General features: G+C 43.9%; 4 protein-coding genes across 6 annotated transcripts; 2 read left to right on the top strand and 2 right to left on the bottom strand.

Annotated features, from left to right (window-relative positions):
- Window positions 1-3,750: 3,750 nt before the first annotated feature.
- Window positions 3,751-29,148, bottom strand: hcfc1 (host cell factor C1). Of its 2 annotated transcripts, none has more exons than XM_012968986.3 (26): window positions 27,861-29,148; window positions 22,531-22,679; window positions 21,511-21,671; window positions 21,179-21,387; window positions 20,874-20,958; window positions 20,520-20,626; window positions 20,236-20,415; window positions 19,791-20,144; window positions 19,548-19,708; window positions 18,933-19,130; window positions 18,326-18,550; window positions 18,080-18,184; window positions 17,416-17,635; window positions 16,965-17,107; window positions 16,424-16,562; window positions 16,057-16,274; window positions 13,643-15,506; window positions 11,563-11,786; window positions 10,892-11,336; window positions 9,944-10,351; window positions 9,730-9,839; window positions 9,485-9,619; window positions 8,094-8,279; window positions 7,262-7,559; window positions 7,108-7,171; window positions 3,751-6,816 (listed from the first exon to the last, which is right to left on the bottom strand). In XM_012968986.3, the coding sequence occupies exons 1-26, from the start codon at window positions 28,045-28,047 to the stop codon at window positions 6,777-6,779; spliced, it is 6,615 nt and encodes a 2,204-aa protein (XP_012824440.1). In that variant the 5' UTR covers window positions 28,048-29,148; the 3' UTR covers window positions 3,751-6,776. The 2 variants fall into 2 exon arrangements, with proteins under 2 accessions (XP_012824440.1, XP_012824441.1); XM_012968987.3 differs by having other exon boundaries at window positions 6,727-6,816; window positions 9,944-10,342.
- A 10,444-nt stretch (window positions 29,149-39,592) lies between these two features.
- tmem187 (transmembrane protein 187) lies at window positions 39,593-40,792 on the top strand. The gene has a single exon (XM_004916722.4). The coding sequence runs from the start codon at window positions 39,976-39,978 to the stop codon at window positions 40,777-40,779; it is 804 nt and encodes a 267-aa protein (XP_004916779.1). The 5' UTR covers window positions 39,593-39,975; the 3' UTR covers window positions 40,780-40,792.
- An 11,909-nt stretch (window positions 40,793-52,701) lies between these two features.
- irak1 (interleukin 1 receptor associated kinase 1) lies at window positions 52,702-111,569 on the bottom strand. 2 transcript variants are annotated; one of them, XM_012968222.3, is made up of 13 exons: window positions 111,329-111,569; window positions 83,179-83,352; window positions 82,146-82,301; window positions 81,550-81,671; window positions 78,404-78,583; window positions 77,512-77,576; window positions 77,061-77,175; window positions 75,306-75,626; window positions 68,979-69,047; window positions 65,910-66,134; window positions 63,376-63,940; window positions 61,136-61,261; window positions 52,702-56,409 (listed from the first exon to the last, which is right to left on the bottom strand). In XM_012968222.3, exons 1-13 carry the CDS (start codon window positions 111,438-111,440, stop codon window positions 56,357-56,359), a joined length of 2,283 nt encoding a protein of 760 aa, XP_012823676.1. In that variant the 5' UTR covers window positions 111,441-111,569; the 3' UTR covers window positions 52,702-56,356. The 2 variants fall into 2 exon arrangements, with proteins under 2 accessions (XP_012823676.1, NP_001006713.1); NM_001006712.1 differs by lacking the exons at window positions 52,702-56,409; window positions 61,136-61,261 and having other exon boundaries at window positions 63,229-63,940; window positions 111,329-111,560.
- Window positions 91,355-94,908, top strand: LOC116406720. The gene has a single exon (XM_031891424.1). It carries the CDS (start codon window positions 91,518-91,520, stop codon window positions 94,884-94,886), a length of 3,369 nt encoding a protein of 1,122 aa, XP_031747284.1. The 5' UTR covers window positions 91,355-91,517; the 3' UTR covers window positions 94,887-94,908.
- Window positions 111,570-144,179: the final 32,610 nt, after the last annotated feature.

Here is a 144,179-nt window from a genome sequence, read left to right on the forward strand (position 1 = left end):
AGTACACAAAATCTCCTTTTCTCAACCGTCTGCTTGGGGGACACAGGAACAGTGGGGACGTACCAAAGCTGTCCCCGAATGGAAGGGTGGGAGAGAGGCCTTAGTGGATTGTTCCACCGCGGCTTGGAGTACCTTCCTGCCAAAGCGGGTGTCAGATGCCGCAAAGGTGTCGAATTGGTAGAATTTGGTGAATGAATGGACTGACGTCCAAGTAGCTGCTTTGCACAGCTGTTCTGCTGAAGCTTGGTTCCGGAAGGCCCAGGACGTACTCATCCCTCTGATGGAATGGGCCTTCAAGCCTGAGGGACGCTCCATGTTCTGTGCTGTATAGGCTCGTTGGATTGCTTGCTTTATCCAGCGGGATATAGCCGACTTTGACGCTGAGGTGCCTTGGTGTGGACCGGAGGGTATGACCAGCAGGGAGTCCGACTTCTGAATGTCTCGAACTCTGTGCAGGTAAAACTTGAGAGCCCTCACAGGATCCAGGGAGTAAAGAGCCACTTCCTTGGGATTGGATGGAGAAGGGCAAAAGGTAGGAACAATTATCTCCTGGTTTACATAGTTACATAGGGTTGAAAAAAGACCATTGTCCATCAAGTTCAACCCATCCGAGTAAACCCAGCACACAACCTATACTAACCAATCTATACACTCACATACATAAACTATATATATACAACCAGTAATACTAACTGTAGATATTAGTATCACAATAGCCTTGGATATTCTGCTTGTTCAAAAACTCATCCAGGCCCCTCTTAAAGGCATTAACAGAATCTGCTATTACCACATGGTTTAGGTGAAAGGATGATAATACCTTGGGTAGGAATTGTGGAACAGTTCGTAGGACTGCCCTATCGTGGTGGAAGACTAGGAAGGGAACCTTGCATGATAATGCGCTGAGCTCAGAGACGCATCTCGCCGATGCCAGGGCCAAGAGCAGAACTGTTTTCCAGGTGAGCCATTGGAGAGGTATTGAGGCTAATGGTTTGAAGGGTTGGTGTTGTAGAGCCCGTAGAACTAGGGTGAGGTCCCAGTTGGCTGTTGGTGCTCGGTATGGAGGTGACAGGTGGGATACCCCCTGTATGAAGGTCTTCACGTCCGGCAGAAGCGCTAGGCGATCCTGGAACAAGACTGAAAGTGCCGAGATCTGTGACTTGAGGGAGCTGAGGGACAGACCCATGGAGAGCCCATCTTGTAGGAATTCTAGGATGTAAGGGATCGAGAAGGACTTGAAGTCCACTCCTTTGCGATCACACCACTGTTGGTAGATGGACCAGACTCGGTGGTAGGACTTGGCGGACACGGGCTTGCGAGCTGCCCGCATGGTATGTACCACGGCGTCCGAGAATCCCTTGCTCTTTAGTATCTGGGTCTCAAGAGCCACGCCGTCAACTTGAGGTTGGAGGGGTTTGGGTGACGGATGGGTCCCTGAGTTAGTAGATCTGGGAGGACCGGTAGAATCCAAGGCTCTGCCAAGGTCTGGAGGATGGAGTGCATAGTCATGCTGAAGGTGACTTGTCGTAGTAGTGACTTGAAGTAGTACATCCACCCAGGATTGGATAGCTCTGCTGACCCATGCTGTGGCCAGAATCGGGCGAAGGGAGGCTGCGAAGGATGACCGGAGAAGGCTCTCCATTTTCTTGTCCATAGCGTCCTTGAAAGAGGAGGCTTCGGGGACTGGCAGGGCTGTGGTCTTGGAGAGGCGGGAGACCGGGGCATCCACTGAAGGAGGGGTGGCCCATATCTCGATGAGGTCTGTAGGAAAAGGGTACAATTTTGTGAAACGGCAATTTACTTGAAAACGCCTCTCTGGTTTGTCCCATTCTTGTTGGATAATGAGATCCAGCTGAGAGTGTGTAGGGAATACAGGTGAGGATGTTATGCCTCTTGAAGAGCGCCTTGGCGGCGTCAGAAGTGGTTTCTGGCTCTTGCAGGTGTAGGGTCTCAAGAACGGATGAGATGAGATCGTCCACTGCCTCATAGGAGTGCTTGGCTGGCTCGCGATCCTCTTGGTCAGACGAGTCAGATAGCTCTCCCTCAGATAGGCTGGGTTCAGGCATTAAAGGTGAGGGCGCTCTGGAGTAGTCCTCACTGTCCTCGTCCGATGGTGATGGAGCTTTGCGTTTAGAGGATTTAACCCTGGGATTGTCCAGACGCGAAAGAAGCTTATTCAGCGAGGAAGCCAGCATCAGGATGCCTGTAGCTAACTGAGAGGCCCACTCAGGTATGGGCTGCGCTGCTGTAGTTTGAGTAGTTGCTGGGGGTTCCTCCTGAAGTGGCTGGTTCACTGGAGGGGGAGCAGGACCTGGGAGTTCCGGATCTAGCTCCCGCGGTTTGCAAGAAGTACAGATGGGGTCCTTATGACCCGCAGGGAGGCGTTTGCGACATTTGGCACAGGCTAGGAATTTTATCTGCGCTGAAGTTGCGCCCCTAGAGAAGAGACTATTGCTGGAACCCTCAGACATGGTAAGGGCTGAGGATGAGCGTGCGCAGCGCTAATAAGGCAGAAAAAAATATGTATATACACATATATATATTTTTTTTATTATTATTAATAATAATCAAAAGCCACGCTAGCCGACTGACCTGCAGGTGGTGGAGCAGGAGAGGAGAAAAAGGGAGAGGGGGAGTCCCCAGGGACAGAGTGGCAGCAGCTATTCCCTGTGTGCCGGTGACCCGCAGATGTCCTGTGGCGGTTGTGGGCTTTTTTTTTTTTTTTTGTATTAGAGGATAAATCAGCAGACCATAATTTCAGCCAAAGAGAACATTGTGTGGCAACTGCAAGAGCTGCTATGCGACTAATTGCGGCATCTGTCCTGGGTCCTCCTGAGTTGATTCCTTCAATTAGGGAGCTGGATGGTGTCTGGCACAGCAGTATTTTGGGACAGTCTGAAAACTAGAACATCTATGGAAGCAGGAGTAGACCACTTCTCTCTGGATTCCTATGGGAAAGGATAAGCTCATTGAAAGTGGTGGTTGACCTGGAAATGCCTCTCAGAATGTTTTCATTCAGACTGAACGAGATAAAGTGTCAAGTTGAGCGTGAAAAGAAAAAATGTGTGCGTTAGTGTCTGTCTTGAAAAGTGGTTGAGAAAATTTCCCAGAGAGATCAACGTCCTTAAGTTCCAAGCATTTGAGTACTGCGGAAATCAGAGTCAATTACCTTTAATGATGGTTTTGATACTTATCTTCCCTCCCCGTCATCCGAGGAAATTTCCTCTATGCTAAGGGATTGGTTATTCCAAGGGGGTCACTGCCCTCCTGTGAAAACGGGGGTGGGGTGGGCATGGCATTTACTGGCCTTGGGACGGGTATCAGTCTAGAGGAACTCCTGCACAGAGAACTCTCGTACAATCCCCGGTGCCAGGCTAAGCTGGCTGCAGAATCAGAGAGTAGGTCCTGTCTCCTGAGGACACTAGAAAGAACTGACTAGTTCAGGAAGGAGAGGAATTGGTCTGGCAGGGTTGACTGGGCAACATTTGCCAATTTACAACTACTAGTAGTTCACGTTTTTTCCGCTGGTGCAGAAACCCCAGTTTGGCCCCCTACCTCTCACACACTAAACAGGGGTTAACAAATGAGAAGTTTTAAGATGCAAATTAAACATGCAAGAGAAATAACAGATACACTCTTACAGCTTACACAGACACACACAATAGTATAGTATAGTATAAACAGCATTGGCCACACCCCACATAATAAACCATCACCGCATCCCCAACAAGGATGCAAGAACTGCACACAACGTTTCAAAAAATGTCTTTAATTGTTCAAAATAGCACAAAAACGACAGATAGCACTATAGTAATATTGATTCACTTGGAGAACTCCTCTACAATGGAAGTAATAGCTTTTCTTCTCAAAGAAAAAAGCAAGGTGAGGTTTTAGCAGGGAGGTTCTAGGCCATAACACACAGTAACACTATAATACAAAAACAAGGACTGGCAGCGGGAATCTGACGCAAAGATCTCCTCTGTAGTTTGTCCACTGCCTCTTCCAATCAGCTGCCAGCAGAGATTTCAGGCAAAGCTGTAATTACTTTCTGTTTATGGGGGTAGGGTAGGGGACAGGCACACTACTTAGGACAAACTCTCGGACACTGTTAGTAAGTAAAGCCTAACTCTTCCCGTACTACTACGTATTCCACATCTGACTTCACAGTCACCTTCCTACCCATATTAGAGCGAGAGCTCAAGAGCAGTAACTTAAAAACTGACAATTCATAGAATTATCAGATACCTTCTCGGAACCTTGCCACTACCCCCCGTCCCTTTATCAAGCCAATGTTCTACCGTGGATGCAAGGACAGATCCAATATCAGGACTGGTTTAAACCCATGACATAGCCCTAGATCAGGAAAAAAAAAAAAAAAAAAAAACTAGGAGAAAACAACCCCCCCCTTTTTGACTCTAAGAGTCAAGAACAGAAAAAGGAAAAGAAAAAAAAAAAGGGCCAGGACTTCATTCCTTGCACACAACTTTACAAAAAGCCGGAATACCACAGAGGCAAAATGTTGTGCCGTGTACGAAGAAGTTAAACATTTTGGAACCTGCTAGATAGATTAAAAATAAAGGGGGGAGAATTATATATATATATATATGTACACACATTTAATCAGCTCGACGCATGGAAGAGTCAGATAAAAGTTACTGAAATAATGTAAATCCTAAATGACTTAATTTTATTTTTTTTGCGGTTTCCTAGTTTTGTTTTTTTTGTAGAAAAAAAACCCAAAATCATGCTTTAAGCTACGGCAGTTTTTTTTTTTTTTTTTTTTAAATTATTATTTTCTTATAAACCATGTTTTTACTTTGTTACAAAAAAAGAAAAAAAAATCCCACCTGTTGGAAGAAGTTTAATAAAACAGCTCCAACAGGGCATTTATATATATTTATATATGTATATATATATACTTTACTTATGTATAATGATCTGCCAATGTGGACTGCCTTTCCTCCAACTACTTGGGGGGGGGGGGGAGGTTGTCACTGACTTTCTTTGCTAAGAGGCGGGGAGAAACAATTGGCAAGTCCTAAGGGGGAGGGAGTTGGGTTGGGGTTTGGAATTTTTTAATTCATTGAATTAGTTCTCTGGCATTTGATGGTTCAGTCAGCAAAAAGGCAGGGGTGGGAAGAAAAACACTGCAAGGGGGTGGGAATTCTCTCTCAGCTTGATGTATTGCTTAGGACACAAGGCTGTGCCCCTGACATGACAAACTATGCCTCAATAACTAATGTTTTTTCCTACAGAAAACACAATAAAGAAAAAAAAGGCAGATGGAAGTCTAAGCCACCTAAGCTATATAAAGGGGAAAAACTGTATTTAAAGCGTACAATGCAAAACTTTGTACAAGATTTGTCACTCATCATTGCCAGATAAGACATCCTTGGCTATGCTGGCAAAGAAAAGGGGGGGGGGGGGGGGGGGGTGGGCTTAAGCCAATAAAGGTGATGCCATCAATAAGGAAAACTCTGAGCCTGCAACGCTTGTTTCAGCAATTACTCTTGCACCTAATGTGATCAATAAGCTCTGGATAAGTGGCGATCAGAGGGGGATTACCAATGGCCATCCCAAACTAAGGGGGTGGGAGGAAGGAAAGAAAAAAGTTATATAGACTCCACACATTGGAAATGGTTATACAAATTGAAAACTTCATTCAAACAAACGTTGTTGCAATATATATAGATATAAAAAAAAATGTGAAAATTGTTGGTGGTGTGGAGTTTCCTGGTAACTTCCAGCAAGCTGTGAACAGGTTTCCAAGCGCTTCTTGTAGCACCCTGAACACCAAAAAGGGCAAAGAATTCCGCACGCAAGTCTCACTCCTCTCCTTTGTCTCGAGTACGTCAAGTCAATCATGTTTGTCGGTGAGGAGTATTGTACACGTGCGGCACCCATAACAAAAACAGAAGAGAGGAGGGATCATATCCGGATGTGCGGCATGGCTCTGTCGGTTTAAAAAGTAGCACAGGTAGAAAGATCCTTTCTGTGACTACAGTTCAAAGTTCTGCACCCCTTCTCTTAAAGTCTGCTCATGTCTTTAAAAACCATTACACCCCTAAACACCAGGATGGCTGTGACGCAAGTCCAAGTGCTTCTGTTGCGGATAAATCAAGCAAGTTCCCAAAACTGATGTTCCCATTTTCTTTTATGAAGAAAACAGTTCGAACCAGTCAGAAAGGCTTGTGGAAAAATTCTCATATGTATGAATGTTAGGAAGAGAAACAAAAAAAAAAAAAAAAAAAAAATGTAGGTTTTCAGATTGGTTTGCTTGTCCACAGTTGACAAACTCCTGTTGGTTTACAAGTGTCCTCTTTGCCTTTGCCCCATAAAAGGACAAGGTGGTGGTGGTGGTGGTGGGGGAAACAAAAGAAAAAAAGAAACACTGACAACTGAGAAAATGGGATATATTGAAGTCCATCTCAACCTATCAAAAAGGGGAGAAAAGTAAAATGTGCTTTTGCTACTATTCCCACAATCTATCAATGATAAAAAAAAGTAAAGGGGGGAGGCAGAGCAATAAAACCAGCCCTTCCTACCAACCCGAAGAGCCAGAGTAGAATAAGCAACATACATATATATATTATATATATATATTATATATATATTATATATATATATATATATATATATATATATATATACACACACATATATATATATATATATATACATATATATATAAAAAAACATGGGGCTTAGCAATTGAGGAACAGCAAGGAGATATTTGTTGGAGGGTCTTTTAACAGGCTGGACAGGTGCTATGAACTTGATCAGGCATGATCAGACTTTGCTTTCTTTGGAGCGGATTTCCTGAGAAACCAGAAAAAAAAAAAAAAGTTAGAAGGCTGAAATATTTCCACGACCTCTAAACAGAAAACAGGCCATGGCAAACACATTCCTAATCAATGCCCGGTTAAACATCATGGTAGATCACCCTGAAAAGCACATGGTGGTTGAACTCATGTTGATATTACAACCTAGGAAAAGTGCTAAGACCAAGTGCCATAAAGTGAGGACTTAACGGAACACATAAAGAAAGGAGACTTAGGAGTCTAATTCTCTAGGGAGAAACCTATATAACATTGGCAGTTAAGAACTTACATATCAGGGGAGGATACAGGCCGTTTATTGGCTGGCTTCCCAGCTGATCCATCCTTGTTAGATTCTGCAAAAGGAATTGAAACAAATGAAGACGCTGAAAAAAAATCTGGGGAAGAATTTGATAGGACAAAAACATTTATTGAAGGTCACTCACCCTGCAGCCACCTGACTTGGGTGGCAGGTCCATAGCCTTTTTCATTTCGGGCAGCAATGCGAAAGATAATGGCAGGTTTTGTGGTGTAATCTATATGAGCATTGGAAAGGCTGGAGGACTGCACCAGACAAGAAGGGTTAGGGCCACAGTATACCCTCATAAAAGCCAGCTGAGCTGGGGTAGACTTCTGTTCTCCACTGGTTTGGCTGCTCTGGATGGCCAGATAAACGGAATACTCAATGATTTTGCCTGAGGTCACAGAGGGAGGCTCCCAGGTAAGGTGAGCTCCATCTGGGCTCTAGGAAGAAAAGCAGAGACAATAAATAGCATGCATCAGATGACTACACACTTTTTTTTTTTTGTATATTTATTTTTTTTCTTCTCTCTCAGTGAGCTTGTTCCCTCCTGTTTTACATTTCTGCCCAATTAAAGTCTGCCAGGCTATTATATAAATTGCAACATAATCTGGTTTCAAAAGGGGTCACCAACAAGATCTATTGTATGTTCACGTGGCCATTTGGGTTTTCTTGTGCCCAAGCAGTAGTATATTTGCTAAGCATTGTGTGAGTTTCACCTACATACCCCAGGGGTCCTAAGAAAAAGTCAAAGTTGGCAAAACATAATGTGCAGAGTTATTACTGAAAGCACAACCAACTTGTTTATCCAGACCCTACAGAGTAGTACCCAGCCTTAGACCATTAAAAAGATAACTCAACGCATAACCAGAACATTTGACTGCTATGTTTTATATCAGGTAGAAAAAGCAGCATCCACAACTATGCAAGGTAAGTGGGAAATCAATTCAAGCCTCACTGGTAACAAGTCTCCTTACCTTGCTGATCTTTATGGCACATGGTGCTCCAGGGAAACCAGGCAAACAAGTTTTAAAAGCCGATATCTCACTGAAGGGTCCACGACCGCAAGCATTTATACCAGCAACCCGGAATTTGTAGGCTGTACCAGGCTGCAGCTCTTGCTTCTTCAATTGGCTGTAATCCGGCAGGACACCAGAGTCATCCTGTAGGGCCAAACACACAAAAGCATTAATGTGCTGCAAAAACAACTCCTGTTTTCAAAAAGTTGAGGAATAATTAAAACAGCTTCAGTCAGGGTAACATACCCAAAGACTTTCATTTGGGGCAGATCCAAATGCCCACCTCAAGTCTCAAAAATGTTTTCCTTATATAGTTCTGCAGATCATCCTTCTCTAAGTGTCCAGTGTCTCTTCTGCATTCAATAATACACAGACACTTGTCCATTTTCTCTTTCCAGCTGCCCTCTAATTTCCATTTACTGCTGTCAGCAAACAGTCCTTATTAATGCATTAAAAAATCTCTACCCTTTTTATTTGCTCATGTCCTCATGTACCCTACAGACTCTAGCTGGAATAGACAACCACTCTGTCCTATGACAGCACTGTCCAGCTGAAGGAACGCATGCTGGCTGTGACAATTATTTTTATACCACCCAGTCATCCTCTTGAGCACCACTTATGTACAATATCACTTTAAAGGGGTTGTTCACCTTTGTACTTCATACTAAAAGTTTATTTAGAGTGCTATTTTGAGACAATTTGTTTTGTTTACCAGTTCCAGTTTTGAAATTTTAGCAGCTATGTGGTCGCTAGGGTCCAAATTACCCTAGCAACCAGACAGCAATTTGAATAACAAACTGGAATATAAATACGAGACACTGATTAGAAAGATAAGTAATGAATACTAAAATTGTAGACTTACAGAGCAATTGTTTTTTGGCTGCCGGCCAAATTTGACCCCATTTGAAAGTTGAAAAGAAAGCAAATAATACAAAACAATAAAGGATGACAAATGAAAACCAAATGTAAAGTAGCTGGAAACTGGTCTTTCTACAACAAACTAAAAGTTAACTCAAAGGTGAACTACCCCTTTTATATAACGAGTCCAGCAAACATGGGGTACATGCAGATTATGTTAAAACTTACAAGTCTTCCATGGGATGCATAATCTAAATTACATCACCCATCTAGAACCACCTTACTTAAAAAAAAAACAAGTATGTAAACAGTGTAATTTAGAAATAAAGTAAACCATCAAAATCATTACAATGTAATCAATGTAAAATTACAACAGCTGGGACTATATGATCTACAAAGGGGCATTTGTAAACTCAAGTAACTGGAAAAAGTGAATACATAAGTTCAAAGCTCACTACATAATCATTTCTTTATTCATTCACTGCACTTACATCATTATTGGAGTCATCTGCCTGCAGGTAATAATGTGTCACCATCATATTAGTGGCCTTTATTACTCCCACATCAAACCACTGATTCTCCTTCTTTACTGGAGCTTTAGGCTGCTGTGGTGGGGAATCCTGTTTCTGTAAAAATAGGAGAAGTATGACATCAGAGCAGGAATTTGCAAGGGCTTTTAGGCTGCACACTACTCTTGCCTTTGTCACAAAATAAAAAACCCACTACGAAAACCTACCGATTCAATGCCGTTGGCAACCTCTGTTAGAGCAGCTGCAGCCTGCAGTTTGGCAGGACTGGCAATCACAACAGGCTGAGACGCTGTGAATGTATTAGATACAGTCAAATCTAAAAAAAAACAAAAAAAAAATTGTAAAAACCTGTTTTAAAAGGTTTTAAATGAATGGCGAATTGCACACATGCATGAAAAATCTCTGCAAATCATCACTTACTATCAGTGGCTGTGGTTGGCAAGAGTGCCACTGCACTGGTCACAGCACTAGTCAGCTCGCTGAGCCCATTGCTTTCACTGGCAGGATCATTAAGGCTATCAGCAGGTGCAAGGGCCTCTGTAGGCACATGGTGCAATTGCTGTAAATGTTGCAGCTGCTGCTGGTGAAGTTGTTGCTGCTGTTGCAACTGCTGCTGCTGCAGTTGTTGGAGTTGTTGCTGTTGGAGCTGATGTTGTTGAATCTGCTGCTGCTCTTGCAGCTGTTGTTGCTGCTGCACCAAGGCGGCCAGCTCCTGCTGCGTAAGGACAATGGGAATAGTTGTTGTAGGCCCTTCTGTCGTCAGATGACGCAGCTCAGCATGAGCCACGTCAGAGGTATCCATAGGTTCCCCAGATGCAGCTTGGAAACCCATAGAAAGAAAAACAAAATCAAGTTGCAGGTCGCCGATATTAAGAACAAAGACTAGCCTTGTATCAGGCTGGTAATCTTAAACACTCTATGGCCATATGGTATAACAATAAATCTCACTCTTATTTATGTCATGCAAGCATTTATGCAGCTATGAAATAGTCTTTAAAGGTTTTTTAGTTTCTACAGACAATTAAGTTTAAACATTCTGCATTAATGGTATAAGCAAGTTGCAGGGGTGGGCTGGTTACTTTGGTCTTACTATGCCTAATGGTGAACGATGCCTTTTGCTGCTATAACAAATGCTATTCTAGAAGGAGACAATCTAATGTCATCAGGATAACTTTATATAGAGGTCACAAAATGAAGACAGAATTCATCAGGCTATAAACTATGGCACAATAGATAAACTAACTTTGCATACATAAATAATCAGGCTTAAACAGCCCAAGTGCTCTAAATGTTTCTCTTATTTAAAAAGAAAACTTTCAAAATCTTGCATCACTTTGCAGTTATTGCCTTCTCACCCCTAGAACTTACCCATCACTGCCTGCTGGGCAGCCTGTAGCACAGCTTGGATGGCCAATGCCTGGGCCTCCTCTGTTGCTGCTGCTTGCGCTGCTGCCTCTGCTGCAGCAGTTACCGCAAGCTCCTCGGGTGTAAGTCCTGTCACCATCAGTGTGGTTGTCTGTCCCTCTGCCATAAGTTCTTGAGGAAGAGATAGCTGTTCTACTGCTTGTTGGTCAGCAGCCACTGAGGCATCCTGACTGGATTCTGCTTCCATAGCTGCTTGCAGATCTGCTTCACTGTGTTCTGCTACCGCACTGTCTATTGGCTGCTGAAGTGCCTCTGCTTCTGACTGCATGTCCTCAGGTGGCTGAAGAATATCCGAGGAAAGCTGAGCTTCCGATTGCTCCGTGCAAGAAACAGCCTCAGATCCTTGCACAGCAACTTCAGCGGATGGTTCAGTCATAGAAGAAATGTTCTGCAGAAAAATAAGATGTATAAAAATACCACAGCAGAAAATCACTCCCTCTGGACTTCTAATTCAACCAGGCCAGATAAACTATTTAACATAGTGTGTCATTCAGTGTAACAGAACATGAATGAGTCCCTCAGAGGGTTTCTGCTACCTAATTTGAGAACCGCTCTCAGAAGTGGAAAATGTAAAGTCCAAAAGCCATTTTGGTGGGAAATAACACGTCTCTTACCGGCACAGAAGGTCCAGGAAGGGGTGTGGACTGTGTTACAGTTGTTACTGCTCTGGAGGCAGCGGGTGGCACTGCAGAGTGTACTGGAGAGGAAGATGCGGCAGAAGCTACAGCCACTATAGTAACAGGGGAGGATGAGGAGCCAGTACTGACGCTGCTGCTTTGGACAGATCCATCCGCCTGCTCAGACTCTTGTTCTCCTTCCCCACTGGCAGGTGGCTGATCTATAGTAAGGAAACAAGACACATTCATTAAAGCGATGAACACATTTCATTTGAGCATCACATAAGCAGTGGCCAAGTTTAGCGCACTGTACCACCTTGAAGAACTTTTACAGTATCAGCTCTCTGCATAGAGTATCAACTTGATTTATATCTGGTGCAAGGCAATATTCAGAGGTCCTCAGGGATTTCTATTACTGCAAAAGCCCACCATCTCTCTTTAGGGCACGGAGCAACTTACTCGCCCACAATAGATCGATGATACCGTGGGCGAGTACCTGCTCCAAAAAGGGTTTTCACTGGCAACAATAGAAGTAGTCAGAAGTAAGCCCTTCACATTGTTTCGGTTTCTGAAGTTGCCTACAGAAGGAAACTTTCTGCGACTTCAGAAACCGAAGCGATGTGAAGGGCTTTCCACCAGCAACTTCTATTGTTGCCAGTGGAAACCCTTTTGGGGGAGGTACTTGCCCACAATAGCAGCAATCTATCATTGGCGAGTAAGTTGCTCCATGGTTGCTTGCCCTAAAGAGAAATGGTGGGCTTTTGCAGTAATAGAAATCCAAGAGGACCTCTGAATATTGCACTGCACCAGATATAAATCAAAGCTGTACCATCTAACCTTCTGCATCTCTGTCCTGTCTGCCAAAACAAACTGTGCAAAGGAAAAACAAAGCAGATATTTTATGGGATTCTGTTATGATCTTTATGGTGTACTTTTTATTTCTAAATTGCAGAGTTTGAATTGCAAATAATTCACTCTACCTTTTAAAATGTTATTTTCAAACATACAAATATATATTTTTTTTAGCTGTAATATTGGTGTGTAGACGCCAATATTCTAATATCTACTGCTACTATCTATCTGCTGCTATCTTGTTGCTTTTCCATTGTTCTGCTGATCATTATACATATAATATATAATAAAACACTTTTAAATCATTTTAATTACAAGAACAGGCATTTGTTCTTTTAACAGATTATAGAAGGGGAGGGGGCATCATCTGGTTCACAAGATGGTTAAAGGAGACATATCCTATAAAAATTATGAATGTACCAGGGAATTATACTCCTCTAGATATAGAAGGATTGTGCTTAAAAAAGTTGTGTTTCTGACTGATTTATTGAGAAATTCCCCCAAACCCCACTAGCCCCGCCCATCTCTTCCACTTCCTGCTGGCTGAATTCTCTGGATGAGCTGGGGAGCCGGCGGCCCTCCGTAACCTGCACTGCACTGTAGGATAGGAACCAATCAGCAGCTAGGCTGACCTGATAGGGAACTGAAGCGTGTCTTTGCTTGTGTGATTGCAGGGCTGTGATTGGCTTTCCCCCTCCTACTGTGCTTCTGGCAGGGACCGTTAGGACACGCCCACTCTCCATTTCAAACTGGGCAGAGAAGAGATAGGATCTATAGGGAGCTCCAATAAAGGGGCCATTGTTACAGATAGGGTTAATGTTTAGCCCAAAGGGAAACCAGCACCGGATATTATTCATAATTGCCTACAGGGTTAGGGGTTTTCCCCATTTATCCAATATGTCTCCTTTAATAGAAGGCAAACGCAGGATAAAGTGCTGGCTCACAGTAGGAGATTATAAAGTGGGCACATGCCCAAAATCTTTAGCAAGAGGTACAATATTAGAAGTAAAGAGATTGTGCAGGAACCTACTGAACCCCAATGCACTTAATCATAGGCTTATCATGGGCAATAAGTTCATTAACCAGCAGTGGCAAAATAAAAACCTCAACACTTATGAAGTATAATAGCCCACAAGGCAAAATCAAAGAGATTTAACTTCTACAAAGCACAAGTAAAGCTCATTACCATACATTCACAGAGAGCTCCATTTCACCGAAGCCTCACCTTGGTTGGTTCCCATGCTGGCTGTAACTGTGGTAGCTGTATGGGTTGTACCAGTCTCGTGAGTTTCACAAGGAGGGTTAGAACAGACTTGCTGAGTAGGAGCAGCAGGCTGGTTGCCTATGTTAGATGTGGATGTTGTTGATGTGTTGGTGGTATTGGTTTCATGGGTTTCACAAGGAGGGTTGGAGCAAACCCGCGGCTCTAGGATGTTTGGTTGAGTCTCTGTACTTCCAGTGGAGATCGCCTGGTTTGTCTCACTGGAAAGGTGCTGAACATTTGCAGCCTGCTCTGTCCCAATGTTTGACCTAGAAGTTGTTGGGGTATTGGTGGTGTTCGTTTCATGAGTTTCACAGGGTGGATTGGAACACACAATGCTCGTAATTTGGTTGTCTCCAAGGATATCATTGGCCTCACTACTTGGAGACTGTACTTTACTTGACTCAGTTGATACAGTCATCATGGTTCGCGTGGAGGTTGCCTGATGGGTCTCACAGGAAGTTTCATTGGCAGACCGGTTTTTGTTATCCGAAGACCCAGAGTTCATGTTAGATTTGGCGGTGGTTGCTGTGTGTGTAGTGCCAGTCAGAAGGGTTTCCCATGGGCGACTGGTAGGAACTTCCCCTGTTTCCTCCAGCTTAGTAGATTCTTTATCGCTGCACACAGCACCAGAATTTTCTACTTCAATAAGGTTGCAGGAGTCCGAACTAAAGCTGGCATGTACAGACATGGTGGTTTTTGTGGAACTTGTTTGGTGTGTTTCACATGGAGGATTATTTGGGGTCCTCTGAACATTCTCTGTTAGCCCAGAACCGATGTTAGATCTTGCTGTGGTAGGGGTATGAGTGGTGCCAGTTTCATGGGTCTCTGAGGGTGGGTTAGAGCAAACTCTTACAACATTTTGTGACTGATCTGTTCCAATGTTAGCTGTTACATTCACGGTTGTGCTGGTGGTGTTTGTCTCATGAGTTTCACATGGAGGGTTGGAACAAACATGCAAGTTCTCTGCCTGTCCACTGATAATGCTAGCAGTCACAGTCATGACTGTACGGGTAGATACAGTTTCCAATGTCTCACATGGTAATCTAGGCGGCCTTTGATGGTTCTCCGTTTGTTCTTTGCCAATATTTGACCTAGCTGTTGTAGCTGTTGGAGTTGTACCAGTTTCATGAGTCTCACATGGTGGATTAGAACAAACTCTTGTCCCACTTGCAGTCTGCCCACTGCCCATATTTGCCATTGCAGTGGTGGAAGTTTGAGTAGTTCCTGTTTCATGGGTTTCACATGGGGGATTTGAACAAATCCTGGTCACAGTTCCCATCTCCCCGCTGCTAATATTTGACATAGCTGTTGTTGCAGTTTGAGTGGTTCCAGTTTCATGGGTTTCACAGGGTGGGTTGGAGCAAACCCTTGTGATGTTTCCTGCTTGCCCAATGCTGGCCATGGCTGTAGTTGCTGTCTGGGTTGTTCCGGTTTCATGGGTTTCACATGGAGGATTTGAGCAAACTCTGACCACGCTGCCATTTGCTTGAGCCAAAGAAGTTGCTACATATGTTCCAGGCTCTTGACCTTCACAAACAAACTGTAAAGTGCCACCAGGTTGCTGGACAATGCTGCTGAGATTTACAAGAGTGGTGGTGGCAGTATTGGTGGTTCCAGTCTCATGAGTTTCACAAGGAGGGTTGGAGCAAACCAAAGTGACAGTGCCAGGCTGGTCTCCTTGGCCAGAATCTGCAATAGTTACAGTAGCTGTGGGCTGGTCAGAGGTTGGTGAAGCCAGTATAGACACTGGAAGATCATGAACAGGCTGGGCCTCAACCCCACTAGGAGTTGTAATTAATGTCACTTGTGTAGGCTGAGAAAGCGGCTGTAAAATAAAATATTGATATGTTTTTATATGCAACCAAGAGTAAATTTCATTTCTTCAATAACACCAGGGTGGAATGGTACGGACAAGGAAACACTCAGATAAATTTAGTCACTTATGAAATACTCCCGATGTAAAGCTAGAAGGAACCCCTAAAAAGCAATTCTATACCCTGCATAGGAGTGATAAGTATCGACTTGGACATTAAGCACAACTTAGTAGAAACATTTTAGTATATAGATAGCATTATTTTCAAGTGCAAAATTATTATCTGAAAGCTTATGGGTTTCTACTGATTTTAGAGCTGCAACATATACAAGGAGATACAATTTTGTTTGTGGGGCTTTCAACAGAGAACATTCTTTAAAAGTTATTTTAACATAGGTTTAAATTTACAGTAAGCCTTTGTATTTAGTAATGAGTGAGAACTGCAATATTTCTTATTGGAGGGATTGGATTTGGGGAGAGGAGTATACCCCTAAGAACGCCTGCATTTGCCTTTCAACAACAACATTATCAAAGAGATTCAATGGAAAATGTAAAACGTTACCTGCATGGTGATGGTAGGAGTAGACAGTCCAGATGCTGCAGTGAGAGAAGTCTGAGCTGCAGACATAGTAATGGCTCCAGGGTTGATCACCTGTCTGGAGAGAGTAGCAATTGTGCCCAAGGTATTAATTGGTGTCGCTAGAGAAGCAGTGTTATGAACTCCACCTCCGGCTAAACTAGTTGAAACGGTTCCCGAAACAGTACCAAGGGTGGTGACTCCTAAGACATTAAAAAAAGAAAAAAAAAATATGTCATAAGATGAAAAATACATTGCTTGACCCATCGTTTATTATGCATTTGGTTTTTATTTTTAGGATGTGAACGTATATGGTAGGGGCTTAACCCAGACATTAAGCTAGAGTAAATACCTGTGGTGCCTTTCACAACAAGGGTGGTGACAGTAGGTTTCACCGCAGAAACTGTTACTGGTGTGACAAGCCTTACGCCACTCATTGGGACAGTACGAAGAATTGTGCCAGGCTGCCCCGGTGCTCCTTTTAGCACCACCTAAAGAAATGAATAAAATGTTAAATCTTCCACCATTGTGAACATTCAAAATCAATGCAGCTTGGATATGAGTAAATATGATTCCACCCACTGGATATTTCAATTTAAGTCTTATTCTACTGGTAAAACTCACAGTTATATTAGACCTAGGGACTGAAGCTGGCCATACACATAATGATCTATTTGTTTTGGTAAGGTCACCAAACAAGCTGGTCTTTACTAGATTTGGCCACCTAAGGCCTAATTGGGCCTGGGCAAGCAGGAGGGACAAGCCTGGCCTGCATATTGAGTACATGCCCCCTCATATCTTTTAAACGTCAGCATGCCTTAATTGGTAGGTTGTCTCACTCTTCTTCATAATGTGCTAAAATAAACAAACATACTATTAAAAGTTAAACATACCTGTGTTAACCCCTGTTGTCCATGGGTAGTGGTAAGTTTCGGAACAGCTGTAATTATTTTGGCTGGGGTTCCAGTGCCAGATGTCACCATTTTGGTTGTTAGAATGGTAATTGGTGACTTAATTCCAGCAGTGTTTGTTACACCTGTCAAATACATTTTGAAATACAAATTAAGAAATGTTTGTGTATGGTTAAAGCAAGATTGGCCGAGATTATCATCAAGTCAACTTCAGGGCTAACTGTTTACAGGAGCTTAACAAGCAGCTGGTTGTGGACAGTTGAAGTAAAAGGGTGTGTAAATAGTGTCACTGGCTACATTGAGTAAAGATCTGGGCATCCTTATTGTCATATAAGCTAAAGCTTGTAAAATGTGCTTTTACAAGTCACTAGTTTAGAAAGAGAAAGTCTAACTAATCTGTATAGCTAACTTAACACCAAAAGATTACACCCACCTGTGGCACCTGCTTGGGTGATAATGGCAGACATGGGAATTGTTTTAATTATTGTAGTAGTTCCTGGTTTAGTGGTATTTGGAGAAACACTGCTAATACCCAGGATGGTAGGCTTGGTGCCTGTGCCTCCAGCTTGTGTGGTGGTAATTATAGTTGTGGGTTTCCCATCAGCAGATGTTACAAGTTTCAGTATTGTTCCGGCAGGCAGCGGTCCTTTGGTCTGGGCAGAAGAAGTAAAAATATACAAATCAGTAATTCCTGTATCCAAGTCAGGGATGGACAACGCACTGTAGGCTCAACATTTGTACAGGTGTTTTAGTTGTGTTTACATTTGCTTAAATTTTTTTTTTTTAATTTTCAGGATGAAACAGCCTATAGCTAGCCTGTCCAGGATGCAGTAGCCACCATTGCTAAACTACCATTAAAGTAGAGCTCATCATTAAATCCCAATGCTCAAAGACCTAGCACCCTGGTAATCTTGGGTAAAAATTGAAGGTAGCTACACTAAAGAAAGGAGGAGAAGCTTGTTTACTTTAGAATAAAAATGCAATGGCTCCTAGTGAATGGAGTTTAGCCTCACAATCTACTCATTAAGACACAAAACAGAATATGGGTACTTATCACTTCATAAATGAGAAAAAAAAAATGCAGCCCGTGATCTTACCTGTATGATCTGTGTCAGTGGCCCAGTAGACGCCTGGCCTGTTATTGCAGAGGTTTGCACAGGTTTGGTCTGGACAACAGACATCACTTTTCCAAGATTGGATATCTGTAAGAAATACATTTTACAAATAACAGAACAGGCCAAACCTTCTCTTCGAACTAAAAAGTTATTTATCCACTCATTGAGATCTTTAACTTTATAAAAGCAACAACCATCATTTAAAGTTTGCCCTCACTGGAAACTTACCAAAGCACTGCCACCAGGAACAGAGATAGGACTCTTAACTAGAGTGATGGTTTTGGTAACACCGCCCACCACAGTGGTTACAACTTGGGCCTGTTGAGCGACAGTCACAGTTCCCGACTTATGCACTGTGATTATAGGACGAGTCTGCGCATTGCCAGTAGTGGGAGCTGAAGTACCAACTTGCGCAGCAGCTGTTTTCAACATACGGGTTGCAGGGTTGCTCACCTATTAAAAATGAGGGGCATTTTAACATCTGACATACGGCAAAACAACCTACAAAATGGCTTTACATTTACAGTGCCATGAAGTCATTTATCTTTCCTTTTAATCATAAACTCTTAACAGTAATGTCACATTTTTGTGGAAAAATCTTTTGGCATGTGGCTCTAAGAGTCATTTGCTACAAAAATTAACCGAGATGGGTGGCGTACACTTTGGAGAACATCTGACCTCACTAGTTCAAGAAGCTTTACCCACTCTGCCTGTTACTGAAAACTAGGCAATTGCAAATACATTACAATTACTGCAAGCAACAAAGACTACAAGTGTTTTTTTAATTAAAAGACATTCCTTTGGATGATAAAAGGTCCATTTGATTATCTCTTACCATTACTGGTGAGGATGCCACTTTGACAGTAGTGGGAAGTGTGGTGGTTCCAGAGGGCATAGAAACAGTTTTTACCATAGTAGCTCCAGCAGGTACACTAAGCACAGTGGGTGCAGAGGAAGGGGGTATCTTCTGTGTTGCAGCAGCAGCTGCAGCAAGAGCAGCCATGCCACTCATTGGCTGACTGCTACCAATAGCCTGGAAAGTGAAGAGACACCAAAAGGAACAATTAAAGTACTATTTTACAGACAGGACATTTTATTTATGTTTGCTACGCTGCATATTGGAGGGTCACGTATACATATTATACAAAACATTCACTTTAATCCCCCAGAAGGAATTTGCCTCAGCTTGAACCTTGTTATCTTTGCACTTTTATCGGTAACCACCATATTATGCCTGATAAGCTGTCAGACCTAGAAATCGCAATGTAGTATTTTTGCTACCTGCACCTTGTATTAGCAATACTGTCACTGACGGCTGTATGACTTGACATGGAATAACTCCTTACTTTTTATCCTACAGTTTAATTTAGAAATGTTTTGTCTTATGTTCTGTGTTTTAAGTAAAACAATAAAAATGCACCTTTAAAATAAATAAAGGTAAAATACTTACGGCACCCTGGGTGCTCTGTGCAGGAACAACCATGCGCACACCAGGTGGGAGAGAAGTCACAGTGACAGGAGCTTTAGTAATCTGATTAGCTGGCCTTACAGTAACTAGAGGTGTGCTTACAGTGGACTGCTGGCCTCCAACTTTAAGGACAGCTGGGACAGCTACAGTAGAAAAACACAGGAGGGAAAGTTAATTTACTGGCAAACCTTAAGAGAAAGCAAAGAAAAAACTGAAATGATTTACCTTGTGTGCGAGGAGCAGCAGATACTGCAATAGGACTCCCAGGCATAGTAGGCAAGACCTGGATTGTGGCTGTTGTGGGTGGCACAGAGGCTGCTTGAGGTAAGAGGGTAATGCCAGTGTGTGCAAGTTGCTGTACTGTTGGAGCGGCAGCTGCAGGTGCAGGGCTCTTGGGTGGATTTACTGGCACAGATGGGACTGGATTGGCCGGAGACATTGCTGCAGCAGCAGCTGGTATGTCATATTTTTGTAGTTGCAATAAGTAACTGTCTGCAGTGGGCACAGCACCCCAGCTAACCTCCAGGGAGTTGGTGTTTGCCCTTACCAGTTGCACACGGGCAGGTGCAGGTGGCTTCTCTGTAAAACATTGACATGAAGTGTTTCATTTTTAACTGTTACAGTTGCAAAAGCTCTTTTAGACACCTAAAAAGAGATATATGCCACTCACCTGTTTCAAGGTACCACAGATCCTTGCAACACACCTGGTTGTTCCAGGCTTTGCGGTAACCATCCCGGCCACTCCATATATAGAGACGTGTATTGATGGCCACTGCACAATGGCCTGCACGAGCGCGTGGAATGTTATCCTCTAAGGTGTCCATTACAATATGTTCCCATGACATGCTCTCTGCAATTGAGTAAAACAACTTACTCCTCTAGAACAATATACTAGATTTGGACCTCATTTAAATTACCATATACAAGCAGTGTATTAATAAAGTGTCCATTTACCAAGGTTGAGACATGCAAGAGTATTAGTGCATTTCCATTCTTTCTCATGGGTGGCTACCTTAACATCATCCATTACAAGAGGCACCCATCCTCCAAAGACATACATTCTGAAAAGAAAAAAAAAAAAAAAAATCAACAGCCATGCTTATACTTTAATAACTTACTTAAGCATGGCAATGCTTTCAGCTGGGAGAAAAATGCACAGGCAAACAATTACAAGATCCCTTTGCAGCAGTTCCTGACTGAAAAGTGCCAGTACTGGTGGAGTCAACCATCCAGCTACCTGCCTGTAGGTACCTGCCCTTTATATTAGGCTACATATTATTACACTGATGACAACAGTTCCAAACTTACTTATTCAGTATGGTTGTGGCAGAATGAAGACTTCTTGGGAGTGGCGCAACACCATTCAGACTGGGTTTGCTCCAAGTCAGTGTATCTAAAGAAAGTGTTACAAGGATTTTTAGATGTTTTGTCTATGAGTCTGAATGCAAGAATTTAAAAAGATAGTTTTAAAATGTATCCATTGTATTGCACTTCTTATATTCTGTTCTAGTTACCTAGCTAAAAGATAGGGTTTACCTTATATACAATTTTAATACTTCATATTAAACCAATTTTTAAACCATTTATATAACAAAAGAACATTTCAACCATACCTATATCCAATATCCAAAGATCACCAAGTCTGCATCCACTCATGCCCCCATATATTACCAAACGAGACTTCTTGTTATCTTTATCTGTGTAAACCACTGCAGTGTGGGATTCGCGTGGTGGTGGCAGAATACCATATGTTATGGGAACATCCCAAGCTACAACTCCAGAGCCTGGGCGCAACTCTAAGATGTAAAGATCATTTAGGTACCTAGGTAAACACAAAAGGTTAAATCATGTAAAATGATCGATAAAACAGCATTCTCTGTAATAGAAAAACGAAACAGATTTGGTGGGCAGAAGAGCAAGGCTAATCAAAATGAAGATTAGATACCTAGGAATGTTGTTCTTGGGGTCCTCACTATCATTAGCAAGTCCACCAAAAAGATAGCATTTGTTTCCAACCAATGAAAAACTGTGTCCAAGGCGAGGGCATGGTGGTGGGCCATTTTTGGGTGCTTTGGCTTTTAGTCTTTTCCATTCCCATCTGCTTGCCTGAATGGAAAATATAAAGGTTGATTTTAACATTATCTCAAGTAAAAATCATCTACATTAAATACAAAAAAAGCTTAATAAACCGATAGTTGCATAGTTCACCCTGCCCAGCACAGCCTCAACACACAAATCCCCACTACTTGACAATAAAAGATCATCCGTGAGCTACCTTGAGTAGATCATTGCTTTTTAGGGACTTGACATTAAAGGCAATGAAACATATAGTGATTCTGGCGACAACATGTTACTAGGGCAATTAATCACTGAGGGCCTAGTAGGGCTGGGCGATATACCGTTTAATACCGAATACCGCTGATTTACCTTACGACTTTCTGTTGCCGATCCTTCGCTTGCCTGACTCTGATTTTTAATACTGCAGTAATTATTCTCTAATTTATTAGGAAATGGGGTTAACACCTATTCATGCATGGAAGAAAAAATACCGTCAAATACAGTGACACCGATATAATTTTGAAAAATACCGTGATATAAATTTTTGGTCATACCGCCCAGCTCTAGGGCCTAGGTAGTCATCAGTCAGAAACACGGCAGCCATGGCATCCAAGTAACAATACCCTGGACATGCCGGTGCATTTGTGGTTCCAGGTATTTTGTCACATAGGGAGCTTTTAATCACCCAGAATATCTATATGCAGAGTTTCAATAAAGTTCATTTGAAAATAAAGGCATTGCTGAATTTAAATCTAGCATTAAGTTATAAGTTAAATTTAGACCTCAAGTTCAGAGTTCCACTTCTGTACTATCAATATGTCATTTAAATTTCTACCTAGCTTTATGAGGTATCATACCTACAAACTACACAGAAATCAGCAAGGGGATAAAAATAAAGTAAAATTACCTGCAACTCATACAAGTCATTGCTGTACTTTCCATACTCCACCATTCCTCCAAAAACGAGTAAACGTGTCCCATCACAAACAAATCCATAGGCGGCACATCCAGGGGGTATGTCACCTCTCACCGCTGGAATAAACCACTGGTTTGTTGCTGTTAGAAGAAATGAAAAGTTACTTATATGACAACAAAAAGGCATCATTATAATCAAAATATAAAGAAAACAAATACAATACTATTTTTCCCCAAACAGCAATGCACCAAGGGCATTTTTGTTTAGCCCCAAGCCTACAGCTTATAGGACACTATAAATTACCTAACTGCCCCCCCATTGACTAAGCCTTTACGTTTACTTTTGTCAATATAAAAGTAAGGCTACTACAAAGCACCCCTGAAGGTAAAAAGTGACCATCGTTAATATCCGGTGTGCAGCACATCAATCCATATAGTCAGATTTTTCTGCATGCAAGAGCAGATTTACACTTGCAGTGCAAAATAAATTCCACTTAGGGTGTATAACCATTAATTAGCTCCATGACTTCTGTGACTTGATGCTATTAATGAAGATGGATAGAATCAAAGAGAAATATGGATAAAAATATTTTTTCAATAACTACAATGCTCATGGTGTGTGAGCACAGTAAAGAACAAAGTCGGGATAAAAGCTCTTGCACAAAGCCACTAGGTGACACTATCAACTAAAATGATTAGTTTTTTTTAAAATTCATAGCAATTTTAAACACCCAGCCTAAAGGCGGAGCTAGTTTTCATTTCAGTTTGATTTAATAAAAAAAAAAAATGTGTCTGGGTGCCCTCATTTCTTCGAGAGATAGAGATATACATCTCTATTTCTCTTTGGATACTCAAATATAGTGTACTATAAATGTTATAAATGAGTGGGAATGTATTATGTAACACATAAGGGCCGATTGTAGCTGCTGATATCGGTCCCTTGGACCGATTCGGCAGCTTATCGGCCCGTGTAGGGGCAGAAACAAGGGGCCTGCCCGACAGATATCTGGCCTGAAATCAATCAGCCAGGTTCGAAAATTCAGTCGGATCGGGGGCCCCGCTCGTTGATGCGGTCCCTGAACCGACTGCCCCATTGCCGCCAATATAATTTGATTGTTTGGCCCCAGGGCCAAACGATTGAATTAGCCTACACGCTCCCAGATATCGCCCACCCGTAGGGAAAAGCCAAGCGAGCAAATCTTAAAGGAACAGTAACACCAAAAAATGAAAGTGTTTTAAAGTAATTAAAATATAATGTACAGTTGCCCTGCGCTGGTAAAACTGGTAAGTTTGCAACAGAAACGCTACTATAGTTTATATAAATGAGCTGCTATGTCAACACGGGGGCAGCCATTGAAGCTGGGAAAAAGGAGAAAAGGCACAGGCACATAGCAGATAACAAATAAGCTCTGTAGAATATAATGGGGTTTTATCTGTTATCTGCTAAGTAACCTGTGCCTTTTCTCCTGTAAATGGCTGCCCCCGTGGCTACATAGAAGCTTTATTATATAAACTATAGAAGTCTTTCTAAGGAAAACACACTAGTTGTACCAGTACAGGGCAGCATTACATTATATAGTAATTACTTTTATACACTTTCATTTTTTGGTGTTACTGTCCCTTTAACGTGTATGGGGACCTTTACATCTATTAATGTAAAGTTTCAGAGACAGGAATGTAACAACTTTTTCCACCTTGTATGTAACCTATAAGCCCACAGTGCTCACACTTATAATAAACTTTAGACTTTACAAAAAAAAAAAAAAAAAAAAAAGTATACAAATTTACCCTATATCTGTGCATAATTACATAGTAACATAGTACAGGTATGGGACCTGTTATGCAGAATGCTCGGGACCTGGGTTTTTTTGGATAAGGGATCTTTCTGTCATTTGGACCTCCATAACTAAAGTCTGCTAAAAATAATTTAAATATTAAATAAACCCAATAGGATTGTTTTGACTCAAATAAGGATTAATTATATCTTAGTTGGGATCAAGTACAGGTACTGTTTAATTATTACAGAAAAAAAGGAAATAATTTTTAAAAATTAGAATTATTTGCTTTTAATGGAGTCTATGGCAGATGGCCTTTCCATAATTCAGAACATTCTGGATAACTGGTTTCCAGATAAGGCATCCCATACCTGTATAATTAGCTTCATTTAAGCATTCTCTGCAATAAATGAGCAATTGACTTACTGGCACAGATGTTTAAAGGAGAACAAAAGGCAAAGTCACTTGGGGGTGCCAAAATGTTAGGCACCCCCAAGTGACTTAATCGCTTACCTTGTACCCCGGGCTGGTGCCCCTGTTAGGAGAAAACAGCACCAGCCCGCTTCCTCCTTCCTTTCCCGGAAAATGCCAGTGGTTGGCGCATGCGCAGTAGAGTGAAAAGCCGACTACTCTGTTAAAGTTCGGCTCTAGTTTCTCTCTACTGCGCATGCGCGCGTGAGTGAGTCAGGAAGGAGGAAGCTGTTCTCTCCGAACAGGGGCACCAGCCCGGGGTAAAAGGCAGGCGATTTAAGTCACTTGGAGGTGCCTAACATTTTGGAACCCCCAAGTGACTTAGCCTTTCCTTCTCCTTCAACCATCCAATTATGGGAAACTTGTTAACTTAAACACCTACATTCAAACCAAGGCTTTAAATTGGACATATTTTCTAAGGGGGTTATGTAAAAAAAGCACTAGGTTTGCCCAGGAGCAGTAACCCATAGCAGCCAATCAGCAGGTAGTTACTGATCACCTGTTTAAAAGCAAATTTCTTATTGGTTGGTATGGGTTACTACTCCTGGGCAAACTTTGTGCCTAAGGAGGTGAGAGTTTGTAATTTGTGTTAATTTGTTTATTTTAAGTTTCTGTGTAGCAGCTATCCAGTTTGGAATATCAGCAGTTATCTGGTTGCTAGGGTACAATTCACCCTAGCAACCAGGCAGTGATTTAAATGAAAGGCTGCACGATGAATAAGAAGTTTAAAAAAAAAGAAAGAAACGTAACACCAATAATAAAACTGTAGCCTCGCTAAGCAAACTGTTGCTTGCCAGCATCAGTGACCCCCCCCATGCAAGAGCTAGAAAAAAAGTAAATGAACTATAAAAAAAAAAAAAAATTAAGCCCAGTTGAGAAGTTGCTTAAAAAAAGAAAAAAGGACTATTTTATAAGACAGCAACAGCTAATTAAAAATCATCAAAGGACACCAGCAAACCAAAAGTCCAGGGTCAGTAGGGGTTATTAACCTACTGAACAGCAATCTTAAATACATTATGTTAAACATAAGGCAAAATGGATATATTTGGACATGTACACAAACATTGGTCAATGGAGTCAAATCATACTAGCAGCCCTGCCAATGCAAATAGGAACCATGTGTATGTTTAATGTGGCTATAAAAATAAAACACTGGTCAATGCAAAGTAAATTTTAAAAGGTTAATAACATTACTGCAAAATGATCCAGAAGGATCCAGCCTACAAACAAGTTGCATAACAAACTATGGAATAATATACAAGGCATGAGATGTAACCATTAGCGACAGTAACTTATAATAAGGGCTGTGTAACTGTGCCAAAGCAAAGTAGCACTTACAGCCCTAGTCTAGGAGCAAACAGGGGTGGAGGCTGGAGCGGCAGCATTTGAAACTTGAATTTGGCGGCAGGAGTCGTAGCTGCAAGAAGCTATGTGGGAACTAGCAAGAAAGGGATTGGTCAGAACCTGCTGAAGAGTCCTCCTCTGAAAGTATGGGCTATGCTAAGGGGTGCGGTTACCATACAGATTCCAGCTCCAGAGTGCCAAAATCAACTGTCAGATCACCACTAAGAGGAACAAATCTATACCAGGCTCCTGACCTGCCCCGGGACCTTTTATTCAAAAATGGTCTACAATGACATTGCCACAAGGGAGGGGGCTGCAAGACAAATATAGGAAGACTTTAATTATTACAAATATTGCAAAACCCCTGGTGCTCGTCACAGAAGCCTCGGGAGAGCTGTAATGAGCACCCAACACCTGACAGCAGAGATAAATATATTTACATGAATAAATGCTATGTAAGTACCTTGCCTGCTCAGATACCCTGGCAAATCAGGAAAGTTTTGCAAATACCAGTGGGGCATAAGTAAAGCGCAATCATAAATCTAAACTGTTTTACCACTGCAGATTATGCAGCAATACAAGTCCCTGCAACCCCTGGCAGCTGAAGACACACTGGGAGCTGCAGTTCTGCAAAATGTAGCACTAGCCCCTGAAACTAAGAAGCACTATAATGAATTTACAGCATTAACCTTTGCTCGCATCTGCAACCTTTTTCATGGGCTGCTAGTTCCCCATTTTTGCAGCCATAATTACATAACAGCTTATGCTAACATTTATACTGTAATTAGTGCGTATACAAATATACACATTTATATTGGCACCATGGCTGCGTTTCAGGGGTCTTTTGTCTATGCAATCAGTCTCAGGGACAGAGAGACAGAAAGGGGGTGGCGCTGTCTGAGGTGCCTCTGCCTCAAGGGCTTCAATGTGAGCACTACCACACACAGCTTTAAGCACTATATCCCCCCCCCAAAAAAATAAACACACATGCTAGCTACCAGAGCCGAACCCATTAGTCAGTCTGTGCAAATGACAGGACCCAGAATGAGCAAAGCTTCAGCCACAACAATCTCTCTTGATCACATTAGAAATTAAATGTTCAATGTGAACTGAAGGAAGAGGGATGACAATTATTAATGTATACCCAATTGCTATTACTATTTCACGATTTTCTTATTATATAGACACACACTTGCGAGTAAGATGAAAAGAACAGTGCCCCCTAAATGTTAAGAACTGAGGTACATCCCTTTCATTAATGTACTTTAATGCTGTTTAATATCCCCAGTCCCTACTGTTTCCACAAAGCCTCGGCCCTGCCATTATTAAACTAACATTTCCCTACATGCCAAATGAATCCACTGTTACACTGGCGGCCGGAGATTGGTTAAACGGGCATGATTGGCTGGCCGGCCAAGCCCCGCCCACATTCGCTCCTGTCTACCTGATCCTCCCGCTGGAAGAGAACCCGCCATTTTTCTTTGTGGATTGAAACATAAGGGATAGAACTGAGGTGAATGTCTGTGGTGCTGGCGGTGGCAGCTTTCACACAGACAGCATAAAAGCCCCTCAGATAAATGGTTCTAAAGTGGGAATATTCTGCCTGCGCTCCTTCCGCCTGTTTGGGCGGATGTTGGGGGCTGTAGTCCTTCAGCACCAGCGGAAAAGCAGCACAGTTTGACTGAAGTACATACAACTTGTGACTGACAAGTTCCTGTCAGGAGTTACTCACACGTATTATAAACATGAAGCTCATCCACGATGCCCTCGTTCCCTCCTCCAAAAACCACGATAAGTTCCTTTATAGCCACAGCTCTGTGTCCATGCCTGGGCCTAGGCACCGGGCCCGACCATCCCACTACTCTCTTCCAGCGGGGCTGCAAGGCACCGGCTGTCGATATGGCCGGGGTCGCCGCCATTGTAGCTTTCTTCCAATATATTCAATCCCTCTCCGTTGTGATTCAGGGCTAAGAATGCACTTTTCTTTATTTTACAGTGATAAATAAAATCCCCAAAGCAGTGGTTCCGTTGCTGGTACTATAAAAGTGATCTGAATAAAACGGGGTTTAAAAATCCCCGCTGAGGCCTACACTGTTGCCGGGTCTCACTGAGGCGCTATGGGAGCCGCCATTTTATGACGGCGGCCAGAGAGAGAAAAAAGCAGCAAGTCTGTTTCTTCCCGCGGGGTTCGCCCCTTCTGTGGCCACACGGGGACCTTGCAGCGTCCTCTCCCCCGGCAGCTTCTTCCCTGTCTCGCCGGTGAAGGGTTTGTTTCCTTAAAACCGCCCGGGAGTTGCAGAGCTGAGGGAGTCCATGGGAGCCGCCATCTTGTGCCGTCCAAACAAACCAATAAAGAGTTGGTAGGAAGAGCAAAGATGGCGGCGAGCGGGGCGACAACACACCGAAATGTCCAAACTCCTCCCTTTTTTGTGGTTTTTCGATATTTGCTCGGGTCGCAGTCAGGGGGAATCTGCAGAAATCGCTACTAATCGAACAGGCAAAGCGGATGTGATGGAAAAGGAAAAAGCCGGCGAAGCTAGCGACTCCCAGCTGCCACTTCTTCCCACCTGTCAACGGGAGTTCCGTGAGAAACAAAGGAAGGAAACGAGACTGAAACACAGAATGCAAAGCGGGAACTCTTGCCCGCCTGGAAAATCCGTCCGCGACCGCTATTCTCGGCGTGCAAACGGTGGGCAATGTACCGGAGACTGTTTTCACGCCTCCCTGGGAGCCGCCATCTTGTGAGCGCCCGCCTCCAACCTTCCTCCTCCTCCGGAGACAATAAGATGGAGGCGGAGACTGCGCTGTGCGGCGGTGGCGGGCGGGGGCAGAGAAAGCGGCGCTTACTGCGGCCTCCCTACACAGGCGAGGGGATAGAACAGGAAAAAAGGAAACTGCAAGTGGTTTGTTACAAAGCGCCTCATCCAATATGGCGTCCGAGCAAAGACACAAGGAATGTACGACACTACCATAGTTGCTCATTGTGCTCAGCGTGCGTACCATTGCAGTACCGCTGTAAGGCAGGGATATTCCACCTGATCACATGCCCACTGCTGCAGAACTAAAACTCCCGTCATGCTCAGTTGAGAGAGTACATTTTAATAAACGCTTAGGGCTTAGACACTATGTATGTATGTATAACTTTATTTATAAAGCGCCACAAGGGTACGCAGCGCTGTACAATCTTACAGAATACAAAATTACACACAGGGAGGATGAGTGATATAATAAATAAATAAATACATATATGTATATATATATATAAGTGCCATGTGGTATGAGACACAGTAGGAAGGAGGTCCCTGCCCAGTAGAGCTTACAATCTATAAGGGCTTCGAAACATTCAAGATGCATTTGTTCAGATTTTATTGTGATAGATATTATAGTAAGGGCATTTCTTTGGTTAAAACCTTGGTCACAGTAAAGATTTACCACTGGATCTTTCCTTGAATTTGACCAGCCATGTACTGTGTCAAAGTGAGCTGATCCAATCTTTGGCCCTTCTGCCAGCAAGTGATCTGTAAGGTAATGCATTCTAAATTACATGCTGGTGTGAAAATGATACGGAATGTTACTTAGGGCTAAATTGAAGGGGAAATTTTGATCAGATTTTATCTCATTTTGTTATGGAACAGCACAAGTTTTTGTCCTACAAAATCTAATCTCCACAGCTGTAATGTAAAGTTGGATCAGATAAAACATCCCATACACGGGCCGAAAGAAGCTGCCGATATTGGTCCCTTGGACCAACTCGGCAGCCTATCGGCCCGTGTAGGGGCAGAAACGAGCGGACTGGCCGACCGATATCTGCCCTGAAATTGTCCAGATATCGATCGGCCAGGTTAGAAAATTCCGTCGGATCAGGGACCGCATCGGCTCGTTGATGCGGTCCCCGAACCGACTGCCCCATTGCTGTGTGCAGAATTCAATCGTTTGGCCCCAGGGCCAAGATCAAATTCACCTACATGCCTCCCCGATATCGCCACCCGTAGGTGGGGATATCGGGTGAAGATCCGCTCGCTTGGCGACATCGCCAAGTGAGCGGATCTGCCTGTGTATAGCCAGCTTTACAGTCAGTGTATTTCAGATAGAAAAAATTCTGTCAGACACCATCACATTTTATCTCCTCAGATGAAGACACATCATTCTCTTCTGCAAGGTGTCATGTCAGATGGCAAATAGTTAGGAAATGCTGGTTCGTGGCTCTATATATACTGCTCCAGTGGTATGGGGGGGGGGGGGTAAGAACTGAGAAGAATGGGGGAATATCTATTTTTCCCTTCATCTCCCACCATAGAAGTATAGTCACATTAACATAAATACATTCATGATTTTAATAGGCATTAGATACCACAAGCTTTTCTTTAAGACATTTACTATTTTATCCTCTGTATTGCACTGAATAATAGGCACAATTGACCACTATGGCAATGTACACACCTGAAAACTGAAGCTGGAACTGGAGAACGAAAGTTTAAAAAATATGTCAAATAAATTCACAAAACTACCACATTACTTCAAACTGTCGGAGAAGCCTTTGTCTTTGCGTGTGTTATTAACAGAAAGCTGGAGCTAAACTGGTGACATTTGTTTCAACTTTTTGATTTTAAACAAAATCTTTCACTTTTAACATAATTATGAATTTTGTCCAGTGCAGGCGCAGTGGGGTATAATTTTGGATTGATGAGATTGAGGGGAGAGCAGTTTGATGTGCAGTTCCTATATATGTTTTAGTATATATTTATTTTATCTTCCCTATGAATTTCAATGGGACCAAGCATCATTTTTACGAGCCAGGTGGCATGCCTGCTTGCACCCCAGCCGCCGATCCACACCAGCATTTGGAACTGAGGTAAAAAAAACTTATGGTCCACAATTTAGTGCAAATGACTTCATGATCCCCCGTGTGAAATGTATATATACTGCACCACAGCAGCACATACACATATTCATTCACAGTTCCAATTCCATTTACCAGCCCCTCTGTGCACTGAAAACTTTTAAATGTGCAAAGGCACCGTTTTATCACAATTTCTATTCATATTTTGAGTGGGAAATGCCATAGTGTTGCCACTGCTCGGACAAACCTCGAAAGGTCTCCAAAACCACCTAGTGGTTACGTAGGTATGACGCTCACCACTCCATTTAATTCTAGTTACAAAACACATTCACTACCACTTCTGTGTATAAAACATTTTATTATTCTGCTGCTTTAAAAACAAAACAAAAAATACTTTTCCTTAACCCCAGGGATGCAACCATATTTAGGCACAACCACACCCTCGGTTGTATAAGGCTGGTTGGAGTGCCAACAAATCAATAGCTGCTAGCGGTATTCGCGACACATTGCTTTTAATGGCTTCTTTTAGCGGCGCATAACTTTTATTATGGGATCCAGCGTTAGGGGTAATACATGGGGCGGGACTGTTTGTTTCCTTTTTTAAGCTAAGAAGTAGCAGGCGCCATCTTGTTAGCCGCTCCTCCCTCGTAGTTAAGGGAGGAAGAGGCAGACGCAGTAATGGCGGCGATTTCTTCCTCTATTCCCCGGATGTTGATATGAATGCAACAGGACAGCGCACTGATATAACGTTTAAAAGTTGGGCTTTTGCTTGAAAAAAAGCTGCGCTCTTTTAGTTTTAATGTTGTAACACCCCAAAAAGGAATAAACCAGGAACGATTCCTTATTTTTAAAAGAGTAACTATAGTGCTATTGCTGGGCGTCATGGCGCCGATTATGGAACACGGTGGCCATCTTATTGCCAGCTCTTAGCAACGGTTGCCATGGGCCGTTGGCAGGCGGCGGAGGAAGCTTCCATTTGCGCTAACGTGCTTCGTCTTCTGTCTGTTCTGAGGGGAGGCGGGAAAATATGGCGACTCATCTGCATAGTTTGAAAAATAAGCCAAGACAATTTGGCTCTATGTAAAACTCATTTAATGTGTATAAAATCCTTTACATTTACACGTGCAATTATGTAGCAACTATTGAGTTACTTTAAAAATGTAAGTTACTCAGTTTTATGGTGAAATGGGAGTCTGTGTAATGTACACTTTATAATAAACACGTAGAGGAATTACATAATTGTCAGTTTTTCCTGATTTCCTGACAAAATGGCTTGTTAATTCTGTCTGCACTTTTCATTTTAAAACTAATAAACTGCAATGACTCACAAGGTGTATTCTCCACTGTCATTTAATTCAATTGAATCTGCCTGTCACTATATGACAAGCTGCAAGGGTGCTTCTCCACTGCTGAATATGCTTGTGTGCCATAGGTTTTAATCTCAAAATGCATTCCTATTAGTGTAATCATGACCTTAAACCCATTCCACCAACTCGTAACTATACATTGAATACAGGAACCAGAAAGAAAATTAGTCTCAGTACCATAGACAGACCCTAAGGGTGTATTATTATCTATTATTATTATTATTATATACAGCCAGGCCTTAACCAATGACCTGACCCACCAGCTGTAACTCACCTGCTACCCCCGTGTGCAGACATTCCTGCTAGGTTTGCCACCTGGCTGGTATTTTACTGGCCTGGTTGGTAAAAAATTATGCAAATCTTATTATTGTACAGCGCTGCGGAATATGTTGGCGCTCTATAAATAAATGTTAATAATAATAATAGGGCAAAAATTTAGGAAGACCCGTATTTTTTCCAGTAATGGAGGCAATGCTAGTTCGTACTTGCCTTCACAAATTGACTTGCATGCAAGGTGGAAACATGCAGCAGACTCCCTGTGTTAAGCCACTTCCACCAACACTTAGGGCAGTGGCACACGGGGAGATTAGTCAACCATAATAGATCTGCGCTATTGCGGGCAACTAATCTCCCCAAAATGCCGTCCCACCGGCAACAGTGTAAATCACCGGTGGGATGGCATACCCGTCGCTTCGGGTTCACGAAATAGACTCTCAAGAAAACCTTGGGCAACTTCGGAAAAACCAAAGCAATGCGTTTGCCATCCCACCAGCAATTTAGATTCTTGCCGGTGGGATGGCATTTCCACTGCCCTTAGGCTAAGAATCCACAAAGCAGTTGGGTAGCCCCTGATAGATGTCTACAATAGGAATCTCTAGTGGAAAGCCCTTCACATTGTTTTGTTCATCCAAAGTCGCGCAAAGTTTCCTCCAACAGACAACTTCACGCGACTTCGGAAAAAGAGGCAACGTGAAGGGCTTTCCACCGGCCAATCCTATTGTTGCCGGTGCAAAGCCTTTTAGGAGCGGTTTGTCGCCCACGATAGCAGAGGTCTATGTGGGCAACCCAAACACTTTGTGGATTCTTAGCCTAAGGGCAGTGGAAATGCCATCCCACTGGCAAGAATGTAAATCGCTGGGTTCTTACCCTTACACTGGGGCAGATTTATCAAAATGTGATATTATAGTTTACCACAGAAAAACTCACTTTCTGTTCATTCTTTTGGAACTTTTAGAAGTGTATTTATTACATGGTAGGGCCAGAGGTAAAGGGTGGCAACCCGAAATGCCTCACACATTGTAGGTTTTCTTCTAAATGAGAGGATGGGTCCTACAAAGTTTTGCTGCATTTTGTGTACATGCAATAAAATAAGACAGGCCAGTGTAAGGTCAGTGCATGTTGGGGGACTATGTTTTTTTTAACCAAAAGTCGGTGGATTGGGGATGGGTATGGGCGCATCTGGGCATGGCTGGTGTACTGGCCAGAGCCAAAGTCATAATGAATTGCTGTGAGAATGATGTCTTATGTGATGTTCTCTGGCCAAATCCAGAGTATCCTGCCCCTACTATCTAACAAGAAACCTCCATCACATTTCTTGAAGGCTCTGTTCACCAGCTTCTGGCTCCTCAACAACATGATAGACACAAAGCTTCTGGGCATATGGCAGAGACCTTATTTGTTCAGGAGGATAAAATTAGATTGCAGTAAAATTGTTCTTCCTGAACTCTTTACAGCTTAGTCATCAATTCACCCTTATTTTTAAGCAGACCTCAAGAAAATCTTACAAGCATACATCCGATTTATACAGGGGCTTGCAAAAGTATTCGGCCCCCTTGAACTTTTCCATATTTTGTCACATTACAGCCACAAACATGAATCAATTTTATTGGAATTCCACGTGAAAGACCAGTACAAAGTGGTGTACACGTGAGAAGTGGAACGAAAATCATACATGATTCCAAACATTTTTTACAAATAAATAACTGCAAAGTGGGGTGTGCGTAATTATTCAGCTCCCTTTGGTCTGAGTGCAGTCAGTTGCCCATAGACATTGCCTGATGAGTGCTAATGACTAAATAGAGTGCACCTGTGTGTAATCTAATGTCAGTACAAATACAGCTGCTCTGTGACGGCCTCACAGGTTGTCTAAGAGAATATTGGGAGCAACAACACCATTAAGTCCAAAGAACACACCAGACAGGTCAGGGATAAAGTTATTGAGAAATTTAAAGCAGGCTTAGGCTACAAAAAGATTTCCGAAGCCTTGAACATCCCACGGAGCACTTCAGAAATGGAAGGAGTATGGCACAACTGTAAACCTACCAAGACAAGGCCGTCCACCTAACTCACAGGCCGAACAAGGAGAGCGCTGATCAGAAATGCAGCCAAGAGGCCCATGGTGACTCTGGACGAGCTGCAGAGATCTACAGCTCAGGTGGGGGAATCTGTCCATAGGACAACTATTAGTCGTGCACTGCACAAAGTTGGCCTTTATGGAAGAGTGGCAAGAAGAAAGCCATTGTTAACAGAAAACCATAAGAAGTCCCGTTTGCAGTTTGCCACAAGCCATGTGGGGGACACAACAAACATGTGGAAGAAGGTGCTCTGGTCAGATGAGACCAAAATGGAACTTTTTGGCCAAAATGCAAAACGCTATGTGTGGCGGAAAACTAACACTGCACATCACTCTGAACACACCATCCCCACTGTCAAATATGGTGGTGGCAGCATCATGCTGTGGGGGTGCTTCTCTTCAGCAGGGACAGGGAAGCTGCTCAGAGTTGATGGGAAGATGGATGGAGCCAAATACAGGGCAATCTTGGAAGAAAACCTCTTGGAGTCTGCAAAAGACTTGAGACTGGGGCGGAGGTTCACCTTCCAGCAGGACAACGACCCTAAACATAAAGCCAGGGCAACAATGGAATGGTTTAAAACAAAACATATCCATGTGTTAGAATGGCCCAGTCACAGTCCAGATCTAAATTCAATCGAGAATCTGTGGCAAGATCTGAAAACTGCTGTTCCCAAACGCTGTCCATCTAATCTGACTGAGCTGGAGCTATATTGCAAAGAAGAATGGGCAAGGATTTCAGTCTCTAGATGTGCAAAGCTGGTAGAGACATACCCTAAAAGCCTGGCAGCTGGAATTGCAGCAAAAGGTGGTTCTACAAAGTATTGACTCAGGGGGCTGAATAATTACGCACACACCACTTTGCAGTTATTTATTTGTAAAAAATGTTTGGAATCATGTATGATTATCGTTCCACTTCTCACGTGTACACCACTTTGTATTGGTCTTTCACGTGGAATTCCAATAAAATTTATTCATGTTTGTGGCTGTAATGTGACAAAATGTGGAAAAGTTCAAGGGGGCTGAATACTTTTGCAAGCCACTGTATATAATATATTGGCGCCTATGAGACAGGGAACCCAGCTTAAAGGACATTTATGGTGAAATTTGGGCTTCATTCTTGTTTGCAGTCTAGTTTTTCTAAGGACTTATTTTAGGGGGAGTATAACAGCACCTTAACCTTATCCAACAGATATCTTGCCTGAGGACTCAGCTAACCTGGCCTCCCAAGATTCCCAGGGTTCCAGAGACTGACTTCTGCTTTCAGAATATCTTTATGATCCTGTACCATTGCTAATGTTGGGTAGTATCCTCTCCAACTACTCTGCTCCATAATTAAACCCTACTCCCACCCCAGATTCTCCCACTGGAGCTCCATCCCAACTCTGGTACAAAGGGAATGGACATTAGTATGGCTGCATGAATAGTTTTGTTAACATTAAGCAATGGGATGCCCTTTAAGATGTGGCTTTTATGATATTATGCAAGAACACAAAAATGGTGACTTTGAAGTGTATACATACTGACATATTACTATAGAAACAGTATTGGAGCATGGCTTAGTTTGTGTCCAGACATGACCTGCTGAGGACTTGGCCTTAAAACATTACATTTTCATTATTAACTTGATTATGCACTTGGCTTTTCCTGTTCTCAGACATAATTAAGCACTGGCAGGCTCTTTCTGAGCTCTTTTGTTGGGGTACCCAAATAGTGCCCATTAGCTTAACTAGGTTAGTGTTGTAGCACTGGTGTTTGGTTGGTGGACTTGAAATAAGTTATTGTACACTCATTTTTGTTCTGAAACTCATTTGCTTTTAGCGGTTCCTGCTTCTCTCTCTATGAAACCCAGAAAAGGCAGAAACACGTGCATTCCCCTAATATAGGCAGCGTATAGCAGAGGGGGCACACAAATCTGAAATGAAGAAAAGTGAATAGCCCTAGTGTAGGGGCAATGCCAGTTGCTTCAGTTAGAATCAGTAGTAAGTACACAGATTGGTACAGTAGCACTTATAGCTACTTACTTTCTTTAAAGTCAGATGTCACAATTTATTTCTGCCATTTCCCATGTTCCCAGAATGCAGCATTTTCTGCCCAGAAATCCAAAGTAATTCTGTAGTGACAAGCAGAATTGTGAGCACAAATTTGTGTCCATTTTAGCATGGCTGCACTTTCACTAGTGACTTAATAACATCTCATGACCGCTAACAGCGACGGACCGGTGTACCTCGGGCCCAACAGGGAACTGGACCTCTAGGGCCCCCTGAGGCCACTGACCTCTGCAACAAACACCACACACCTCTATCTACAAGCTGACTGGTAGAAGATAATGGGGGGGTGGGGTTAGCAGGACACGGCCCACTGGGATTATTCTCAGTACCCTGATAGGCCAGTAGGCCAGTCCAACCCGGACCAACAGTAATACATATAATTCCACTATAATAACCCTCAAACTGTACAGGGGTTATGAGAGATGAAAAAAACAGTGGCCATAAATTGACTGCATCTTTCCTTAAAGGACATGTCAACCCCAAACAAAAAATTTTGTTAACAAAAGTAAGCATAATTGTAAGCAACTTTCCAATATGAATTTATTAAAAACTATTAGTGCTTTAAAAATTATTTGTAAATGTAATTGCTATTGAAAGCAGCATTTGTTAAACTCCTGGTTGTTACGTTTTAAACAATGTTGCAAAGGTCAGTCTCCTCCAGCAACACAGGTCTGTCTGTCTGCCGGCTTGTTACATAGTTACATAGGGTTGAAAAAAGACCAGTGTCCATCAAGTTCAACCCATCCAAGTAAACCCAGCACACACAACCCACACCTACCAATCTATACACTCACATACATAAACTATAAATACAACCACTAGTACTAACTGTAGATATTAGTATCACAATAGCCTTGGATATTCTGATTGTTCAAAAACTCATCCAGGCCCCTCTTATAGGCATTAACAGAATCTGCCATTACCACATCACTAGGAAGGGCATTCCCCAACCTCACTGCCCTCACCGTGAAAAACCACCTACGCTGCTTCAAATGGAAGCTCCATTCCTCTAATCTAAAGGGGTGACCTCTGGTGCGCTGATTGTTTTTATGGGAAAAAAGAACCCCCCCTATCTGCCTATAATCCCCTCTAATGTACTTGTACAGAGTAATCATGTCCCCTAACAAGCGCCTCTTTTCCAGAGAAAACAACCCCAACCCTGACAGTCTCACCTCATAGTTTAAATCTTCCATCCCCTTTACCAGTTTAGTTGCAGTCTCTGCACTCTCTCCAGCTCATTAATATCCTTCTTAAAGGAACAGTAACATCAAAAAATTAAAGCGTTTTAAAGTAATTAAAATATAATGTGCTGTTGCTCTGCAAAAAACTGGTGTTTTTGCTACAGAAAAGATACTATATAAATAAGCTGCTGTGTAGCCATGGGGGCAGCCATTCAAACTGGAAAAAAGGAGAAAAGGCACAGGTTACATAGCAGATAACTAGTAGATAAGCCCCATATAATGAGGGTTTGTCTGTTATCTGCTAAGTAACCTGTGCCTTTTCTCCTTTGAATGGCTGCCCCCATGGCTACACAGCAGCTTACTTATATAAACTATAGTAGTCTTTCTGAGGCAAACACACCAGTTGTAGCAATGCAGGGCAACAGTACTTTTTTATTGTCATTACTTTTATACACTTTAATTTTTTGGTGTTACTGTTCCTTTAAGGACTGGAGCCCAAAACTGCACTGCATACTCAAGGTGAGGCCTTACCAGGGACCTATAAAGGGGCAAAATTATGATTTCATCCCTTGAGTCAATGCCCTTTTTTATACAAGACAGCACTTTATTTGCTTTAGTAGCCTCAGAATGACACTGCCTGGAATTAGACAACTTGTTATATACAAAAACCCCTAGATCCTTCTCCATTAAGGAAACCCCCAACACACTACCATTCAGTAGATAGTTTGCGTTTATATTATTTCTACCAAAGTGCATAACTTTACACTTATCAACACTGAACCTCATTTTCCAGTTTGCTGCCCAGTTTTCCAATTTGTCAAATCGCTCTGCAAAGCGGCAGCATCCTGCATGGAACTTATAGTTTTGCACAATTTAGTGTCATCAGCAAAAATAGAAACAGTACTGTCTATGCCCACCTCCAGGTTACATTGCCTGAGCCAACAGGGCAAGGAATAGAAAGGACAGGCAGACACTGCTTTTAATAGCAGTTATATATATACACATAACTTGAAAACCATTACTAATATGTAATGAATGTATATTGTGAAGTTGCTTAGAATTAGGCAAAAATTTATATTTTGGGTTGACTTGCCCTTTAAAGGACAAGGCAACGCAAAATATATTTTTTTTGCCTAATAAAAGAAAACAAAATTCTAAGCACCTTTGCAATATACATTTATTACAAAATTGTAATGATTTTTGAGTTATTTGTATATATAACTGCTATTAGAAGCAGTGTCTGCCTGTCCTTTCTATTCCCTGCCCTGGTGGCTCTGACTGTTGAAACAATGTAACAAACGCCAGCAGACTTACACACCTGTGTTGCTGGAGGAGCCTGCCACTTGCAACATTGTTTAAAAAGTAACAACCAGGAGTTCAGCGAATGCTGCTTTCAATAGCAATTACATTTACAAATAAAGTGCTACAAATTTTTAATTATTTCATATTGGAAAATTGCTTAGAATTATGCTTTCTTTTATTATGTAAAAAATTATTTTTGGGGTTGACATGCCCTTTAAGGTGCATAATACACCACAGCATTCTGCATAGAACTGTATTATAGGGCTGCTGCAGTCTGTTCCACTGACAGCAGTGTAATGTTTGCGCCTACCAACCCCCTGCACCTCACACTTTCCTGTTTCTGGCTTTCCTGCTCCTTCCCTGGTGGCTCTGTCCATATATCTGGCTCACTGGGCACCATGGGAATCAGCAGCTCCTGCACAGCTATGGCTGAAGCTACCCTCCCCAGAGCCACCCTCCTTCATTCGAGCTGAGTGTATCAAAAGGGAAGAAGAATTCTTTCCTGCATGAAAACAATGCCGACTGCTTGACTTTTGCTCCCGTGGGGCGTGCAGACTGCAGGGGAATCTGCTGGGCAGTCCAATCCTCGGAGCCCTTTCATTGCCACATTCAGGAAGTGCTGCTGCAGAGCATTGTACGTGGTTGAGAGTGCAACTACGGCTCCCTAACCTGCTCATTATACAAGAATAGATCTGCTAAGCTCAAGTTAAATCCATTCCCCAGGGTCTGTCCTGCTAAAAGGGCCTATTCCCAACTATGGACTTCAGAATGGCATCCACCTTACACAAGGAGAAAGCCCTTTGGCATGTTGCTGCAGCCTGTACTGTATGCTTGCTAACAGTAAATACAGGTATGCTGGACGGTGTCTCTACAGAGTTGGGCTACAGTCACTACGCGGAAAAACCTGTCTCTTGGGTGCCGTCTTTTCTTGCCATGCCCTGTAACTCGATGGTTAATCTTGGATATATACTGGTGGGTGGATACTGGCGCTGCCAAGATAACAAGTCAGTGGGAATGAAAGAGCAGACTGGGCAATACCTAAAAAACATATTTTCCTGGATGGCACTGATATACGGGCCTGTCCAGTGGGCCAGGATCTGGACACAGTCGCACTACTCTGCTGTGCTGGATCAGTGGTTTACACTGCCTATATTCTCCTGGGCCTGCATCTGGTGCAACGCCATTTTGGAAAAATGGAGCATGTGGCAATTCCTTGCTGTAGAACTCTTCTCTTTCGCCAGTTATTTCCTGAGCCTTCTACACCCCCAAGGCTTTGAAGTCGCTCTCGCTGCGCATATCATATGGGCCATTGTGTCTGGGCTGAGAGCACAAAGCAGATATGGAGATGCCTTGTCTATGAGATACTTAGCGCTTGCTTTGACTTCTTGCCTAGGCTTCGTGGGCCTGAAACTGCTTGATCATTGGCTGGCACAGTGGTTTGTATTTCAGAGGTTTACAGGTCACTTCTGGTCCAAACTATGTGATATTTTACAGTTCCATTATGCCTTCTGCTTCCTGACTCACTTAAGCCAGAAACAACACTTCAGGAAAAAGAAATGAGGACACAACCGGCTGCCAGTTTCTCTCTTTTTTTATGTAGGGTTTGATTTGGGGCCTTTCCCCCTTTCATGGTTTATTTGTTGCCACCTATTTCCTACTATCTATGGACTTGTAGCCACATAAATCTATTGAATTGCATCCTTACATTCACAGGAGATAATACAGGACAATACTGGGCCTTCAAGCTGCTGACTGGCATTGCTTCCTACAGCCAAGTTTATTATGTCATTCTCCATCATGGATTCACCATTAAGCTGCCTGCCAGGTTTTAAGAATAATCAATGATTTCTACATAATTATGTTTCATAGGGAAATAGTGGATACATTACTTATAGTGCCCTCCTCCATTTCTTAATGAGCAGATGAAATAAAAGTAGTCTAATTAGAGAATGAATGACTGACAACTTCTCTCTGCACATGGTCCTTCTTATTCTGTGCATTCATGTAGCCATCAGAAGTAGTAATGTTTGCTTCTCTGAGGTTTCATGTCTTGGTGCCCAGTGTATGTTTGTGTATGAGGCAGTCAGGGGGTCACTGTCAGCCATTTGTTCTGTTACTTGTGTATTTGTTATAAGTTTTGCATGGTTATAGACAGGGCCACCATCAGGGGGGCACAGGGGGTACAGTTGTAAAAGGGGGCCCGGCCATGCTAAAGTTTTCTTAGTAGCTCGGGCCCCCTTAAATCTATTCCGGGCCCTGTCATTGGTGGTCAGCGGGTGATCCTATTGGTCGCGCCCCGTGCGTACATCACGGCAGTACGCACAGGGCGCAACCTTATAAAAGGGCCTGTCTTCTTTCGGCACTCAGAAGTGCCGAGGTGTCATACAGGGAGGGCCTCGCCGGAGGAGCGCAAAGCCGCCGCCGCCAAGGATCCGCCGCCAAGGAGGAGCCGCCGCCAAGGAGGAGCCTCCGCACAAGACGCTGGCTACCAATGTACTGGGGGAAGGGGGGCACAGCTGGCTACCAATGTACTGGGGGAAGGGGGGCACATCTGGCTGCTAATGTACTGGGGGAAGGGGGGTACAGCTGGCTACCAATGTACTGGGGGAAGGGGGGTACAGCTGGCTACCAATGTACTGGGGGAAGGGGGGCACATCTGGCTGCTAATGTACTGGGGGAAGGGGGGTACAGCTGGCTACCAATGTACTGGGGGAAGGGGGGCACATCTGGCTGCTAATGTACTGGGGGAAGGGGGGTACAGCTGGCTACCAATGTACTGGGGGAAGGGGGGCACAACTGGCTACCAATGTACTGGGGGGGGGCCCTGCTGGCTACAAATGTACTGGGGGGGCACTACTGGCTACCATGTATTAGGGGGGCCCTGCTGGCTACCAATGTACTGGGGGGGCACTGCTGGCTTCCATGTATTAGGGGGGCCCTGCTGGCTACCAATGTCTCATATCTGTGAGTCCTTTGTACTAGTGGGAGGGGGGCCCCAGAAAATTTCTTTGTGAGGGGCCCCGTGATTTCTGATGGTGGCCCTGGTTATAGATCAATAGATGCAACAGCATCATTATGATTGGATCCTATGCTTGAGATCCCAGTGGAGTAAATAAGGCCCCACAGACAGGGTCCCAGGTCCTGAAAGACCTCCACCACCAACAGGTTCTGAAGAGACCTTACAGCACCGCCCCCCATCTGAAAGCTGATTCTGCGTGCAGCTCCCCAGTTGGCTGGAAGAAATCAAAGGTGGCCATGCATTCCACTGTGGAAGCAGAGAGAGGAAAGCAGTGAGCAGTGCTGGGACAGGAGAAACGTTTGTGGTATTCTGCTTGGGTGAGGTAATGCATTCAACCCATCCATTTCTGCAGTGATCTTACCGGCATGTCTAGAGTTAATGGAGTGCTCAATGGCCATTTCTGCAGTGACCTTACTTGCAAGTCTGGAGTTAATGGAGTGCTTATTGCCAATTTTCCAGCAATCTCATCTGCATGTATGGAGTTCATAGATTACTTAATGCCCATTTCTGCAGTGATCTAACTGGCAAGTCTGGGGTTAAAGGGCACCTATCACCCCTATATTGTTTCCCCCACCAGAGGTGTGGGCTAATAGAGCCCACAGTCCGGTTTGGGGAAACAATAGCTTTTTGATTTTTTTTTAAAAAGCTTTCCCTGCCAGCGTTGGGCCATGTTGGTAGGCGCGCATGCCCATAATAAGTCCCCGCTAGCTTACTTACGCGGGGAATGTAAATCACCCTCCTACATCAAACACGTGTGCACGATGAGCGAATTTGTGGCACTCGCTTATTATGCGTTTGCGTGTTCCACAACATGGCAGCCCGCACAGGGGCAGCCCATCGCTGGCAGGGGCTCTTTTTAAAAAAAACAAAAAACTATTGTTTCCCCAATCTGGATTGCAGGCTCTATTATCCAGCACCTCTGGGGGAAACAATATAGGGGTGATAGGTGGGGACCTGTCACCCTAAGAAATAATTCCAAATTGTTTTCTATTGTGTTTGACAAGTAAAATAAACTTTACTTACACTAAATAAATTATTTTAATATTATTTTCTTTAGTCTTGGAATTCACAATTGCAGCAGGAAGACAGTCGCCATTTTGTAGACACTGTTATTAAGGCAAGCTTTGTATCCTGCCAAAATCTTATTTCTGCGCCATTATGGGGGGACCGGATGCTCATGTCCATGCACTGGTTACAAAATTACATGGTGAGGAGGGAGGGGGAATGTGAGGAGTGCAGCAACATCTAATAAGTTCTGAATTAAAAGGGAAAGTAACTGCCTGCCCCACCCCTATGCCTTGGGCATAGAGGCGGGGCAGGCAATATATGATTGAAAGCTGGAATTTTTAAATGCTTTTATAAAGGGTATGGATGTGTTAATAAAAAATGAGTTTGGGTTACATGTTTAATTTGAAAAGGGCTTTTATTATACAGCTTTTTATGTCTGGGCGTCAGATCCACTTTAATGCAGTGCTCACTGGCCATTTCTGCAGGGGTCTTACTGGCAAGCCTGTCGTTAATGAAGTGCTCAATGGCCATTTCTGCAGTGATCTTACTGGAAAGCCTGTGGTTAATGGAGTGCTCAATGGCCATTTCTGCAGTGATCTTACTGGCAAGCCTGTCGTTAATGGAGTGCTCAATGGTCATTTCTGCAGTGATCTTACTGGCAAGCCTGTGGTTAATGGAGTGCTCAATGACCATTTCTGCAGTGATCTTACTGGAAAGCCTGTGGTTAATGGAGTGCTCAATGGCCATTTCGGCAGTGATCTTATTGGCAAGCCTGTCGTTAATGGAGTGCTCAATGGACATTTCTGCAGTGATCTTACTGGAAAGCCTGTGGTTAATGGAGTGCTCAATTGTGATTTCTGCAGTGATCCTACTGGAAAGCCTGTGGTTAATGGAGTGCTCAATTGTCATTTCTGCAGTGATCGTAACAGCATGAAATGCAGGTGCCAGAGTGTGTTGAGGAAGAGGGGTGTGTTTTGTAATATGGGCATGGTTTGGGGGGGGCGTAGCCACAAAGTTTGTTTGTAAAAGTGTTGGGAGGTATACATCTACCAGCCAGAGTTTGCTTTACTAGTCCTCTGAGGGGAAGAGCCCCCCCCCCCATTCTAGTTACGCCGCTGACAGTTCCACTACTCCAATATCTGCGTATTTAAAATCCCCCATGATTAAGACTGTGAAAAGTTTTCCCACTATGACTTTATATTTGGTGGTGCCAGTACCATAGAGTCCAGTGGGTCCTGTAAGCTGTGTCATGTTTACATTGCCTGGTAGCACAAAAGGGGTTACATTTGCAGCCACTAAAACACAAGCATCAAGGGAGAAACCTAAGTGAATGTGCAAGCTCACTGGCCAATATAGTAAAGCCTGAGTACTGAATGAGTTGTGGTCTATTGGCAGAAGCTTGCAGTATCACAAATAAAAAAGCTGCAGCCACAAGATAACAAATAAAAAAATCTAGTTATCTTGTAGATTGTAAGCTCTTTTGGACAGGGCTCTCTTCACCTCTTGTATCAGTTATTGATTGCTTTATATGTTACTCTGTATGTCCAATGTATGAAACCCACTTATTGTACAGCGCTGCGGAATATGTTGGCGCTTTATAAATAAATGTTAATGTAATGTAATGTAATGCTCAGGCAAACCCCACCCACTTGCCAAACCTACAGCTCTTCAGTTGTTAAACTCCCACCAACCCTGTGTGAAATAAATGAAAATGTATACTCCCTTACTTGCAGAGCAGCAGCAAGCTATTGCTTCAGTAAGAGTGGGCTACAGCACAGCAGACCCTGCAGGTTATGCAAAGCTATGCTCCTCCTCTAGAGTTGCACAGATAGAGAGAAACATATAATTGTATAAATCCTAGCTGACATTACAACCTGCTTCACCAGGGCCATCACTGGGGGGATACAGTGGGGGTCCCCAAGTCACGCAATGGTTTAAACCTCAGGCAACGAGGGGGGAGTGGGCTTGTTCTGGTCATAATATGACAGTTTGGGGTGTGGCCCCTTCATTTCTGATGGTAGACCTGCTTTTCAGTGTTTATTATGAGCTTCTAGTTGAATTGACTGCTAAAATTATCAAAGATTTTCAGTGAGGGGTTAATAAAATGGAAGGCATTGCACCCTTTCTAAAAGTATATTAGAGTAATAATGATGGGAAAAGATGGACCTCTAGGGAGACCTCTAGTTGGAGATCCCAACCATCTTGCACATATTGTACAATTGGGTGAATTGGGCAGGTCCATGACAATGTTCCCTCTAAGCTGTGAGCTCATGTGCGCACACAAATTTTCAGGCCAGCGCACAGGCCCAGATTTGTGGTGAGTACCAAAGGCCCGGGCCTAGGGTGGCACAAATTTAGGGGTGGCATGCCGCCCAAGCCGCACTAAAATTTTGCTCACATACAGAGCAATGGGGAGCTCTCCCCACTGCTCTGTATGTGAGTTTAAATGGGAGTGTGAATGTGCATGGGCGCACAGGGGGTGTACGAATGGGGGCGGCCTCGGGGCACCCCTATAAATCTGGGGCTGCCAGCGCACACAACAAATTGTGGTGCGCACAAATAATTCCGCTTGAAAACACTTAATTATGCATTTATTCTGACCTGAGCACATAGTTCTGAAAATAGCACACACAAGTGTAAAATGTACGCACAAAAGACTTTTTTTGTGCACATAGCCGAGAAGGCTAGAAGGAACATTGGTTCTTGGGTCAATCCCTTGAGTTTGCATGCCAGTTTATGAAACTCCTGAAGTCTCAATATTTACATACAGGCAGCGTACGACAGGCAGAGTATGGCACACACAGGCAGCATAGGGCAGGCAGAGTATGGCACACACAGGCAGCATAGGGCAGGCAGAGAATGGCACATACAGGCAGGGTAGGCAGAGTATGGCACACACAGGTAGCATAGGGCAGGCAGAGAATGGCACACACAGGCAGCATAGGGCAGGCAGAGTATGGCACACACCGGCAGCATAGGGCAGGCAGAGAATGGCACATACAGGCAGCATAGGGCAGGCAGAGTATGGCACACACAGGCAGCATAGGGCAGGCAGAGTATGGCACACACAGGCAGCATAGGGCAGGCAGAGAATGGCACATACAGGCAGGGTAGGGCAGGCAGAGTATGGCACACACAGTGAGCATAGGGCAGGCAGAGTATAGCACACACAGGCAGGGTAGGGCAGGCAGAGTATGGCACACACAGTGAGCATAGGGCAGGCAGAGTATAGCACATGCAGGCAGGGTAGGGCAGGCAGAGTATGGCACACACAGGCAGTATAGGGCAGGCAGAGTATGGCACACACAGGCAGGGTAGGGCAGGCAGAGTATGGCACACACAGCCAGGGTAGGGCAGGCAGAGTATGGCACACACAGGCAGCATAGGGCAGACAGAGTATGGTACACACAGGCAGCATAGGGCAGAGAGAGTATGGCATACACAGGTAGCATAGGACAGGCAGAGTATGGCACACACAGGCAGCATAGGGCAGGCAGAGTATGGCACACACAGGCAGGGTAGGGCAGGCAGAGTATGGAACACACAGCCAGGGTAGGGCAGGCAGAGTATGGCACACACAGGCAGCATAGGGCAGACAGAGTATGGTACACACAGGCAGCATAGGGCAGGCAGAGTATGGCACACACAGGCAGCATAGGGCAGGCAGAGAATGGCACATACAGGCAGGGTAGGGCAGGCAGAGTATGGCACACACAGTGAGCATAGGGCAGGCAGAGTATAGCACACACAGGCAGGGTAGGGCAGGCAGAGTATGGCACACACAGTGAGCATAGGGCAGGCAGAGTATAGCACATGCAGGCAGGGTAGGGCAGGCAGAGTATGGCACACACAGGCAGCATAGGGCAGGCAGAGTATGGCACACACAGGCAGCATAGGGCAGGCAGAGTATGGCACACACAGGCAGCATAGGGCAGGCAGAGAATGGCACATACAGGCAGGGTAGGGCAGGCAGAGTATGGCACACACAGTGAGCATAGGGCAGGCAGAGTATAGCACACACAGGCAGGGTAGGGCAGGCAGAGTATGGCACACACAGTGAGCATAGGGCAGGCAGAGTATAGCACATGCAGGCAGGGTAGGGCAGGCAGAGTATGGCACACACAGGCAGTATAGGGCAGGCAGAGTATGGCACACACAGGCAGGGTAGGGCAGGCAGAGTATGGCACACACAGCCAGGGTAGGGCAGGCAGAGTATGGCACACACAGGCAGCATAGGGCAGACAGAGTATGGTACACACAGGCAGCATAGGGCAGAGAGAGTATGGCATACACAGGTAGCATAGGACAGGCAGAGTATGGCACACACAGGCAGCATAGGGCAGGCAGAGTATGGCACACACAGGCAGGGTAGGGCAGGCAGAGTATGGAACACACAGCCAGGGTAGGGCAGGCAGAGTATGGCACACACAGGCAGCATATGGCAGGCAGAGTATGGCACACAAAGGCAGCATAGGGCAGGCAGAGTATGGCACATACAGGCAGTGTAGGCCATGTAAAGTATGGCACACACAGGCAGGGTAGGGCAGGCAGAGTAGGGAACACACAGGCAACATAGGGCAGGCAGAGTGTGGCACACAGGCAGCATAGGGCAGGCAGAGTGTAAAATTTTAAAATTAAATATAAAAATATGTTTGTGTTTGTGGAAAACAGATTGCAGGATTCTGCCAGGGAAGCTCTGGTAACTGTTGTGTTTAAAAAAAAAAAACATGTTTTCCCTTGACAGTATTTGTTTAATAGTCTTCTTTCAACAATTTAATGAGATTGGAAAACCAAGGCCAACTAAGAAAGAATTACATTCCTTTTATAACATCTTCTTGGCTTATTCCATGCAGTATTGAGACGTAAGCCAACACGTTAGCCTTCCCAGAACACACTGAGCATGTGCAGTGCCGCTGACACCCAAACAATGGCCTAGTAAGATCCAAGATGGGGAGCTGCTGTGGACAAAAATGAGGATCATTACTGTTATAGAGCTGCTGAACCTCTTTGCTGGTGCAGTAAGTTTAGTGTATAAAATACAACATTTCTAGACTTCGTGATATTTAGCCAGGGCCACCATCAGGGAGAGAGAGGGGGCACTGCCCCCAGTGAAGTGGCTGACTTAATTGCACATTAATTAATCATTGTAACTATTTAAATAAACTGCTTATTATAGAGTAATGCCAGCTGTTTATATTGAGATCTATTTACTGAATTATAAGAGCGTCTCCTACATGAACTTTCCAGCAGGGTAATAATCGGTTATTGGGCCCCACAGCAACACCACTGGGCCCCTATACTTATACAATTTATGTAACTTATGCAAAAACTATAGGGTGTAGGGTTTAAACTTCACTGACCCCCAATGAACTGACTGATAATTAGCATATTAATTAATGGAACTCTTTTTACGAACTGTTTATTATAGAGTAACATCAGCTGTTTATATTGAACATGCTTGTGTTCATGGAGGGCCCCTATACAAATAACTTGTATGGGGGCCCCAAAGTTTTTGATGGTGGCCCCTATGCTTAATTTTCCTTTTAACCAATTTCATTAAACCCACTGCTATAGTTCTCTCTCTCTCTGTATATATTTGTATCACTTTCTCCTGAACCACCCCCTTTGTTTATTATATGTTGACCTGTGAGGCCTTGTAGTGCAGCCTATTACACTAGTTCTCTGGTGTTGAGTTGAGAGTGCAGAAAACAATGAGGGCTATTCATGTGTGATTCCAGCCGGTGCAGAGCAAGTAGAACACATATGCTGAAGGAATGTTGTCTAGTAAGTGCCAGTAGCGCCGAAACCTGTGGAAACATTACCGTGGGCAGAACAAATCAGTTGGCTGATTCTTTTGTATTTCTCCATATAATTAGCTTATCTGTGCACGAGTGTACAGTATAACGAATATTCCATCCAAAATATCTGATAGCATATTGTTTGTACACCTTCTAACCAGCACTGTAATAAGGTCCAGTGCCACCCTGGGCCCTTGGGTGCCTATATTTTCTTTTATTTATTTAAAAAAAAAAAAAAAAAAAGCCCCCCAGCCTCCACTGCGAATTTCCATTGAAAATCCGGCAACAGAGCTGAGGGTTGAGAGGGGCTAGGGGGACGCAGGATCTAGGGAAGTGTGCGTGACGTCACTTATGTGGCTTTGCTGTGTGTGGCATCACACGCACAATGTAGGACCATTTTTAAGTGCCTAGGGCAGCACCGGACCTAAATACTCCCCTCGGGTGCCTATACATAAATATGGCCTTGCTTCCAACTGACAGAGCTGGCAATAAGAAGGAATTGAAGCACCCAGCTTCAACAGGAGCAGCAGCAACTTCAAACAGACCCACCTGGATACTGGGGAAAATTCCAGTTGACCCCAGACCTCATGAGACCCTCTGAATACATGCTCCAGTCCTTATAGTCCCCCTTCAAAAGGGGCAGTGTACCCCCTTGTTCAACATGAGAACAATGAATAGGATGACACCTGGTTTAAAATACAAACACAAGAAGTACAGACTTTCACTGAACACATGGACCGCAACGTCAAGTTTATAATAGAAGATGTGCAGGATAACACACTGGCTTTTTTGGACTGCTTGTAGTCAGAGGGTGAAAAGCTGGAAATAGAGGTCTACATGTAACCAACCCACACAGACCAGTACCTGCTGTTTGACTCCCACCATCTGCTAAATCACAAACTGGGGGTTATCAGAACCCTGCATCATGGAGCAGACAAGATCCCCATCAGCACATAGGTGAAGGTGAAAGAGTTGGAACATTTTAGATGGGCCTTTAAAACTTGCAGTTATCCAGTTTGGGCTTTTGTTAAAACCAAAAGAAGAAGCAATAACACCAAAACTACTGCTGAAGGCAGAAAGCATGACAGGTGGAAGAAATTGGTCCTCCCATATGTAGTTGGGGTATCCGAGAAATTTACTGTGGCCTGCAAGTCCACATTATGGACAGATTGGAGTACTGGTTCCAAAGAGGTTTTAAAGAAGCCATATATGTGAAAAGGGAGAAACTAAGCTTGAAGTCCAAGCTAAAAGGAAGGCCATTGTGCAGGGGCATATATCCTCTGGAGCCGTGAGTGGGGGAATGCATCATTATTCTTTATTGAAAGGGGAGAAGAGAGTTCACAAACCATTCTTCAAATACTTGTCCCACCAGGGTCTACTAGCCTGTTGGAGTATAGGTATGGGACTTGTTATCCAGTATGCTGGGGTTTTCTGGATAAGGGGTCTTTCCATAATTTGAATCTTCATATTTTAAATCTACTTAAAAAAATAATTTGAACATTAAATAAGCCCAATAGGATTGTTTTACCTCCAATAAGAAGCAATTATATCTTAGTTAGAATGAAGTGTAAGCTACTGTTTTATTACAGAAAAAAATAAAATCATTTTTAAAAAATGTAATTATTTAACTAAAATGGAGTCTATGGGAGCTGGGCCTTCCCATAATTCAAAACTTTTTGGGATAATGAGTTTCCGGATAACAGATCCCATACCTGTACCAGAGGTTCTCCTGGTGGGTCTGATCCCTAGTGGACCCCAGCATAGGGTGATTCCTGTTGTTCTTTGTTTCTACCATAGGGCTATATAATGCTAATAATATTTATCTGTTTGCTGTGGGATCTGTTCTAAGCCCTAGGGTCAGACCGACGCTATGTCCTACTCCTGAGAAGCTCCACCACTTTCATATCTGATCCACCCACTCCCTGTGTCAGTAGCACTGGACATCTGAACCTGCTCATTGGGCTCATCAGAACACTGCAAGAACCCTGAAGACTTGAATCTTTCTGTAGCCCTAAAGGCGAGGCTCTAGTCGTCCTTCAGTTTCAGCCCTTCCAGGTTCTTCATGCCGAGCTGGTTTAGTTTGCTCATGTTATCCTTTTTACTCTACATCTTATTTTGGACTTGAGGAAGGACATGGTCAGTGTGGTTAATAGGCAGATTATGGTAGAGCTCTGATAGCGCCATAACAGAAACGGCTTTTATCTTATTCTCCAAATGTCCATTCTGTTTAAGAGCAATAAAAAGATCTTCTGTTCTCCTTCCAAGAGAATCCTTATCCAAAAACCAAAAGCATTTATCCCATTAGTGGAGAAATCATTATTATTATTTTTTTAATTAGTTGCCTTATTTTTCTGTCTCTTTCCTGCTTTCAAACAGGAGGTCACTGACCCTGGCAGCCAAAAACACTATGAACAATGGCACATGGTAATATCTGTCCCGTGTGGTTAAAGGTGGCCACACACGTAGCAATTTTGATCTTTCATGCGACCACTGGTTGCACAAAAGATCGTTCCCACCCTCCACTGACGTTCAGGGCTGAATCATCAGATATGGAGGTAGAAACAATAGAATTTCTACCTCCTTTTGCCGATTCAGTCCTGAACGACGATTTTGCTCAGGTGCCTTCAATGGGGCCCAACCAAAATCTTTCAACCTGCCCGATCGAGTCGACTGATATCTGCAGCCTTTTGCGATATTAGTCGCCTTGTTGAGCCGCCATACACGCACTGAATATCGTACAAAACAAGGTTTTGTACAATATTATCGGCCGGCTTTAGAAAATGCCTTGCCATTTCCTAACATTGTGTTTGCCATCACGCAACGCCATCACACAATGATGTTGCATAGTGACGTTAGCGACACATAACACAAAATCATCATGTGCGCCTTTGTCTGGCTTTAAAGTACGGGATAGGTGGCAATCCTAAGTAGGATAGATTTAAACACAGGCGACAGATCTTACCATGTGCCATTGCCCTATTGCTTTGTGAGGCTTCGATGATATCTTACAGTCCGCTGCCTAGTTGCTAGGGTAATTTGGACCCTAGCAACCATTAAATAATTAAAAAAAATTACAAAAGACCAGTTGCAAACTGTAGATCACAGTAGATCTAAAAATGTAATTAAAGGTGAACTACCCCTGCAAATGGACATTTATACTTAGAATTTACAAAGTACATATTTATTATATTTCCATTGCTATAATTTACAATACTTGATAGAAAGTGCCAGCCTGTAGCTCACAGATAAGTTTGCAACCTGTCTTTGGCATTAAGACCGGCCTTCGGGTTGGGGGCAGGGTAGTGATGTCACTTGGGGGTGGTGTGATGACAAAATGGGGCAGGGAATGTGCGGGCTAGGTGGGGGAATGGGAAGGGCAGAGACAGGCCTCGATTTAAAGGGGGAAGGCCACAGAAAGGGTCAGGGAAGGAAGGGATTTATAGGTTATACATTTACTGGCAAATATACTGTGGTAAATTAGTAATACCGGCACTGGACCTAACTGGCGATTTGCCAGCTATGCTGGTCATACACTGGCTGTGTGCCAACCTTACTCACAGATAGGCAACATTTGGACATCTGATAGCCACAACACCTATAAAATGTTACAGTTTTTGAAGGAGAAAAGGGTGCAGAAAACAGACAAAACAAATGTTATGAGGCTGGTGATACATTTTATTGTTCTGCCAAAATGTTCCATCTGCAGAATGTATTTTTAATAATGATTTATTATAAGTCTTGACTACCTGGGTAACATTCCAGGACCCCTGCTCCTATTTGCAGCCAATGAGCCACCTCTAGTTATTAATAAATATGGGTTACAAAGCAGATAATGACCAAGCATTGTACAAATGGAACCACCACAGATCTGTGATTGTTGGCTCATGGAGCATCTCCCTTTGCCAGTTCCCCTCCTCCCTTGTGTGCGACTGTAGGAAACGCTGCACATTTGGTGGAAACTGTAACCTTGGGTGTGTTAGTGACACGGGCTTGTGTCTACGTTAGTGAGCAGGGAATGGAGAAGACTTAGGAAAGGGCAAATGGAAATGTCTTATGGACCAAAACCATTCGAACGTCATCGGGTGTCGGATCTGTTATCTAGTAACCCAGTATCCAGGAAGTTATAAACATGGGCATGCCATTTTCCATTCTATTCAGTGGAACCGGGAAAGGGTTAATCAATTTAGGGTAGGGATGCACCTAATCTAGGATTCGGTTTGGTATTCGGCCAGGATTTGGCAGGGTTCGGTTTCGGCCGAATCCATGGTCCTGGCCGAACCGAATCCTCATAAACTAGCATATTTTTAATATAATATAATAATTAGTATTCGGAAAGGGTAAAATGTTAGGGGGAAAAAAAATTTGTTGCATGCTGCACACGTGGCGATTTTTAACCCTTCTGGATCCTAATTAGCCGTTGGGGTGGATTTGGCCAAACCCAAAAAACTGGGTTTGGTGCATTCCTAATTTAGGGTGCCACCTCCAGTGCTTATAATCACTAACAGTAGCGTAACTTTGTCCTGGTGGGCCCCCTGCAAAAAAATCTTCTGAGGGGGGCCCCGATGTGAGCATTCCCTCCTCCCCCGCCCCTCTCGCACCACACCTTCCGCCCTGTGTAACTGCAGGGGCCAGTTGTATTGATAGTTACTCCACTGATCACTAGGCTCAGACCTCTCAACACTAATATATTTACCAGCCTGTGGTGAACCCAGATGCATTTTACTTTTATCGCAACTCGCAGGTTATCCAGTTTTGCAGACCAGATGCAGGACTTTAGTCCATGGTACAATTCTAGTAAGTGCCGCCTTCTTTTTATCTGACCCATGGATACATTGCGGCCAGTTGGTCTGAGCACAGTAGAGTACAATTTGAACTTACATGCAAAAAGCCAAAATTTAGCAGATTGTAGATCCCACTGTCATGGGTGTGGGATGGGGGGGGGGGGGGGCATACTGCGGGGTCTGCTATCTCTATAGAAATCACCAATTTCCTACCTGAGAGCTGGCAGGAAGCAGGGGGGCGAATGTGAACGCAGGCAAGTGGGGCTAGGTAAGGGTGGATGTGCACAGCAGGCCCCTCCAAAGATTTTTTTTTTGCAAGGGGGCCAGCCACATAGAATTACATCACTGCTACTGCATGTCCCACAGAGGTGCGGGGGACTGTGATTTACTTACAGGGACCCAATCTAAATATTTCAATATCATTTCTGGCACACTTCTTTTCAGTGTTAGAGCAAGTGTGTCTGTATAAAACAATCCAATAAACTGTAGTGAATGTTTGATAAACCCTTTATTACTATTATTTTTACTTACAGCTGTTTATTCATTTAAAGATTTATTTGCAAGCCCCTCAACCTAACTTTATTCCAGCTGCAAACAACACACTCATGCTGCGAGTCACCAACAGATTTCACCTGCTCCAATTGGCTGATTCCAGCGGAAGTCATAGACTGTATCATTGACGCAGCATGGATTGTTTGAAGGATCAACAGAATATGAGGTTGAGGGAGCACACTAATAAATCATTTATGTCTCGAATAAAACCTCTTTGTGAAAAGAAACTCCCAATATAAATATTGTGCAATGACAGTTCCCCTTTAAAAATGGTCTGGCAGTGTTTGCTGGATGCTTAAATAAATAAGCGTCTATAGAAAATCTTACAATATCTCAATTTTTAAGATTAAAAAAATACCTAGGAGATTTTATTCTACAATCGCAGGTCATGAGTATTCTACAAATCCCAGATCTGTCGCAGGACCATGCAGGCCCAGTACTAGGGCAGCAAAGATATTTGGAGTCCCTATTTAAGAAAAAATAAAATATTACATCTCACAGTGGCCCAGATATCCACTTAACAGCCCCAAATAAACAAAAGATTAATGAAGAACAGGTGGGGTTTCTGGTGATTTGGGGGGGTGTCTGGGTGTAACAGGGAGTGGCGAGGAGGTAGAGACTGAGATACAAAATAGGCCCTGGCATTTCAAGTACACAGAGGCCCAAACAGCCCCCACCAGCCCAATAAATAGTGACTGTCTATGGCATCTTACAGCAGCCCCTCTGGCATTTGTCAGAAGCCACAGATTGCCAGTCCAGGCCTGGTGGCATGGAAGCATTAGTAATAAGGCCTCAGTTTTCCTGTTTTTAAAACCTCCATATTTGGAATGTATGAAAGATTTGTTTTTAACAAACTCATTACTAACACCCTGCTGGGTGTTGACATGTGATCTGACCCGAGTCACAAGTTGGCTATGGGCGGGGGCATCATCACAGCCTAGGGCTGCATTAAAGGTAAACCCAGTCCTGGTGGTGAGGTAAAATATTTAACTAAGTAAATAAGTGGATAATTTACCCAAGGCAAATTATTCCACTCAGAACTTATTAATATAATAACTCTAAGCAAAGCCCCCCTCCATTTAGGTTATATATTAATGAGTAAATACTGGCAGCATATTAAAGGGATGTGCAAGTTTACAAATCAGAAAAGTGTTAAATTAATTTGTTAGGTTATATTTTCTGGCACATCTATGGGCTCAACGTTGCACCACAAAGTTACTTCCAGAAAGAAATGTTTGTGCATTTTAACTAGATAAAGGAACTCTAGCCCAGGCCTGACCAATCTACCCATGCAAGATAATGAGACCTGATGATCCACATGAAGATTTATTACATTTTTGATAGAACCTCCTCGAATTACGTTGCTCAGGATGATTGTAGAGAGAAATGTGCAGATTAAAGGGGGCGCCTAATGGGCTGTAAAGCTCTACTTCTGGCATTAAACGTCCTTTACATTTAGAGGTGACAATGCAGACAGGTTGCCACTTTCTGGTGCACTTGGAAGGTCACAGAGCTTGACCTTTAAAGCTGGCTGAGGGGGTCGACATTGTGTTTGCGGAAGGATTTGACATATGGGGTCATAGGCTGTGGCTTAAAGCAAGTAACAACAATTCTAAGTACCAAATAGTTTACTAGGCAAAATAAAACGACAATAAATACAAAAAAAAAAAAAGAGACAAAAATAAAAGTTTCCCGCTATCGTGTGCCCCCTGCTCCAAATTCATGGCTCAAGGTTATTTGGAAAACTGCTTTACACATTACAGGAAGCCACTCTGAGGGTAGCCTAAAATACTGTTCCATGGATGTGGGTACAATCATACTGCATATCCCATAGGCACTTACTGAGAACTTCTCCAAGATTTAGCAACATTTCCTTTGTTTGGTGTCTCCGAAGGGAGCTTTTCTGCATCAGATTCGTACTGAGAACTTCACAAAAAAAAGTCATTACTGTTTTGAGTATATTATTTTGTACTGTTCAACTAACTGGTAAAGTCATCGCTCTCCTCGGGGCCATGGATTTCCAAGTTTTCCCCTATGGAAAAAAATATACAATTAGGAAGTTCATATTCATTGCATTTATAGGACTAGAGGGGAAACTGCTATAGGTATGGGAACAGGGTTGGAATGGGGGGTGTGAGGCCCACTGGAGCTGCAACTCCCAGGGTCCACTACACCTTCCCAGGGGCCCCCAACTGCCCGCTCACCCAATGCCAGCCCCTTCCCCACCATGTGCATACCTTATAAGTTGCTGTAATTAGGGGAGGGAAGGCAGCGGGGAAGCAGCAGTTGAGGATTGGGTCTGGGTCGGTGGGACCGGGGTTTTTTTCCAGTGTCCTGCTGGCCCAGTCCAACCCTGTATGAAAATGGCACCCAGTAGCTTTAGAGGTGCCAAGTGAATGTCGATATAAGGGATGTTAGGATTTTTGGGACAATATAATTAACTGTCGTCATTATATAAAGAAAAAATGAAGGCTTTAGATTTTGATCTTATCTGTAAAATCCTTTCCTCTTTTAATTGAAAGGGGGACACACAGGCACTGAAAGGTTAACACCACCTTCCGGGAGGAATGGACACTAAAAGAGCAAGCGCCTCGACAGCCCTCCCAGAGGACCAGGCTGCCTCCCCCAAGAGGCTACACCTCCCTGTGGGGGATAAAACTGCCCAGAACATACCAAAGACAGTAAAAAACGCAAACAGAACTGTAGGAACTATAACTGGTCTGTAAAAACTGTGCCTTGGCAACTTTGTACACCCAGCCCTGCACGAAAGGGGTCAGAGGAGTGCTCCGGAAGGCAAAAGGTACGGGAGACTCCCAACAATAAGGGCCAAGGGAGATTGCAGAAACATGAGTCCAGGAAGCCATTATCTTGACAGGCAGGAAGACTATACTGTGTTCCCGTTTCAATGAAGAGAGAAAAGGAATTTACAGGTAAGATAAAAATCCCTCTTTCTCTTTAATTTCAAGGGGACAGAGGCACTGAAGGGATGTCCAAGAGCAATCCCAAGATAGAATTAGAGTGGCATTCTGAATCATGGCTGAGCCTGTAGTGCTACCTGCAGCACCTTTCTGCCGAAGGCAGCGTCCGCAAAGGGTACTATGTGCACCTGGTTAAATCGTGTATGGTATGGTATGGATAGAGGACCAGGTGGCAGCCTTGCAAATTTGCTCCACAGAGGCAAGGTTCTTTGCTGCCCATGAAGTGGCCCGAGATCTGGTTGAGTAGGCTGTGACTCTGAGAGGACAGGGCTTGCCTGCAATCTGATAGGCTCTGGTAACAGTGCCTTTGATCCACCTGGCAAGGGTGGTCTTGAAAGCACGTAAACCCTTGCGAGATGAGATGATGACAAGAAGGGCATCTGACTTTCTGAAGGTTGCTGATCTCTGGATGTAAAATTTCAAAGCCCTGACGACATCCAGGGAATGAATTGCTACCTCCTTAGGATTTTTTGGGGGAGGGCAAAAGGAGGGGACAAAATGTGCTGGTTTCGATCGAAGTAGACCACCTTAAGTAAGAACAAAGGGGTGGGCCTGAGAATTTTCTGCGTTGATGGAAGGTACAAAATAGGGATTGGCAGGACAGGGCTGAAAGCCCAAGTGATGATGAGAAGGAAGGTGGTCTTCCATGTGAGAAGTGTCTCAGATGCTATGGCAAGGGGCTCAAACGGGGGCCCCTGGAGGATATAAAGAACAAGATTGAGGTCCCAGCCCGGAGTGGGTGGACGGATAGGAGGGGGCTAAATGAGCAATGTCTTGACATGAGTGTCCAGAATAATCTGGTATTGGAGTAATACAGAGAGGGCTGAGACCTGGGTTTTGAGAGAGGCCAGGTGAAGACCCTTGTCTATACCCTGCTGAAGGAACCCAAGGATATAGGCTAAGTTGAAGTGATGGGGGAGGGATCCTAGTCAATCATATTGGTGAGGTTCTGGCAGAGGTTGGGGGCCTTGATGAGTAGTGCGGTCCAAGGCTGAAAGGTAGGGCCACAAACTGGAAGCATTTCCCTAGGAGGGCAAATCAGAGGAAGTGGTGGTGGGCACTGTGGATGGGGACATGTAGGTAGTTGTCTTTGATATCTATGGAGGAAGGAAACTCCCCAGGTTCCCATTGCTGCAATGACTGAGTGGATGGACTCCACCTGAAAGGTGAATCGCCTGACAAAGCGATTGAGATTTTTGTGGTCCAGGATGGGCCAGATGCCTCTGTCCTTTTTTGAGATGCAATCTTTGGATACAGGAACTATGACTCCCGCTTGTTGGTGGGAGAAATATGGCAAGATTGGCAAGAAAGATTTGGTGGGGGGGGGGGGGGGGGGGGGGGCAGGGAAAGACAGGAATCTTGTTGGGTCGCAGAAACTCTGCCTTCCCCTTGAAGGAAGAGGATTTGTCCTAATAAGACTGCTTGGTCTGTTTGGGACAAAAGGAGCAAAAGCAGGAGAAGCGCCTGAGGCGAAAAAGATGGATTTACAGAACCCTTCTAGCTTCTTATCTATGGGATCTTTAAAGCCAGCGGTATCAGGGACCAGCATTGTGGCAGACTTGGATAATATAGAGATAGGGGAAGACCACCGTGGGAGAGAGGGATCACAGATCCATGTCCTCCTTAGGAAAGGGGTAAAGGAGAGAAAAATGACAGGAGGTGTTGGCCTTGCGATCTGGGAAGGCCCATTCTACCTTGAGGACTGTTCATGTGAGGGGAAGACTCTAGAAGTCTTTTTCTATCTTGAAAAGATCCTTAAAATGATCTGCAGAGCTAGGGGTGGACAAGTTAAGGGTTGGTAAGACGTCATCAATTAGACCATCAATGTCAGATGAGGAAGGGGACTCATTGGCTGTTTAAGGGGTGTCCTCATCGGATGAACCTTACAAAAGTTGTCCTTCCTCAGCGAGTTCAGATTCTTCGTCAGAGTCTGGAAGTGTAGGAATGGTTGGGGCTTTGAGTTTGCCCAAGACGCCCATAGCAGGCTGGCTGGGAAGCAAGTTGGTCAAGCAGTATAACCAAGAAGTCTGGAAGTCTGGCAAAGCTCTGTAGGGAGGCAAATGAATGAGCTAGTTCGTGGGCCCAAGGAAGTTCAGGCATGGAGGTCAAAGAGCCTGGAGCATCAGTGGAGCCAGAAGACATTGGAGGAACAGGACGTGCACAGGGAGCACATAAAGCCTCAGAGTGTTCAATGGGCAAGCAAGAAAAGAAACCTGTGTTGTAACAGGATTCTTGGAAGGTGCATGTGCAGAGTGCAACCTGGGGCCCTCCTTGGTAGGATCTGCCATAGTGTATATTTTTTGGGGGGGTGGGGGGGCTAGTGCAGCCTAGAAGGGCCCAAGTACAGTGCTGGCCTGAATGATAGCAGAAAAAACCTGTGGGGGCCGTAATTCCTGCCCCAGAGATCCTGTAAAGAAGGGTAAAATACAATTTAAATAAAAGTGAATTAAGTATAAAAACTGCCTAAAGGAGTGTTGATTCTTCCTCCCATAAGGACACTAAAAGATCTGGGCAGTTCCAGCCCCCACAGGGGGGTGTAGCCTGTTGGGAGAGGCAGCCTTGCCCCCTGGGAGGGCCGTCAGCGCTTGTTCTTTTAGTGTCCTTTCCTCCCGGAAGTTGGTGTTAACCCTTTGGTGCCTGTGTCCCTCTGAAATGAAAGAGAAATAGCAAGCATTATTAAGGAAGGCAATGATCCAGTAAATATCAGAGTATCTCCTTCTATAAATAAGAATGCCATACAAATTAAACAAAAACCGTACCTGAACTAAGAAAGCAGAGTAGTGCTGTGGGGATGGCAGACATCATATTCTGAATATATATGCAGCCCCCCCCCCAGATCAGTAAGTAAGAATGCGCACTGGTAGTCAGTTGGGTCCTGGTATCCCGCACACAGGCTCCTTTACCAGAAGCCTAAAATCTCTATTTGTCATACGGGCAGACATAAGGGCTCATGTATGTCTTCAAATGCAGTGAACAAAGTGCAATTGGGAGCACAATCATCATATTTTTTCCTCCATAATGCAGTGTTTTCCCTCCCCAGAATTCCAGCATTATTGAGGTTGCAAGGGGAGGGGGATGTGCCTGACACAATTGCACTGGCACCTACCGCATTTGCATGTGATTCAGCAAAATTACTACATATAAATAAGCCCTATAGAGTCTGCCAAACAATGCTGCACTACTCTGCTTTATAAGGCAGGCCCAGGAATTCCTGGGAGCTCAGCCCAAAGGCCCATTAAAGCAATATTTGCTCATGTGCCATTTTAGGTATACTGGGAACTACATGGCATATAGGACATTGTTCGTTGTAAGGGAATTATGACAATATAGGAAGTGTATGTGGCAAGGAAGGTTCTGGCCAAAGAGTAGAAGAACAATGGCATCCTTTGCAAAACTAATCTGCAAACTTTATAAAAACTATAGAAAGAAACTATAGAAAGAAAGGAAGTGCCAAAAAAATTACAAATTCATCTCGTGATATTTCTAAAGTAAAAATGTGAACTAAAAGTGGTCCTTTTTAGTAAGTATTGTACGCTCGTAACTGGAGAGCAAAGCCCAAGGCCCTAGCTCCCCCCACCACCAAATGTTGGTTGGAAGTTGAAGTTCACAGCAGCGCGGCCATGAATACAATTCTTGTCGCTGGCTGGTTGCTCCTTTCCAAGGGCTGAAATAAATGCGGCCTGTTCCAAGGAATGCATGGGCTTTAGATGGTGCGTATTTGCTGGCAGGCTGCAGTGACAGGGAGGGGCAGGGTCAGGAGGCTGCTCTTTAGCTGGTTACCTGGACTCATTCCAGATGAGAGAAGCTCTAGGCTGTTTATTTTCCCCTGATCATACAGTGCCAGCTGCTCCACGAATCTCTGCTTGGCTGGATTTATGACGATCTGGTGATGTGGCACAAAGATAGCTAGGGGAAAAAAAGAGAGAAGGGAAACAGTGTTCAGATGAGGAAAGTGATGTCAGACATCAGGGCTGACTGTGTGCCAATCAGGAAAAGCACAGCCGCGCTCAATATACACTAAGCCCCCAGGGAATACTTACATGCTTGTTATGAACTATTTTTTTAATTTTGAATTTTAAAAAAAATGGCTTCAAAGTGGCAAACATTTTTAATTTAAGGAGTAGTTTACCTATGAACTAACTTTTAGTAGGATGTGGCCAGTGACATTATCAGACAATCTGCAATTGTTTTTTTTGTTTTTTTATTATAGTTATTCAGCTTTTGGTTTAGTAGCCCTCTAGCTTGGTATTTCAGCATTTATCTGGTTGCTACGGTCCAATTTCCAATAAGGAATAAAAAGTAACAGTAACAATAAAATTGTAGCCTCACAGAGCAATAGTGTTGTGGCTGCTGGGGTCAGTGACCCCCGTTTAAAAGTCGGAAAGAGGTGGAAGAGCAGAACATAAACCTATTTAAATAGTTAACTTAAAGATTAAGTTCATCTGTTAAGTTGGCCAAGGTCCCAAAATGAACAGATGTGCGCGATGTGGTCACTGTGGTAGTGGGCCAAATTGGGCTCATTCAGCTGTTTGAACCAATGACTGAACAAATGACTGCATCATACAGGGGCCTATGCAGGATAATATCAAAGGGCAAATGCAATTCCAACCTGCCTCATACATATCTGACTGATCCCTGGCCGGATATTGGCCTAGCAGGACATTTTTTGGGCCATATATATGGTTCAGTAAGTTGATGACTGTGGCTGAGTTGGTTGCTAACGCTGGCAAGTGTATAGTGCCAGGGCAATGGTCTTGCTTGACCTAGTGCTGAAGGCTCAATCAATCCTCTTGGTGGGTGGAAAGCCTTTATTCATTCAACAGTCCCTGCCCATTGGAGCTTACAGTTCCCTATCACATCCAATTAAAATAAGCCCCTGCACAGGTCTCTATCAAGAGAGCTGCACCCCACAAATGAATGTGCCCATGCAGGCTCACAACTCATTTACTGGCATCCTGGGCTGCTTCCTGTCACAATACAAGTGATGTAATTTAATGAAATTAGTTCAAACAAATACAAACCTGCAGATTTACAGACAGGTTCAGACTCCTGTTGAAGGTTGATTTTGTGTTCTGCCCCCCCATAACCCGTAATATGATAGTAACAGTCGCTCTTCTATAGTAAACGGGATATTCAGGACAGTATACAGGGTATACTGTTATCTGGAAACCTATTATCCAGAAAGTTCTGAATTATGGGAAAGCCACCTATGGACTCCATTATAAGCAAAACACATTCAATTTTTTAAAAACGATTTCCTTTTTCTTTGTAATAATAAAACAATACCTTGTACTTCATACTAAATATGATATAATTAATCCTTATTGGAGGCAAAACAATCCTTTTGGATTGGATTTAATGTTTACATTTTTAGTAGAAAGATCCCTTATTCGAAAAACATCAGGTCCCGAGCATTCTGGATAACAAGACCCATACCTGTATAAGCAATCATCCTCCTAATTGGCCTTTATAGTAGGACCCCTTCAACAGTGTTGGGCCTACCTTAGAGGGCCAGTTTGGGAACCACAGTAGGCAAGTGAATATGTAACTTAACTTTTAAATAGGGTATAATGTTTTTTTAATGAGCCAATATGCTCTGCTGGCAAAGTTTTATGGTGGCTCTATGCAGAAGGTATGGGAGGGGGGATGAAAGTAATCACCACCCTCTTTCAACTTTCTACACTCAACTAAGTCAGACCAAGCCCTAGGGGCCCTCAGGCTATACCCTGTTACTAGCTTTTTGAAAGGGCAGTATAACAGTACAAGAGGGATATTGAAGTTGATGAGGATGGTTGAGCTCAGCCTACAGAGAGCAATGGAGTCTTATGCAAGACTGAAACTACACGAAAAGAAACGAGAGCAAAACAAAGAAGTGGGAACTAATTAACTTTGATATTTCCATAACAGAAATACAAAGGGGATAGGTTCTGTACATAGAATGATTTTTTGTAACAATCCCTAAAGCACCAATAGTGCTGCCACGTGTTCTTCAAAATGTGTTGCTCGCCCCCTGGGCCTACCTTGGGATGCCCCTGATGTTGAGCTGCCACTTCCTGACAGTTCATTGCAGTAATGTCTCTGCCTGGGCTGAACTGCTAATTGGTTCTGGTACTGCACAGGAGGAATTGGGTCCTGGACAGATACCCTTGGTAATACAGGCGATATGCTCCCTTGCACTCCGCTGGGGTAGAGAATATGTTGGTCACTTGGTCCCGCTGAATTATCAGAGCCACTAAAATCTGGGAAGCTTTCATCACTCTCCACTGGTGTGTTCTGAGCGCCCCGAAATGTTTTGAGGCTTTGGCAGGAAAATGAACTGCATAAACTGTCCACTTTGGCCTGGTGCTGGGTGTGAGCTGGGGTGTAGGGTTGAACACTGCCCTTAACTGAAAGCCCACAGGGAGTATATTTGTCTGTGTTTTCCTCAGGGGTGAGAGGCAAATCCTGGACACTAGATGCCAGCTCATGTATGGGGGAAAATCCTCGCCTGGTGGATACGCAAGGTGGAGTAAAAGAAATTCCATGACCCTTTCCCAAATGTCGTCGGTGGAGATGCTCTTGTAGCCGCTTTAGGGTGAGAAAGACCTAGGAAAGCAAAGCAAATCAAACAGTTAACCAGCGAAATGACTGGACTTCAATGAATAAAGATATTGTTAAAGAGATTATTTTAAAGGGCAAGTAAAGCCCTAGCAAAACATGGCTTGAAACCATCAGTAATAAAATATAACCTAGAACCTATTCAGGGAAGCAGAGGCTGGATATAAAATAACAATGCAAGGGGCTACTGTACAGATTCCCACATAGAGTAAAGGTGGCCACACACGTGGCGATCTGACAATGTTTCGTGCGACCATCTGACGATGTTTCGTGCGACCATTTTATAACCTGGCCGATCGGCGAGTCGACTGATTTCAGCAGCTTCCTGTGATATCGGTCGGCTCGCCGACATGCCATACATGCACCGAATATCGTACGAAACGAGGTTTCGTACGATATTATCGGTGCGTGTATGGCCAGCTTAACCCTATGCTTGGTCAAGCTTAACTAAAGCGCTTCCTCTACTGTCCAAGTTATTCCAGCAGTGACTTCCATACAGCTGTGTCATGGAGGCAGTGGCCTTTTTATATGCTGTACCCACACACATACACACATTAGGAAGATTGCAATAGCTGTAGGGCCAGAACAAGGGGCAGGCTGGGGGAGGTGCAGTTGGGGGGGGGGTAGAAAACAGTTGAACTAAGTGTGAACCAAGGTGGGCTGTGTGGCCTTTCCTTGTGAATGCCCCAGGAGTTGGTTTGAGAGCAAATGAATGGGGAGGTGGAGGGGTAGACAGGTAGAGCTCTGGACCAAGTAGTATTGCCCCAATATAGCTTGATACAAATCTGGCTACATGTCTAAAGTTAGCCCTGCAGGGGCTATATGGCACAGTCCATTCTTTGGGTAATATGTTTTTATCACTAGATGGTGCTGTTCTATTACAGCTGATGAAGTATGGCTCAGCAAAGATAAGCAATATGGCCGGCCCCAAGCAATTTGTATTATTAACTACATCAAATCTGAACACAAAACTAAACTTTTAACTTGTTTCATAAAAAAAAATAATTAGGATTCAGTCCCTGTAAAGTGTTACTGTACCAAAAAAGGGTTTTATTGCATAATTAATATAAAACGTACTTCTATGCAACTTCCCAATATACATTCATTATACATTTTCACTGGTTTAAGCTTGTTAGTAAATGTATTTACCACTGAAAGTAGTGTCTGTTTTTTTTAAACAATTAGCAGTAGTTCTCCTCCAGGTTCTGTTAGTCAGCTGGTTATGGCAACATCATTCTAGGAGTCGGCCAGCAGTGCAGAGGATATAAACAGCAGCAATTACATTTACAAATAGCTTTAAAGCCATTAAAAATGTCTCATAAATGTATACTGGAAAGTTGCTTAGAATTTCATTATGCAAAAACATCTTTTGGATAGAGATCCCCTTTAATGTAGAGAAGCTCTGTGCTTGAGGGGTAATGTATGGTTCAAAGGCTTTCATGAACCAGGATTTTGCTGATCTGGTACAACCCATACAACTGCCTGTGCACACCTGGCATTTTCAAAGGCAAAGTGTTCTTTTGATAATGTTTCATGTGCACAATATTATGCCGCTTTTGCATATAGTGCCACCCTGCTATACCTTAACAATTCACTGTTTCTGCTAAGAAACTTATTAAGAAATGTTGAGGTAGTCTGCATTTCTGCACAGAGCAGTCACAGTCCAGCTTTTATGGGTTATTCTCTCTAAACTTTGTTGGGTTTTGGCAAACCCCCCCTTTGGAGGTCTATTAGAACTCTACAATATGATCCTGTGTATAAAACTAAGTGGTCTCAGCCACTTGACTTGGCTAGTTTAAGTAGCAGGTACAAAGTCCAAAATACCGCACTCACAGGGCTTATGTGTAGAGATGTATTTTTATTCAAAAGCAGAGCTTTTGAGAGAACTCCCCAGGTCTCTATTCAATTGTACAGAACTTTTAGAGGCTGATTTACCAAACACAGAAGAATACAGTACCTCCTGCATATTCGGTCTCTTCTTTTGACGTCCCAGACACCGACACGCCAGTTGTGAGAGTTCCTGCGTTACTTCTTTAGCGTGCTGCCATACTCTGAAATCTAGGTGATATTGGCATATGCGTGCTGCCACCCGTGCTAGCTTGGCTTCTGCTCCACTTGCCATGCTGGCTCCTTTTTCTTCCTCCTCCTCATCCTTGCACTCTTCTTCCTTCACTAGATCCTTCTGCAAGAGAAGGGAGCTGGGTGAAAAGCAATTCAGTGTTATTAACCTTATAAATATTAGGGGACACTACAGGAAATTCTACAAGGAGATTCCCAGGGACAGACAGAAAAAGACCACCTTTTATGTGACTCCTTACTCACTCTATGATCCCTATGTGTGTTACAGTATGGACCAGCATAAGAAAAGTGTGGTGCATTCCGACCTGTGCCTGGCCACACGTCATAAGGCAGGCTCTGTATATACCATAACAGATAAGGTTTGAAATGCCAGTGTACTGAAGGCAACTGCATTCTCAGCAACAAGGTCCAGCTAGGCCTCTATACCGTCTGGGGTCCCCAGGAAATAAAGGAGAACTACAGCCTAATTAAATAAGTAAGACAGAAATGTACATTATGTTTCGTGCTTCTGTACCACCCCAACCACAGCCCTTTAGCAGGGTAGATCTGTGCCCCCAAAGATGCCTCCAGTACCTCCCCCCATCTTCCTTACTGCTGATTCACCGCACATGTTTTGTGCTGCTGTCACTTACCCGCGCTTAGGGACTGAATATAAATATCACAGTATAAGGCTGATTAGTAAATAATACAGATAATTACTACATGGCAGCTCATTAACAGACATGTTTAGTGCTTACATCAAGGTTGGGTACAATTGTTTACATCATATTCACAGTGACATTTCTAGAGCAAAGGAAAGATATGTCGCATTAAGTTATCAGGTGTACCCCAGGTTATACATAGGGTTCAGTCATCTGGTAGGGTTATATGAGGGTTGGCATCTAACCATGGTTCCCATATTTTCTAAAATTTTCCAGGCCCTGCGCATTGTATGTCAGTTTGATCAGGGGTAGTGTACCATTTATTAGTTAAACCCACTGTTCGAGTGTAGGAGAATTGGGGCTCATCCATTTCATGATCAACTTTTCTGCATAGAACATACACAGTAGTGTTCTAGATTTTTGTAAGGGCACTGTCTCATCTATTATACCCAACAAACAGGTCTCAGGAGATCTTATTCCAGGAAGGGAAAAAACATTCATTAATGTAGCTGGTGACTTCCGTCCAATATAATGCTACCCTGGGGATATCGGGTGCCCAGTCAGGTGGCAGATTCCTGCTGCTCCCATACTGCATCTCATACATTTGTCTCCTCCTACTCTACCCATGGCTCATCTTAAATTGGACCATTCTGTCCCTGAGTTATATAAGAAAGCCGTATAAGTTATCTGTGGCTTTCTCCCATTGGTCTTCATCTAAGGAGGGAATAATGGGCAACCAATTCTGTTTTGCTTTGTCAAATGGAGCTGGGTAAAAGGATTGGATTATGTTATACAGTTAGACAATAATTTAGAGGGGGCTGGAGCCCAAAGTCTGGCTTCCCATGCCAGCAGTGTAGGTGTGAGCTGATATGTTCTAAATTGTGCATAGAATGCACGCCTCAGCTGAGAGTAACAAAACAAGTAAGTTCAAAATCTCATCAAGGTCCTTTAGACCAATTCAGCAGCTTATCTGCCCGTGTATGGGCACCACCGACAGGCCTCCCCGATAGGCATCTAACCCAAAATTGGCCAGATCTCTATTGCGCGGGTTTGATTTTTCTAACGGATCTGGGACAGCATCGGCTCGTTGATGCAGTCCCTGATCTGGCAGCTCATATGCCCGCCATTTATTTTGATCGTTTGGTGCTAGAGCCCAAAACTGCCCACCCTTAGGTGGCCATATTAGGAGATGATCTGCTTGCTTGGCGATCTTGCCAAACGAGTGAATAGTCACCTTAAGCCATGCTAGTCTTGGGGATTTATGGGCCCCAATGAAGAAGATTAGTTCATTATTGATGTTCTTGACCTAACTGGTTATGTAGATTGGCGAGTTCCAAAATGGGTGTATAAATTTAGGTAAATATAACAACTTAAATAAATTGAGCCTTTCCCCCTCCCAGCAGCCAATCAGCAGAACAATGGGAAGGGAGCAAGATATCAGCTTCCAGTAGGTATCAGAATAGCATTCAATAGTAAGAAATCCAAGTCTGGCTTGGGACTCCTCCAGTTACATGGGGGCAGAAGAAACAATAGTTAATCTGAAAGCAGTTCTAATATGTAGCGCTGGTTCCTTCTGAAAGCTCAGACTCAGGCACAATGCACTGAGATGGCTGCCTACACACCAATATTACAACTAAATGAAATACAATTGTTGGTTCTAGAATAACATTTTAAATGGTAGAGTGAATTATTTGCTATGTAATCAGTGTAATTTATAAATAAAATGTATACCATAAAAATCATGACAGTATCCCTTTAACCCACTGCATCAACCTAGTGATTTTCTCATTCCTTTCCCTGAAAGAAGTGTCATAGTCCCCCCAGGGAATTAATAACCAAAACATGAGTATTTTTTAACTCTACAGCATAAACCTTAAACTCAGCCCAGGAAATGTCATATGAACAATATCTTAACCGACAGTGTGTTTGTTTACACTCCCACTTCCTTTCTGTATTCAGGGTAGAACCCTCAGTCGATGACAGCTGCCGTGCAAGTATAAGGGCTTAATGCACCCCCTGCCGTTAATGTAAGGATATCAGAAGTCAGCAAAATGTTTCAATACTACATAAAACCACAAGGCCAAAAACTGGGTCACGCAACTCAAATGTAACTTTTTAGATTCTTATATTTCGCAGCAGGAGGTAAAATGATGCCCAGGAGGTTCTGGATATAAATCATAAATCTACTATTCCTTTCCTAGTCCAATGTCAGTGTATACACTTGCCTTTCTAAACTGATGTACCCTTGAGAAGTTATTAAAACGTTGGTAGGTTTGCCTGTATTTCATTGGCAGACAGACGCTTACCAGATACTTGGTGTGAGACTTGCTGTCACTCTCTATAGCTTTCCTTCCCGTCAGATTTTCCAGTAGAACCTATGACAAAAACAGCATGCAGAGAGAATTACAACAGTGAAGCAAAGAGATAATGCTCCTAAATTATATCAATTTAATTGGACAGGGAATGAGTCAGGGTGGTATCTATAGAGGAAGCAGAATGTGTAACTGCTAGAGAGGCCAGAAGGTATAGGGGCCCAAGGGGGGGGGGGGGGGATTGATGTCTAATTTTCAAAGTTTAGATTACCCTATAATGCTTTTGCTGAAGGTCCAGCAGTATCCATTTTAATCCATCCTCAGATTCTTGCTGTTGTGCCTCCTTAAGGAGATAGCTTAGCCCATGGTACTGTGTCCCCCTAGACTGACATGAGATACATTTAGTCTGCCACAAAGCACCATGGGAATTTCCAGTGCAACGGTAACTGCGGGGCCAATTAACAAGCCTTTATAGAATTAGAAAATAGCAATACACAGTGTGTGTGTATTTTCTTGCCCTGAAGAACACAAGCAGTGCCATATGTGTCACGCTAATTTGAATCATTTGGTGAAGCCAAGCAAGGACTCATGACTGTGACCACCAGAGGGCGCTGTTCCATGAAGGAGGGAAAGTGATTTTTCAGCCCTTTGCGGAGGTCTGGCTCCCAATCTTAAACCAGGTTTATGATATAAATGATACTAATTTACACTATGAGCAATATTTTAAGCACTTTAATTTAGTAATAAAAGCAAATTCTCATTGCTCTCCTCAGAAAATTAAGTTAGTGAGCACGGAAAAGGTCATCTGACATTTCTCTGGTCAGTTTGTAGCAAGCAGCATCACAATACGTATTACTAAATTGATTTTCAGATGACTGGATCTTGTCTGTCCAAACTGCCAGTAAAGAGGACCATGCACAGCCAGATATAATTATTGGGTGAGGTTGTCAAACAAGTGAATCTGGGCCCAGATTGGCCTCCAATACGCTCTGCCAAATCTGGCTGATCTAGGGCTAGGGATCATGCATTGCGGCCTACGGAGACTTGAGGGATGCATCAATGTGCCAATATGTTCTAAATCAAACCTGTCCGATACCTACCTGATTTTCTGCCAGGTATCAGTTGGGCGGGGCCATTGTTGGGGCTGCCAACGTGGTCTGAAGGGGCCAAATTGGCAGCTTAAAAGGGTTGTTCACCTTTGAGTTAACTTTCAGTATTATGTAGAGGATAATATTCTGAGACTATTTGCAACTGGTCTTTATTTGTAGTGGTTTTAATTATTTAATTTTTGTTCGGCAGCTCTCCAGTTTAAAGTTTCAGCAGCAATCTAGTTGCTAGGGTCCAAATTACCTTAGCAACTAGGGAGTAATCGGAATAAGACATTGGTCAATAAATAGAAGAGGGCCTAAAAAGAAAGATAAGTAATAAAGATTAACAATAACTATAAAACTGCCTCACAGTTTTTTGGCTGCTGGGGTCAGTGACCCCCATTTTAAAGCTGATTAAAGCCAAGTTAGAAAATGAAGGCAAATGATTCAAAAACTACACAAAATAAATAATAAAGACCAAGTTGCATAGAATTGGCCATTCATTAATATACTAAATATTAAGGGGAAGTTCACCTTTAATTAACTTTTACTTTGCTGTAGAGAGAGAGATTCTGAAACAATTTGCATCCGGTCTTCATTTTTTTATTGTATGTGGTTTTGAACTCTTTAGCTTTTTGTTCAGCAGCTATCCAGTTTGGAATCTGAGCAGCTATCTGGTTGCTAGGGTTCAAATTACCATAGCAGCCAAGCAGTGGTATAAGTAAGACATATATGTATAGGAAAGGCCTGAATAGAAAATTGCAGCCTCACAGAGCATCTCTTTATTTTTTTGGCTTCCTGGAACAGTCAGTGACCTCAATAAAAAACTGGAAAGACAAATAATTTGAAAACTATAAAAAAAATAGCAAAATGAAAACCAACTGAAAAGTTGCTAAAAATTGCTCATTCTATAACATACTAAATGTTAATTTGGAGGTGAACTACCTCCAGGGGCAGCAGGCGAAAGTTACCAGTTAACAGCACCCGGCTGAGAGGCAGGGGGTGGCATCAACTTGGACCCCTAAGGCGGCCACCTTCAGCCCCTAATCTGTCCAGACATTAAAACAAAAACAAAAAAAAGGAATGGGAAGCTTTAACTTTTCTTTCAGCTCCCTAATAAGGAACAAAAAACTTTTTCCAAAAACAAATTAGAATGGATTCAAATGAGTTTCCATACTTCATACTTTAGCAGTGCCTGCCCCCATAGGAAATTATCAGCAGTGTTACCTTGAGTTTCTAATAAGCAAAGAACAATATGGCCGGACGTGCGCTAAGGCTGGTGCTATAGAAAATACTCAGTCGATCAGTAGGTACCACCTAAAGCCACAGCAGCGGGGGCAAAGATACAGCTTACAATTAGCAAGAAGGTGAAACCTCACAAGGGAATGTAACAGCAGCCACTTGTAAAGGATAATCAAGTGTTTGTTGGGAGATAATAAATCCTGGCACATTTCATGCCTAAAAGGGGCCACTTAGTCATAGCTGCAGGTGCGCTGCAGGAATCGGCTCAGCTGTTTAAACACTGCGGCTAGGTCTCTTTATCTGTACTCTGCTACCCGACTGCTGCTGGTTCAGTTCCAGCCACACACAGGGCCTGTTCTCTGACAGCATTTTTTTCATCTGCAGAAAAATAATCTTAAAACTGCCCCAGCAGCCTCCTAATTACTGTGATGCAAAGGGCTCCAGTACTGCCCAGTCCCCAGCCGCCGCGTGTTCAGATCAAGAACTGCCAGAACTGGTGCTGCTTTAGGGAGGTTTCCGTGGGTGGGTTCACAACCCACTGGGCCTCCCTCCACAAAAATGTCTTCAGAGTGACCCGACTCATGCGCAAGTACTACCTATCTGCCCCTCTTGCTCCTCATGTCCCCCCTCTTCAAACTCCCCCCATCCCTCATGTCCCCCATTCCCGCCATATAAGCAACAGACCCCTTGGCTCGGGCCCTCCCATCCCCTGGGCCCCCCGCAACTGCAGCGTCTGCTTCCTCTATAGTTACGCCACTGGACCCTGTGCCTTCAGCCTAGGGTGTCTATTGAAAAATAATGCTCCAAAGTTTCCTAGAGGGAAGAAGGCTGCTTTACAAAGGAAAAATATAGAAGGACTGTTTTTAAAAAAAAAAAAAAAAAAATAGATGTGTTTTGGCTGATTTATTGAGATATTCCCCCAAAACCCTACTAGCCCAGCCCATCTGTTTTACTTCCTGCTGCCTCCTTTACCAGAGCTGGAGGCACTCAGTACACTAGAAACCAACCAGCACCTAGTTGGACCTGTTAGGGTAAGTACCCATGGAGTGGTTCAGTCACTGGCAATAGATTTCTGCTATTGCAGGCGTCTAACCGATCCGAAATGGCTTTGTTTTCCGAAATAGCGCAAAGTTGCCTGCAGGAAGCGATGCAAAGGGCTTTCCACCGGCAACTCCTATTGTTGTCGGTGGAAAATCACTTCTGAGCTGTTCGTCACCTGCACGATAGCAGAGATTTATCGCGGGTGACTGAACTGCTCTGTCAGGCATCAGCCTTAGGGAACGGACACCTGTCTTGCGTGAATGAAGGGCTATGTGAATGTGATTGGCTATCACCTTTCTACTGTGCTTTTGGCAGAGACTGTTAGGGCACACCCACCCCTTATCTGAAACACAGACATGGACAAGTGGATCTCCAAGAAAGGGGCAATTTTTAAAGTTAATTATCTTTTGTAGCCCAGAGTGAGGAGGATTTAACTTTTGCTATATATCTCTTTTAAATGTTACCTGGCTGGTATGTTTAGTATGTCCGATTTGCATCATAAACCATAAGAACTCGTCTGTTGAGGTCACTAAATAAGTGGATCCAATCAACTGGCGCTAGAACAATGACAGAGTCATCACATACTGGTGAGGTTCTCACTCATATTTTCTAACCTGCTGGAAAGATCTGCAGTTTTTCAGCCATATATACGCATGCTGTCAGGAGGGCCACATACATGGGCTAATAAGATGCTGATTTGACACCAGTCATTCTAACACCCTCATGTCAACTAACCAAACCTTCAGGGCTGTTAGCCTCAACACACAATAGAAAGGTGCCCACACAGTTTGTCACTCAGGTCAATCACTTGGCTACAATATGGGATTAGCCATATACAGGTCCTTCTCAAAAAATTAGCATATTGTGATAAAGTTCATTATTTTCTGTAATGTACTGATAAACATTAGACTTTCATATATTTTAGATTCATTACACACAACTGAAGTAGTTCAAGCCTTTTATTGTTTTAATATTGATGATTGTGGCATACAGCTCATGAAAACCCAAAATTCTTATCTAAAAAAATTAGCATATTTCATCCGACCAATAAAAGAAAAGTGTTTTTAATACAAAAAAAGTCAACCTTCAAATAATTATGTTCAGTTATGCACTCAATACTTGGTCGGGAATCCTTTTGCAGAAATGACTGCTTCAATGCGGCGTGGCATGGAGGCAATCAGCCTGTGGCACTGCTCAGGTGTTATGGAGGCCCAGGATGCTTCAATAGCGGCCTTAAGCTCATCCAGAGTGTTGGGTCTTGTGTCTTTCAACTTTCTCTTCACAATATCCCACAGATTCTCTATGGGGTTCAGGTCAGGAGAGTTGGCAGGCCAATCAGCACAGTAATATCATGGTCAGTAAACCATTTACCAGTGGTTTTGGCACTGTGAGCAGGTGCCAGGTCGTGCTGAAAAATGAAATCTTCATCTCCATAAAGCTTTTCAGCAGATGGAAGCATGAAGTGCTCCAAAATCTCCTGATAGCTAGCTGCATTGACCCTGCCCTTGATAAAACACAGTGGACCAACACCAGCAGCTGACATGGCACCCCAGACCATCACTGACTGTGGGTACTTTACACTGGACTTCAGGCATTTTGGCATTTCCCTCTCCCCAGTCTTCCTCCAGACTCTGGCACCTTGATTTCCGAATGACATGCAAAATTTGCTTTCATCCGAAAAAAGTAATTTGGACCACTGAGCAACAGTCCAGTGCTGCTTCTCTGTAGCCCAGGTTAGGCGCTTCTGCCGCTGTTTCTGGTTCAAAAGTGGCTTGACCTGGGGAATGCGGCACCTGTAGCCCATTTCCTGCACACGCCTGTACACGGTGGCTCTGGATGTTTCTACTCCAGACTCAGTCCACTGCTTCCGCAGGTCCCCCAAGGTCTGGAATCGGTCCTTCTCCACAATCTTCCTCAGGGCCCGGTCACCTCTTCTCGTTGTGCAGCGTTTCCTGCCACACTTTTTCCTTCCCACAGACTTCCCACTAAGGTGCCTTGATACAGCACTCTGGGAACAGCCTATTTGTTCAGAAATTTCTTTCTGTGTCTTACCCTCTTGCTTGAGGGTGTCAATGATGGCCTTCTGGACAGCAGTCAGGTCGCCAGTCTTACCCATGATTGCGGTTTTGAGTAATGAACCAGGCTGGGAGTTTTTAAAAGCCGCAAGAATCTTTGCAGGTGTTTAGAGTTAATAAGTTGATTCAGATGATTAGGTTAATAGCTCGTTTAGAGAACCTTTTCATGATATGCTAATTTTTTGAGATAGGAATTTTGGGTTTTCATGAGCTGTATGCCACAATCATCAATATTAAAACAATAAAAGGCTTGAACTACTTCAGTTGTGTGTAATGAATCTAAAATATATGAAAGTCTAATGTTTATCAGTACATTACAGAAAATAATAATCACAATATGCTAATTTTTTGAAAAGGACCTGTATAGCCAACTTAATAAAGTGCACAGATTGCAAAGGACTGCATTGACAGCACATATCAACTAAGATTGTAGACTTACAGTTTGTAGATGGGATCGGTTTCCCTGTTAACGGTTTGGCTTTTAATTATCCCGAGCAATGGGAACATTTCAGCGAACTAAAAATCTGGCCCCCTGGCAGCATCTACAGCTTAAATTTATGTTCTTTTTCTTCGGACAGCTTTGGGAGTAATGTTAAAAGCATATACTAAAGATGCAGACACTGAAAAAAAGCTTAGGTGCTCTAGGTGATCGGTTTGAAGCTGACTTCAGTTCAGTGCACAGAGGAATTCAAGCTGCCCTTTTGCCTTTCTCTTATGGGGCACTCTGCGAGTCAATATCAAGCTGAAGAGCACCATCTAGTGGCAGAATGTAGATTCTAATAAATAATGCTATTTCATAGTTTTGTTCAAATCTAAATCAAAGGCTGCTAAGTAAAAAAGAGGAAGGTATAAATGGAAGGAAAGTAACAACTCACAACTCCAAAGCTGTATGTATCCAGTTCAAAAGTGAGTTTCCCCATTTTCACATACTCTTCAGGCAGATATGCCAGGGTACCCTTCACTGTGCTGGTCCGTGCCAACGTGCGACTGTTGCCTGCGTTGCTTGTGTACCGACTAAATCGTGCGAGCCCAAAGTCACCCAGTTTCGGCATGAAGGCTTGGTCCAGTAGAATATTGGAGCTTTTTACATCCCCATGGATGATGCTGGGCTGATAGTTGTGCAAGTATTGAAGGCCGCAAGCTGCTCCCTGCAGGATGCTAATCCGCTGCTCCATGGGGAGTTTGGGAAATCTGCCCTGCGAAAGGGGTATGTTATTATTCACAGCACTCATCATAAACAAACAGCTGCCATCTTTGTGTTCTATCCAAAAGCTTTAAGGTGGCCATACACATAGCAATTTTCGATCTTTTGTGCGACCATTTCTTGAACAATTGTTGAAAGATCGTTCCCACCCTCCACTGACGTTCAGGGCTGAATCGTCAGATATGGAGGCAGAAACAATAGAAATTCTGCCTCCTTCGGCCGATTCAGCCCTGAACGTAGATTTTGCTTGGGCGCCTTCAATGACGCCCGTATAAAATCTTTTAACCTGGCCAATATCGGTCGCCTCGTCGATTCGTCATACACGCACCAAACATTGTACAAAATGAGGTTTTGTACGAGATCATTATTATTATTAACATTTACTTATAAAGCGCCAACATATTCCGCAGCACTGTATAATGAGTGGGTTTCATACATTGGACATACAGAGTAACATATAAAGCAATCAATAACCGATACAAGAGGTGAAGAGAGCCCTGCCCAAAAGAGCTTACAATCTAGAAGGAGAAAGGGTTGAGACACAAGGTGTGGGAATGGGCAAGGCCAGAATTAAGCAATGTGAGAGGTGAGGCACAGGTTATTGCTTTTAGCAGCACACTGAGGTTATGTTAAACTAGATTAGGGTAAGCTGCTTGGTGCGTGTATGGCCAGCTTTAGTGTACATGGCTCCTCTACTAATTTCCAAACACAGCAGCTCAATGACACAGCTAGGCCCTCTCATTTGAATTTCCCTGGCTCCTATTCCCAAGGCAGAAGTGTCTGTGCAGTGTACTGCCTTCAGCTATGGGCTCCCTCATTAGCGACTAACACACGTTTCAAGAGATTATCAAGTTTTTCAGATTGGCATGAAATTAAAAGGTTGTTTACCTTAAAATGAATTTTTATTATGATGCAGAGAATGTTATTCTGAGACAATTAGCATTTGGTCATATCTCAATTTTTTTTTATTATTTGTGGTTTTTACATTTTTTTAGATTCTTGTTCAACTCTCCAGTTTGGAATTTCAGTACCTATCTGGTCGCTAGGGTCTAAATTACCCTAGCAACCAGGCAGTGGTTTGAATGAGATAATGGAATATGACTAGAAGAGGGCCTAAATAGAAAGATAAGTAATAAAAAGTATTGAAAAAGTATTGAAAAATTCAAAAACTGTACAAAATAAAAATGAAGACCAACTCTTAGCAAAAGTTGCTAAGAAATGGCCATTTTATAACATACTAAAAGGTAATGTAAAGGTAAATTACCCCATTAAATTAATGAGCATAGCAAAGTAGTCTGATATTGCCCTGTTAGAACTGACTCAGCAGGGCACTACCACAAGACTCTGCTCATAAGTATGATGACTTTTGAAATTTACCAATATTTAAAGCCGTTTAATAGCTTTACCCTTCTATGCCCATCAGTACCTGAGGGTGCAGCCGGTCTTCCAAAGAACCATTGGGTAGATAAAGATAAATAAGGCAATATTCTTCCCCCTGGAAGCTATATCCTGCCAGGTCGATTATGTTTGGGTGCCGTAAGCTGGGAAAAGGAATGAGAATGGTGCATGAAATGCAATGCTATGGTTATGCACACCCTCCCATATTACACCCAAATTGTTCTTCCATTGCCAAGTACCACTGATCTGCAAGCCTGAATAGGAGATATCTATATAATCTAGCCCCCTGCGCCTGACCAGCAGCTAAATGCTCTGTGGAGCCAGATAAACAAATCAGACTCAGAACAAGTGAGAAGCTGCCATCATGTTTGTTGCTCTTGCCCAAAGTTGCCTAGTAGGGGGCACTGCAGATTCTGTGTTCTGATGTGAGCAATAGCTTCCGGTGTTCCCCCTAAGAATAGATTAGCTCTTGCTCTTACCAAGTCAGTTTCTCTATCTCCGTAAGGAAACTCTTCTTCATTGTGCTCCACTCCAGCTCGGAGTCCTGCAAAGCAAAGTTACAGCAAGACCTTTAATACCAGGGACATCTAATTATAGTGCTTAAAGGGGTGTACTATACTGTTATAGAATGCCCTGTTCTCACCAATCTTTCAATTGCTCTTCATTTTTTAGCGTTAATGCCTTCTTTTTCCAGCTTTTAATGGGGGGGGGGGGGGGGACGACAGCCAAAATAATAATTGCTTTGTGAGACTACAATTATATTTTTACTTTTTATTACAAGGCCCTCCTCTATATATCTTCCAGTCTGTCATTTAAACTGCTGCATGGTTGCTAGGGTAAAATGAAACCTACCAGAAATTTCCTGAAATCAGAGAGCTGCTGAACAAAAACTAAATAGTAAATTACTAAAGTTAAATTACCAAAGTTAATTTAAAGGTGTACTACACACTACTAAGCTCTTCCCAGGTTGAAACGGTGCCAACAACAGATACAGAGCTTGTGTGTGCACAACTACAACCATTGCCTACTGCAGGCTAAACATCGCAGTATAGCTGATGTTTCCAGAGATCTCCAGTCCCGCCTCTCCTTGGGCCACCACAAGTGTAGTAGTTAAGTATTTATCTCTCTATGATTACTGCTTCCCTGGCACACTGCTATTAAATAAGGGCTGCACTGCCAACACATTACTAATGTGGAACTCAGCCCTTGACTTTTACTGAGCGTTGCTTGGCTTTGTCAGTATTCAGCTCCACCTCACCCCAGGTGGGCTATCATTAAACAAATTTTGTTAGATAAAAACACAACAATATCCTGTGGGTCAGATGATGGGAAATGAGAGAGACCCAGTAGCCAGTCCCAGAGGAACCACACCTGCTTCAGCCGCTTGACTGCATACTCAGTGTTCCGCATGGTCGCTTTATACACACAGCCAAATCCGCCCTCCCCGATCAGCAGAGACTGGGAGAAGTTTCTCGTGCCATCAACCAGCTCCTGGAAGCGCCAAACGAACTGCCTTGGCAGATCACGTACATCGCTGGGTAGAAAGGATTCCTGAATAATGAAAGGTGGGAGTAGTTAGAATAAAAAAAGGCAAAATAGCTAAGGAATTTCCCAGGGATGGGGGTGTCCCCACAAAGAGAAATGTAGACTGCAAGCTTTATGTGTCAACATAAATTGTGCCTTAAAAATTCAATCTTAATTTGGTGCAACGGGATATAGGGTTAAGGTAATATACTAACAGTAGCAACACTGTTCACACTGGGCCAGGGAAACGCACTGTGGAGCACTGCAGGGAAGCAACTGGGCACAACAGTGTGATAAAACAGAGCAAAAGTAAACAATAGGGGGCAAAGTAGAGGGAAATTTTAGAGTAAATGTCAGCTGAGGGCACAGGAGAGAAAAAAGTGACCAAATGTTGGTTTAGCAAAGGAAAAGCAAACAATGGGGCTCATGAATGTCCTTCAGGCATACTAAGGTTGTGCCAATGTGCCTGCAAGGGGATTGGGTGTCAAGGTGCAGTGCAGTTATGTAAAATGCACCACAGGAACATTGGGGTTTATTGGTCTAGGAAATTTTGAGAAATGTGCATTGTACCATTTAATCCTGTGATGCACTATACGCATTTGCAATTCACATTCAGCTATTTAAGTTTTTATATAATGACCTGCTGGTCAGTTTCTGTAATATACAGTCAAAGTGCTATACCTTGAGCAGTAAAACAGAGAAGTGTTCTGATGTTGCTCTGCTCAAGAGATCTGAAGTCTTAAGCTGCCCATACATACACCAATATTATCTTCAAAAACAAAGTTTTGTTGGATATTTGGTGCATGTATGGTGGATTGATGAGGTGACCGATACTGAAAAAGCCTTGGATATCAGTCACCTTGTCAATCGACTGGAACAAAAGATTTTGATTGGGTGCTCGAGTAAAAGCTGCGTTTAGGGCTGAAACATCAGATAAGGGTAGAATTCCTATTGCTTCTACCTCTACCAATGGTCGCAGGAAAGATCATAACTGTTACGTGTATGGCCACCTTTAGACACCCATTCCCAGGGCCGCCATCAGGGGGGCACTGGAGGTACGACTGTCCCGGGCCCGGGCGTTTTTAGCTTTAAAGCGCTAGCGTTTCTGGGCCCCCTTTCATAAAGCCTGGCCCGGGCCCAATCTTTGCTTCCGTCTTCCTCTATGTGCCGCGGCTCTCTGCTGCATCCTCGCTTTTATAAGGTTGCGCTTGTGTGTACTGACGTCACACGCACGGAGCGCAACCTTATGAAAGCAGAGAAGCCGCTGAGAGCCACGGCACATAGAGGAGGACATCACGGGAGCTGGAGGCCACTGGGAGGAAATGGAAGGTGCTTGGGGGCCCTGGGGGAAGCTGAAGGATGCCCAGGGGGAAGCTGAAGGATGCCCTGGGGGAAGCTGAAGGATACCCTGGGGGAAGCTGAAGGATGCCCTGGGGGAAGCTGAAGGATGCCCTGGGGGAAGCTGAAGGATGCCCTGGGGGAAGCTGAAGGATGCCCTGGGGGAAGCTGAAGGATGCCCTGGGGGAAGCTGAAGGATGCCCTGGGGGAAGCTGAAGGATGCCCTGGGGGAGGCCCTGGGGGAAGCTGAAGGATGCTGGCGGTGCCCTGGGGGAAGCAGGAGGAAGCTGTGGGGGAGCTGGAGGATGGTTGGAGGCCCTGGGGGAAGCTGAAGGATACTTGGGGGGGCCCTGGGGGGAGCCGAAGGATGCTAGGGGTGCCCTGGGGTATGAGTATGAGTAATTTGGGGGAGGACCACCGATGTTTTAGGGGGCCCTGGGCTGGCTAGCAATGATTTAGGGGGTACCTGCCCTGGCACCAATGCAAAACGTAACCCCTGGCTACCAATGTCTGTATGTCTTTTGTATTGATGGGGGGGTCACTGGGGAGGGGCCATTGGGGGTGTGGGAGGAGGGGGGGCCCAGAAATTTTTTTTGTGAGGGGCCCCGTAATTTCTGATGGCGGCCCTGCCCATTCCCATTTCCTTCCTGAGCAGAGCAACATCAGAACACTTCTCTGTTTTCCTTCTGAAAGATATCTGACGGTACAGTTACAGGAAGTGGCCAGCAGGTGGCGGATAAAATTTTTTAAAAATAGCTGTGAAACTGAATAAAATAATGAATGTAAATCACAGAAGTGCTTAGAAAAGAACCTTGAGCGATTTTACATTTACTTTTTTTTAAAGTTTACTTATTCTTTAAAGCTGGGAGTCACTAGGGGACATTTAAAATGCAGAATGCAGAAGTGCAAAAAAAAAAAAAAAAATGGGCCATTTTTCTGCACTATTCCCTCTGCTTTCTGCCTTACTTGTACTGCCACAGGTCCCTGCAGTATTTAAAGCACAGAGATCTGCCACCTTCCCCTAGGATTCAGAGCAGACTGCATTGGTCAGTGCTGTATGGGGAAGGGGGGAAGCATATAGATGTCCCTACTCCTGCACTCTACTTGTTCCCTAACTGTGTCATTTAAAAGTGCAGACGGAACAGGGCAGTTACAAAATGACATCTAATGAGTCACATGTGGCTACACATTTGACATGCAACGTAGGCACGGCCTGTTCACACTCCATGAACACCACTATTACAGCTAACCCTGACCTAAGCAATGTATACAAGCTTGCTATAAGCTGCTGTAGGAACCAATAATCAGCTCACAGCCATGAAAGTCCTGTACTTTCCCTGTGCCTCAAATAATATACAAACAGCCCAGCAGCAGGAAACCCCACATGCCCCAGTAATTGCTTACAGACTAAGTGGTTTGATGCTGAGGAATCTGCAATCTGATCTGAGGGGAAGCACACACTGGAATGTATAATGAAAATTAATTGAAAATTCCATAAAATTTTTTGATAAATATAGTTTTTTTTTTTTTAGCTTTTTCAATAGTGCAGAACTTTTAATGAATGTATGTTGGAAATTGGTTTGTTCTTTTATGGAGAACCTTGGACCAGGCTTCTAGTTTTTGACTTTACAACCCCTTTAAATAAGACACTGTACCTGCACAGAAGAATGGATTTGGCTGCCAGAGCAATCACTGCTGCCCCCTGTGCTGGCGCTGTGGGAAGAGCAGATAAATGCTTTTGGAGGGGGCCCGGGAAGAGGCAATTGCTGAGGTAGGTCTAGGGCAGCAAAGGAAAAATGAGTTAGTGCCGTAAAGTGTATGTTGTTGGATATAAAATGAAAGGACACAAAGAGAGCACACATCTCAGTTACTGACAAAGCCACAAAGTGTTAAGGTGGCCATACACGCACCGATATTATCGTACGAAACCTCGTTTCGTACGATAATCGGTGCGTGTATGGCATGTCAGCGAGCCGACCGATATCGCAGGAAGCTGCTGAAATCGGTCGGCTCGCCGATCGGCCAAGTTAGAAAATTTTGATCGGGCGCCATAGAAGGCGCCTGACCAAAATTCTCCCTTCAGAGCTGAATCGGCAGAAGGAGGTAGAAATCCTATTGTTTCTACCTCCTTACCTGCCGATTCAGCCCTGAATGGTGTGTGGCGGATCTGACGATGTTTCGTGCGACCGACGGTCGTACGAAACATCGTGAGATCGCCACGTGTATGGCCAGCTTTATACTGAGAAGATACCTGAGGGATTAGTAGCCTGTGTCTGTAGGCTGTCAGTTTTTGTCTGGGGCTTCTGGAAATAGGGTGCGCTTTCAGGGCCTGGATACGGATATGGAGGAGGCAAAGGGTTTGCCTGAGAGAAGTTCTGTGTACTCTCTGGCACGTATCTTGATCTCCCTAAAGCAAAGAACAAAAAAGTACATTAGATTACACAGTTGAAGTAACAAGCAGTATTTCTACAATTCTATAAAAAAACAAAATTGTTACTCCAAGTAGCTAGGGTCATATAAGGTTGGTAATATGAAGCCATGCAAATAATCCCTTGTCTCATGCAGCTATATAGGGATCAAGTGCTGTGCCCATTGACGCAGGGTACCTTAAATGAATGGGGGTTCTATGTCCAACTGGCTGTGGTGGTAAAATGTCCCCTTAGGGCTCTATCAGACTGTAATGTCATACCCCAAAATAAAAGACTGAGAGTTTATGTCATAATAAGTATGTTGTCCTGTAACTCAAAGTAGCAAAACAGCATTTGCCTTTTGTCTTGGGAAGTTACAAGAAAGCATCCGATTGCTACCAACAATGGATAACGGGTCTTGGGCAAACTCTGCTTCTAGCACTTCCTAAACCCTCATAGGAAACGGTGTGTGTTTTTTTTTTATAATCTATGGTCTGTGTCTATATGATTCTGTATTACTGATGGAATGGCTAAAGAGGTCACATTTATATAATGAATAATGAAGCACATGTTATAAAATTATAAATATTATAAGTCGCTGAGCTCTTCCATGACCATATAAAGGCACAAGGCCAAAGCCAGGTGCTTTTATACAGGGTATGGAACTCGAGGTGACTTCTGATATCTCATTGGGTATAATATTTATTCTAATACACAAGTTTCAGTAAGTCATGTGAGAGAAATGACATCAGTAAGCATAATTTGCAGGATATTCATGGCTTTTGTGCATTATAGAATGATTACTGATGTACAGTGCGGCGTACACAAGTAGTGCTATACGAATAAAATATACATACATACTAAATAAGGACTCACAGGATTCAAAGACATCAAGGGCCCGTAACAGGTTTAATGATCTGAGGATAGACAGCAGTTCCCCAACCACTGCATTTCTATTACTCCACGCCCACACGACTTCCTCGGTGCGAGAGCGAGATCCCTGCTGCTCCAGGAGCCGGAGTTCAGTCATGTCTGGAATGATCATGGAAGCTGGAGTGGAAAGGAAAAGGAGATAAAGAAGTGAAACAAAAGCCTAATAAATATATAAATCGCAGCCAGCACCAAGGGTCTTGTAGTTCAACAACTTTGTGTATTAAAATTGCATGTACAACAATTATTGTATACATGCAATAATAATACATGAAGTTGTTGAACTACACAATTCTTGGTGCTGGCTGTGATTTATTTTTATATGTATATTATATTTCCGCGCACGAGGGCAGCTACACTGTAGCGTGATTGAAGTGAGGTGCTGTTCTGAGGACTTACATATATATATACTGGAGGAAGAGTCAGCACTTGCAGGTCTTATACAAAAAGTCCTGTGAGTGCTGACCCTTCCTCCAGTATATTCAACACTTTTTGGACCTGCAACCAGGCACCAGCAATTTTGTCTCAGTGACTTTTTTTTGTGGCAAAATTTTGCCCCAGTTTCACAAAAAAAAATTGGTCAATGGCCAAATGCAGAATTTCCATGAGAATCTATGCCTGCTGAAAAAATGTGCTCATCACTACTGGCAATCTATAACCTCCTCACCCCCCACCCAGGGCAGTTGCAAGGGTGCTGAGACAGGAGGCAAGATAGCGGCACTTATAAGAACTGAACACAGGGCTAAATGCATTATTCAACAAAGGAGAGGCCAGCCTGAGGTTAGCGATTATAAACAATTGCCCCCACTTTTCCAAAGATTTACTCCCAACAGCATTGCCTCCACTTTCTGAGACTCTCATACTTTATACTTGTTTTAGCTAATAATTACATAAACGCTCTCATTTAATGTAACATAGTAAGTTAGGTCAAAAAAAAGACATACGTCCATCAAGTTCAACCATAATGCCTATATATAACCTGCCTAACTGCTAGTTGATCCAGAGGAAGGCAAAACCGTAATTACACAATCAACGTAATTTCACAATGTGAAACCGTAATTGCACAATCACTGTTAGCGGCGTCCAAGAATGAGTCACAGGTACAAGTGACAAAATAGGACCTCACTGTCAGTATTGCGTAAAGGAACAGTGTACGTAAAACAGCCAAACACTAATCCCAATCAGTCATTTCTCACCTTTTAGAATTCCAAGTCAGCGGCAACCCATAGCAACCAATCAGGACTCTGCAGTCTTGCTGCACAAGCCCAGTCCAATTCGGGAGAAAACCTAAGCCTGTTTTTGTCATTTCCCCTCTCAAACATAGTTACATAGGGTCCATCAAGTTCAACCCTTTCAAGTAAACCCAGCACACACAATACCATACCGACCTATCTATCCACTCACATACAGACCCACACTGACCTATCTATCCACTCACATACAGACCCACACTGACCTATCTATCCACTCACATACAGACCCACACTGACCTATCTATCCACTCACATACAGACCCACACTGACCTATCTATCCACTCACATACAGACCCACACTGACCTATATATACACTCACATACAAACCATATATACCAACATCAATACTAACTGTAGATTTTAGTATCACAATAGCCTTGGATACTATGCTTGTTCAAGAACTCATCCAGGCCCCTCTTATAGGCATTAACAGAATCTGCCATCACAACATCACTGGGAAGGGCATTCCCCAACCTCACTGCCCTCACTGTGAAAAACCACCTACGCTGCTTCAAATGAAAGTTCCTCTAATCTAAAGGGGGGGGGGGGCTCTGGTGCGTAGATCATTTTTATAATTAAAATAACCCCCCCATCTGCCTATAATCCCCTCTAATGTACTTGTACAGAGTAATCATGTCCCCTCGCAAGCGCCTTTTTTCCAGAGAAAACAACCCCAACCCCGACAGTCTAACCTCATAGCTTAAATCTTCCATCCCCTTTACCAGTTTAGTTGCAGTCTCTGCACTCTCTCCAGCTCATTAAAGGAGAAAGAAAGGTAAAAACTAAGTAAGCTTTATCAGAAAGGTCTATGTAAATACAGCCATAAGCACTCACAGAAACGCTGCATTGAGTTCTCGGATTTGTTGTGTCTGTTTTCCTGTGCCAGAGATACGCAGCTCTCTCCTCTCTCCTGCTCCCCCCCCTCAAGAATGCTAAAAACTCACTCCCCCCCTTAGGAATGTGGATCTGAGCCAATCAGCAGGAAGCTGACACATAGTCTTACTAAGTGAGCATGTACACTTAGGGGTATACTTATCATGCTGTGTAAAAAGTGGAGTAAAGCATTACCAGTGATGTTGCCCAGGGCAACCAATCAGCAATTAGATTTCAACAGTTAGAAAATCAAAGCAAGGCATCTGATTTCCTACTATAAACATCATCACCGGTGATGTTTTACTCCACTTTTTACACAGTATGATAAATATACTCCCATGTCTGGGTTTCTGTGCAGGAGCGAGGCATTATGGGAACTTTTTTTTTTACACAGCTCAGAGTTTTTTCTTCCTGTTTGGCTTCTGATCATCTGAACGGGAGAAATATGGGGAGACTTAAGGGCACTATTGAGAGAACTGAAGGTATGCCTGCAGCTTGAGCCTTTCCTCCTCCTTTAAGGACTGGAGCCCAAAACTGCACTGCATACTCAAGGTGAGGCCTTACCAGGGACCTATAAAGGGGCAAAATTATGTTCTCATCCCTTGAGTCAATGTTCTTTTTTATACAAGACAGCACTTTATTTGTTTTAGTAGCCACAGAATGCTTTACTGTAATTATCTGGAGGCTCACAGTTGTTCCTATTAAGATATACAGCGGCAAACTTTGAAACTAACAGTTTCTTGTAACAATTTAAACGCTCACCGAACTAAGTTACAGGTTGGGGTGCTTAAGCCCCGAACCTCTTGCTCTGTTGATTTTCTATCTCCATATTAATGCAACTGATATACCACACGCGGTTATGGACGGTTAAAATATTCACAGACTCCGGGACAGCAGTTTAAAATTTCCAAAAAAGCTTTATTCATTGGTAAATACCTGAAGCGTTTTGTGCGATACCCCACGTATTCATAGGTACAAAGTCAGTAGCGTACGACTGAAAGTTTAAAAAGCATATGGGGATGACATCACGCCTGATGTCACTTCCCTTTTCCTTGTTATATTTTCATAAAGTTTATTTTCTTAATAAAAACAATGAAAGAAAAACCAGTAAATAAAGCAATACATTTATTTTTCTGAAACCATGCATGAACATTCATTCTTGGTTACGTGTATCATTATCGGCATAATTTATCAAAATAAGAGGAATGGTAAGAAAGGGGAGAAGTAAGAAAAGGGAAAGGGGAACCAGCAGTCCCATGAAGAGGAAAAATTCACGCAGCTATATATATGGCAGTCCCAGCTAACATTTAGACCTCGTGGCTCCCGTGTATCAAGTAAAAAAATCCATTTAGCTTCTAGTTTTAAGAGCCTTTTTAATTTATCTCCTTCTCCGTTTGGCATGATCACCTTATCAATACCTTGAATTCTTAACATTAACACATTTCCCCCATTGCAAGATGCAAAATGCCGTGCAACTGTCGTTGCCTCACTTTTAGATGTAATTTGGTTTGAATGTTCTCCCATACTACATATTGAATGTTACAGTTATCAGATACACTGTGGCCGTTGTGTTGCAATTAAAGTAGCCATGTATCTTATATTGTCTTCCTGTGCTAGTGCTGGTAGAGTATTTCGATACAAATACTCTTCAACAAGTGATACGGAGTGAGGAGCCACACTGATACATCCCTTTCGTTTTTAACCAGTTGTTATCGGGTTTATCCCGTTTAAATTCGCTAGGCGATAGAATGTTCCCTATTGTGGGTGCTCTTCTGCTTATAAAATCACATCCTTCTCCCAGCACCTGCCGTAACTTCATATTCATTATATAGGATGGGAAGATATAGGATGATTTGTTTTATTGAATTAAATTGCTGACTATAAAGGGTAATGAACATAATTGTATTTCTCTTTTTATTATATTATTTCTTTTATTACGTAGCAGATCTTCTCTATTTTTATCCATTGCTTAAGCAAAGCCATTATTGAGGTCATTTTCTGAGTATCCTCTTGCTACAAATTGACCTCTTAATTTGCTTGCTTTAACCAAAAAATCAGACTCTGAACTGCAATTACGTTTTAACTTACAAAACTGACCTATTGGGATCCCTCTAAATATGTGTTTTGGGTGGCAGGAGGCTGCACGTAACAAAGTATTTCTCGCACATTCTTTCTTAAATACAGTAGTGATCATTTTTTTTTTATTCTTGATGTGCAAGTGTTAAATATAGGAAGGAAATCTCCTTCGCACTATAGTGACCTGTGAAATTGAGATTAAAATCATTGTGGTTAAAACTTTCTAAAAAATTATTATACCCTTCACATACTCTTAGAAATATAAGGTCGTCCAGAAGGCCGTGGGTCACCTATGCGCATCACTCCACATACTCTTCATATGCCAGAGGCACATCTTTTCTAGTTAGAAAAGGACTACCCTTTGAATTGATAGAAACTCGTTCTGACAGGTCGGGCAGGTTTCAGGTAGTGGCATGCGCTATAGCAGGTAACCCACCGATAGTAACCAACCTCTACATCCCTCCACCTTTCACTGACAATGTCTTACATGAGATGTACAAAACAATGCTAACACTACCCCCGGCTCCAATTTGCATTATGGGTGATTTTAACAACTGTCTAGACCCATCCACAGACAGATTAAACCCCACCACAACACATTCATCGAGACTTGCTGACTGGCCCAGAGCCTACGGATTCGTAGATGCATGGCGCTGGAAATTTCCTGATGTAAGAGAATTCTCCTGCCACTCAGCAACACACCGCACTTTATCCCGAATAGACCTAGCATTGATCTCACCAGACTTACTCCCAAAAATCCGAGAGATAAAATACCTCCCTAGAGCAATATCGGACCACTCTCCTTTGCTATTATCATTAGAACTTCTCCCCAATCCCCAGACTCGCCGATGGCGCCTGTCCCCACTCTGGCTAAAAAACACTGAAATATTAGCTGAATCTGCCAATATGATAAGCACATACTGGCAAGAAAACCAACACACAGTATCCCCTCAGATAGAATGGGAAGCCTTCAAGGCAGTGGCTAGAGGGGCTTTGATAGCTGCTATCGCCAAAGCAAGATCCAACACAAAAGATACCCTCCAAGCTCTTGAAACAGCCACAAACAACGCAGAAGCCATATTTACAGCAGATCCTACACCACTCAATTACAGAGACTTCGCCGCTGCCCTCAGACACCTCAACCTACACCGACTTGAACTAACCAAAAAACAACTGTTACACGCCACAGCCACTACCTTTGCCTATGGAGACAAAAATGGCAAACCCCTAGCTTTTCTAGCTAAAACACCAGAGAGCACTACAGCAGTCCCCAAAATAATATCCAACACAGGAGAAACTTTTATCTCACCAACTGACATAGCCACGGAGTTTAGTAAATACTACACTTCACTATACACATCGACTGCACAATACTCTAACCAAGAACTCCATGACTACCTTAGCACACTCCCTCTACCAGCACTCGCACGACAACAAACAAAATATGTAGATTCTCCGATCACTCAATTTGAAATAGCAGAAGCCATACTATCTCTTCCACCAGGAAAATCCCCAGGTCCCGACGGTTTCATAATAGAATGGTATCGTGCACACGTTAAGGAAATAGTCCCTAAACTACACGAAACACTAATGTTCTCCCTTGAGAGTTTCTCGCTCCCTAAATCATTCTATGATGCAACCATAGTAGTCATACCCAAGCCCGGAAAGGACCCCACACTCTGTTCCTCATACAGACCAATATCTCTACTCAATATGGAGATAAAAATCCTTGCCAAAATTTTAGCCAAACGACTCATAAAAGTGATATCCACTCTAGTTGAACCTGACCAGACAGGATTCATGCCATCTAAATCTACCAGCTTAAACCTTAGAAGACTCTTTCTTAACTTACAAATCACACATGAGAACCCGGGCTCCAGATTGGTGGTGTCCCTAGATACTGCCAAGGCGTTTGACTCCATAGAGTGGCCATACCTTTGGGAAGTCCTTGCTAGAATGAACTTCGGCCCAACCTTCATTAAATGGATTAAACTTATGTACAAAGAACCCAAAGCCACTATTAGGGTAAACGGAATCCTATCCCCCACAATCTCACTCACCCGAGGCACCCGCCAGGGATGCCCCCTTTCCCCACTCCTTTTCGCACTCGCCATCGAACCCATGGCAATTGCGATCAGGCACTCCCAGCAAGTCAAAGGCCTCGTATATAAAACAATTGAAGAAAAAATCTCACTATACGCGGATGACACACTATTATACCTTGCTGACCCCCACAACTCATTCACATCAGCGATCCAAATAGTCAAACGCTTTGGCAGATTCTCTGGGCTACAAATTAACTGGGAAAAATCCATAGTTTTCCCCTTGGATGGACAAGCACCACAAATGACAGAACCAGAATGTACCCTCAAAATCGCAAATTCCTTTAAATACCTAGGTATACATATTAATAAAGACCCAAGCCTTTTCTTGCAAGATAACCTCCACCCACTCCATAACCGATTTAAAGACACCCTTAAATTCTGGACAAAACTATGTCGGATTTTCAGATAAGATAATTATTAATTACAAGAATATTCTGATTTGTTAATGATAACGTGATTATGTTACTTAATAGAATATATATTCATGAATGATATTATGCTTTTTGATGAATCATATAGGAATAAATAATGAATGTTATTTTGTTTAGTTGATCAGAAACGTATATGTTGAAAAGGAGGTTTGTATCGGATTACTAGCCCAGATGTATAACCTTTGTGTTAAAGCAAATATCAAAGGTTATATAATCCTTGGTGTCTAGGTGAACAAGATGAGAACACCTTGAAGGATCTTACAAACTCTCCACAATATAGAGCACACCTGTTGAGAGGGTAATAATTAATCAAGGACAGACCAATGACATATATTGTATGTGTACTAAGGTATTAAGTAGTTACACAGCATTGTTCTAGTGTGGAGCAATGTCAACAATAGTGTGTAACATCGAATTAAGGAAGGTCAAAAGTTATTTTATATTTTCTGAATATTTTCAGACCACAATATTGAGGAAACAGTGACATCCACAGATGGTGGAGGACATTACGGGTCCAAAGGTCACTGTAATAAATATTTAAATCAACTGGTGATAGTTTAACTTAAAGACTGCCCTTTGATGCCAGTTGGCTAGTTGATAAATCCCTGAGGTGGAGTTTTAGATAGAGATGAGGGATAAGTTAGGAGACAGAGGAAACTAAAAAAGAAAGGACTAAGAACTAATAAGAAGAATAAGAAAGAAAAAAAGAGGGATCTAAAAGAAAGAGGGATCTAAAAACTGGAAGAGGAAGGAGAAACTACTCTCAACTATAAGAAAACTCTACTCTGGTAAATATAAATTTTGTTATACTTTTTCTCGATTAAGTTGTATGCTTGGATATTTATTATTCCTATGTATATTATAGTCTTACCCTAAACATTGACTTTCCCAGAGTTGCAAACTGGGAATAATCTGTTTAATTTGGGTCCATTTTATTTTTCATTAGTATAGATATATGATATCCAAGTTAACAATCTAATGGGGAAATAAGAACATTTAAAGATAGAATTCCTTAAGACCTCAAAATCAATCATTTACCCTTCCTTTGATTCAACATATTTAATTACCTTGTTATTAAGTATTGAAAGTGAACGTACATATATTATCTTGTGGATGCTTGCCATTTATTGAATAATGTCTATTGGTCAATGTTCATTTTGATTAATTATTAGATAGATATCAGGGAGTGTTAAGTAATAATTTCATTTTTGTAATATTCATATTTAAATAAATTAATTATTTTATTAAATAATTGTCATGATTTTTCACCTTTATACCAATTGATTGGGAACGCTCGATATCGAATTCAGAGTTGGGCATATATTATTTAAGACTCCTCCTGTTTGACTAATAAGGAGCCTTAAATTTTTTATCTCATATTAAAATTGGAAATTTATCTAATTTTATTAAATATACGCAGAATTAGCCCGACATATATTTGGAGGCACTGCTGAGAGCGAGATTATTTTCTCATATTGGTACAAATAGTGAAAAACCATTCCAATACTTCTGTCAAGCTAATTATTTTGTTTATTAATTAAGACCATGAGTGTTGCAAGCAGTGAGAATGGGAATACCCCAGAGCAAATGATCCACAGAATTGTTGAATTCATATATACACGGGTAAAATTTGATATAGGGATGGATGTTTGGATTAATGATTTGAAGAGAAATGCTAGAGCAGACCTTAATGATATCTGGGCAACAGACGGCCTGGTTGAACGCTATTTAACATGTATGAACTTAGCCTCTAACAGTTCAGACAAAGAAAAAAAATTAATATGTGCCCTACCTCCTGTTTTATATGCATTAATGGAGGTAGATACCCTATCAAAAGCTAGAAAAGAAAATGTAGAAAAATTGAGGTCTCAGTTACATGAGATAGAATCAGATATCCAACATATGAAATCTGATAAAAACCAATTAGAGATAGATATCTCAAACAAGGAAGCTTTTATTAGGGATTTAGAAACCGATGCTGAACGTAGTCGCATAGCATACTGTAAGCTCAGAAAGGATTTCGAAGAATTACAGCAACAGCACATTAAAAATCAACAGTCAGGTGTATATGGTGTGGAGAGATCTCCTGATCCTCCAATAATCACTCCCCAATATAAAAATTGGGCACCATATATTTCTAGAGCCAAACCAATTGATAATGTTGATTCAGAGGCACAAGATGTTTTGGGCCGGTTGGCTGAAGCTTGCCAAGCTGTGACCACCTTAATAGGTAATCACAGAACAAGGGTTCTTAGAGATTCTTCTTCAGACACGTCCCCAGAGAGGAATGTGAGGAATGTGCAAAATCAAACACCTATGTCAAATATATCCCATAGAAGTAGTGTATCCAATACTGATGCAAGTGAAGTTGAGAGTGATGAGAGAGTATGGGGATCCGGTCCTTTCCCAAACAGGGGGAAGAATACCCATAAGAGGGGTTCAAAAGGGAAAAATCCCCAATCTCCAAAAGAAAAACAAAATTCTGCCAGCATAATTAAATTTTTGAATATTGCTATACCAAAATTTTCTAAGAAAGGTTCTTCCCAAATTGCAAACCACTTAGAACTATATGAATCTACTATGGATTCATTAAAATTATCTGAGGCAGACAAAATCAGGTTTCTTCCATGGGCCTTTGATGACAGATACCGTCATTACTTTTCCTCCTTTAAAGAGAGAGGAATCACCAAATGGCAGTCAGTCCTACATGAAATTAAATCAGAATTTGGGCCCTATCGAACTACCACTGCCGCAAAGAGAGAAATTTATAAACTCACATGTAGATCTAATCAAAGCCCTCGAGAATTTCTCTCTGTACTTAAAAATGCCTATGGTTTAGCTTACAGAAACCCCGATTGGGAATCTGTGGAATTTAAACAGGTATTCTATGAGGCCTTACCAACCCAGATCAAATTAAGTCTAGCTCATGATCTGGATTTTGAAAACCCTCTAGAAAGACTGGTAACATCAGCAACTTTGCTGTTTAACATTAGTGAGGGCCAAAACTTAAATGATAGGAAATTTAAAAAATTCCCAGAGCACAATGTTGATGAGTCCAGGGTAAAACCTCATTTAAATTTTGAGTCCCAGCCAAAGAAAATACCTTCAGCCACTGGACCTAATCAACAAAACCAAAAACAGCTAAATCCCAGAAAAACTAAACCTCAAATTGCCAAGGGGTCAGAAGGAAATAGTTCAGGTTCTGGAAGCCAAGGTTACTGTCCTCGTTTCAACCAAGGGTACCATGGATACCGAGGTAACCAAAGATATGGGGGTTACCAAGGATACCGGGATCCCCAGGGATACAGACGTTGGAACAATAGGCCCAGGCAGCAATGGAGAAAAGGGCAGGAATCACCAGATTCACCCAGGGGTAAATCACCCACAGGGAACCAAAATGGTCCACGGAATCAAAACCCAGGTAGACCTAGCAGATTTGATCAGCTTGCAGATCAGGTTTCCAAGTTAACTGACATTGTAAGTAAATTATCTCAAGTTTCTGCAGGAAAACAACCTGAAGTTTTTTTTAGAGGAAAAAGCGGGGCCAAGCTCTGCCAAATAAAGGAAGCAGAATCAAATTGCTATATGGAAATGGACAGGAAAGAATTAAATACAGTCAATGATCATGTTTTGCATTGCCCCGACCCTGAATTCAGGGCCGGGAAGGGAAAATCTAATATTTCATCTGTTTTACAGCCTAATAAGGACAATTCTTATAATCCGGTGTTAATTGAACCAGTGTGTGAAGTACCTTCGGTTCAGTCTGTTCCATTAATAGAGTCCATAGGAACACAAATGCCCTGCAGACAGAACAAGGAGGAGCAATCTCCAAATATCCTGATGCTGCAGAGAGATCACTTTTTAAGTCAACAGATGATAAAACACTCCAATTTCCTCTGTAATATCTTACAGTTAGATGGCCGGTATTTTATAGATATTTGTCTCCCGGATGGATGTGTCGGACCAATCCAAGGTTTACTGGATACCGGATCTCAGGTCACTATTTTGTCTTTCAGCTATTTCCAACAGATCTTAGAGTCCTCAAAGAATAAACCGAGATTGACGGTATTTGATGGATCTCTGGTAAGTGTAGGTGGTGATAGTCTACAAGTGAAAGGCAAGTCCTGGCTGACATATAAGATTGGTAAAAAGACCATTAGACATCCAACATTGATTGTAGATCTTCCATATGATCGGCTGATCATTGGAATTGATCTGCTCAAAAGGTTAAGATCCATAATTGACTTTATTAATGAAGCAATATGGACTCAGGTAAAAACCCCAATCTCTTTTGAACGTTCCCACAATGCAAAACCGCAAAATAGTTGCCATATGATTGAAGAAAGACCTAATTCTGTCGAAATCCATTTCCGGAACAGTCAGGTACCAGATGTCTCAATCCTAAAAAACGGTAAACCTGAAGAAAGCATTAATACTTCCTTCCACATCATTAATATCCAAAAGGACAAAATTGAAAAGATAATCCTAGAGGATGATGTGTTAACCATTTCTCTTAAAGGGGGAAATCGGGAAGTAGCAGGCATAACCAGACATATCCAATCATTGGTTAAAATCGAGAAGACCAATGATACTATGCTGGTTCCCGTACAGGTAAATAATATTGCCCGGGTGAAATATGCCAAGCTGGATCTCAAATCCGAAGTCAGCTATATAAGTTTAGGACTTCTAAAGCAGGTTACAAATCCTCAGATGATTAAATTTTCTTCCTTACAGGAATGGGTTTATGACCTGGACAAAGACGACCAGAGTCAAAATGTGATTGCAAAATGCATTTTATCTATCTCCCTAGGAAACAAATATGCGGAACACGTTTTCAATGTGTTAAAGGAACCGCAACATCAAATGTATTTAGGAAATGACATTATACATCGGTTTGCCATGCAAGATGTGTAATTCTAGTGTATGCGCATCACTGCTCATTAACCATATATTTTCCAGATTTGGTCTTCCCCAACGTATTGAATCTGACCGCGGAAGTCACTTCACCAGCGAAGTGATGACTAAGATGTGGGAAATTCTAGGAGTAAAAAGGAAGCTACACATAGCTTACAGACCAGCTTCTAGTGGTGGAGTAGAGCGTTACAATCAATCAATCATAAACATTCTGAAAAAGTTTGTCAAAGAATCTGGTAAAGACTGGGATGTCAAGTTACCACTAGTTCTCATGGCTATTAGAGCCACCCCGAGCGCGGCAACCAAACTTTCTCCATTTGAGATGATTACGGGTAGAAAAATGGTATTACCTCAACATCTACTTTATAGGACCACAGATCACAATTTGATGAATGCAATGACTGCACATCAATATGTAGAAAATTTACGAAAGCATCTACAGCATGCTTTTGCGTTTGCTCAAAGAAATATTGAGAAAGCTGCAGTAAGTACGAAAACGTACTATGATCTAAAAACAACTCAAAAGGAATATCAGGTTGATGATAAAGTTTATCTTTATAACTTTGCCAGAGACCAAGTAAAGGAAAGGAAATTCTTACCTTCCTGGAAAGGTCCATATATAATCACTGATAAATTATCTCCTGTGGTTTATAAAGTTAAAATTCCTAATGGGGATGATTTTGTTGAAAAATGGGTGCACATTAACCAATTACGTGTTTGTCATCCTAGCCAACAGCTTCGGAGAATAGAGCAAGTCGAGAGCTGAGTAGTAAGAAATCAGGAGATTTTAGTTAAAGATGGAAGTAGAAATTAATATTGTATATAGATGTTGTATCATGATATGTCTATGTCTCTCTACCTTCCAAATATCCTTTATATTATCAGTGAACTGAAGTTTGCTATGTATATATGACGGCTGAACCTAATGATTTCTTTTGATTATCTATAGGTACAAAGATGCCATCCAAGATGATCGCTATTTTATATGCAGTCCTGATCTTGGGGAAAGAGTTACACGCTGAGCGGATTGTGATGCCAGGTCCATCATCCGGGATCATGCTACAGGATACGGCGGGATTCATCATGACCAACAAGAGAATCTTGTCCCAGAAGATTTATATGAGCCTAGATCCACGTTGTGTCATCGAAAAGACAAGTCAACGTATCCAATATTCGATCACCGGAGATTCAAACCTGGTACCAGCTGCATATTGAATATTCACAAAAGCGGATTACTCAAATCCTGGAGCAAACCCGGAAAACTTTAATCAGAGAGCCTTTTTCGTCAAACCAAAGACCAAAACGGTTCATTTCTGCTATTGTTGCTGCTATAATCTTTGCAGTAATAGGAAACGTGTTTGCAACCGGAGTAACAATCGCTAATTCCATATCCTGTAAACATTGAGGACACTGAAGGAGAGGTGGAAAGCATTGATGCATTCCAAAATCAGGAGATTACCATAAGTCCGGATTTAAAATTTTTGTTGGACAATAAGCCCAGCCATACCATCCGTATGGTTATAAAAAAAACATAATATTACCATGGATACTCCACAATTTTCACCAACTGATGACGAAATACTGTTTCCTTCTGTTTGGTCATGGGGGGAAAACTATATATGGAGTATATTGGTCACAATTATAGTAGGATGGTTAACTGTAATCACCATCTTAGCAATTCGTTGGATGAAGATCATCAAAAAGACTCTAGATAAACTATGGCTTAAATCTCGCCGATCAAGTTTACATAATGAGTATGATGAAGGAAGAGTTTGAAAACCCTAAGTAATTTTCCTAAAATGTTCATATTATAGGAAACATTTTAGAAAAACAAGGGGGATTTGTCGGATTTTCAGATAAGATAATTATTAATTACAAGAATATTCTGATTTGTTAATGATAACGTGATTATGTTACTTAATAGAATATATATTCATGAATGATATTATGCTTTTTGATGAATCATATAGGAATAAATAATGAATGTTATTTTGTTTAGTTGATCAGAAACGTATATGTTGAAAAGGAGGTTTGTATCGGATTACTAGCCCAGATGTATAACCTTTGTGTTAAAGCAAATATCAAAGGTTATATAATCCTTGGTGTCTAGGTGAACAAGATGAGAACACCTTGAAGGATCTTACAAACTCTCCACAATATAGAGCACACCTGTTGAGAGGGTAATAATTAATCAAGGACAGACCAATGACATATATTGTATGTGTACTAAGGTATTAAGTAGTTACACAGCATTGTTCTAGTGTGGAGCAATGTCAACAATAGTGTGTAACATCGAATTAAGGAAGGTCAAAAGTTATTTTATATTTTCTGAATATTTTCAGACCACAATATTGAGGAAACAGTGACATCCACAGATGGTGGAGGACATTACGGGTCCAAAGGTCACTGTAATAAATATTTAAATCAACTGGTGATAGTTTAACTTAAAGACTGCCCTTTGATGCCAGTTGGCTAGTTGATAAATCCCTGAGGTGGAGTTTTAGATAGAGATGAGGGATAAGTTAGGAGACAGAGGAAACTAAAAAAGAAAGGACTAAGAACTAATAAGAAGAATAAGAAAGAAAAAAAGAGGGATCTAAAAGAAAGAGGGATCTAAAAACTGGAAGAGGAAGGAGAAACTACTCTCAACTATAAGAAAACTCTACTCTGGTAAATATAAATTTTGTTATACTTTTTCTCGATTAAGTTGTATGCTTGGATATTTATTATTCCTATGTATATTATAGTCTTACCCTAAACATTGACTTTCCCAGAGTTGCAAACTGGGAATAATCTGTTTAATTTGGGTCCATTTTATTTTTCATTAGTATAGATATATGATATCCAAGTTAACAATCTAATGGGGAAATAAGAACATTTAAAGATAGAATTCCTTAAGACCTCAAAATCAATCATTTACCCTTCCTTTGATTCAACATATTTAATTACCTTGTTATTAAGTATTGAAAGTGAACGTACATATATTATCTTGTGGATGCTTGCCATTTATTGAATAATGTCTATTGGTCAATGTTCATTTTGATTAATTATTAGATAGATATCAGGGAGTGTTAAGTAATAATTTCATTTTTGTAATATTCATATTTAAATAAATTAATTATTTTATTAAATAATTGTCATGATTTTTCACCTTTATACCAATTGATTGGGAACGCTCGATATCGAATTCAGAGTTGGGCATATATTATTTAAGACTCCTCCTGTTTGACTAATAAGGAGCCTTAAATTTTTTATCTCATATTAAAATTGGAAATTTATCTAATTTTATTAAATATACGCAGAATTAGCCCGACAACTACCTTTAACACTAATTGGAAGAATCAATATATGTAAAATGATTTTTCTCCCAAAGTATCTATACATCTTCAGCAACACTCCCACCCACATACCCAAGAAAGCCCTACAAGACATTGACCGGACACAATCCGAATTCATCTGGGGAAACAAAACCCCTACCCTTTCCAGAGCAACACTTAGCGCCCCCATAGACCAACTAGGCCTAACATCCCCCAACTACGAACTATATTACTTAGCTTCCCAATCCTTCCACGTGGCCAACTGGAAAACATTTGATACCGAAAACCCAGCATCACTATTAGAAGCCCTTTACTTCACCTCCATTGAAAGTCTACACAACGCCCTCTATAGAACCCGAAAAGACATTAGCCCTTTACCGCCTGTCCTGGATGCCACCAAAAGAGCGTGGGACAGCATGACACATCTCACCAATGCAGTGGGGCTACTATCCCCTGATGCACCAATATGGGGCAACACCAACCTTAAACACTTTGCAACTTTCCCAGAAGCAGAAACCTGGGCCAAACTGGGACTCAAACGTATAGACCACTTGTATACAAACGGAGCCCTAAACACCTTACTCCAATTACGCCAAACTATCTCCCGACCCGACCTGTCAGAATTCAGATATGTCCAAATTTCACACCTTTGCTTAGCCCAATTCTCAACACCACCTCCACAAATACAACACACTGATCTGGAAGAATTAATAACCCAACCAACTAGACGAAAACTCCTTTCCAGCACATACAAACACCTGATATCCAAGAGGTATGACCCACGGCCCAGAGTAAAATACAAATGGGAATCAAGCGGTATTCGCCTAGACCCAGATGACTGGGACGAAATCATTGATAACCTATACCAACCCCTAGTGAGTGTTAGAGACAAGCTCATACAATTCAAAATTATTCACCAAACGTACTTTACACCCTATAAATTGTACACCATTGGAAGACTTGCCTCTCCCACTTGTTTGAGATGCAAGGCCACCTCCCCTAACTTCTTCCACCTGATATGGGACTGCCCTGATACGCAGAAATTCTGGAGACAAATTGTACACTTTATGGCTACAGAATTGTCACTCCCTCAAATCTATAACCCAACTACATGCCTACTAGGCTTACTTGACTCCCTGGTGCCCAGAACATATACTAGATGCCTCATGAGACTGCTTTTCTTCTATGCCAAAAAGACCATAGCCATGCACTGGATGGGCGCAACCCCACCAACACTAGCCAAGTGGATTGCCTTGATTAACTCGCAGCTACAGTTGTACAAACTCACCTACTTGGCCAGATGCTGCATAAACAAGTTCGAAGGCGTCTGGTCCCCATGGCTCGAATCCACCGCAACAACCGCGGAATGAAGAAAGTGACCGTCCAGCTCCCTTCCCCTCCCCTCTTCCCTATCTCTTTCTAACCTTTCCAGTTTAAAAAACAAATCAATAAAAAATACTTTAAAAAAAAAAAAAGAAATATAAGGTCGTCTATATAGCGTTTATAAACGACAATCGCCTCAGTGTAAATATCACTATTTTCATAAATGTGGTTTTCCTCCCACCAACCCATGTATGGGTTGGCGCGTGTGGGTGTAGCCACAGAATGACACTGCCTGGAATTAGACAACTTGTTATCTACAAAAACCCCTAGATCCTTCTCCATTAAGGAAACCCCCAACACACTACCATTCAGTATATAGTTTGCGTTTATATTATTTCTACCAAAGTGCATAAATTTTCCAATTTGTCAAATCGCTCTGCAAAGTGGCAGCATCCTGCATGGAACTTATAGTTTTGCACAATTTCATCAGCAAAAATAGAAACGGTACTCTCTATGCTCCCCTCCAGGTCATTAATATACAAGTTAAAAATCAAAGGCCCAAGGACTGACCCCTGCGGTACTCCACTAACCACACTGGTCCAATTAGAAAATGTTCCATTTACCACCACTCTTTGTAATCTATCCTTCAGCCAGTTCTCTATACAAGTACAAATATTATGTTCTAGGCCAATATTCCTCAATTTTATCATTAACCTTCTGTGCGGTACTGAGATAATAAGGTTCCCACCCCTTCTTCCTTAATTTTTTTTACTATTCACTTAATTAAAAAATAATTTAGGATTCCTTTTACTCCTAGCTGCAATATCCCTTTCCATCTCTATTTTAGCTTGCCTGATAGCTTTTTGCTGCTTCATTTGCTTCCTTGTACCTGATGAAAGTTTCTGCTGTCCCAGCTAACTTTCATGCTTTAAAAGCACATTTTTTATTACCAACCTCATAAAACGATATGAGAAATAAATAAGGATTTGAGATTTTAAAACACGCACACATTGTATATTTGAATGCTTTTGTTTTCTTTGCCCTTAGCACTTCCTTTTCTTTTGTGGAAATAAATAAGCTGCTAACCAGGTGGCTTTTATAGCCGTGTGTATGGCCACTATGTATGGCTACTGTACCACAGGTATTGTGCATTTATTAAGGCCATTGTAGGATTCTTACATTACAGAACTCAGAAGTGACTTTTATAGTCATCTATATTTTAGTAGGGTGTATTGTGCTCTGTAAGGATACATTTCCCTATATTTACGAGTAGAAGAAACATTATCCCTTATACAGGAGCGATACTGAGAGTTCCCTGTATAACTCAGTCTGCAGCCTTGTGTCTTTATATTATCACAGAATCCCTCAGTGACTTCTAATATCCTTATAATTTAATTTAAAGTAGGGGGTACATTATCCCTTAGGGCAGTGACACACGGGGAAATCTTCATTGTCGCGGATGACTAATCTTCCTGCAATGCCATCCCACCGGCTAGAATGTAAATCGCCGGTGGGATGGCATAACACGGCGCCGTGATTTACCGAAGTTGCCTTGAGAGGAAACTTCGGGCAACTTCGGCAAATCATGGCGCCGTGTTATGCCATCCCACCGGCTATTTACATTTTAGCCGGTGGGATGGCATTGCGGGTAGATTAGTCATCCGCGACAATGAAGATTTGTCGCGTGGCAACTAATCTCCCCGTGTGTCACTGCCCTTATAATACACAATTCTTACCTGTATAAATCGGCTTTTGTGATCTCAAGACTCCTCAGTGACTTCTATTACCACATTTATCACAGTAGGGGGCCACACTATTCCTTATCTAACATGTACCAGTATAGCTGTAGTTAGCAGCCATATAAAAACTCAGAAATTATTTTAATATATTAAAAAAAAGTTTTCTGGTTATGTTGAGCCTGCAACAAGGAAGTCACCATCAAGATAGATTTCCTGCTCACCCTCTGCCTCCCTTCACAAGGAAAGGAGCTAAATGGGGTTCAGCCTCTAAAATGCACCTCCAAAGAGAATACATAATTTGTCAATGTTTCTATCTGGGTGCTTTGGTAAAAAAGGGACTATCCCATTTAAAAGCAGTGGGTGGAGGAGAGATAAACATTTACAAAATGGAGACATATGTTGGGATTCCCCCACTGGCAGTTGCAGAGGTACTGTCTATGCAGATGCATCAGGAAGTTCCTAATTTAGATTTAGTTTTATCCTCACAGTTATGTCTTTATTTACAGGGTAGTGTGAGGGGGGAGGGGTATGCAAGAAGGGGGCTGTCCCAAATAAACTTTATGGGAAGGGACTGTACTGTGGGATAGCAGGTATAGTAGGGAGAGATGGTGCCTATAGTAGCAGTGGGGGGATAATAGCCTCTGGGAAGGGACTGGGGCTGTGGGATAGCAGGTATAGTAGGGAGAGATGGTGCCTATAGTAGCAGTGGGATAATAGCCTCTGGGAAGGGACTGTGGCTGTGGGATAGCAGGTATAGTAGGGAGAGATGGTGCCTATAGTAGCAGTGGGGGGATAATAGCCTCTGGGAAGGGACTGTGCCTGTGGGATAGCAGGTATAGTAGGGAGAGATGGTGCCTATAGTAGCAGTAGGGGGATAATAGCCTCTGGGAAGGGACTGTGGCTGTGGGATAGCAGGTATAGTAGGGAGAGATGGTGCCTATAGTAGCAGTGGGGGGATAATAGCCTCTGGGAAGGGACTGTGGCTGTGGGATAGCAGGTATAGTAGGGAGAGATGGTGCCTATAGTAGCAGTGGGGGGATAATAGCCTCTGGGAAGGGACTGGGGCTGTGGGATAGCAGGTATAGTAGGGAGAGATGGTGCCTATAGTAGCAGTGGGGGGATAATAGCCTCTGGGAAGGGACTGGGGCTGTGGGATAGCAGGTATAGTAGGGAGAGATGGTGCCTATAGTAGCAGTGGGATAATAGCCTCTGGGAAGGGAATGTGGCTGTGGGATAGCAGGTATAGTAGGGAGAGATGGTGCCTATAGTAGCAGTGGGGGGATAATAGTCTCTGGGAAGGGACTGGGGCTGTGGGATAGCAGGTATAGTAGGGAGAGATGGTGCCTATAGTAGCAGTGGGATAATAGCCTCTGGGAAGGGCTTGTGGCTGTGGGATAGCAGGTATAGTAGGGAGAGATGGTGCCTATAGTAGCAGTGGGGGGATAATAGCCTCTGGAAAGGGACTGGGGCTGTGGGATAGCAGGTATAGTAGGGAGATATGGTGCTTATAGTAGCAGTGGGGGGATAATAGCCTCTGGAAAGGGACTGGGGCTGTGGGATAGCAGGTATAGTAGGGAGATATGGTGCTTATAGTAGCAGTGGGGGGATAATAGCCTCTGGGAAGGGACTGGGGCTGGGGGATAGCAGGTATAGTAGGGAGAGGTGGTGCCTATAGTAGCAGTGGGATAATAGCCTCTGGGAAGGGACTGTGGCTGTGGGATAGCAGGTATAGTAGGGAGAGATGGTGCCTATAGTAGCAGTGGGGAGATAATAATACAGTCTCACAGCTTTGATCCTTTCATACTGGCAACAATACCTGCCCAGTCAGAAAGTGGGATGAGTAAATACACACAACCTTCTCACATATTTCTCGGAGATGAAGGCAACCAGAAGATTTTAGAAGCTGATAACAGAATATATATAACAAAAGGTGAGTTTTTCACCAAAAGTTTCAGGAAATTTGGCCTAAATACACAGAAGGAGATACAGAGACTGATCGTGTGATCAGACCTTAAAGGAACAGTAACACCAAAAAATGTATATATTTTAAAGAAATTAAACTATAATGTACAGTGGCCCTGCACTGGTAAAAGTTGTGTGATTGCTTCAGAAACATTACTAGAGTTTATATAAACCCTGGTGTGTAGCCATGGGGGCAGCCATTCAAGAAAGGCACAGGTTATATAGCAGCTAACAGATAAACCCTGTAGAATACAATGGTGTCTTATCTGTTATCTGCTATGTGCCTGTGCCTTTTCTCCTTTTTTCCAGCTTGAATGGCTGCCCCCATGGCTATACAGCAGCATATTTATATAAACTATAGTAGTGTTACTGAAGCAAACACCCCAGTTTTACCAGTGCAGGGCAACAGTACATTATATTTCAATTACTTTAGAACACTCATTTTTTGGTGTTACTGTTCCTTTAAGGGTGCGTTAAAGGGACATTTCCTTTTAAAAGCCCCATGGCTACCAAGCAGCTTATTTACAGATAGTACCAGGAAAACTCCCGGTGGGCCCAGGTGTCAGTGGGCCCTCCTGCTTCTTACCATTTGGCCTGTTTCATGGTCATTCTCTGTTTCGGTGAGGGAAAGAACAAAGAGGCACAATAGATAGAAGAGTACATAATATTAAGGAAAGAAAAGAGACCAGGGGGACAAGGAGGTGGAGGGAGGAGAGGAGGAGAAATAGTTTGGAGAGTGGGCCTGTGACCTAAGGTCTATGGGCTAAGGTCCCCTGGCATCCCTATCCAATGCTGTGGCCAAGTGACACCTAGCCCCAAGGCATGCTACAGTTTAACCATTCACATGTAAAGGAATGCTGAATAAAGTACTGATATATACAAACTCTTTCAGGGATTTTCCTTTTAAAATTTCCACACACAAAAAAAAGAAAAACAAGAACAAAAAATATCAGCTCAACTCTTCTAAAAAGAAGAGAAATTCCAAAGAAGTTTCCAAAGAAAAATTGCACCTAATTATCCCCCAAACAGCTTAGAGGGTCTGTGTGTTTCCATTAGGAAGAGGTGAGATAAGAACTTGAAGTGCCCTGGTTCAACACAATAGTTTAGCGTAGCTCCCTAGATATGAAAAGATTTAGAAAAACATTTAGGCCACACCCTCAGTATAGTGACCACACCCAGTTAGGCACATGATCAGCGAGAAGGGTTGGATGTCTACTTATGAAGTGGAAAACTATTAATCCATGGTTGGTAGAATAAAGCCTAAGTACAAAGGTGGCTCAGCGACTGCGCAGTTTTGCAGTCAGGAAATCATTTTTTCCCCAAATTGCGTTTTTTGGCCTTCCTCTGGATCAGTTAATAGTTAGGCAGTTTTCACTTGGACAAAAAGTTAAACATAATGGACATGAGACTTTTGTCAGCCCCACCACTTAAATCTTATATAAAAGGTACATGTTGTGGTGGTTCTTGCTGCGCCAATCACAGTCACACAACATATGCGATAATGTCCACTAAAGCCCAAAAGAAAGTATGATCTGCACTTGATCATAGTCCAGTGGTAGAGACGTGGGGGATTTCCTGTGACTTGAGCGACTCGCTATTGAGGAAAAACTTTCTTAGATATTCCGCTGGGGGTTTACAAGTCACAACTGTAGGGAAGTATCACTGAGCCCGGAACACACAAACAGTCTTAGAGAAGGCTTCCCATCTGAGATATCAGGTTGCCCTAGATCAGTGCTGTCTACCTTAGGGCCGATTATATTAAAATGATAATGTCATACAATAAAGTCTGTGGAGCCCTTAATCATACTGGGGGGCCAACTGAACACAGGTCAATTGTGACTGTTTGTTCTAATTGTTCTAATTATGCCCTCTGGTAAATGTGGGAGGTTATTGGTCAACCTGTTGGTGACATTAGCCACGGCTAACACTCTTATCCAATGAGATGGGCTCAATGAGTGATAAGTTTAGTTGGGCAATATAGTACCCAACTGCTCATTCCCAGGACTGTTCAGATCTATAACACGATAACGTTAATCTAAATCAAACTTTATTCTTCTTATGCCAACTTCCTCTTGTGCCAGTAGCTTCCTCAATCCTACCAGTGTGTGTGGGCTATTTAATGAGCAATGCCAACTAGTTCAGAATAAAGAGATAGCAGAAGGACATGTATAAATATCCATATAAAGTGGGCAAAACAACCGGATATTTACCCAGTTTAGCGACCAACAAAGTGGGCAAAATGGGGATGATTTGGCCGTTTGGCCTCCAGGCACGAGGCACAACTAATGCATCTATTTGCATAGTAACTCAAGTGTAATAACAGAATAAGAACAGTGCTGGAACACAAGCTGTGCAAATCTAAATACATACACAAATCATCACACAGTAGACAATAATAATAATAGGATATTAACCCTTTAAGTGCCAGCAGAATTTCACATTTTGGTTCCCCCCAGTGCCAGACATTTTGTAAACATTCTGTGCTCTTTCATTTTAGGGGCATTTAAAGAAACTGAGCTTTCCAAATCTTTGTGTATTTCCACTTCTGGAACAAGATTTAGAGCTCTACATACAAAAAAAGGTATAGGGATTTATACCAGAAACATAGTTTATTTTATGGACAAAAATTCAACTGATTTGGAAAGCCTCATGTCTCCCGAATGTGCCAATACCTGATATGTATAGTTTTATGAAGATTTCTGACTTTTAAAGATCAAAAACTCCCACAACTGTAAATTACCACATTTTTAAAGCATTACAGCAGAATACGGCATACTTTAGATTCCAAAGCCAAAAATCCTGGAACATTAGGTTTACCCCAGGAAACCATATATTTTTGAAAAGTACACATTCTGCTGAATCTGAAATGGGTAACCATGTCTTTCTACTCCTAAGTACAATGCAGCAATGCATTCCTGAATTTATCAGTTTCTATAAAAAATTATTAAAATTCTAAAAAATCACCTCAAAGCTTCAACTTTCAAGCATCATATTTCCCACATAACATTAGGTACCAAGAAAACACACCCTAAATATGAAAGCCAAGGGCCCACTGAACAGTTTGATGCCCATTGTGCATAGGATTACTAAAGTATCTGGTATTTAGAGACCCCAAAAGTAAGTTAGTGCATACTAACATTTTCCAAAAGTACACATTCTGACAAAACAAAAATGGGTAAATACATCTTTCTACTGCAAACTACAAAGCTATGCTAAACAGAATGGTTTTTATGAAATGTCTGAAATTTGTCACAAAACATTTACCCCATTATGTACACCACATTTTGTATCGTATCAACATAAAACAAACTAAGTATGAATGCCAGGGCTCTACTGAACAGTTTGATGCTCAATATGCATAGAATTACCAAATTATAAGATGTACAAAGGCACCCTAATGAAAATAGTGCATATGAATTTTCACATCTGATGCTCTGGCTGGTGCAATTTTTGCACCCAGTACTAACAGTACAGAGATCCTAGAAAACCATATATTTTCCAAAAGTACACATTATGACAAAAAAAGGGTAAATATATCTTTCTACTGCAGACTACAAAGTTATGCTAAACATGTTTTTTTATGACATTTCTGAAAATTGTCACAAAGCTTGCATTTTACCCCATTATGTACCCCACATTCCGTAACGTATCAACATAAAACATTGTAAATATGAATGCCAGGGGTCTACTGAACAGTTTCATGCCCAATATGCATAGATTTACCAAACTATGTGGCGTACAGAGGCACTAAAATTGATATATAGCAGACAAAATTTCCATGGGCAAAGACAAGTAACAAAGAACAATGCGAAATGCAAAATCAATGTTTTTTTTTCCTATAGTAATCTGCAGTCACAGTGTATGTTGACTTGGGCAAATTAGTTTTACAGACAAAGTCAAATGAACAACACCTATGCAGTACTGAAAATGCAATAAAATAGCTAAAAATGCACCAAAACAACATACAAAAAGGTATTGCACAGTGCAGTTAGCGTATATGCTATCCGCAATGGCAATAAAACATTTATATTCAGGAAAAAAAGATGCGATAAAAAAAATCCACAATATTGAGTGTGTGTACTGTATACTACTATACCAAAAGGAGGCTCCCAACCTATCTTAGGTTAAAACAGCCTTTTAATATATATATTAAGGAACTTGTTGGCAACCAGTTACAATTTTAAACAATTTATAAATACGGAAACAAACTCACCAGAACAAATAGAGGGCTTGGGATGTATTTATGAATTATGTAGTAACCACGTGCCCGCTGTTGCCTAGGGGCCTCTGGGCGATCGTGCCCCAGGGGCCACACATTCCTGGCCTCTGCTTGTTGCCTACGGGCTGGGGAATCTACTTTCTGTGGCACTTGGGTACTTTTATCCACAGGACATAGATACTACATTCTGTGGCACTTAAAGGGTTAAACTGAGGTGGGCCGGTTTGCAGTGATACTAGAAAGAGAAGTGAGAAGAAGGGTTGGGGCTGTATGCATCATTGTGCTATACACATGGTCAGATATAGCCCGGAGGCCAGAATTCTCGGCGACACAGCACAGAGCATAGAAAGACTAGCGAGAAGGCAGAAATATTGTATTTCAAATGACAACAAAACCAACCCAGCCAGATCCCAATTGCTCAGTGCCGGGCCAGAGTACAAACACAGCTCCGTTCCCTGTGTGTTTAATGTTTCACAGGTCGGTGATTGTTACTTTAACGTGTGCCACGTAAGTGACGCCTGCCTTCTGCAATATGCGCACAGAGACTGAAATTTGCCATTCGGAAAAACCAACAGGAAAGAAATGAACTTTTTCAGAATTTTTTGTCAAAACGAGATGGGTGGGTGCTCAAGATTAACCTTAAAGGGGTAGTTTGTCTTGAAGTAATTGCCTAGAATGTTATAGAGTGGCCTATTCTTAGCAACTTTCCAAATGGTCTTCATTATTTTATAGAGTTTGAACTATTTGCCCTGCTCTTCTGCCTCTTTTCATCAGAGTCACTGATCCCATATTGCTCTCTCCGGCTACAATTGTATTTGTTACTTTTTGTTCCATATCTTCTTATTCAGGCCCACTCCTTTTCATCTTCCAGTCTCTCATTCAAACTACTTCCTGGTTGCCAGGGTAAACTGGACCCTAGCAACCAGAAAGCTGCCAAACAAAAGCTAAAAAAATGCAAAAATTAATAAATTAAAAACCAATTACAAATTGTCTCAATCATACTAAAAGTTAATGTAAAGGTAAACTATCCCTTTATGTCTACAAACCTATAGAGTTTGCAACCATAATGTTATGAAGCACAAACTATAGTGCTCCCTATAACTGCCCGCAGTAAACCAAATGCCAGAGTGGGGGGTCTGGGTCTCTGTGTACTTGAAATGCCAGGGTCTGTTTTGAACCTGCCTGGCTCCCATTATAATTTTATTTTAATTTTTCTTTATTTATATTCACACCAAATGATGTGACCTGTATATAAACCTGCGCCCCCCCCCCCCAGCAGCCCTGTACCTATCCCTCTGCTCCCCCCAGCAGCCCTGTACCTATCCCTCTGCTCCCCCCAGCAGCCCTGTACCTACCCCTCTGCTCCCCCCAGCAGCCCTGTACCTACCCCTCTGCTCCCCCCAGCAGCCTTGTACCTATCCCTCTGCTCCCCCCAGCAGCCCTGTACCTACCCCTCTGCTCCCCCCCCAGCAGCCCTGTATGTATCCCTCTGCTCCCCCCAGCAGCCCTGTACCTACCCCTCTGCTCCCCCCAGCAGCCTTGCACCTACCCCTCTGCTCCCCCCAGCAGCCCTGTACCTACCCCTCTGCTCCCCCCAGCAGCCCTGTACCTACCCCTCTGCTCCCCCCAGCAGCCCTGTACCTACCCCTCTGCTCCCCCCAGCAGCCTTGTACCTATCCCTCTGCTCCCCCCAGCAGCCCTGTACCTACCCCTCTGCTCCCCCCCCAGCAGCCCTGTATGTATCCCTCTGCTCCCCCCAGCAGCCCTGTACCTACCCCTCTGCTCCCCCCAGCAGCCTTGCACCTACCCCTCTGCTCCCCCCAGCAGCCTTGCACCTATGCCTCTCCTTCCCCCCAGCAGCCCTGTACCTACCCCTCTGCTCCCCCCAGCAGCCTTGTACCTATCCCTCTGCTCCCCCCAGCAGCCTTGCACCTACCCCTCTGCTCCCCCCAGCAGCCTTGCACCTATCCCTCTGCTCCCCCCAGCAGCCCTGTATATAACCCTGTGCTCCCCCCAGCAGCCCTGTATATAACCCTGTGCTCCCCCCCAGCAGCCCTGTATATAACCCTGTGCTCCCCACAAGAAGCCTTGTATATAACCCTGTGCTCCCCCCCAGCAGCCCTGTATATAAGCCTGTGCTCCCCCCCAGCAGCCCTGTATATAACCCTGTGCTCCCCCCGGCAGCCCTGTATATAACCCTGTGCTCCCCCCGGCAGCCCTGTATATAGTAACCCTGTGCTCCCCCCCCCAGCAGCCCTGTATATAACCCTGTGCTCCCCCCCCAGCAGCCCTGTATATAACCCTGTGCTCCCCCCCAGCAGCCCTGTATATAACCCTGTGCTCCCCCCGGCAGCCCTGTATATAGTAAACCTGTGCTCCCCCCCCAGCAGCCCTGTACATAACCCTGTGCTCCCCCCCCAGCAGCCCTGTATATAACCCTGTGCTCCCCCCGGCAGCCCTGTATATAGTAACCCTGTGCTCCCCCCCCCAGCAGCCCTGTACATAACCCTGTGCTCCCCCCCCAGCAGCCCTGTATATAACCCTGTGCTCCCCCCCAGCAGCCCTGTATATAACCCTGTGCTCCCCCCCAGCAGCCCTGTATATAACCCTGTGCTCCCCCCCAGCAGCCCTGTATATAACCCTGTGCTCCCCCCGGCAGCCCTGTATATAGTAACCCTGTGCTCCCCCCAGTAGCCCTGTATATAGTAACCCTGTGCTCCCCCCGGCAGCCCTGTATATAACCCTGTGCTCCCCCCAGTAGCCCTGTATATAGTAACCCTGTGCTCCCCCCGGCAGCCCTGTATATAACCCTGTGCTCCCCCCAGTAGCCCTGTATATAGTAACCCTGTGCTCCCCCCGGCAGCCCTGTATATAACCCTGTGCTCCCCCCGGCAGCCCTGTATATAACCCTGTGCTCCCCCAGTAGCCCTGTATATAACCCTGTGCTCCCCCCGGCAGCCCTGTATATAACCCTGTGCTCCCCCCCAGCAGCCCTGTATATAACGCTGTGCTCCCCCCGGCAGCCCTGTATATAACGCTGTGCTCCCCCCAGTAGCCCTGTATATAACCCTGTGCTCCCCCCGGCAGCCCTGTATATAACCCTGTGCTCCCCCCCAGTAGCCCTGTATATAACCCTGTGCTCCCCCCAGCAGCCCTGTATATAACCCTGTGCTCCCCCCAGTAGCCCTGTATATAACCCTGTGCTCCCCCCAGCAGCCCTGTATATAACCCTGTGCTCCCCCCAGCAGCCCTGTATATAACCCTGTGCTCCCCCCAGCAGCCCTGTATATAACCCTGTGCTCCCCCCAGCAGCCCTGTATATAACCCTGTGCTCCCCCCAGCAGCCCTGTATATAACCCTGTGCTCCCCCCAGCAGCCCTGTATATAACCCTGTGCTCCCCCCAGCAGCCCTGTATATAACCCTGTGCTCCCCCCAGCAGCCCTGTATATAACCCTGTGCTCCCCCCAGCAGCCCTGTATATAACCCTGTGCTCCCCCCAGCAGCCCTGTATATAACCCTGTGCTCCCCCCAGCAGCCCTGTATATAACCCTGTGCTCCCCCAGCAGCCCTGTACATCTCACAGCACAACCCACACACAATTGAGATTCATTCTGTAGCATGTAGCACTGACCCAAAGCCCATACCTGGGCACCATTCTGTTCCAAGTGAGGTCCCCACCCACCCACTGGCACAGAGCGGTGACAGCCCATACTCATGGGCAGGACTGACTGGCACCCACACCAGCTTATAACTCCTGAGCCATATTATCCCCCCTGGCACCCACTTACAACTGCACCACCTGACCCCCAGCTCAGGGTGCCCATCAGTAGCGCCCATCAGTAGCACCCAGATTGTTACTCCCTCTCATTTGCGGAACTCACCAAACTTCTTCCAGTCCGTCTCCTCCAAGGAGTCCATGATGTGGAAGAAGCGGTACATGACCTGAGAGGGGACTCGGTACAGAAATTCCTCCTCGAAGGAGCCTCTGGACATGGTGACTGTCTGTCCGATGTGAAACCATTGAGCAAGCCCGGCCCCTCCGCCCAGACACAAGCGCACTGCCCCGCTGTCCCGCAGCAACTCCGGCTGATCAGCCACTTCCCCTCAGCAACGTCGGGACATGGCAGAATGCACTGAGGTCACCATGTGACCTAGAGGTGGGTGGGTTGTAGTGATATCATTTGGGGGAGGGGCTTGTGTCACTGTTTAGGAATTCACATGCTGCGATGAGGGGGAAAATTTGAATGTAGAATTAGTACCTACAGGGCAGCAGGGGGGGGAGCAGAGGGATAGGTACAGGGCTGCAGGGGGGGAGCAGAGGGATACATACAGGGCTGCAGGGGGGGGAGCAGAGGGATAGGTACAGGGCTGCTGGGGGGGGAGCAGAGGGATACATACAGGGCTGCTGAGGGGGAGCAGAGGGATAGGTACAGGGCTGCTGGGGAGAGCAGAGGGATACATACAGGGCTGCAGGGGGGGGAGCAGAGGGATAGGTACAGGGCTGCTGGGGGGGGGGGGAGCAGAGGGATACATACAGGGCTGCAGGGGGGGGAGCAGAGGGATAGGTACAGGGCTGCTGGGGGGGGAGCAGAGGGATACATACAGGGCTGCAGGGGGGGGAGCAGAGAGATAGGTACAGGGCTGCTGGGGGGGAGCAGAGGGATACATACAGGGCTGCTGAGGGGGAGCAGAGGGATAGGTACAGGGCTGCTGGGGAGAGCAGAGGGATACATACAGGGCTGCAGGGGGGGGAGCAGAGGGATAGGTACAGGGCTGCTGGGGGGGGGGGGGGAGCAGAGGGATACATACAGGGCTGCCGGGGTAGCAGAGGGATAGGTACAGGGCTGCTGGGGGGAGCAGAGGGGTACATACAGGGCTGCTGTGGGGGAGCAGAGGCACATGTACAGGGCTGCTGGGGGGAAGGAGAGGGATACATACAGGGCTGTTGTGGGGGAGCAGAGGGATAGGTACAGGGCTGCAGGGGGGGGGAGCAGAGGGATAGGTACAGGGCTGCTGGGGGAGCAGAGGGATACATACAGGGCTGCTGGGGGGGAGCATAGGGATAGGTACAGGGCTGCGATGGGGGGCGAGCAGAGGGATAGGTACAGGGCTGTGATGGGGGGCGAGCAGAGGGATAGGTACAGGGCTGCGATGGGGTGGCGAGCAGAGGGATAGGTACAGGGCTGCTGGGGGGGGAGCAGAGGGATACATACAGGGCTGCTGAGGGGGAGCAGAGGGATAGGTACAGGGCTGCTGGGGGGAGCAGAGGGATACATACAGGGCTGCTGGGGGGGAGCATAGGGATAGGTACAGGGCTGCGATGGGGGCGAGCAGAGGGATAGGTACAGGGCTGCTGGGGGGGGAGCAGAGGGATACATACAGGGCTGCTGAGGGGGAGCAGAGGGATAGGTACAGGGCTGCTGGGGAGAGCAGAGGGTTACATACAGGGCTGCTGGGGGGGAGCAGAGGGATAGGTACAGGGCTGCTGGGGAGAGCAGAGGGATACATACAGGGCTGCAGGGGGGGGAGCAGAGGGATACATACAGGGCTGCAGGGGGGGAGCAGAGGGATACATACAGGGCTGCTGGGGGGGAGCAGAGGGATAGGTACAGGGCTGCTGGGGGGGAGCAGAGGGATAGGTACAGGGCTGCTGGGGGGGAGCAGAGGGGTACATACAGGGCTGCTGGGGGCGAGCAGAGGGATACATACAGGGCTGCTGGGGGGGAGCAGAGGGATAGGTACAGGGCTGCTGGGGGGAGCAGAGGGATAGGTACAGGGCTGCGATGGGGGGGAGCAGAGGGATAGGTACAGGGCTGCTGGGGGGGAGCAGAGGGATAGGTACAGGGCTGCTGGGGGGAGCAGAGGGATACATACAGGGCTGCTGGGGGGGAGCAGAGGGATAGGTACAGGGCTGCTGGGGGGAGCAGAGGGATAGGTACAGAGCTGCTGGGGGGAGCAGAGGGATACATACAGGGCTGCTGGGGGGGAGCAGAGGGATAGGTACAGGGCTGCTGGGGGGAGCAGAGGGATAGGTACAGGGCTGCTGGGGGGAGCAGAGGGATACATACAGGGCTGCTGGGGGGAGCAGAGGGATAGGTACAGGGCTGCTGGGGGGAGCAGAGGGATAGGTACAGGGCTGCTGGGGTGGGGAGGAGAGGGATAGGTACAGGGCTGCTGGGGGTGGGGAGGAGAGGGATAGGTACAGGGCTGCTGGGTTGGGGTGCAGAGGGATACATACAGGGCTACCAGGGGGGAGCAGAGGGATAGGTACAGGGCTGCTAGGGGTGGGGAGGAGAGGGATAGGTACAGGGCTGCTGGGTTGGGGTGCAGAGGGATACATACAGGGCTACCAGGGGGGAGCAGAGGGATAGGTACAGGGCTGCTGTGGGGGAGCAGAGGGATACATACAGGACTGCTGGGGGGGAGGAGCAGAGGGATAGGTACAGGGCTGCTGGGGGGGGGGGGGAGCAGAGGGATACATACAGGGCTGCCGGGGGAGCAGAGGGATAGGTACAGGGCTGCTGGGGGGAGCAGAGGGATAGGTACAGGGCTGCTGGGGGTGGGGAGGAGAGGGATAGGTACAGGGCTGCTGGGTTGGGGTGCAGAGGGATACATACAGGGCTACCAGGGGGGAGCAGAGGGATAGGTACAGGGCTGCTGTGGGGGAGCAGAGGGATACATACAGGACTGCTGGGGGGGGGGGAGCAGAGGGATAGGTACAGGGCTGCTGGGGGGGGGGGGGAGCAGAGGTATACATACAGGGCTGCCGGGGGAGCAGAGGGATAGGTACAGGGCTGCTGGGGGGAGCAGAGGGGTACATACAGGGCTGCTGTGGGGGGCAGAGGCACATGTACAGGGCTGCTGGGGGGAAGGAGAGGGATACATACAGGGCTGTTGTGGGGGAGCAGAGGGATAGGTACAGGGCTGCTGGGGAGAGCAGAGGGATACATACAGGGCTGCAGGGGGGGAGCAGAGGGATACATACAGGGCTGCAGGGGGGGGAGCAGAGGGATACATACAGGGCTGCAAGGGGGGGAGCAGAGGGATACATACAGGGCTGCTGGGGGGGAGCAGAGGGATAGGTACAGGGCTGCTGGGGGGGAGCAGAGGGATAGGTACAGGGCTGCTGGGGGGGGAGCAGAGGGGTACATACAGGGCTGCTGGAGGCGAGCAGAGGGATACATACAGGGCTGCTGGGGGGGAGCAGAGGGATAGGTACAGGGCTGCTGGGGGGAGCAGAGGGATAGGTACAGGGCTGCTGGGGGGAGCAGAGGGATAGGTACAGGGCTGCGATGGGGGGGAGCAGAGGGATAGGTACAGGGCTGCTGGGGTGGGGAGGAGAGGGATAGGTACAGGGCTGCTGGGGGGAGCAGAGGGATACATACAGGGCTGCTGGGGGGGAGCAGAGGGATAGGTACAGGGCTGCTGGGGGGAGCAGAGGGATAGGTACAGGGCTGCTGGGGGGAGCAGAGGGATACATACAGGGCTGCTGGGGGGGAGCAGAGGGATAGGTACAGGGCTGCTGGGGGGAGCAGAGGGATAGGTACAGGGCTGCTGGGGGGGAGCAGAGGGATACATACAGGGCTGCTGGGGGGGAGCAGAGGGATAGGTACAGGGCTGCTGGGGGGAGCAGAGGGATAGGTACAGGGCTGCTGGGGGTGGGGAGGAGAGGGATAGGTACAGGGCTGCTGGGGGTGGGGAGGAGAGGGATAGGTACAGGGCTGCTGGGTTGGGGTGCAGAGGGATACATACAGGGCTACCAGGGGGGAGCAGAGGGATAGGTACAGGGCTGCTGTGGGGGAGCAGAGGGATACATACAGGACTGCTGGGGGGGGGAGCAGAGGGATAGGTACAGGGCTGCTGGGGGGGGGGGGGAGCAGAGGGATACATACAGGGCTGCCGGGGGAGCAGAGGGATAGGTACAGGGCTGCTGGGGGGAGCAGAGGGATAGGTACAGGGCTGCTGGGGGTGGGGAGGAGAGGGATAGGTACAGGGCTGCTGGGTTGGGGTGCAGAGGGATACATACAGGGCTACCGGGGGGAGCAGAGGGATAGGTACAGGGCTGCTGTGGGGGAGCAGAGGGATACATACAGGACTGCTGGGGGGGGGGAGCAGAGGGATAGGTACAGGGCTGCTGGGGGGGGGGGAGCAGAGGGATACATACAGGGCTGCCGGGGGAGCAGAGGGATAGGTACAGGGCTGCTGGGGGGAGCAGAGGGGTACATACAGGGCTGCTGTGGGGGAGCAGAGGCACATGTACAGGGCTGCTGGGGGGAAGGAGAGGGATACATACAGGGCTGTTGTGGGGGAGCAGAGGGATAGGTACAGGGCTGCTGGGGGGGGGGAGCAGAGGGATAGGTACAGGGCTGCTGGGGGGGAGCATAGGGATAGGTACAGGGCTGCGAAGGGGGGCGAGCAGAGGGATAGGTACAGGGCTGCGATGGGGGGGCGAGCAGAGGATAGGTACAGGGCTGCTGGGGGGAGCAGAGGGATACATACAGGGCTGCTGGGGGGGAGCATAGGGATAGGTACAGGGCTGCGATGGGGGGCGAGCAGAGGGATAGGTACAGGGCTGCTGGGGGGGGGGAGCAGAGGGATACATACAGGGCTGCTGAGAGGGAGCAGAGGGATAGGTACAGGGCTGCTGGGGAGAGCAGAGGGATACATACAGGGCTGCTGGGGCGGAGCAGAGGGATAGGTACAGGGCTGCTGGGGGGGAGCAGAGGGATAGGTACAGGGCTGCTGGGGGGAGCAGAGGGATAGGTACAGGGCTGCTGGGGGGGGAGCAGAGGGATAGGTACAGGGCTGCTGGGGGGGAGCAGAGGGATAGGTACAGGGCTGCTGGGGGGAGCAGAGGGATACATACAGGGCTGCTGGGGGGCAGCAGAGGGATAGGTACAGGGCTGCTGGGGGGAGCAGAGGGATAGGTACAGGGCTGCTGGGGGGAGCAGAGGGATACATACAGGGCTGCTGGGGGGGAGCAGAGGGATAGGTACAGGGCTGCTGGGGGGAGCAGAGGGATAGGTACAGGGCTGCTGGGGGGAGCAGAGGGATACATACAGGGCTGCGGGGGGGGGGAGCAGAGGGATAGGTACAGGGCTGCTGGGGGGAGCAGAGGGATAGGTACAGGGCTGCTGGGGGTGGGGAGCAGAGGGATAGGTACAGGGCTGCTGGGGGTGGGGAGGAGAGGGATAGGTACAGGGCTGCTGGGTTGGGGTGCAGAGGGATACATACAGGGCTACCAGGGGGGAGCAGAGGGATAGGTACAGGGCTGCTGTGGGGGAGCAGAGGGATACATACAGGACTGCTGGGGGGGGGGGAGCAGAGGGATAGGTACAGGGCTGCTGGGGGGGGGGAGCAGAGGGATACATACAGGACTGCTGGGGGGGGGAGCAGAGGGATAGGTACAGGGCTGCTGGGGGGAGCAGAGGGATAGGTACAGGGCTGCTGTGGGGGAGCAGAGGCACATATACAGGGCTGCTGGGGGGAAGGAGAGGGATAGATACAGGGCTGTTGTGGGGGAGCAGAGGGATACATACAGGGCTGCTGTGGGGGAGCAGAGGGAGGTGGTACAGGGCTGCTGGGGGGGAGCAGAGGGATACATACAGGGCTGCTGTGGGGGAGCAGAGGCACATGTACAGGGCTGCTGGGGGAAGGAGAGGGATAGGTACAGGGCTGTTGTGGGGGAGCAGAGGGATAGGTACAGGGCTGCTGGGGGGGGGGAGCAGAGGGATAGGTACAGGGCTGCTGGGGGGAGCAGAGGGATACATACAGGGCTGCTGTGGGGGAGCAGAGGCACATGTACAGGGCTGCTGGGGGGAAGGAGAGGGATAGATTACAGGGCTGTTGTGGGGGAGCAGAGGGATAGGTACAGGGCTGCTGGGGGGGGGGAGCAGAGGGATAGGTACAGGGCTGCTGGGGGGAGCAGAGGGATACATACAGGGCTGCTGGGGGGGAGCATAGGATAGGTACAGGGCTGCGATGGGGGGCGAGCAGAGGGATAGGTACAGGGCTGCTGGGGGGAGCAGAGGAATACGTACAGGGCTGCTGTGGGGGAGCAGGGCTGCTGGGGGGGGGAGCAGAGGGATAGGTACAGGGCTGCTGGGGGGGGGAGCAGAGGGATACATACAGGGCTGCCGGGGGAGCAGAGGGATAGGTACAGGGCTGCTGGGTTGGGGTGCAGAGGGATACATACAGGTTTACCAGGGGGAGCAGAGGGATAGGTACAGGGCTGCTGTGGGGGAGCAGAGGGATACATACAGGACTGCTGGGGGGGGAGCAGAGGGATAGGTACAGGGCTGCTGGGGGGAAGCACAGGGATACATATAGGGCTGCTGGGGGGGAATAAAGGGATAGGTACAGGGCTGCTGGGGGGGAGCAAAGGGATAGGTACAGGGCTGCGATGGGGGGCGAGCAGAGGGATACATACAGGGCTGCTGTGGGGGAGCAGAGGGATAGGTACAGGACTGCTGGGGGGAGCATAGGGATCGGTACAGGGCTGCTGGGGGGAGCAGAAGGATACATAGAGGGCTGCTGGGGGGAGCAGAGGAATACATACAGGGCTGCTGTGGGGGAGCAGAGGGATACATACAGGGCTGCTGGGGGGGGGGAGCAGAGGGATAGGTACAGGGCTGCTGGGGGGGGGGAGCAGAGGGATACATACAGGGCTGCCGGGGGGAGCAGAGGGATAGGTACAGGGCTGCTGGGGGTGGGGAGCAGAGGGATAGGTACAGGGCTGCTGTGGGGGAGCAGAGGGATAGGTACAGGGCTGCTGGGGGGAGCAGAAGGATACATAGAGGGCTGCTGGGGGGAACAGAGGAATACATACAGGGCTGCTGTGGGGGAGCAGAGGGATACATACAGGGCTGCTGGGGGGGGAGCAGAGGGATAGGTACAGGGCTGCTGGGGGGGGGGAGCAGAGGGATACATACAGGGCTGCCAGGGGGAGCAGAGGGATAGGTACAGGGCTGCTGGGGGTGGGGAGCAGAGGGATAGGTACAGGGCTACCAGGGGGGAGCAGAGGGATAGGTACAGGGCTGCTGTGGGGGAGCAGAGGGATAAATACAGGACTGCTGGGGGGGGGGGGGAGCAGAGGGATAGGTACAGGGCTGCTGGGGGTGGGGAGCAGAGGGATAGGTACAGGGCTACCAGGGGGGAGCAGAGGGATAGGTACAGGGCTGCTGTGGGGGAGCAGAGGGATACATACAGGACTGCTGGGGGGGAGCAGAGGGATAGGTACAGGGCTGCTGTGGGGGAGCAGAGAGATACATACAGGGCTGCTGGGGGGAAGCACAGGGATACATATAGGGTTGCTGGGGGGGAGCAAAGGGATAGGTACAGGGCTTCTGGGGGGGGGGGGAGCAGAGGGATAGGTACAGGGCTTTATAGAATGTATTGTTATTTGCTAAGGGCAATGTATGTGCTCACTATAGGCAAACATTGTTTAACTGCACCTAAAGATAGAGATGGGTTTAATTTAAGCATTAAAATGTACTCAACCTCACAGCAGTCACATGATCACCCAAAACAAGCTTCACCAATCAGGGAGACAACAGGCACTGTGAATGGGCTCCGTATGTATTTTCATGGCCTATCTATATTAAAGAGATCTGTGGCTTCGCTAACATGCATACAAATTAACACATAATAAAGGGAAGGTGTGGGGGGGTAGTGGCCAAGAAGCTGCTAGAATGGCACAGGCTTCTGCTGGGTTGTCTTTATGGTAACGGAGTCCTTTGGAACATGTTGCAAAACACAAACACTATAGGGAAGTGAAATTAGGCCCCCGTAGCTTCTGCTTCCTATGGTGGAATGAAAGACTGACAAAACTGCTTTTTGGAACAGCCAAGAGTACTGTACCTTGGCCATTGCCACAGTCACATCATGGAGTATAAGTGGCACAGGAGTGGAAGGGAAGGCACAGTACTGTGCTAGGGCCAGGAATGCTATTTTGTCTCCTCATACCTTAGAGCCCCCCTATAGAGAAAACTTCTGATCAGGGTTGGACTAGGCAGCCGGCTGCCCAGACCCGATCCCTTTTTTCCCCGCTCCCCCGGCCGGCTGCTGGTGTCCTTGTAAGCTCTTTTGGGCAGGGCCCTCTTTACCTCTTGTATCGGTTACTGATTGCTTTATATGTTACTCTGTATGTCCAATGTATGTAACCCACATATTGTACAGCGCTGCGGAATATGTTGGCGCTTTATAAATAAATGTTAATGTAATGTCCTCCTCTGATGTGTTGTCAGGATGTTGGGCAGGGGCCCCTGCAGGGGGTAAGGGGGACACGGCCAGCAGGGCACCTTGGAGGGGGCGGCAGCACTGGTGGGCCCTGCACCCCCTAGTCTGACCCTGCTTCTGATTGGACAGGCCTCTACATAGTGAATTAACTCTTGGATGTGACAATCCTCACTATCATTGGGCTAATGTCTCATAGGGCGTTACTTCTGATGGTGTATTTTACCGGGTAGGAGAATCGACTTAAACTGCCCCTGATGGCTCCCATGCCCCTGATCCACCTAGATCTGCCCAAACCCTGCCTCAATCTTTCAAACCCCACCCCTAGTGGGCAAAGCTTAAAGGAACAGTAACACAAAAAAATGAAAGTGTATACAAGTAATTGCAATATAATGTACTGTTGCCCTACACTGATACAACTGGTGTGTTTACTTCAGAAAGACTACTAAATACCCTGTTTTGTAGCCATGGGGGGAAGCCATTCGAAGGAGAAAAGGCACAGGTTACATAGCAGATAACCGATAAACCCCATTATATTCTATGGATCTTATCTGTTATCTGCTATGTACCCGGGCCTTTTCTCCTTTTTTCCAGCTTGAATGGCTGCCCCTATGGCTACATAGCAGGGTATTTATATGAATACATGCACACATGTATGGGAGCATCACAAACTGATCATTAGACTCCCTGCAGAATGTAACATTTGAATCTGCCGCTGTGTTATGTTCATCAGGCCTGGTAGTTATGCTGTTCTTATGCTGAAGGGGGCGCTTTTTACCTTTTAATATGTGTCCAGATCTGCTATGTGCAGAGCTTCTCTTCTAGACCAGGGAACACAGGCAACTATTAACTACCTCTCTGCCAAATGACCAAAGCTTTTGTCGCACTTGGCACACTCAGTGTTGAATTCACCTTGGGAAACAAAATAGGGGGTGTAGTAACAAGTGCTACATTTGACAGGTCTAGTAAACAACAGCAACCAGAAGTAAGCATTTATTTCATTCACTGCAGTTAGAATATCAATAGCACACATTATCATTATATTCTAAAGTGCTATTCAGAGATTATCAGTGTCGAGCTTGGTACCCTTGGCACACAGAGGACCTGAGCTCAAGGGCCCCCACTTTTACTGACCGATAGACTCACTTCCCCACCAATTCCTGCCCTGAAAACTTCCCCTGGGACTCCAGCACCAACCTCTATGGCAAGACCTTGAGTGCTGGGATCTACTAGGATTCCTCTGATATTACAGTGGGCAAGTCTGGCTCTGGAGTTTTACATCATTCACTGACCCAGCAGAGCTTACAATCTAAGGTTCATTAGACCTTAGATTGTTCATTTTTTATTACTTTTTACCAATAAACTGCAGGAAACTGGAGTACCGGGAAAACCCCAAACAAACATGGGGAGAACATACAAGCTCCTTTTAGATAATGTCCTGTCTGGAATTGAGCCAAGGAGCCAAATGCTAAACATTGTGCCACCTTTCTGCCCATATCTAGGTTACTAGACCTGGCACAAGGATATAACCCCCACAAAACCCTAACACACCAAGGATATTAGTGGATCAAAGTACATCAGCATCCATATGCATCCTGCAGTTAGCAGGTAGGGCCCAAACAGGAGAAGCTGCCACTGCTCCTTTTTTTTCTACACAATGTTTTTCTGGAACCTGAAGAGCCTGCTGTTTCCCAGACACTTTGACTCATGCAGAACGAATGCAGCTCCGGTGCCAGAGGAATCCTATGCTACGCCTTTGCCGTACTCCTATAAATGATCAAGATTTCCAGGAAGAAAAGAGAAATGCTCTCCACACGGTGGAGGCTGCGAGGCCAAACCTTCTGGCAATGAAGCTGATTTAATCCTCAGAAATCTTAAAGAAAAAGTAAGAGCGGTGTAGTTATAGCTGCTGCTCTGTAGCTATGAGGGCAACCAAACTATTAGGCTACAGAGCGCAGGTCCCCATAGCAGATAACAAATAAACTCTGTAAAATACAATAGTTTAATTCTTACACAGGACAGAACATATACCTTCATGACAGCACCATACAATCATTTTTCTGGTTGAGAAATGTTAGGAAAATACTGTAGGTAAGGTTGCCACCTGGCCAGTATTTCACTATCCCAGCCAGTAAATCACCAGCTAGGGCCAGCAAATGTTTAATGCCCTATATTTATCCTTCCTTTTCCTCACCCTGTTTGCAGCCAATCACCTTGTGGCCAATAACCACAGGCGTGCCTCTGCTTTGCCTATTTCCCCCCCAGTCCGCCCATTTTCTGTCCTTGTGCACCTTTTTTCTGCCCAGCCCCAAGTGATTTAACAGTCCACCCCTGACTGGAAAGTCAGTATTAGAAAACAAAAAAGGTGGCAGCCCTAGAAATAGGTAAGCAGTATTATATGATGGAAATGCTGGTAACTAGTAATAAAAGTCGCTAGTGTCGCTAGGGACACCCAAGGCAAGGCCCACCCTCAATAACCCGTGTCTGAGATGTTATAATTGCAGGAGGAGAGTGTTTGACCAGGTGTCAGGGCCGTTTTAATAAATTGGTAAAATAATAATAATATTAAATGGGTAAAATGGGGCATTGCCTAGGGCCCACCAGGTTAGGCAGGCCAAACATGGTTACATTGGGCTGAAAAAAGACCGAAGTCCATCAAGGTCAACCCTTCAATCCACTCACATACAGACCCATACTGACCTATCTATACACTCACATACAGACCCATACTGACCAATCTATCCACTCACATACAGACCCATACTGACCTATCTATCCACTCACATACAGACCCACACTGACCTATATATACACTCACATACAGACCCACACTGACCTATCTATCCACTCACATACAGACCCATACTGACCTATCTATACACTCACATACAGACCCACACTGACCTATCTATCCACTCACATACAGACCCATACTGACCTATCTATCCACTCACATACAGACCCACACTGACCTATATATACACTCACATACAGACCCACACTGACCTATCTATCCACTCACATACAGACCCACACTGACCTATATATACACTCACATACAGACCCACACTGACCTATCTATCCACTCACATACAGACCCATACTGACCTATCTATCCACTCACATACAGACCCACACTGACCTATCTATCCACTCACATACAGACCCATACTGACCTATCTATACACTCACATACAGACTCATACTGACCTATCTATCCACTCACATACAGACCCATACTGACCTATCTATACACTCACATACAGACTCATACTGACCTATCTATACACTCACATACAGACTCATACTGACCTATCTATACACTCACATACAGACCCATACTGACCTATCTATACACTCACATACAGACTCATACTGACCTATCTATACACTCACATACAGACCCATACTGACCTATCTATACACTCACATACAGACTCATACTGACCTATCTATCCACTCACATACAGACCCATACTGACCTATCTATCCACTCACATACAGACCCATACTGACCTATCTATACACTCACATACAGACCCATACTGACCTATCTATCCACTCACATACAGACCCATACTGACCTATCTATCCACTCACATACAGACTCATACTGACCTATCTATCCACTCACATACAGGCCCATACTGACCTATCTATACACTCACATACAGACCCATACTGACCTATCTATCCACTCACATACAGACCCATACTGACCTATCTATCCACTCACATACAGACCCACACTGACCTATCTATCCACTCACATACAGACCCATACTGACCTATCTATCCACTCACATACAGACCCATACTGACCTATCTATACACACATACATAAACCAATACTAACTGTAGATATTAGTATCACAATAGCCTTGGATACTATGCTTGTTCGAGAACTCATCCAGGCCCCTCTTATAGGCATTAACATAATCTGCCATCACAACATCACTAGGAAGGGCATTCCCCAACCTCACTGCCCTCACTGTGAAAAACCTCCTAAACTGCTTCAAATGAAAGTTCCTTTCCTCCAATCTAAAAGGATGGCCTCTGGTGTGCTGGTTGTTTTTATGGGAAGAAAGAACATCCCCTGTCTGTTTATAATTCCCTTTCCCCTTGAACAGAGTAATCATGTCCCCTCGCAAGTGCTTTTTTCCCCATGAAAAACAACTCCAACCCTGACAGTCTAACCTTATTGTTTAAATCTTCCATCCCCTTTACCAGTTTAGTTGCAGTCTCTGCACTCTCTCCAGCTCATTAATATCCTTCTTAAGGACTGGAGCCCAAAACTGCACTGCATACTCAAGGTGAGGCCTTACCAGGGACCTATAAAGAGGCAAGATTATATTTTCATATAAATATAAATAGACATAAAAAGCTGTATTATAAAAGTCCTTTTCAAATTAAACATGAACCCCAAAATCTTTTTTATATTAATACATCCAGGGCCGGAACTAGGGGTAGGCAGAAGCGGCAGCTGCCTAGGGAGCAACAATTGGGGCGCCAGGCAGGAGCCTCTCCTGCCTACCCCTAGTCCGGTCTCTTTAGTCATTGCCGCAGGCGCTTGTCATGCGGTGAGGGCAATGATGTATCGCGTCGCGAATCCCGCCCCCGCTCGACTGCACATGTGCAAAAGCACACGAGTCTAGGGCACCCTGTCATCCAAACCCATTATAAAGGAATTTAAAAATCAGAGCTGTCAATCATATATTGCTTGCCCCGCCTCTATGCCTTAAGCAAACTACCGGAATTAGAAAACTTATCTACCAAAACTCCCAGATCCTTCTCAATTAAAGATCCCCCCAAACACTACCATTTAGTGTATACAGTGGCTTGCAAAAGTATTCGGCCCCTTGAACTTTTCCACATTTTGTCACATTACAGCCACAAACATGAATCAATTTGATTGGAATTCCACGTGAAAGACCAATACAAAGTGGTGCACACGTGAGAAGTGGAACGAAAATCATACATGATTCCAAACATTTTTTACAAATAAATAACTGCAAAGTGGGGTGTGCGTAATTATTCAGCCCCCTGAGTCAATACTTTGTAGAACCACCTTTTGCTGCAATTACAGCTGCCAGGCTTTTAGGGTATGTCTCTACCAGCTTTGCACATCTACAGACTGAAATCCTTGCCCATTCTTCTTTGCAAAACAGCTCCAGCTCAGTCAGATTAGATGGACAGCGTTTGTGAACAGCAGTTTTCAGATCTTGCCACAGATTCTCGATTGGATTTAGATCTGGACTTTGACTGGGCCATTCTAACACATTGATATGTTTTGTTTTAAACCATTCCATTGTTGCCCTGGCTTTATGTTTAGGGTCGTTGTCCTGCTGGAAGGTGAACCTCCGCCCCAGTCTCAAGCCTTTTGCAGACTCCAAGAGGTTTTCTTCCAAGATTGCCCTGTATTTGGCTCCATCCATCTTCCCATCAACTCTGACCAGCTTCCCTGTCCCTGCTGAAGAGAAGCTCCCCCAGAGCATGATGCTGCCACCACCATATGTGACAGTGGGGATGGTGTGTTCAGAGTGATGTGCAGTGTTAGTTTTCCGCCACACATAGCGTTTTGCATTTTGGCCAAAAAGTTCCATTTTGGTCTCATCTGACCAGAGCACCTTCTTCCACATGTTTGCTGTGTCCCCCACATGGCTTGTGGCAAACTGCAAACGGGACTTCTTATGGTTTTCTGTTAACAATGGCTTTCTTCTTGCCACTCTTCCATAAAGGCCAACTTTGTGCAGTGCACGACTAATAGTTGTCCTATGGACAGATTCCCCCACCTGAGCTGTAGATCTCTGCAGCTCCCCCAGAGTCACCATGGGCCTCTTGGCTGCATTTCTGATCAGCGCTCTCCTTGTTCGGCCTGTGAGTTTAGGTTGACGGCCTTGTCTTGGTAGGTTTACAGTTGTGCCATACTCCTTCCATTTCTGAATGATCGGTGGAACAGTGCTCCGTGGGATGTTCAAGGCTTTGGAAATCTTTTTGTAGCCTAAGCCTGCTTTAAATTTCTCAATAACTTTATCCCTGACCTGTCTGGTGTGTTCTTTGGACTTCACAGAGCAGCTGTATTTGTACTGACATTAGATTACACACAGGTGCACTCTATTTAGTCATTAGCACTCATCAGGCAATGTCTATGGGCAACTGACTGCACTCAGACCAAAGGGGGCTGAATAATTACGCACAACCCACTTTGCAGTTATTTATTTGTAAAAAATGTTTGGAATCATGTATGATTTTCATTCCACTTCTCACGTGTACACCACTTTGTATTGGTCTTTCATGTGAAATTCCAATAAAACTGATTCATGTTTGTGGCTGTAATGTGACAAAATGTGGAAAAGTTCAAGGGGGCCGAATACTTTTGCAAGCCACTGTAACTGGTGTTCATATTATTTCTACCAAAGTGCATCACTTCTCAACATTAAACCTCATTTTCCATTTTGCTGCCCAGTTTTCCAATTTTGTCAATAGTTTGCACAATTTAGTATCGTCAGCAAAAAAAAGAAACAGTACTCTGTATACCCACCTCCAGGTCATTAAGTTAAAAAGCAAAGAACCAAGGACTGACCCCTGCAGTACTCCACTAACAACACTGGTCCAATCTATTTCTCAGCCAGTTCTCTATCCAAGTATAAATATTATGTTCTAGGCCAATATTGCTCAATTTTATCATTAACTTTCTGTGCGGTACTGTATCAAATGGTTTAGCAAAGTCCAAGTAGAGGACATCCACTGCCATTCCCAGCGTCACCTCCTCATAAAAAGGCAATTAAATTAGTCTGGCCTTAGGTCTTGGATAACTTCTGGCAGAATTATCCTACAATTAATCAGCTGAAGAGCTCAACAGTATGGTTATTTATTTTTTTTTCTTGTGGCATCACCATTATGTAATTTTTCTGCTCCCAAGGCAATTGGTCCAGGGTAGTATCATATCTACTTTAGTAAGTGCAGACTATTTCTTTACTGCCTGCCGTACTATATTGAACTTCCCGTGGTTGAAGGTTATTCTATCACAAATTTATTGGGGCAGTGGGGGCCCACCAATGACATTTTGCCCAGGCACGCCTTGAGTGACTTCCTTCCCACCTCTTTTGTCTATCCCTAGTTCAGGTCCTGGATGAAAGTGGGGATCATTTATTTTTCCACAATTAACAAAGGACCAGAGCAAGCTCCATCGAAATGGTTCTGCATTGTGAAGGCAAGGGCTATGGAATACTGTTTCTGGGGATGGCATGAAGTCATATTTAATTATTGCCTTAATGAATTTGCTTTAAACAGGCTTTTGAACATCAAATATTGATGGCTACCACCTATTGTAAAATATTAGGATATTTTAAGTCAGCGAGGAGGCAATATCACAATATAATAAATTGGACATATAACCCCTCTAAGCCCAAACTGTTTCCATACCCCACCCTGATGCTGCTCCTTGTCTGCAAGGAACCAATATTCTTGGCACTTTAATAGAGAACCCCCCGCCTTACCTCGTGGAACATTTGGGAGCATAATTCTCCATGCCTGTTTGTATTGGACTGACAGTGATGCACAGATTTGCTATGCTACAATCATTTGGGCCCAGGAGCAGAAAGACAGTCACTTTCTGGGGTATTAACCCGTTAGGCTGCCCACTAGTGGTATGAGCCAGTAAGTGCTAAGACATATAGAGAAAAGAAAGTGGGTGACCTCCTAACATTCCGATTGACTTATTATTCACAAGATTTCTGTAGGTCAGTTCTGGAGACTTGAAGTGTTTACAATTTAGATAGTCCTTTAAAGGAGAACTAAAGATTAATAAAGAATTAGACTTTAAAATGAAGCACCTTCCAGGGGGTTCCAGCCCAAAGCTCACACAGCCCTTTAGGGGGGATAATATGTGCCTCCATCACCTAAACTTAGGGTATGATAACACTATACCATTCTGTACTTGCATTCTAGAAAGGCCCCTCAGGTGCCCATATAGAAATACAGCCCTGGTATGAGAGATGGTGCATGAGCAGAGCCTGGCAGAAGTATTCAGACCCTGGACCAATGCCCTCATTCATTTATACTGGGATGTTCTTTTATTTTAGAAGTGGGGAAAGAAAGGGCTTCAGGCACATGTGTTGGAAAAGCTCTTTCCATTCACTTTACCTGCATTCAGGACCAGAACTTGGGGTAGGTAGAAGAGGCATGCCTAGGGTACAATGGTATGGGGGAACTGGGCACGTATCTCTTCTGTCTGTTTACCCCAAGTTCAGGCCCTGCGCCATCACTGAATGTGGGTGCTGCTCTAGGCGAGGTGAATAGAAGGTTTGCAGACACAATCCATTCTGTGTGCCAGAGCCAGGCCACTATTATTGGCGTTCAAAGCAATACTACTTGGCCCAGTGCTCTGCCTAATCAGACTTGGATCCTGCTCAGCCTGCACTTCAATACTCTGCAACCACTTGCTTCCCATGGCTATTCTTGAAATTGCCCCTGACTGCAAACACATACCGCCCGCCCCCCACGATCGGCTGCCCAACCACCATGCAGCACACCCCTTGGCCTGGGGGGGCTCAGATGTGAAATCCATGTATGCCCATCTTCTCACACAATTTTTACTGGTGCAGGGTAACAGCACATCCTACTTATATGCAATTAAGCCTCTTTCATTACAGCCAATCTGCTTCTTTTGGCACTGCTTCACAGAACAATGTAAAAGGTGCCTTTAAATTCATGGTTCTACCCCCCACAAAGAACCTGATCCGTAATGCACAGCCATCTTTCAGCACTGAGTTTAGAACACCATGTGGTTCATTACAGAGTATTTGACTGGGTTCAGATCATGTTTTGTTTCCCTTACTCACTCCCTCTCCTCTTTATAGAGGCACTCACAGTGTGCTGATGCTTTAATGATGGCTGGCTGTTTCCATTTCAGCAGAGGGTCATATAAAATTCCATCAGTCCATTCTGCGTTCCGCTTGGTGTTCCAGCCCAAGGACAAACATTTGTAGCGGCACAAGTTTACAGCCTACTGATGCTTTGAAAACAGATGCCAATACCACCCACAGCATGTACATTTGGAAGCACTAGCTCTGGGACGGCTATTTAAAGGGCAACTTAACAGAACATAAAACAGAGACCAATTGGATTTGTAATCTGTTCTGGCTAATGCTTTCATTACCAAAATGTTATGACTGTTATATATTTCTATGGTGAAATAAGAAAAGACCCTTGAACCTGAACCCACCAGAAGGTCTCCTGGTACTCTGTCAGGCAATTCTGCGCACGTGGGATTTGTAGTTCAGAAACATCCTGTAAAGTCTGGTGGGAGGGGAGAATCCTTAAAGTGACCATAAAGTCCCTCCAGACCAAGTTGGCAGATTATTGGCCGTTTATAGGACCCATTGTGTGGTCCTATCAGTCAAGGCAGTGGTATAACTACTCTGCACCTGGCCCCCCTGCAAACAAATCTTCAGAGGTGTCCGGTGCAGAGTAGCAAACTGACCTGGCCTCCCACCCTGATGTGTGCCACTGTTCCCCCTGCCCACTTGCCTATGAATCTCGCCTCCATGTCCACTCTTCTACAGTGGATATAAAAAATCTACACACCCCTGATAAAATGTCAGGTCCCTGTGCTGCACAAAAATGAGACAAAGATAAATCATTTGAGAACTTTTTCCAGCTTTAATGTGACCTATAAACTGTACCACTCAATTGAAAAACAAACTGAAATCTTTTAGGTGGAGGGAAGAAAACCAAAAAAACTAAAATAATGTGGTTGCATAAGTGTGCGCACCCTCTTCTAACTGGGGATGTAGCTGTGTTCAGAATTAAGCAATCACATTCAAAATCATGTTAAATAGGAGTCAGCATACACCTTCCATCATTTAAAGTGCCTCTGATTAACCCCAAATAAAGTTCTGCTGCTCTAGTTGGTCTTTCCTGACTTTTTTTTAGTCGCATCCCACAGCAAAAGCCATCGTCCCCAGAGAGCTTCCAAAGCATCAGAGGGATCTCATTGTTAAAAGATATCAGTCAAGAGAAGGGTACAAAATAATTTCCAAGGCATTAGATATACCATGGAACACAGTGAAGACAGTCAACATCGAGTGGAGAAAATATGGCACAACATTGACATTACCAAGAACTGGACATCCCTCCAAAATTGATGAAAAGATGAGAAGAAAACTGATCAGGGAGGCTACCAAGAGGCCTACAGCAACATTAAAGGAGCTGCAGGAATATCTGGCAAGTACCGGCTGTGTGGTACATGTGACAACAATCTCCCGTATTCTTCATATGTCTGGGCTATGGGGTAGAGTGGCAAGACGAAAGCCTTTTCTTACGAAGAAAAACATCCAAGCCAGGCTACATTTTGCAAAAACACATCTGAAGTCTCCCAAAAGCCTGTGGGAAAAGGTGTTATGGTCTGAAGAAACCAAGGTTGAACTTTTCGGCCATAATTCAAAAAAATATGTTTGGCGCAAAAACAATACTGCACATCACCAAAGGAACACCATACCCACAGTGAAGCATGGTGGTGGCAGCATCATGCTTTAGGGCTGTTTTTCTTCAGCTGGAACTGGGGCCTTAGTTAAGATAGAGGGAATTATGAACAGTTCCAAATACCAGTCAATATTGGCACAAAACCTTCAGGCTTCTGCTAGAAAGCTGAACATGAGGAGGAACTTCATCTTTAAGCATGACAAAGACCCAAAGCATACACCCAAATCAACAAAGGAATGGCTTCACCGGAAGAAGATTAAAGTTTTGGAATGGCCCAGTCAGAGCCCAGACCTGAATCCGACTGACAATCTGTGGGGTGAACTGAAGAGGGCTGTGCCCAGGAGATGCCCTCACAATCTGACAGACTTGGAGTGTTTCTGCAAAGAAGAGTGGGCAAATCTTGCAAAGTCAAAATGTGCCATGCTGATAGACTCATACCCAAACAGGCTGAGTGCTGTAATAAAATCAAAAGGTGCTTCAACAAAGTATTAGTTTAAGGTTGTGCACACTTATGCCGTCACATTAATTTAGTTTCTTTGGTTTTCTTCCCTCCGCCTAAAAGATTTCAGTTTGTTTTTCAATTGAGTGGTGCAGTTTATAGGTCACATTAAAGGTGGAAAAAGTTCTGAAATTATTTATCTTCGTCTCATTTTTGTACAGCACAGGCACCTGACATTTTATCAGGGGTGTGTAGACTTTTTATATCCACTGTACATGGGAGCCGGTGTGGAGTGCAGATTTAAAGGCAAAATGGAGGAAGCAGGCCCCTGGGCCTCCCCAGCAACCACAGGGTCTGCTTCCTCTATTGCTATCTGATATATATAGAAAAACCTCGCACTACACAAAGTTTTAGGGTGCACAGTGTTTCGAAATTCGTAATGTAAAGTATAGTGCAACACTATACTTTACATTGCTTCCTCTATTGCTACATCACTGGAACAAGGGGCATATCAAAGGATATCAGTGGATAGATGCAGTGGCCTCCGTAGGCCCCAGTGTATGATCCAGCCATTGGCCAGACAAGCCACGTGCTCCACTATTTCTTCAGTTCCTTATTTATTTTTGTATAACTCTCCGTTAAGAGTAGTTGAAGTTGAAGCTAGGAAAAGGGAGGGGTATGTTTATACAGAGGGCATCCCAGTGGACTGCTGATGGCTTGACTGCTTTGCAGGTACAGACGTGTAGAAGCTTCTTGGTAGAACCTGAGAAGTTTAAATGTTTATTAGGAAGCAGGGGGGAAACAGCCCTGTGTCATGCAACACCACAAGATTTTGTAGGACAAACAAAATCAAAACACGACATCCGACTTACCTTATCTGATTTGCACTCCAGCTGTGGGGCTCAGAGTCTGTAGGATCCTACAAAATCTCATGCTCTTGTGTGGTGTTGCATGACAAGGTTTTGCAGGTCTGACTCTAAGTCTGATCAAAATCTTCTGTGTAGTTTAGCCCTTACACTTTCTTATCTGAAGCAGGAAGTGATGTCAAGCTTTGTGTTCAAGTGCATAACATGTTTTAAATACCCCACCCACAACTAGGCTAAGGTTAGAAACTCCAACAGAAGATCCTTATTGATTAAAATTAGGTAAGCAGATTGCATTGATTACAATAAAGTAGTAAATGTAAGGACCTGCTATACTGAAAATACTTTCACAGTTGTTAACAAAACAATTGTCTCTAATATGTACCTCAAACCCCCTTCCCTGGACCCGCTACCTGACCCTACCAGCAGGTTTCAGCCTGACCTGGAAGCTGTGTAAATTGGCAGTTTCTTCATTAGTCAGATCAACCGGGTTCTTTTTACTGGAGAAGTGCTGGGCTTAATGTAAGTTGCGGCCAATGCAAGCCCCCACGCACAATTGCCCCTCTACCCCTTGCCTCTGAAAGGTGATGAGTGTGGGGGGAATTGATGAGCATGGTCTTCCTGCTATTCACCATGGCACATCACATCACCATCCATCAGCTGGCCTGGGAGGAATCACGCAAAGCCTAACTAGTGGCAGGCAGGTACCTGAAGTACATTCCTAGGTCCCCATGCCATTGCACCCCAGGCACATGCTTCTTCTACTACCCCTAGTTCCAACCCTGTCCTGGATTGGGGGTGGGGGGACAAGTTCCAGATTAGTGTCTGCACTTTACCAGGGTACTCAAGGATTGTCCACATGGTCAAGGAATCAGCAATTTTCCACCTGCCTTTTTTCAGATATTCATAGAGTACCCGCCCAACCCAATACTAAAATAATATGTTAAAGAAGAAGAAGAAAAGGTTAAATCACTGGCAGAAGTTACCCACCCCTTTGTGATTATAACTACTTACCTTACACCGCAGTGGGTGCTGCTATTTAAAAAAAAAAACTGCACCAGCATGGGGTACTTTTCAGCAGGATTGCTAACATTTGTCATCCCCTGGTGATTTAACGTTTCCTTCCCCTGTAGGGTTCTACACCCTGTGTGTAACAGAGGCTGGCCAGTGAAGGAGACTATTAGCCTGCTGCTTGGGAACTACGCTATAGATTCATTGCTCTTCAATTCTAAATACCCGAATGTTCCACCTAAAACTCTGCAGGCATGCATTTCCTACAAACCAAGAGCCTGATAAACCCAGATCTGACGTCTTTCTGGAGAGAATCATTAACGGATTATTTTGTGCCAAAAAGAATTGCTATGAGATGTTTTCCAAAAAAATGTCATAATCTATTGAGCATAAACACACACAAGGAAAACAAACACATATTTCCCATGGTAAATATCTCAGTAAACTCGAAATATGTCTAGATTTACACACAAATGGACCAGCGCTTTGTAGCAGAGGGTCAGCGCTTATGCTGAATAACTCTTTGTAAGAACCACGCAATATAAAGCAGACACAGGTACAGTAATTAGCCAGTACAATACAGTACAATACAGACTGTCTTGGTATAAGTGCTGCATATTAGGGATACAGATACCAATTCCATTTGAAAACAGATGTCACCACGAAGCTATATGACCATATAAATCCACATAAATTCGTTATAATCTACATCTCTCAAAGATGGACCATAATGGGAATTTTTCTCTGTTCCCGTCCCTTAGGGGGATAGGGTGACACTATAGGAAAAAAACATGTCTCTTTAAATTAAAAATGGTGCATTTTGACATCCTGTTTATAAGGATTTCATTTGCACTTGACACTTTCTTTTCTGAAGCAGGAAGTGATGGTGTCAAGCTTTGTGTTCAAGTGTATAACATGATTAAATACCCCACCCACACCAAGGCCATAAGGATATAAACTGCAATAGAAGACTCTCATGGATTACAATGAGGTAGGCAGATAAAGGTGGCCATACACAGGCAGATTTAAGCTGCCATTTCAGGTCCTTCAGACCACTTATTGGGCAGCTTATCTGCCCATGTATGGGGATCGCCAACAGCCCTACCCGACCAATATCTGCCCAAAAACTGCCCAGTTGTCAATCAGGCAGGTCACTCTTAGGCCAACCTTAGATGATGAGCATATAAGGGAAAGATCCACTTGTTTGGCAATCTCTCTCTATTTTATATACAGTCATGACCAAAGTTGTTGGCACCCCAGAAATTTTTCCAGAAAATCAAGTATTTCTCACAGAAAAGTATTGCAGTAACACATATTTTGCAATACACATGTTTATTCCCTTTGTGTGTATTGGAACAGAACAAAAAAGGGAGGAAAAAAAACTAATTGGACATAATGTCACACAAAACTCCAAAAATGGGCTGGACAAAATTATTGGCACCTTTTCAAAATTGTGGATAAATAAACTCACTTGGGGCAAGTAACAGGTGTGGGCAATATAAAAATCACACCTGAGAGCAGATAAAAAGGAGAGAAGTTCACTTAGTCTTCCCAAATTGTGCTTCTACAAGCAATACATGGGGACCTCAGCCATTAGGAATAAATACTTATTTTCCCACCTTGGTATATATGGAATCCAAGGCTAAAGGCCATTGCTGTAAATTTTGGTTTCAAACGCTCAGGGGCTCATTTTCTAACCATCGATTTTTAATTTTAAACTCGAAGAGAAAAAACGCTGCAACTTTTCCCAGATTTACTATGCGTCTAAATGGCTAAAGGTCTGAATTCAAGAATTCACCAGATTAAACTTGCCGAGTAAATCAAAGGTAAAGGTTCCTTCCCTTTCATGAAGTTTTTTCTTTTGTCTCAAAACTTTACAGATTTCGCTGGGTTTTGTCCGAAAAAGCAGCCTTTTTCGAATTTTCACAGTAACAATTTGAGAAAATTGAATTTTGTGGTTTCAAAGCAGAAGTTTTTTACAACTTTTCTCGCAGTGACTTTTCCATACAACTTTTTTGTTGAAGATTATAGCAGGAGACTGCAGTATTGCAGTTATCTAAATACTGGTATGGGATCCATTATTTGGAAACCCATTATCCAGAGTGCTCTGAATTATGGGAAGGCCATCTTCCATAGACTCCATTATAAGCAAATAATTCTAATTTTTAAAAATTGTTTCCTTTTTCTCTATAATAATAAAACAGTACCTGTACTTGATCCCAACTAAGGTATAATTACTCCTTATTGGGGGCAGAACAGCCCTATTGGGTTTATTTAATGGTTAAATGATTCCCTTTTCTCTGTAATAATAAAACAGTACCTGTACTTGATCCCAACTAAGGTATAATTACTCCTTATTGGGGGCAGAACAGACCTATTGGGTTTATTCAATGTTTAAATGATTTTTAGCAGACTTAAGGTATGGAGATTTAAATTACGAAATGACAGCTTATCCCCCCCCCCCCCCAAAAAAAACAGGTTCTGAGCATTCTGAAAAAAATGTCCTATACCTGTATGTGTAAAATATGATCTGATAAAGAACATTTATATATGAGCCACATGTCCCTATGATAGTCACATCTCTATATTGATATATGGCTATTTGCTACTTTTGAATGACATTCTGGCTTAGTAACTTGTCCTATAAAGTCACACATAGCATATCTTTTTTAATATATGTGTCTTTCTCTTATTTCTTTTCCAGGAACCCAGGGAAACCTGTTTTCATTTCCAGCCTGGACTGGCCCAGACTGTCAATCTGTGGGTTTTATAAGATGCCATAGGCAGTCACTATTTAATGGGCTGGTGGGGGCTGTTTGGGCCTCTGTGTACTTGGAATGCCAGGGCCTATTTTGAATCCCTGTCCAGGCCTGGGTAATATATACATAAAGCAGGGTTCAATAGGCTTCCACAGGTCTGCACGCCCAGCATTTTGTTCCAACAAAATATGCCTATATCGCTGGTGTGCCTTAGCCTCACAGCTGTACATGAATATGAACTGCATTTGTGTGAGTGCTGTAAGAGAAGGACCAGAAGACACTGACAAACAAAGAACAATAAATGAAACATTTTAGAGAGGAAAATAAAAATCACAGTGGAAGATGAGAATAAAGAAATACTAAGCCAAGGGCTGGAACTCCAATATCTTTGTTCAGTTAAATAGTAACCTAGTAACACTTGTTTAGTACTTAGTATATCTAATGCTGACCGTTTCTGGGAGATGTTTTTATTAAAAAATGATTGCATTTCAAGCCTTAGATTATTGTTCTGTTACAGGCGTTCTACAGGGATTTGCTGCTGGCAACAGGTCAATAGTGGTACTGCAGTTGGCATGAGCGTGAACTACAATCACTTTTGACCAAAACATACAGACCCTGTTATTAAACTAGGTTAAAACATATCTAACAAGTGATAGTTTCCCTTTAAAATTCTAATTTTAATGAATTTATAGGCAGCATGAATTTAATTCTGCAAAAAGGTGACCAGATTTTCAGAGTGAAACCTGGGTACAGTGAAAAGTATGGTGGAGTGCTTTGGCGCTGTGGCAATATTTTAGACCACACCCACTTTGGAAGGCACGCCCTCAATAAACCACTCCCCATTTCACAGATACACCCTCAGTACATATATAAATGAATACAGAAGCAATTCCTTATGTAATATGCCCAGAACTCATGTTAATTCCATGTTTAATACTCCCAGAATTTATAGCAGGATGACACAAGAGCAATTCCATGTATAATACCCCCAAAATTTATAGCAGGGAGACACAGTGGCAATTCAATGTATAATACCCAGAGAACTTATAGCAGGTTGACTTTGATTTTGCTCCATGGCAGGCCCTGACCTAGCTATCGCTTTGATGCCTGTAACACATCAGCCTCTCATGTCAGCACACAAATATATGAGCAGAGCATCCCGCTTTTCTTGACCTGCTTGGTTAGCGTTGCTGCTGTCTCGCTGCTTTCCTTTTCTCCGTTCATAGTTGGAACGTGTTTTGTTCAGGAGGGGTGCAAAGGGGGAATCGGGTTATGGGAGAGACACTGGCAAGCTGCAAGTAAGTGGCCAATCAGGGGGCACTTCAGGTTTTACAGCCGATTGAATTTGCTGCTGCTTGTGGCTCCCTGATTAATAACGGGGTCCCCAGCGCTCAGGGACGAATGGTAACCTTATGCTGGAATGTCTCTCTTTGTACAGATAACACATATTGCGGTCAATGGGATCAGTGGATTCTGTCAAATGCCAGAGCGGCTGCTGTAAAATGCCAAAGACTATTTGGTGGCCCTGTGGGGGGCTGTTTGGGCTTTTTTGTACTTATTTTGAATCTCAGACCTGTCCTTCTGGTTCATTGTCAGCCAAAAGGTACAGTTCACCGTTAAGTTAACCTTTAGTATTTTATGGAATGCTCTGTTAGTAGCAATGTTTCAACTGCTCTTCATTTTTGAGTTCTTCGCTTATTTTCCAGCTTTCAAGTGGGAGGTGGGTAACAATTTTGTTACTTTTAATTACTCCTCTCTCTAATCAGAACCTCTCCAGTTCATCTTCCAGTCTCTCATTCAAACCTCTGCGTGGTTGCTAGGGGTAAATTGCATCCTAGCAACCAGGGGCACAACTTCTGGGGTTTGGCCCCCCGCCTACCCCAAGAAATCACAGTTCACCAGCAATACTCGCAGGTTGGTGGTTATCTGTGATTGTGCATCTGTTGCAGGTCACTGCCCCTCAATCATGGGTCCCACTGCACTGGTTGGGGTCTGCATGCTCTATAGTTAAGCCACTGCTAGTATCCATATAACCACTAACATTCCAAACCAAATTAACCATAAATAATGAAGGCAAATTGTCTCAGAATATCAGTCTGGACCACATTAAAGTGGTGGTTTAGCTTTAAGTTAACTTTTAGCATCTTATTGAAGGGCCAATTCTTGGCAACTGGTCTTAATTTTATTTATTTTTATAGTTTTTGAATTTTTTCTTTTTCTGACCCTTTCCAGGAGGGTCACTAACCCCAGTAGCCCAAACTATTGCTCTGTGAGGCTACAATTTTATTCTTATTGCTATGTTATTACTTAGCTTTCTCTTCAGTCCATCTCCTATTCATAATTCTGTCTCTCATTTAAACCACTGCCTGGTTGCTAGGTACTTTGGGCCCTAGCAACCAGCTGCTGAAATTCCAAACTGGAGAGCTACGAAACAAAAAGCTTGATAATTCAAAAAGTGAAAACCAATTTCAAATGATTTGAAACGATCAAGCTCTTCATTATACTAAAAGGTGAACAACCCCTTTAAAGGTGAACTGCAACTTGATATGTATACACATAGAAGATACATTGCATTAAAAAGAAATAACAAAGACTGATCCCTTTCAGACCAGCACTTGGTCACATAGCATGAATGTATAGTAGAACACAAGCAACTTGAATAACTATGAAAACAGAATTTACACTTTACTAAACCTATTTTATTTGTGTGGTTGGGAGGTCCCTTCGCAATAATGTATGGACTAAGGTAGGATTTCAGGAGTTATTATACAAAAGTACAATACAAACAAGCTCTTGGTTCAAGTTGAAATAGAAAGAGGCGGAGAAGCAGAGGAAAAGTGCCTGGATTCAGAAGAACAATAGGGCTGGGATTAACAGAGCGTTCAGCATATTTATTTATGTGTTACAAAGCAGTTGTGTCTGGAACATTGACTCGAGTATTTTGTTGTTGTTGTTGTTTTTAGGTTAACAATACTAACTTCAGATAAAACATTTATCAACGTTGTCTTACCCATCAAAATCTACACACAAATATAAAATCGCAACAGCACAGTTAACAGACTAGCGAGGAATTCCATGTCTGGTGACCGATCAAAAAGTTTGTTTGGTTTTAGTAGAATAATAACCTTTGAAGGAGCTGAAGGAAGATACAGGCACTAGTCTTATACACAGCCACAAAGCAGAAATGTACAGAGAAAGCGCTCGGCATACATTGATATAACAGTCCTTGGATATTTGGTCGTATAGTGATTACTACAGGTTGTTGATACAAAGTCTGAGCTGTACACTGTTGGTCGGAAGCAGCGAGGAACGGATTCCTGTGTCAAGTGAACTGTTTAAAGGAGTTTTCCTTTTTTATTGTCTCAGGTTGTGTTGTTACATTGCCTTATTATACATTCATTTATTCTTTCATAGCATCTAAAAAACACATTTCCACCTCTGTTGCATTTATTCTGTGGGCCAGCATTACTACAGATAACCTTGGTTTTGGTAATGTTGTAATCTACAGAAGGTAATAGCCAGCCGAAGCTATGAAGGTAAGGATTTTAACAATATTTCTTACTGTAATGTACCTTTAAAAAAATAGTTCATGTTGTTTGTTAAAAGCCACTCAGAGATGCTGTCTGATTATGAGAAAACATCATAATGAGAGTAAAAAAAAATATATATAGATATCTATATATGTATATTTATATATATACTGTCCAACCCACTATTAAATCACACAATGGGCACCGCCCACACAAGCTGACAGCTGCCCTACATTTCAGCATATTTACAGACTAACAAACATAAAAATTCTTTTACCAGCATTGGATTTTTGTAAGAACTGACATTACAAAAGCTTTGAATATACAATATTTTTCTACAGGAGAGTCTTTGTCACGAGTATCGTTAAAAATTGCTAGTGCCAAGGTTGGCACTGGGGTATTGTATTCTGACTATGCAATCATTTCTCTCTACAGAGCATGAGTCTCTCCTTAATCAAACAGATAAACATCAATGATTACTGATTTTACATACTTACCAGCCAAACCCTGGCAGTTTATAGTGGGTCCTTTATTACAATGAAAACTTATCCTCCAAAAATACACCATATTTCCAATACAAAAGTGAGCATAAGAAATTGAAAGCAAATGTTGGGCTGCAACGCTGAACTCCATACTTTATCTGGGTCCCATTATCATAAGGTTAGGAATCTTAGGATCATTAGGAAAACGTATCTATCTAACATCTGTACAAAATAAAAATTAGGCATTTGTAAGTGCAATAGATTAGGGATGCACTGAATCCTTAGGGTTTGTAGAACACCTAAAACAGTCTTTCTGAATCCATGAGGCAGGTCTTCCTCTGGGGGCTTGGAGCAGTGACAGAGAGGGGGCTCAGCCTGAAGGCCAGTTAGGGAGAGTTTTAAGGTAATTATCTATTTGCTCTCCTAGATATTCTTGTAACTATAGCTGAATGACTGATATACAAATATTTTTCTGTATCTGTACTCACTGCATGAGCTAAAGGGGCCCTGACCAGTGTCTGGAGTTCCTGGGCCAACAGGAAACCTCACCTGAAAGGCGCCCACCCCTGCCACCAAGGCCACTCATTCCTGTCTTGAACCCACAGCCGATGCTCCGATTCCAACAGACCTGTAGCCGAGGCCCATAACCCCCATCACAAACCTTCGCTCCCTCATTGTGTGCGTACCTTCCTTGTACCACCGGCTGTGTAGGCATCCACCCACAAAGAAAACAATTTCCCTGCCCTGCTGGGGCCCAACACGATTTCTCTTGGTTCCCTAGTGGCCCAGTCTGGCCCTGGCCCTGACAAAAGGTTACACCTGCAAGGGAGGCCCTGGCTTAAAGAAGGAAAGGCTAAGTCACTTGGGGGTGCTAAAATGTTAGGTACCCCCAAGTTACTTAAATCGCTTACCTCGTACCCCGGGCTGCTTCCACTGTTAGGAGAAAACAGCACCAGCCCGGGGTACCTGGATCGATGCGCTTCCTCCATCCGCCAGCGTTTCGCTAAGACACATAGGCGCATGCGCAGTAGAGTGAAAAGCCGACTTCTCTGTTAAAGCAGGAAGCGCTCACTATAGGTACCCCGGGCTGGTGCTGTTCTCTCCGTACAGGGGCACCAGCCCGGGTAGAAGGTATGTGATTCAAGTCATTTGGGGTGCCTAACATTTTGGCACCCCCAAGTGACTTTGCCTTTCCTTCTCCTTTAAGGTTGGACCTTTAGGGGGCTGGACACAACAGTTTCACTACCACTAATTTGGGGCCAGATATACTGAAACATTCCTTTTTTTTTTTTTAATTCTAAAATTCAAATAAAGTCTGAAATGAAAAAGTCCATAGTCCGCACGTTTTTTTGTTGCACAAAAAAACCTAGCGTCAAAAAAGCAAAACCTCTAAAATTTTGACACAAAAAAGAATCTTCCAGGAAAGGGAAGGGTCATCTGCCACTGACTTCTATATGATCTTGGCGAGGTTTAGCTGGCGAATAGTCTGATTCGGATTTTTGCTGTTTTGACGCACAGCAAATCTTGGAAAAGTCGCAACTTTTTTTTACTGTGGCTTTTAGCGCTAAAAATCCGAATTAAAATGAAAAAAAAAATTAGACAGTTAGTAAATAGTCCCCCTTATGTCATGTGACTTTTAATCTCTGCAAATATGCAGACTAAGCATGGATTTGGTGCATCCCTACAATGGATATGATATCTTCACCTTCCAAATATTTGCTTCAGTCATCAAGAGGAATTGTCACAATAACCAAATACTGCATATAGCTGCCATTGCTGGCCCAACCTTACAGTCTAAACACTGAAATGCATGAACCAATCATTTTTCTTCTTTCTGTCATTAGGTTATGCTGGTAAGATGATTTCTAAATAAAACCATCTGCTTAATCAAGCAAAAAACAAAAAACTGTTTTGAAACTAATGTCTTTTTCTACCCAACCTCTCAGATTCATACAGGGAGGATCCTTGAAAAGCATTTTGAAGAGATGAGTTAGATCACATGCAAGGCAGTTGATTTTGGACTTACATCAGAACACATTCCTTAATCATCGATAGGACGTAAGGGTAATGAGACATCTTCACTCTATGACTTGATTTAGAGTCACACATAATCGATGCCAACAATGTTATCACAATTAAAAAAAGAAAAGTTACAGTAACAGTAGTACAACAAATACCCAAAACTGTTTATGTTTTCGAACATGGACATTATGTTCCCATTACCTACAAAATGAGATAGCAGTGATTAGCCAGCCAACCTGTTATGCCAGTTAGCCATTAAAACTTTGAATAATACCTGAGCATACTAAAGGAATATATTGGTACAGTCATTCTGAGCAACAAAACTAGAAATCCTTTTATTATACTGTTGGGTAAATTTAAGGAGGGGCTGCACAACAGAGGAAGAGGAGTAACATATGTAGATTTGAGAATCCTGGTTAGATTCAGTATCTCAAGAGCAGTGGACAGACAGACAGCAACATATGTTTCCTATTGATTGTGTTTGGATTTCATTTCTAATTATCCCTTATAAGACACAGGTCAGCTGTATAGGTGATTGTGAAACAGGAGTTAGAGAGCTGGCAATCCATTAACATTATAACTTGGTTCGGAGAGCTTGCTCAAGCACTGTTCCTTGCTCGCCTAATACAAAATATGGTTAGTGGGAATATATGGAGAGTTCTGTATGCGCTGAGCAGACACAGGCCATTCTGGTTCAGAGCAGTTTATTACTACACAGTGCAGTAATGTTACAAACAATGCTATGTGGCTTATGGCACCAGCCGCCACTCAACACCAGGAAATAAAGGCACATTCGTCTAATTTACAAGTGGTAGAAGTTGTATTTTAGTGAGATATAATGCTGACAATATCCGTAGAACGAACGTGATCCTATAACCTTACACACAGTGAATAAACGTCATGTAGACAGTCCATCAGAGGGAGGGAGAGAGAGATTACCGAGGTTTACCTACCAGCTGAAACAAAATGAAACCAATAGAATTCAACCAGTAACTGTGCTTCTGCTGTATGGAATACATTTCGTTTGTCTAGATGTTATCTTAATACTATAAATGTGCAGTGAAACTTGAAAGAAAATATATAAATAGAAAAATCTAATTTCAAAATTTTTCCTCATCAATTCTAAAAACAGTGACAAAAAACCAGTACCCAGCACCCCTTTACCAGAGGTTTACAGACATTTAAGGGGCCATTTACTATGCAGAGTGCAAAGTGAGAAAAAAAGGCCACAGTGCTTACCTGTATTGTTTCAGCTTGGCCCAAATATAATACAGTGCTGCCTGTGCTATTCAGCTGTGCATTGGTAAGGGGTGAAAGTGGAAAAGAACATAAGCACCCCCACCGTAATGTTTTTTTAGTAGGGTTATGGTCCAAATTACGCAACAAATCCAGAAAACTCCTGGGTAAAAGATCCTATCACTCATGTTAACAAGCGTTATGAGAACAATTTTGTGTCAGTATGCAACACATGCTCTAGGATGCTTTAATGTGGTTATACACTGACACTTGAAGGTATCTCATTTACTGGCAAGTGGGATGACTGGGCAGATGCTTTATGACTCGTCATATCCCACAAACAGCTGTCTTCTCTCAATCCCATATTTACTGATGCACTATACACTAACTGACAGGTTGCACCAGAAAATGGAATTTCCAGTTTGGGCAGATCTACAGACTAAATTAAGAAGCATTACAAAAAGTTGCTACCTTCTCCCTGAAATTGCAGTAATCAAAATCCCAAGTGTACTACTGCCTGTATTCACAGTGGAAATGTATGTAATCTAAGCATACAGTTGCAAAGGTGCAAGAAAATCAATGTAGATAATACAATTATATGGAGTATTAAAAAATATTTTCCTTTATAGGAAAATAGGTGCTAATTTGGAGAGAAATGAGAAACACAAGCCAAAGTACAGTAAGCAAACCGTAGTACCTAAAAGACACTGCTTTAAAAAGGAAATCTAAGTGATTAGCCTGGTCTCGAGGTCAAGCTTTGCCTGCTTGTGCATAAACACCTTTTTATAATGGCAGGAATCTCAGATTTTGGAAATATCTATCTGCATAAACTCCTCAGTATCACTTTGCTAATTACCTGCTTTTTTTACATTGTTTTAGTAAAACATGTTGATTGCACTTCAAAGCTTCAGTTTGTTGCATGTCTTTCTCTTCACTTCATTTTGAGATTTACAGTTGCCAATAGAATCTTGTAAGAACATCGGTTGTTGACTAAATATATAATATATATGATGTTGCCTGTCAAAGAAAAGCGGCTTGGCCACAAATCATTTATCCACTCTTAGGGCGAGGTCACGCAAAGCGTAAATTTCGCTTCTCTTAGCCCTGCGGGTTTTTCCATCAGGCTGAGAAGCGGATCCACGTTCCTATGCTGCCAATGTGCCTGCACTGAAAATTACAGAATCCGCTTCAGTGCAGCCACATGCTGCTGAGCATAGGTCTGCCAAAAAATGCCTGCCTTCACATTTTACAGGCAGACCTACTGTCCTTTCCACTGGGTGCTTGTTTACTTACAATTAAACACCTTTTATTTAACAGTTTATTACATTTCCCAGAAAATTTGCTGGGTTTTCTGGTTACAGAAAATAAATATATACATATACAGGTATATATTCTTAATGTAATGCAACTGTTAAATAGGAGTAAATATCTTTAATAAGGGTCAGTTATGTCCACTAGTACTGTTACCCTCTTATGTAATAAAGGGCACTTAGTTTGCCCAAGAGCAGTAGCACATAGCAAACAGTAAGATGTTTGCTTTTAGACAGGTGACCAGTTAATGCTACCTTCTGATTGGTTGCTATGGGTTACTGCTCCTGGGCAAACTTAGTGGCTTTTATAACCCCCATAGGTCCTTTAAATTTCCCCACAATTGAGTCACAAAACTCATTG

The sequence above is a fragment of the Xenopus tropicalis genome, chromosome 8 (genome assembly GCF_000004195.4).
Source record: "Xenopus tropicalis strain Nigerian chromosome 8, UCB_Xtro_10.0, whole genome shotgun sequence".
NCBI lineage: Eukaryota > Metazoa > Chordata > Amphibia > Anura > Pipidae > Xenopus > Xenopus tropicalis.

Coding starts and splice junctions, on each gene's coding strand:
- hcfc1 (XM_012968986.3), bottom strand. CDS start 28,047: ATGGCGGCGACCCCGGCCATATCGACAGCCGGTGCCTTGCAGCCCCGC. Junction 16,563..16,964: donor GACAACAGGGGTTAACACAG/GTATGTTTAACT, acceptor TCATTTCTTTAG/GTGGTGCTAAAAGGAGCACC. Junction 15,507..16,056: donor CTCCTACCATCACCATGCAG/GTAACGTTTTAC, acceptor TTTATTTTACAG/CCGCTTTCTCAGCCTACACA.
- tmem187 (XM_004916722.4), top strand. CDS start 39,976: ATGGACTTCAGAATGGCATCCACCTTACACAAGGAGAAAGCCCTTTGG.
- LOC116406720 (XM_031891424.1), top strand. CDS start 91,518: ATGAGTGTTGCAAGCAGTGAGAATGGGAATACCCCAGAGCAAATGATC.
- irak1 (XM_012968222.3), bottom strand. CDS start 111,440: ATGTCCAGAGGCTCCTTCGAGGAGGAATTTCTGTACCGAGTCCCCTCT. Junction 78,584..81,549: donor AAATCCATTCTTCTGTGCAG/GTACAGTGTCTT, acceptor TTCATTATTCAG/GAATCCTTTCTACCCAGCGA. Junction 69,048..75,305: donor ATACATACAGCTTTGGAGTT/GTGAGTTGTTAC, acceptor TTTTTGTCATAG/GTTCTACTGGAAAATCTGAC.